Below are 111,401 nucleotides of genomic sequence, written 5' to 3'. Positions count from 1 at the left end.
TTTAGGAAGCTATTGCAGTGGTCAAGGGGAGAGTTGATGGGGGCTGGATGACAGTGGTGGCAACATAGTTGGAGAAGTAGACTTATTCAAGTTATCTATTGGAGGTAGGTACTAAAAAATGTTAAGTTGGCATCTTTATTCATTAGAAGAGAATATTGAAAATATGAAAATTCTATGGTGTGACTTAGGCTCTTAACATTACACAAATAATTCCAAACATGAAGTCTTAGTGGCAGTATTTATTAATTCACTTATTTGTGTAGCAAAATAAATTTAAAAAGTCTAAATAAATGGAGAGATGTTCAATTTTTATGGATAGAAAGACTCAATATTTTTAAGATGTCAGTTCTTCCCAACTTTATCTAGAGATTCATTGCAATTCCAATCAAAGTCTCAGTGAGTTACTTTGTGAATATTGACAGACTCTAACATTTGTACAGAAACAAAAAAATAGAATGGTCAATACAATATCAACGAAGAAGAACAAAATTGGACTACATACACTACTCAACTTAAAGACTTGTTATAAAGTACAGTAATTAAGACAGTGTAGTATTGGTGAAAGAGTAAACAGTAGATCAATAGCCATTTCTGCCTTGTCTCACAGGGGTCCTTGGGGAGGGCTGCCAAAGGAACTGGGAAAATACCACAGGGAGAAGGAAATAGAGAACCTAGAAATAGACACAAATATATTCAACTGATCTTTGATAAAGGATCGAAGGCAATTCAGTGGAGAAAGGATAGGTTTTTTTCCAACAAATGGTGCTGGAATAAGTGGACTGCCACATGCAAAAAAAAAAAGAAAAAAAAAGAAAAAGAAATCTAGACATGGGAGGTATCCGGAAGAAAATGGTGGATAGGAGGCAGGATCACATTGCAGCTCTCACTTGGACAGACAGAGCAGCCTGTGGAGACTTGCACTGTGAAATTTTGCTCCAAGATCTACTGCAAGAATATACCAGTAAAGCTGAGAGAATCCACGGACCTTTTGAAGGAAGTGGATTGCCCTTGCAAGACCTAGGAGAGATCCCAAATACTGCAAGTGCCCATACTGAGAAAATGGGAAAGGGGAATTGTCCACCCACAATCACACAGCCTCCCTGGGGAACCTGAAGGTCCAGATCACAGAAAAAGGATTTGACTTTATCTGGAGCTGAGACAATTTAGGGAGCCAAGCAAAATACAAGGGTAGAGGAAGCAGTAGGAAAAGCCCTGTGGGCTCTCTGGGTCCCAGGGAAGCCATTTCTGCCTTGTCTCACAGGGATCCTTGGGGAGGACTGCCAGAGGAACTGGGAAAATACCACAGGGAGAAAGAAAACTCCTGCTGAACTTTATAACAATTCCAACCAAACATGAAGTTTCCTGGCCAGAACTTGGGGGAGGGCATAAATCCGGTGTACAGACTTCACAGGCAGGGAGGCATGAAAGCCCTGTTTGCTTTCTCAGCCAGGAGACTGGTACCCTGGGGCAAGTTCTCAGCCCTGCTCACCCATTTCCTAGAAACAAACTCGGTGCTGTTGGAGTGGGGGCATGGTGGGAGTGAGACCAGCCTTTTGGGTTGCACAGGAGCTGGGTGAGGCCTATAACTGCCGGCTTTCCCCTGCTTCCCTGACAACCGGCATGACACAGCAGAGGCAGCTATAATCCTCCTGAGAACATAACTCCATTGACCTAGGAACCACACCCCCATCTCCCACAGTAGCCACAGCAAGCCACGTCCAAGGAGAGTCTGAGCTCAGACATGCCTAACCCTACCCTTCCCAATGGGACTTCCCTCCCACCCTGGAAGCCAAAGACAAAGGTTATATTCTCTCGGGAGTTCCAGGACCTCACCCATCACCCGATCCTCCCCATACTGCCATAGCTAATGCTCTCTTGAAAGTTCCACCTCCTGGCAGGAGGCCAACCAGCACAAAACTACAACTACAACTAAGGACTCTCAGAGTCCATTTCACTCCCCTACCACCTCCAATGGAGCATTAGCTATCCATGGCTGAGAGACCTGAAGGCAGTTCACATCATAGGACTCTGTGCAGACACTCCCAGCACCAGCCCAGAGCCTGGTAGCTCTGCTGGGTGGCTAGATTCAGAATAGAATAACAATCACCACAGTTCTGCTCTCAGGAAGCCACATCCCTAGGAAAAGGGGGAGAGTGCTACATCAAAGGAGCACCCCGTGGGACAAAAGAATCTGAACAGCAGTCTTGAGCCTCAAATCTTCCTTTGACAGAGGCTACCAAAATAAGAAGGAACCAGAAAAACAATTCTGGTAATATGACAAAACAAGGTTCTTTAACACCCCCTAAAAAAAAAAAATCACACTAGCCCACCAGCAATAGATCCAAAACAAGAAATCCCTGAATTGCCAGAAAAAGAATTCAGAAGGTTGATTATTAAGCTAATCAAGGAGGCACCAGAGAAAGGTGAAGTCCAACTTAAGAAAATCAAAAGGATGATACAAGATATGAGGGGAGAAATCTTCAGTGAAGTGGATAGCACAAATAAAAAAAATCACAACTTCAGGAAATAAAGGACACATTTAGAGAAATGCCCTGGAGAGCCTCAGCAATAGAACTGAACAAGGAGAAGAAAGAACGTCAGAGCTCAAAGACAATGTTTTCGAAATAACCCCAATGAAGACAAAGCAAAAAGAATGTTAAAAAATGAACAAAGGCCTCCAAGAAGCTTGGGATTATGTTAAATGACCAAATCTGAGAATAATTGACATTCCTGAGGATAAAGAGAAATCTAAAAGTTTTGAGAACATATTTGGGGAAATAATTGAGGAGAACTTCCCTGGTCTTGCTATAGATCTAGACATCCAAATACAAGAAGTTCAAGAACACCTAGGAAATTCATCACAGAAAGATCATTTCAGAGGCACATAGTCATCAGGTTGTCTAAAGTCAAGATGAGGGAAAGAATCTTATGAGCTGTGAGACAGAAGCACCAGGTAACCTATAAAGGAAAGCCTATCAGATTAACAGCAGATTTCTCAGCAAGAACTCTACAAGCTAGAATGGATTGGGGCCCTATCTTCAGCCTCCTTAAACAAAACAATTATCAGCCAAGAATTTTGTATCCAGTGAAACTAGGCTTCATAAATGAAGGAAAGAGACAGTCTTTTTCAGACAAACAAATACTGAGAGAATTCACCACTACCAAGCCAGCACTATAAGAACTGCTAAAAGGAGCTCTAAATATTGAAACAAATCCTGGAAACACATCAAAACAGAACATCTTTAAAGCATGAATCTCACAGGACTTGTAAAACAAAAATACAATAAATATAAAAATAAATAAACCAAGGTATTCAGGCAACAAATAGGACAATGAATAAAATAGTAGCTCACATGTCAATACTAACTGAATATAAATGGCCTAAAGGCTCCATTTAAAAGATACAGAATTGCAGAATGGATAAAACTTCATCAACCAAGTATTTGCTGCCTACAAGAGCCTCACGTGCTCATGCCTTAATCCCAACACTTTGGAGGCCGAGGTGGGTGGATCACAGGCCAGGAGTTTGAGACCAGTCTGACTAACATGGTGAAACCTCATCTCTACTAAAAATACAAAAATTAGCCAGTGTAGTGGCAGGCACCTGTAATCCCAGCTACTCAGGAGGCTGAGGCAGGAGAATCACTTGAACCCAGGAGGCAGAGGTTGCAGCGAACTGAGATCGTGCTACTGCACTCCACTCCAGCCTGGATGACAGAGTGAGACTCCGTCTCAAAAAAAAAAAAAGCTTCACTTAACACATAAGGACTCACATATACTTAAGGTAAAGGGGTGTAAAAAGATATTTCATGCAAATTGACATCAAAAGCAAGCAAGAGTAGCTATTCTTATATCAGACAAAACAAACTTTACAGCAATAGCAGTTAAAAAAGACAAAGAGGGACATCACATAATGATAAACAGCCTTGTCCAACAAGAAAATATCACAATTCTAAATATATATGCACCTAACACTGGATCTCCCAAATTTATAGAACAATTACTACTCGACCTAAGAAATGAGATAGACAGCAACACAATAATAGTGGGGGACTTCAACAAAGAAACAATAGATTTAAACTATAACCTAGAACAAATGGGGCTTAATGGATATTTACAGAATATTCTACCCAACAACTGCATAATATACATTCTATTCATCAGCACATGAAACATTCTCCAAGAGAGACTATATGAGAGATCACAAAGCAACTTTCAACAAATTTAAGAAAATTGAAATTATAACAAGTACTCTGTCAGACTACAGTGGAATAAAATTGGAAATCAACTTCAAAAGGAACCTTCAAAACCATGCAAATACATGGAAATTAAATAATCTGCTCCTGAATGATCATTGGGTCAACAAGGAAATCAAAATGGAAATTTAAAACTCTTTGAACTGAATGATAATAGTGACACAATCTATTAAAACCTTTGGGATACAGCAAAGGCAGTGGTAAGAGGAAACTTCACAGCCTTAAATGCCCACATCAAAGAGTCAGAAGGAGCACAAATAGACACTTTAATCACCTTCAAGGAATTAGAGAAACAAGAACAAACCAAACCCAAACCCAGCAGAAGAAAAGAAATAACCAAGATCAGAGCAGAACTGAATGAAATGGAAACAAAAATACAAAAGATAAATGAAACAAAAAGCTGATTCTTTGACAAGATAAATAAAATTGATAGACCATTAGCAAGATTAATCAAGAAAAGAAGAGAGAAGATCCAAATAAGCTCAATTAGAAATGAAATGGGAGACATTACAACTGATACCACAGAAATACAAAACATCATTCAAGGCTACTATGAATACCTTTACATTCATAAACTAGAAAACCTAGAGGAGACGTATAAATTCCTGGAAAGATACAACTCTCCTAGCTTAAATCTGGAAGAATTAGAAACCCTGAACAGACCAATAACAAGAAGGGGGACTGAAATGATAATTTAAAAAAATACCAGCAAAAAAACAGTCCAGGTCCAGACGGATTCGCAGCTGAATTCTACCAGACATTCAAAGAAGAATTGGTACCAATCCTATTGACACTACTCCACAAGATAGAGAAAGAGGGAATAATCCCTAAATCATTCTATTAAGCTAGTATCACCCTAATATCAAAACCAGGAAAGGACATAACAAAAAAGAAAACTACACACCAATGTCCCTGATGAACATAAATGTAAATATCCTTAACAAAATATTAGCTAACCAAATCTAACAGCATATCAAAAAGACAATCCACCATAAACAAGTGGGTATCATACCAGGGATGCAGGGATGGTTTAACATATGCAACTCAATAAATGTGATACACCACATAAATAGAATTAAAAACAAAATCACATGATCATCTTAACAGATGCAGAAAAAGCACTTGACAAAATCTAACATCCCTTTATGATTAAAACCCTCAGCAAAATCAGCATACAAGGGACATACCTCAATGTAATAAAAGCTATATATGACAAACCCACAGCTAACATAATACTGAATGGGGGAAAAGTTGAAAGCATTCCTCTGAGAACTGGAACAGGACAAGGATACCCACTCTTACCACTTCTATTCAACATAGTACAGGAAGTCCTAGCCAGAGCAATCAGACAAGAGAAAGAAATAAAGGGTATCCAAATCGGTAAAGAGGAAGTCACACTGTCACTGTTTGCTGATGATATGATCGTATACCTAGAAAACCCTAAAGACTCCTCCAAAGGCTCCTAAAACTGGTAAGTGAATTCAGCAAAGTTTCAGGATACAAAATTTATGTGCACAAATCAGTAGCTCTGCTATACACGAACAGCGACCAAGCTGAGAATCAAATCAAGAACTCAACCCCTTTTACACTAGCTGCAATAAAATAAAATAAAATAAAATAAAGTAAAATAAAATAAAATAAAATAAAATACATAGGAATACACTTAACCAAGGAGGTGAAAGACCTCTACGAGGCAAACTACAAAACACTACTGAAAGAAATCATAGACAGTACAAACGGAAATACAACCCATGCTGACTGATGGGTAGAATCAATATTGTGAAAATGACCATACTGCCAAAAGCAATCTACAAATTCAATGCAAATCCCATCAAAATACCACCATCATTCTTCACAGAACTAGAAAAACCAATCCTAAAATTCATATGGAACCAAATAGGAGCCCACACGTGCAAAGCAAGACCAAGCAAAAGAACATATCTGGAGGCATCACATTACCTGACTTCAAACTACATTATTATAAGACCATAGTCACCAAAACAGCATGGTACTGGTATAAAAATAGGCACATAGACCAATGAAACAGAATAGAGAACCCAGAAATAAACCCAAATACTTACAGCCAACTGATCTTTGAAAAAGCAAACAAAAACATAAAGTGGGGAAAGGACACCTTATTCAACAAATGGTGCTGGGATAATTGGCAAGTCACATGCAAGAGAATGAAACTGGATCCTCATCTCTCACCTTACACAAAAATCAACTCAAAATGTGTCAGGGACTTAAAGACCTGAAACTGAAAATTCTAGAAGATGGCCGGGCACGGTGGCTCTCGCCTATAATCCCAGCACTTTGGGAGGCTGAGGCAGGTGGATCACGAGGTCAGGAGTTCAAGACTAGCCTGGCCAACATGGTGAAACTCCATCTATACTAAAAATGCAAAAATTAGCTGGCTGTGGTGTTGGGTGTCTGTAATCCCAGCTACTCAGGAGGCTGAGGCAGGAGAATTGCTTGAACTTGGGAGGCGGAGGTTGCAGTAAGCCAAGATAATGCCCCTGCACTCCAGCCTGGGCGACAGAGCAAGACTCTGTCTTGGGGAAAAAAAAAATTCTAGAAGAAAACATCGGAAAAACTCTTCTACATATTGGCTCAGGCAAAGACTTCATGACCAAGAACCTGAAAGCAAATGTGACAAAAACAAAGATAAACAGGTGGGACTTAAAATAAAGAGCTTCTGCACAGCAAAAGGAACACTCAGCAGAGTAAACAGACAACCCACAGAGTGGGAGAAAATCTTCACAATCTATACATTAGACAAAGGACTAATATCCAGAATCTACAACAAACTCAAACAAATCACAAGAAAAAAAAATTCCATCAAACAGTGGGCTAAGGACAGGAATAGACAATTTTCAAAAGAAGATATACAAATGGCCACCAAACATATGAAAAAATGCTCAACATCACTAATGATCAGGGAAATGCAAATCAAAACCACAATGCAGGCAGGGCATGGTGGCTCACACCTGTAATCCCAGCACTTTGGGAGGCCAAGGCAGGCAGATCACCTGAGGTTAGGAGTTTGAGACCAGCCTGGCTAACATGGTGAAACCCTGTCTCTACTAAAAATACAAAAATTAGCTGGGCATGATAATGCATACTTGTAATCCCAGCTACTACTTGGGAGGTTAAGGTAGGAGAATCACTTGAACTCAGGAGGCTGAGGTTGCAGTGAGCCAAGATCATGCCACTGCACTCCAGCCTGTGCGACAGAGCAAGACTCCATCTCAAAAACCAAACCAAAACAAACAAAAACCCTGGCGGCCAGGCATGGTGGCTCATGCCTGTAATCCCAGCACTTTGGGAGGCTGAGGCAGGCAGATCACGAGGTCAAGAGATCAAGACCATCTGGCCAACATGGTGAAACCCTATCTCTACTAAAAATACAAATCTTTGCTGGGCATGGTGGCACACGCCTGTAGTCCCAGCTACTCGAGAGGCTGAGGCAGGAGAACCGCTTGAACCCAGGAGGCAGAGGTTGCAGTGACCTAAGATGGCGCCATTGCACTCCAGCCTGGTGACAGAGCAAGACCTCTGTCTCAAAAAAACCCCAAAATCCCTGAATGCAATACCACCTTACTCCTGCAAGAATGGCCATGAATAAACAAAAACAAAACAAAAACAAAACAAAACAAACAAACAAAAAACACATAGATATTGGTGTGGATGCAGTGAAAAGGAAACACTTCTACACTGCTGGTGGGAATGTAAATTAGTACAACCACTATGGAATACAGTGTGGAGATTCCTTAGAGAACTAAAAGTAGAACTACCATTTGATCCAGCAATCCTGCTACTGAGCATCCAGAGGAAAAGAAGTCATTAAATGAAAAAGACACTTGTGCACACATGTTTATAGCAGTGCAATTAGCAGTTGCAAAAATGTGAAACCAGCCCAAATGCCCAACAATCAATGAGTGGATAAAGAAACTGTGGCATATATATACAATGGAATACTACTCAGCCCTAAAAAGGAATGAATTAACGGCATTCACAGCAACCTGGATGGATCTGGAGAATATTATTCTAAGTGAAGTAACTCAGGAATGGAAAACCAAACATTGTATATTCTCGTTCATAAGTGGGAGCTAAGCTATGAGGATGTAAAGACATAAGAATTTCACAATGGACTTAGAGGACTTGGGGAAAGGGTGGGAGGGAGGTGAGGGATAAAAAGACTACAAATTGGGTTCAGTGTACATTGTTTGGGTAATGGGTGCACTGAAATCCCACAAATTACCACTAAAGAACTTACTCATGTAACCAAATACCACCTGTTCCCCAAAAACCTATGAAAATTTTTTTAAAAATCTAGACAAGGACATTGATTTTTACCCACTCTCAGACATCAAGTTTGTGATGATGCTTGTGATGACAAAATAATATATATGGATAAAATTGAGGCTCTGCTATCAAAAGGTCATAGTTTAATGGTCTATTGATCCTTGGCACCACAGTTGTGGTTGGAGCCATTGTGGAACGCTGGCCTGGGTGTGTTCAGACCACAAAACTTAGACTGTAAAAAAAATTAACTCAAACTAATTGAGGCTTCCTGTCCATCTAGATTTCTCATCAATCATGAAAATTTCAGTATAGATGGTGGGCAGTCTCCAAAAAGCCTATTGTCATCATCGTAATTAATAAGTAAAGTGCTTTCAGAGTGACACCAGCACCAGCTGGTTTATGGCATTGGTAACTCAGCAGGGAAGGAGAGACAGGGAAATGACAAAAAGAGCACATTACAGATGGGCATTAAAAAACCTCGAGATCAAGGAATCTGACCTGAATTAAACGAGCAGATGCAGAATGGGGGTGGTTCCTTTGGAAGCACACTATAAATACCACAGCCTTCCCGACAGGACTGATATTAACGGTCTGACTAATGTTTTGTCCCCTCTGTTTTATTTGGATGTTCTGACTAATCTGAGTATTTGGCTCCAGATATGCAGTGGGCCAAGGGGAAAAGGATCCCCACAAAGTGGGTTGACAGGAATCGAATTTGGGATCCAAGTCACTGCTACTTAACTCTTGGGATGGGAAGAAAAATTGGAGAGTTCAGCACATTGCTGACTGTTCCCTCAAATTTATTCTTTGTTTTCATCGTGATATAATTTTAGCTAGGTATACGATGACTCATCGAGAGACTACATTTCTTGGACTCCTCACAGTTAGGAGTGACTACGAGGCCAAGTTTCTTGCCAATGAAATGTGAATTGAAGTGATGAGTGTAGCTCCTATGTCACTTGCCTAAACAGAAATTGCTTGCCTTTCATGTCTTCTCTGCCTACTGGCAGCCCAACTTTAGCCAGGTACACAAAGACCACACCCTGAGAAAGAGCAACAAGACAAAGAGCACTTCGTTCTGGAGCAGATTCCCATCAGCCTGGACCACTCACCTCTAAGCTGTTCCATGACAAAGAAATGCTATTCTATCTTTTTATTGATCTTTCCATGGTTCGATTACAAGCAGCTTAAATTGTAGGCTTGGCAATATAGTGAGTAAAGAAGCAGCTGCTTTAGGAACTGAAAAATGGCTCTTCGGGTCATTGTTTCATCAAATTCCTTTCCTTTGCCTTTTTAATTGTCCCTTATCCCCCACCTGGCAAGGACCAGTCCAATACTGGGAGATTGTGTTTAGGCCCTGAGCTCAGAGCCAGAAGCAAAATTGGTGCACTTGTGCAGTCATCCCTCAGTACCAAGGGGATTGGTTCCAGGACCCCAAGGATTCCAAAATCCATGGATGCTTAAGTCCTTTCATAAAATGGGGTAGTATTTGCATATAACCTATGCACATTCTCCTGTATACTTGAAATAATCTCGAGATTACTTCTAATATCTAATACAATGTAAATACTAGCAAGTAGTTGTTATACTATATCAGTTTTTTGAATTTGTGTTCTTTAATTGTTTTTCTATCCCCAGATATTTTTGATCTGTACTTGGTTGAATCTACAGATGGAAAGCCCATGAATGCAGAGGGCTGACTGTGGCTAGAAAATGTGCTGCAGGGAGCACGTGCAAGCAGCTGATGAGCACCTGCAGCCACTGTCTGGAGCAGCTCGGTGTGCTGCCTGCAGTTCACCCATCAGTCAGTGAGTGCCTTGTGTGTGGTGCTGGGTTGGCTCTAAGGGCTTGGGGCAAGGGGACATTGGATGGCCATGAGAATATAAGGTGGAGTTAAGTACTGCCTGGTCGTTCCTCTGCTGATGAAATCATTGCCCTGGAGACCCTGTATTGCTGCAAGGAAGGCCATGATGGCTGAGGAATAAAAAGGAGAGCGATAAGAGAGAGAAGGCTGGTACACTCAATAAAGGAAAAGAAGAGTTTTGTCAAAAAATAGTGTTTTTGGCCAGGTGCGGTGGCTCACGCCTGTAATCCCAGCAATTTGGGAGTCTGAGGTAGGCGGATCACCTGAGGTCGGGAGTTGGAGACCAGCCTGACCAACATGGGGAAATCCCATCTCTACTAAAAATACAAAATTAGCCGGGCCTAGTGGCGCATGCCTGTAATCCCAGCTACTTGGGAGGCTGAGGCAGGAGAATCGCTTGAACCCGGGAGGCAGAGTTTGCAGTAAGCTGAGATCGTGCCTTTACACTCCAGCCTGGGCAACAAGAACAAAACTCTGTCTCAAAAAAAAAAAAGTATTTTTAAAAATTGGTCTGGAAGTGTTATAGTTCAGTAAGTCAGTCTGGATCCTTAATATGCTCTGATGCTGGCCCTAACTGGTTCTCTCAGGCCTCTTTACAGCTCCCTCCTACATCCTTGTCCTATAAAGAGGGCACAGATACTCTCCGCATTAGAGTCACATGTTGTTAGTGGGAAATAACGTTGATTAAGAACATTTACAAGCAGCAAAGTAGCGAAATGTCATAGCTTTCTGAGCTCTCATGATAGCAGTAAGAGGGATGCATGGTTGGCTCGAGCCCAAAGCAGAAGGGCTCTAAGACAGGGCCCCTCCCCTCAAGGTTCTGCCATAGGAACTTCCGGGTGGAGGAAGTGGCCTTGTTGCAAAGGCTCAGCAGCTGGTACCATCTGTCCTGCCATCAAGCTAACTGGGGACCTGCTGAACCAGCTGTCTGCTAAGAGAGGGTAGGAAATGCGTGTTTGAGGCCTTCTGGTTTGCTCTCTTTGGTTATGCCCAGGCTCCTGTCTCCTGGAGCTAGCCCAGGATCCTCTAAACAAGAAAGAAACATATTTTCCAATCTGGGCATTGGAGCCATTTAATGTCCTTTCTACCTCCCCAATTTAATGCCTTATTGTACTATTCATTTTGATGTACTCAGCCCCAGAATGTCTCCCTTTAGACAATTTGGTCTTTAAATCAGCAAGTCACTACAACTTAAGTATCTAACCATGCTTAGCTTACGTTGACCTCGGGAGACATCACATATTCTGCCTTTATTTCTATATGTTGAATGTTTTTGACATCTATTAATTGAAAGTACATTAAAGGATGATTTGTATAAGAGGATATAATCATGACTCTCACCTAACTATAAAATGAACAGACATTGAAGATTTTATTTAACTCATTATTTAGCTAAGGGACCAGTAAGATGTTACAACTGGTTCAAATAAGGACTTGATTTATAGAGATTTATACTCTCCACAGCACAAAAGGAATAATTTGCATAGTTATGGACAGGAAGGATATGCGTTACTATCAGTTTTCTACGTGTTAACATCCACTATTAGAGAATTGTAATGGGCCGGGCGCGGTGGCTCACGCCTGTAATCCCAGCACTTTGGGAGGCCGAGGCGGGCGGATCACGAGGTCGAGAGATCGAGACCAGCCTGGCTAACACGGTGAAACCCCGTCTCTACTAAAAATGCAAAAAATTAGCTGGGCGTGGTGACAGGGGCCTGTGGTCCCAGCTACTTGGGAGGCTGAGCCAGGAGAATGGCGTGAACCCGGGAGGCAGAGCTTGCAGTGAGCCGAGATCGCGCCACTGCACTCCAGCCTGGGCGACTGAGCAAGACTCCGTCTCAAAAAAAAAAGAGAATTGTAAAATAGCCTAAAGACAATCAAAGGCATACATTCCTATAGGATGAGACAATCCCTGAAGGTCCCACTGGACAAGGCTCAGCATTCTATTGAAAGAACACCCAGTAATCTATTTTGCTCATTTCAAAGTTTGACAATTTTTCCTGACCATCTTCCTTCTCCTTGTTATTATATACAATTCTAAAGATTATTCTTGATCACAAAAAAAAGGCTGGACTCCTTAGGTTTGGCTAATTACTTCTACAGTGCATCAAGAGAGTTATGCATCATAGAGACCTCCTTTGAAGTTTGCTTTGCAAAACCTAGAGTCATACAGTGTTGAATGATTCCAAATTAGCTTCTGCCTAGAACTTATCATAAGGCATCTTAGATTGGACTTCTAAAAGTGTCTATTCTTTTCTTTTTTGGGGACGGAGTTTCACTCTTTGTTGCCCAGACTGGAGTGCAGTGGCGCAATCTCAGCTCTCTGCAACCTCTACCTCGCAGGTTCAAGCGATTCTCCTGTCTCAGCGTCCTGAGTACCTGGGATTACAGGCATATGCCACCACATCTGGCTAATTTTTGTATTTTTAGTAGGGACAGGGTTTCATCATGTTGGCCAGGCTGGTCTCGAACTCCTGACCTCAGGTGATCTTCCCACCCTGGCCTCCCAAAGAGCTAGGATTACAGGCATGAGCCACCATGCCCGGCCATGTCTATTATTTTCTATCCTGCTAAAATTAGGAGACCAAGCCCAAGAAACTCCACCAAATTTTACCTGCAGTACCTATAGATTTGAGTGAACTCCTTTCTTCTAGAGGTTTCAGAAAAATACCCAAGTACTTGCCTGGAAGTGACTTTCCTTACTAACTGTAAGACTGGACACTATAAAGTGGACCTACCTCAGTTTTCCTGAGAGGACATTGTAGGCATTGGTTCTGTAAGTACAGCCAACCTTTATTCCTTAAAATGGCTTGTCACACTTCACTAAATTAACATTATTCTCAAACAGGGCATTTAAGGCAAGGCTTTCATTGCATAACTGATACTTCTGTGTCCGGAATTGGTGGGTTCTTGGTCTCGCTGACTTCAAGAATGAAGTCGCGGACACTTGCAGTGAGAGTAAACAGTTCTTAAAGATGGTGTGCCCGGACTTTGTTCCTTCAGACATTCAGATGTGTCTGGAGCTTCTTCCTTCTGGTGGGTTTGTGGTCTCACTGACAGGGGTGAACCTGCAGACCTTCACGGTGAGCGTTACAACTCTTACAGGCAGCGTGGACCCAAAGAGTGAACAGCAGCAAGATTTATTGCAAAGAGTGAAAGAACATAGCTTCCACTAGTGTGGAAGAGGACCCCCGATCAGGTTTCCACTGCAAGCTCGGGCAGCCTGCTTTTATTCCCTTATCTGACCCCACCCACATCCTGCTGATTGGTCCATTTTACAGAGAGCTGATTGGTCTATTTTACAGAGAGCTGATTGGTCCATTTTACAGAGAGCTGATTGGTCCATTTTGACAGAGTGCTGATTGGTCCATTTTACAGAGAGCTGATTGGTCCGTTTTGATAGAGTGCTGATTGGTATGCTCACAATCCTTGAGCTAGACGCAGAATGCTAGATGGAGAAGTTCTCCAAGTCCCCACCAGGTTAGATAGATACAGAGTACAAATTGGTGTATTTACAAACCTTGAGCTAGATGCAGAGTACTGACTGGTGTATTTACAAATCTTGAGCTAGACACAGAGTACTGATTGGTGTATTTACAAACCTTGAGCTAGACACAGAGTGCTGATTGGTGTGTTTATGATCCCTTAGCTAGACATAAAAGTTCTCCAAGTCCCCACTAGACTCAGGAGCCCAGCTGGCTTCCCCAAGTGGATGCTGCACCGGGGCTGCAGGCAGAGCTGCCCGCCAGTCCCGAGCCGCACCTGCACTCCTCAGCCCTGGGGCAGTCGATGGGACCAGGCGCCATGGAGCAGGGGGCAGCTTGGGTTGTGTGGGAGCCCACTGCAGGGGAGGGCTCGGACATGGCAGGCTGCAGGCTCCAAGCCTGCCCTGCAGGGAGGCAGCTGAGGCCTGGTGAGAACTCGAGTGCAGTGCCAGCACACTGGCACCCTCTGCAGCTGCTGACCCGGGTACTAAGCCCCTCACTGCCCTGGGCCAGCGGCACTGCCAGCCGCTCCATGTGCGGGGCCCTCCAAGCCCACGCCCATGCCTGCCAGAACTCGCGCTGGCCCCGTTAGCACCATGCGCAGCCCCGGTTGCCACCCGTGCCTCTCCCTCCACATCTCCCCGCAAGCAGAGGGAGGCAGCTCCGGCCTCAGCCAGCCCAGAGAGGGGCTCCCACAGTGCCATGGCAGGCTGAAGGGCTCCCAAACACTGCCAGAGTGGACGCCGAGGCCGAGGAGGCACTGAGAGCGAGGGCTGCTAGCATGTTGTCACCTCTCAATCCCCCCTCTAAACAGGACACCCCAACTGCTGTTGGGAATTTGGCCAATGACTGCTCTAGTTACTTCCTGCTGGATAGGGGCGATGAAGAGGCCCTGCAGTTGTGGTGTCCTCCAGAGGGGAGTTCTCTAGGCCAGTGAAAGTGCCAGCGGTCGGTCCAGTGGTCCTTGGTAGAAGTTGTTGGTTGAGCTCGTTTGGGGTTCCATTTGTAAGACCATCTGTAGCTTGATGGCCTTGATTCTAGAGGAAACACATTTGACAAGAAAGTTAAAGATACAGGCCCCAAAGATGAGTAACAGCAAGATGGCTGCCACAGGGCCTAGAAAGGGGAGAAGCCATGTTGCCCAACTCCAGAGGTTGGTATAAGAGTTTGAAAGGTATTGTCTGATTTCAGAAGCATTTTCCTGTAAATGCCAAGCGGCATCTCGTACTATCCCTGACTGGTTAGTGTAAAAACCACACTCTTCCCCTAAGAAGGTGCAGAGTCCTCCTTTCTCAGCAGTGAGGAGGTCTAGGCCTCGGCAGTTTTGGAGAGTCACTGCTGCTAAAGAGTCTATTTGGGATTGTAAAGTAAGGATAGATTTTGTTATTTCTTGCAAACTGTCTGAGAAATCCTTTGAGAGTGTGTGGTGGTAGGATAATGAAGTAGATAAACCAGCTATTCCGGTTTCTGTAGCAGCAGCAGCCATTCCTAACCCTATAAGTAGGGGTATTAGTTGTATGGCTCTGTGTTAACGGACTTGAGCTTTGAGGCATACTGATAAGGTCTGATTTCCTTGGGCAATATTAATATTGGGACTTAGAAAGACTAAGATGCAGGTGCCAGTCCAGTTACTGGGAAGGCAGAGATACAGGTTGACGTTCCACATAAGAAGAACATGCCTTGGCTGGGTAGACATTTAGAAATTTACCCTGGGGGCTTTTAAAGGAATAGGGTACATTGTTTTTTCTTTACTACTTCCATCTCTCTTTCTTTCTCTTCGACTTCTCCTTTGTCTCTCTTTCTCTCTGACTCCCTCTTTGTCTCTTCCTCTCTTTCCTTCTTGCTGGTATTTCCCTGCCTCTGCCAGCTGCTTATGCTGCTGTTCTCCCCTCTCCTTCCCATTTTGATGGCTTTGGCAGTGTAAGACTGCCACCTCCTTGGGTTTTTGCACTGTGTGCAATAACTCTGTAATTTCCTTGTGGTATTTAATGGGGGTTCCCCCAGAGGTTAGGAACTCCCTTTCTTTCCATATTGCAGCATGGGCATGTAGCATTAGATAAGCATACTTGCTATCTGTATACACATTTATTCTTTTTCCCTTTCCCAGTTCTAAGGCTTGGGTAAGTGTCACTAGTTCTGCTAACTTGGCACTGGTCCCTGGGGAAAGAGGCTTACTTTCAAGTATGGTTACATCACTAACTATGGCATAACATGCCCTTCATATCCCATTCTTCACAAATGAACTTCCATCGGTATATAGGTTAAGGTCAGGATTAGCTAAGGGGACTTCTAAGAGATCATCGCGAACAGCATAAGTCTGGACTATAATTTGGTGGCAGTCATGCTCGATTGGTTCCCCATCCTCTGGGAGAAAAGTGGCAGGGTTGAGGGCCATGCACGTATGTATTTGAAGCACTGGTCCCTCAAGGAGTAGCACCTGGTATCTAAGTAGGCTGTTGTCTGATAGCCATAAACTTCCTTTGGCACCTAGTAGGCCATTTACATCATGAGTAGTCCAGACAGTGAGATCCTTTCCTTGTATTATCTTGATAGCCTTTGACACTAAGACAGCCACTGCTGCAACTACCGGTAAACAGTGAGGCCAGCCTTTTGCTACCACATCAATTTCCTTACTTAGGTATGCCACTGGTTGTGGGGTTGTCCCACGAGTCTGAGTAAGGACTCCAAGAGCTATACCTGCTCTCTCTGTGACATACAGAGAGAAGTTTTGTCCTGTGGGAAGGCTTAAAGCTGGAACTTGTACTAGGGCTTGCTTTAAAGTTTTGAAGGCTGTTTCTGCCTCTGGTTCCCATTCTACTAGATGAGTATTTGCCTTCTGGGTTTCCTTGATTAGAGTATAGAGGGGCCTGGCTATATTGCTGTATCCAGGGATCCATAGTCGGCAAAAGCCGGTAATTCCAAGGAACCCCTGCAACTATTTTAATTTCTTAGGGCAAAGATAAGTCAGTATAGGCTGCATTTGTTCCTTGCTGAGGGCCCTGGTCCCCCTGGCTAAGATTAGGCCTAGATATTTGACCTGCTGTAGGCAAAGCTGGGCCTTCAACCTAGACACCTTGCATCCTTGATTAGCTAGAAAGTTCAAGAAATCTAGAGTAGCCTGCTGGTATGAGGCTTCCGAACTGGTAGCCAAAAGGAAATCATCCACATACTGAAGGACCAGAGTGCCTGGACTTGAGAAGTGGCCTAGACCTTGGGCCGGTGAACGACCAAACAGGTGAGGGCTGTCCCTAAACCCTCGGGGCAAGACCGTCCATGTAAGTTGGGACATGTGGTCTGTGGGATCCTCAAAGGCAAAAAGAAACTGGGAGTCAGAGTGCAGGGGAATACAGAAAAAGGCATCGTTGAGGTCCAGAACCGTGAACCATTCCGCTTCCTCTGGTATTTGAGAGAGCAGGGTATAGGTGTTGGGTACAACTGGATATAGACGAATTACTGCCTCATTGATGAGTCTAAGATCTTGCACTAGTCTCCACTGACCGTTCAGTTTTGTACTCCTAGAATTGGGGTGTTGCAGGGATTGCTGCATTTCCTTACTAAACCTTGAGCTTTTAAATGTTTAACAATATCCTGTAATCCTTTATGACCTTCGGGCCTTAAGGGATATTGCCTTTGATAAGGAAAAGTGGTGGGTTCTTTTAACCTGATTTGGACTGGGTGGGCACTTTTTGCCCTTCCAAATTGTCCTCCCAGTGCCTAGACTTCAGGGTTGATTCCCTCCTCAAGTAGGGGACAACAAATGGGTAACTTGTTCCCCATATTCATGTAGATACTAGCTCCAGCCTTGGCTAATGTATCCCTCCCTAATAAGGGTGTGGGACTCTCAGGCATAACAAGGGCATGTGAAAAGAGCAAAGTCTCCCAATTACAACTGAGGAGATGGGAGAAATACCTGGTTACAGGCTGTCCCAGGATTCCTCGGATGGTAACGGACCTTGAGAACAGTTGTCCAGAACAGGAGATTAACATTAAAAAGGCTGCACCAGTGTCCAGGAGGAAGTCAATTTCCTTGCCCTCAATGGTTAAGCATACCCGGGGCTCAGTGAGGGTGATGACATGAGCTGACACTTGCCTCGGGCACCCTCAGTCCTGTTGTTGGATCATCTGGTCGGGGGTTTCTGACCCAGAGAACCTTCGTCCTCTGGGGCAGTGCACCTTCCAGTGATTGCCTCAGCATAGTGGACGTGGATGAGGGGGCAGTTTGTTTCTCATTGGATAGACTTTTTTAAAGTGTCCCAGTAAACCACACTGATAACAAAGCTTACTGGGTGATTGGCCTGCTCCATTTTCTATCCTCTCTGAACCACCAAGGTTTGTTTGTCTGAGGGCCATGACTAAGGCTGCGGCCTTTCTCTGATCTCACTTTTTCTTTTGGGCCTGTTTCTCTTGGTCCCTATTATAGAACACCCAAGTTGCCAGGTTTAATAATGCCCCCAAATTTTGTTCAGGGCCCAGGACTTGCTTTTGGAGCTTTCTCCTGATATCTGCGGCTGACTGGGTAATAAACTTATCTTTTAGAATCAATTGACCTTCAAGTGATTCAGGTGACAGGGGAGTATATTTTCTTAAGGCCTCCCATAGCCGCTCGAGGAAGGCAGAAGGATTTTCTTCCTTTCCCTGGGTTATGGTGGACATCACTGAATAATTCATGGGCTTTTTCCTAATTCTCCTTAGTCCTTCTAGAACACAGGTCAACAGATGTTTACGACTCCAGTCTCCATGATCTGAGTCAAGGTGTCAGTGGGGATCCATACTGGGGATGGCTTGCTGACCGGTAGGGAATTTGTCTCTTTCTTCAGCTGTCATTCTATCATTTACTTGACTGAGATACCAGATGTCTCCAAACTCTTGGGCTGCAGCCAAAGCTGCATCCTTTTCACTAAAGGCCAGTGTTTGATCTAACAATAGCATGACATCTCTCGAAGTGAGGTTGAAGGTTTGCCCTAGACCCTGTAGGACATCTACACACCTATCAGGATCATCTGAAAACTTCCCCAGGTCTGTCTTGATCTGCTTTAAATCACAGAGGGAGAAGGGGACATGTAGCCAGGTTGGGCCAAATTCCCCTCCTCCTACAGCTTGAGGGGACATAACCAATAGCCTGGGGGTTTCTGTGGTCCTTTGGAGATTTCTTTGCTTATTTCCTTCTGGTCAGGGGAGAGTAGAGGAGGATTATCATTAATAGGAAGGGGAGCTATAGAGAGGCTAGGATATGGGGGTAAGCTGAGAGGTCCTCCTGTGGGATGTAAATTGTAAGCTTTGCATAGTTGTGTATTCTCCCTCAATGAAAAGAAAGCTTGGACATAAGGTATTTCACTCCATTTGCCTTCCCTCTTACAAAAAAGGTCAAGCCACAGGATAGTATTGTAATTTGTACTTCCCTCAGGTGGCCATTTTTCCCCATCAGAGAGAGAATATTACAGCCAAGCCATAGTGCAGAAAAAAATGAGCCGCCTCTTTTTCAGGGTTTGTGGGTCAAATTGGTCTCAATGGCTTAGGATGCATTTCAAGGGTGAGCCTGTTGATGCCTGCGTGTTTGCCATCTGAAAGACAAAACCGCCTGCGATTTCGGTTTGTTTTGTTTCTCCCCCTTCCCAAGAATCCACAATGGTCCCCGGACCCTGCTGATCGGAATAGTTGCGCTCACTGATGCAGCAGCAGAAACAACCCCTGCTCAAGAACCTGCAACGGTCCCTGGACTCTGCTGATCAGAATAGTTGCACTCACCGATGCAGCAGCAGAAACACTAGTTTTTCCCCCAGACCACATGGAGGACCAAGGAAGGTCGGATTTAGTGGCTCTTACCAATGCATTCTCGAAACCCTGTACCCTTGCCTGTCCACTCAGACCACATGGAGGACCGGACTGAGAAAAATCGGATTTAGTGGCCCTTACTGACGCATTCTTGAAAACCTGTTAGAGTCCTAAGCATTCTCCTGTTAGCATTAGGACTTTACCGCTGTCCTATAAAGATGTTATACTCCAAAACTGAAGTGGAGGGCCATACCCTGAGGGAGGGAAGGGATCTCCAGGGTTGGAATAGTGACATCTTTTGTCCTCACTTACATGAATAGGAAGGATACAATTGCTGAGGCTCCCCATATCCTAGCTTTCAGGAATAGCTTTTGTTAGGCCTGTTAGTCTGAGCAGGGATCCTAAAATTCCAGGTAGTCCCTGCTATGACAGGGCTTTGAGCAAAAACTGTCTTTCTGATTGGTGAGTCCGGGTGCCTAAAGAAGGTAATAGAGTCTTGGAGTTCATATTAGAAGTCATTCTTACAGGAGAAACTAGAAAACCACCAGAGACAGGGATCGATTTTTAGAAGCGGGACTAACCTCAGAGAGGAGAAGTGAGAGGAAGTTTGTCTGGCAGGCATTAGGACCCAGGGGCAAGGGTCAGAGTAGATAGAATAGATGGGCGAGTCTCACTTGGGTGACATGCCTTTGAGAGTTCTGCTCATGGCTGCAGGGTCAACCAACTTGTCGGGACCCTGGAGCTGCATGACTTTCCTCTCAGTCGACCCTCGGCTCAGCCCAGAGGTACAGCAAAAGCGGAATCTGGTTCGAGGCAAACCAACGCTCCCAACTCCAAAGAGTCGGGGGTTGTTAGAGAGCCCTTTCCCAAAAAGCCTCACACCCTTGTCTTAAGTCCGGCGGCTGCGCTAGTCGCTTTTAACTGGCCAACAAGTGCCCGGTATTCAGCCCACGAATTCTAAGGAAAAATAGGACAGAATAGCAAGCGAAAGGGGTCCGTTGGTGCTCACCACTCGGTGATAGTCAGTGTCCCACTGCTTGGTGATAGGTGAAAGTCTCACCGCAATAGGCGAAAGTGTCAGCACTTGGGGATAGGCAATAGTCCCTTTGTGGTCGCCAAAATGTGTCTGGAATGGGTGGGTTCTTGGTCTCGCTGACTTCAAGAATGAAGCCACGGACCCTCACGGTGAGTGTTACAGTTCTTAAAGATGGTGTGTCCAGAGTTTGTTCCTTCAGACATTTAGCTGTGTCTGGAGCTTCTTCCTTCTGGTTGGTTTGTAGTCTCGCTAACAGGAGAGAAGCTGCAGACCTTCACGGTGAGTGTTAACAGCTCTTAGAGGCAGCGTGGACCCAAAGAGTGAGCAGCAGCAAGATTTATTGCAAAGAGTGAAAGAACAAAGCTTCCACCAGCATGAAAGGGGATCCCAGCAGGTTGCCACTTACAGCTGGGGCAGCCTGCTTTTATTCCCTTATTTGACCCCACCCACATCCTGCTGATTGGTCCATTTTACAGAGAGCTGACTGGTCCATTTTACAGAGAGCTGTTTGGTCCATTTTGACAGAGTGCTGATTGGTGCATTTACAATCCTTGAGCTAGAGGCAGAGTGCTAGATGGAGAAGTTCTCCAACTCCCCACCAGGTTAGCTAGATACAGAGTATCCATTGGTGTATTTACAAACCTTGAGCTAGACACAGAGTATAGATTGGTGTATTTACAAACCCTGAGCTAGGCACAGAGTGCTGATTGGTGTGACAATCCCTTAGCTAGACATAAAAGTTCTCCAAGTCCCCACTAGACTCAGGAGCCCAGCTGGCTTCACCTAGTGGATCTCACATGGGGGCTGCAGGCAGAGCTGTGGCCAGTCCCGACCCCTGCCTGCACTCCTCAGCCCATGGGTGGTCAATGGGACAGAGTGCCATGGAGCAGGGGGCGGATCCCGTCTGGGAGCCTTGGGCCCTGCAGGAGCCCACCACAGGGAGAGGGGTGCTTGGACATAGGGGGCTGCAGGTCCCCAGCCCTGCCCCGCACAGAGGCAGCTGAGGCCTGGAGAGAACTCCAGTGTAGTACTGGCCCACCGGCACCCTCTGCAGCTGCTGGCCTGGGTGCTAAGTCCCTCACTGCCCTGGGCCAGCTGCGCCAGCCAGCTGCTCTGGGTGCAGGGCCCACCAAGCCCACGACTGCGCCCTCTGGAACTCCCGCTGGCATGCAAACGCCTCCCACAGCCCCGGTTCCTGCCAGCGCCTCTCCCTCCCCACCTTCCCGCAAGCAGAGGGAGGTGACTCCAGCCTCAGCTAGCCCAGAGAGGGGCTCCCACAGTGCTGTGGCAGGCTGAAGGGCTTCTCAAACGCCCCCAGAGTGGATGCTGAGGCCTAGGAGGCGCCAAGAGCGAGGGCTGCTAGCACGTTGTCACCTCTCACTTCCAGTTGTATTTTGGCAAAAGGGAGGACAGATTCTTACTAAACCTATGCAAACAACTATATTGCCAAGAAATGTTAAGAGACTGGGTAAGAGTTTCTGAATTCAAATAAGGAGAATCGTGTCAGTGAGAATCATATATCATTCAAGAATACTTCATTTTGGTTTATAAAAGTAGAATTTAAAAACTTATTGTGAATTACAGATAGCATAAGAAGAGAAAGACAAGGCTTCTTACGATCTGGAAACAGAACCTTAAAACAACTACATTTCAAATAACCCCAACAAAATTTCTCTCATCAATTCGTTCAGTCCTGTGTAATTAATTCTCATTCTGTTGTATCTTGGGTTAGCAGTTGTGTGAAACTGCTTTTCAGCTATAGAGTTCTGGGAACCATGACTCAGTTTACCAGTACAGTCTGAAAGTTATCAAAACCATATCAGCTCAGCTTTGAAGAGATAATAGTTTGGAGTACCTAGAACAGTCTCTTCCACGAGGCTCTGAGACTGTCTTTTGATGAAGACACAAACTCTGGCCTGTAGATTATAGCAGAGTCTTGGAGTAAGCATCAAAGCAAAAGAAAAACTGTCTATAAATAATACAGACTTGAGGCTACAGTTAACTTATTACTGGTATTTTTGAAATGTGGAAAGTGCAGTGAGGTTCATGATAAGAATAATGCAACTGACAAGGAAATTTACTTATTTCTGTGCCAAACAAAGACAAAAAAGCCTCTTCCCCAGTTGCCCTCCCAATCTCAGCCATATAGACAGCCCACGCAGGTACCAGGCCCTGGGGTTTCAGGGATTCAGCCACAGGAAGTGGGGGCAGGGAGCTGTTCAAATCCAGCCCTCAGCTAAAGCAAATAATAATGGCTGTAAGCTTAAAATAGATCCAGGGAGGAGCTCATTAGTGTGAACATAGAAAGCAGTTCTGCACCTCTGGCCTTACTCCTTTTGAAAATTGCTTTGGTCCATTTTTACTTTCCTTTTATTCAACGCACCAGAAAATAAGACTTTCACCAACATTTTTACCACATTTGATGATGAACTAATTTAGACCGGCCAAAATAATTGTTCCACTGGGACACAGGAATTCAACCTCAGTTCAGAAAATCCCTGACATCTGACGTAGGAGGATTTATAGGTTTAGTGGAAATTGCTTTCTCCTGCTCTCCAGATTGCATCCTGTGGGTTGATTTTTTTTGCATGAGTAAACATCCTTCTAATAATGAACAGACCAATAATGTCTTAAAGAGAGAAAAAGAACAACATTTTCCTTTTTGCTGTTTCTGGAGAGAGCTGTTTGAATTTGGAAACCCATGTTGACTGTCCCAAATATGAAATTTGGCATCTTTCTTTTGTGGTGGGGATGGGTTTTGGCCACTGAAAGCAGAGTGCACTGGCCTGGAAGAGAAGTCCACGAGATGTCTAAGAAAGGCAGGTGAGTGGACATTTAGGGATAGAGGATTTAGGAAAAGAGGGTGCGCAAAGCGAGCTTACAGTATTGTTCTAGAAACTGAGCATCATTTCCAGCATATGGTATTTTGTGTAGATGCCTTTTTCTTTCCTTTCCCTTTGTTCTCCTGCTGCCCTGCTTTTAGAAGGTTGGAATTACGTTTTCTTTTAAAATGATGCTAGATTTGATCATTTTATCAGTGCATATTTTAAAATTCCTTATGAATTGTCCTGGGTGAAAGGTAGGTTCTGGAAAATAGAATATATGCACACTAAAAATAAAAATCAAGGGCAATTATTTGCTGTCTGTGTCCTAGGGTCAGAACAAATCTGTGAATTCTCAAATTACCAGTGGGACCTATATTTCATGAGAATGATTCTGCTGTAATTATTTCTGTTAGATTTGTAAATCACTTTTTAATATTTTAAAAGAAAGTAGCTTTCTCCAAGCTGTATGACTAGAAGGATCATTATTAGATGGTCCACTACCTGTAAATGGGGAGGGCCAGGGACGGAGGTGCCTGCAGGCAAGTGCTTGCCTGTGGTCAACACCAAAGGTGCATGCTGCCCTGTCTGCCAGCACTTGCAGAGGGAGCTTAGACAGGAAACCAGGTTCCCCACCAGCCCCTTAGCACTCGGCCTCGCCTGGGCCATTCTGACGGCAGCACTGGCAATGTCTATCTGGGATGCAACCTGCTTGCCCGGCATCAGTCAATAATACAGGAGACTTGGAGACAACCTAATGCAGTGCTCTCTTTGTACTGATGAGGAAATGGAGACAGTAGGGCGTTGTTGATTCTTGGTCCTTTATTAGCCTTAGCTTCAAATTGAACTTCACCTTTCTTTGAGTGTAAATATAAATAGAGTGTGAGAGATCAATGAATATGAAAAGAAATCTAGCTTTTGAGAGTTTGGGGTTAGGAGGAGGGCTGTGTGTCTAGCGCCTCAGCGCCCTCCCTCTGGGGCTGGAGGGAGCCCTCCTCACATGGGCTCCCAGACAGCCAGCTGTAGCTCACAGCATTGTTTCAAGCTGTTCTTAACAAAACTAGGAGCTGAAATATCCAGTGGTCATGGTGAGCCCTGGGGTACTAAGAGAGGCCACTGTGCCCTATTACCATCAGAGTCAGAAGGTGCTTGGGCAAACACTGGAACTTGTGGAGTGGTACAGCCATAGAGATTATTTGATCCAAATGTGCTTATAGGGATTAAAAGCCACAACAACAACAAACTCTGTTGGTCTTCATCAAAAACTTTTCCCAAGTCAGAGTTAGAGTGGCAACCTATTCACAAATATCGGTGATTAAGAAGTCTAAGAGAGTGAAATAGACTTTCTTTTAAATAATTTATTTTAAAAATTTATATTTTAATTGATAAATTATGACTGTATATATTAATGGAGTACATACAAAATGATGTAAGGATATATACATGCAATGTGGAATGATTAAGTCTAATTAATGTATCCATTACCACAAATACTTACTATTTTTTTGTGGTGAGAACATTTGAAATTTACTCAGCACTTCTGCAATATACAATACACTATTTTTAACTATGGTCACCCTGCTGTGCAATATGTCTCAAAAAACGATTCCTCCTGTCTAACTGAAACTACCTCTTGGCCAACATCTCATACCCTCAATCTCCCAGCCTCTGGTAACCATCATTCTGCTCTCTGTTAATATGATTTTTATTGTTTTAGATTTCACATACAAATGAGATTATATGGTATTTGTCTTTGATGCTTGGCTTATTTCATTAAGCATAATATCCTCCAGGTTTATCCATGCTGTTGCAAATGACAGAATTTCTTTTTCTAAGGTTGAATAGTATTCCATTGTATACCACATTCTCTTTATCCATTCATCCATTGATGGACACTTAGGTTGTTTCTATAACTTGGCTATTGTGAATAATGTTGCAATGAAAATGAGAGTGCCGATATCTCTTCAACAAACTGATTTTAAGTCCTTTGGATATGTACCTGGACATGGGATTGCTGGATCATATGGTAATTCTGTTTTTAGTTTTTAGAGGAACCTCCGTCTAGTTTTCCATAAAGGCTGTGCTAATTTACCTTCCCACCAACGGTGTTACAAGGGTTTTCTTTTCTCCACATCTTCGCCAATTCTTGTTATTGTTCATCTTTTTAAGTTTGTTTTGTTTTTTGTTTGTTTTAGAGACAGGGTCTTGCCCTGTTACCTAGGCTGGATTATAATGGTTTCATTAATTTATGAATACTTGGCTAATTAAAAAAATTTTTTTCTGTAGACAGGGTCTCACTATGTTGCCCAGGCTGGTCTCAAGCTCCTGGCTTCAAATGATTCTCCCACCTTGGCCTCCAAAAGTGCCAGGATTACAGACATGAGCCACCATGCCTGGCCATCTTTTTGATAATAGCTATTCTGACTGGTGTGAGATGATATCTTATTGTGGTTCAGATTTGCATTTCCCTAATGACTAATGATGTTGAGCATTTTTTCATATATCTGTTGGCCACTTGTATGCCTTGTTTTGAAAAATGTCTATTCAAGTCCTTTGCCCATTTTTAATCAGGTTACTCGTTTTCTTGCTACTGAGTTGTTTTCCTTCTATATTTTAGATATGAACCCCTTATCAGATGTATGTGCCTTACAAATATTTTCTTCCAATCTACAGTTTGTCTCTTCACTGCATTAGTTATTTATTCTGCTGTGCAGAAACTTTTTAGTTTGATGTAATCTCATTTGTCTGTTTGCTTTTGTTGCCCAAGCTTTTGGAGTCAAATGCAAAAAATTCACTCCCTAGACCAATATTGTGTAACTTTTCTCCTATGTTTTCCTCTATCAGTTTTACAGTTTCAGGTCTTACACTTAAGTCTTTAATCCATTTTGAGTTGATTCTTGTATATGGTGTGAGATAGAAGGTCCGATTTCATTCTTCTGCATGTGGATATTCAGTTTTTTCAACATTTATTGGAGAGACTTTTTTTTCCCGTTGTGTGTTTTTAGGACCTTTGTTGAAAATCAATTGATTGTAAATGTATGGGTTTATTATTAGGCTCTCTCTTCTGTTTCACTGGTTAATGTGTTCATCTATATTCCAGTTCCATGATGTTTTAATTACTATAGCTTTGTAATATAGCTTGAAATCAGGTAGTGTGATGCCTCCAGCTTTGTTTTTTTTGCTCAAGATCATTTTGGCTATTTGGGATCTTTTGTGGTACCATATGAATTTCAGGATTTTTTTTTTATGCTTATGAAAAATGACTTGGAGTTTTGACAAGGATTGTATTGAATCTGCAGATCACTTTGGGAGTATGGACATTTTAACAATATCAATTCTTTCAACCCATGAACATACCTTTCCATTTATTTGTGTCTCTTTTAATTTCTTTCACTGGTGTTTTACAGCTTTCATTGTACAAATTTTTCACCTCCTCAGTCAAGTTTATTAGGTAGTCTTTTTTTTGTAACCACTGTATATTGGATTTTTTTAATTTCTTTTTTTAGATAGTTTGTTGCTAGTATATAGAAACACTTCTGATTTTTGCATGTTGAATTGAATCTGCAACTTTCTTGTATTTGTTCATTAGTTCTGACAGTTTTCTTGGTGAAGTCTTTAGGGTTTTCTATGTATAAGATCATGTCATCAGCAAACAGCAACAATTTCACTTCTTTCTTTCCTATTTCTATGCCTTTTCTTTCTTTCTCTTGTCTAACTGCTTTGGCAAGGACTTCTGGTACTATGGTTGAATAGAAGTGGTGAGATTGAGTCTTGTTACTGATCTTAGAGAGTGAAATAAAATTTCTTTGTAATTTTACTTTTAAAAACTTTCATTTCTTTAGTTATGAAAGACACATATAACTATTATTTAAATTTACCAAAAAAAAGAGAAAAAAAAATTTAAAACATCCAAGAATTGCCCATAATCTCCAAACCCAGAAGTAACCTTGTTAACATTTTTGTGTATTTTCTTCTTGTCTTTTTTGGTAAGCATATACTGAATACTAAGTAGTTTGGAATTATGCTATACATATAGCTTTATAATCTTATTGTATTTAATATAATATTGTCTGCATGTTTACTTATTTTAAAAGTCAATAGAATTATCATTTGATTGGCTGCATAATAATGCAAATATGTAAATTAATGCACAGTGTGCTACCATTTAAGTGTTTTTCTCTATTTACAGACATTTGGTTGCTTCCTCTTTGTTATTACAAATATTCTGTTTGTACGTCTTTGTATATAAGAAGAGTTGTTCATATACATAATTATTTAATTAGGATAGACTCCTTGAAGTGGTATGGATCAAATGGAACAAACAAAAACATTGAAAGCTCCAGATACATGTGGGCAAATTTCTTTCCAGAATGTTAGGTGGACCCAACTTATACCCCACCAGCCAGGTTAAACTTCATTTTTATGTAGCCTAAACTTTTAAAGGGCTTACTGAATTTCATCCAGACTCTAAATCCATAAGCTGCTGGTAATTTGTATCCAGGCTTCTTTACATGGTCATGCTAATAAAATAGCTTAGGTAAACATGGGCACACCAGAGGGTGAGTCTACTGAGGTGCCTAGGGTGCAAAACTGAAGGAGGTGCTTACATGCCCCAGAGAGTGACTGGCTCTTAACATTTTACTCCCTATGCACCTTACCTACCTCACTCTAGTCTACACCTCAGCAAATAATTCATGTTTTCCCAGAATCTCCATGGGAGGGACATCCAGATAGGACCCATCTTCACCAATCATGCAGAATCAAGATCAGAATGCCAGGGCACTGGGCAATGTTTCTAGAATAAATCAAAACTTACTGTCTCAGGCTGGGCATGGTGGCTCATGCCTGTAATCCCAGCACTTTGGAAGACTGAGACATGAGGATAACTTGAGCCCAGAAGTTCAAGACCAGCCTGGGGAACAAAGTGAGACCCCGTTTCTATAATAAGTACAAAAAAAGTAGCTGGGCATGGTGAAATGTGCCTGTAGTCCCAGCTACTCAAGAAGCCGAAGTGGGAGAATGGCTTGAGACTGGGATGTCAAGGCTGCAGTGAGCCGTGATCATGCCACTGTACTCCAGCCTGGGCGCATCTGACTCTGTCTCAGAAACAAAACAAAACAAAACAAAACCCAAAACTTACTGTCTGTCCTCTCCTCCTCTCTTCCCTGGAAGAATGGAAACACAAGCTGTCTACACTACAGGCCCCTGGACAATGCCAGCTCAGGCTGTGGGAGGGCAAACTGATCCTATCAGAAGCTGGAAGTACATTATCACGCATTCTTTGTCGTGCTACAGAATTCGCATTTATTCTGAAGGTAAAGAGGAGCTGAATGGTCTCAGCAGATTTCCATTTCAGAGAGACGATGCTTCCTTGCTCAGCAGCATGATGGAACACCAGGAAGGGGGCTAGAGGGGAAACAGAGAAAGTAATCCAGAGTCTATGACCAGAGTCTGAGGCCAGGTAAGAGCTGGTGTAAAGCTCATTCATAGTGGAATGAACAGGATGGGGATGGGGGAGGAATGAATATGAGAGATTTCAAGGAGCTAGAATGGTCAGAATCTGATTGGCTTCAGGGTAAGGGAGAAGTTTAGGGTGAATGTTCAGCAGGTATTTGGATTGTACGACTCAGTAGATGGTGGTGCCAGGAAGGAGAGAGGCGGAGGAGTAGGTTTGGGGGTGAAGGTGGTGAGTTTGGTATGAACATATGGACCTAGATGTGCTTGCAAGATACCAAGAGAAAGCTGTCCAGTCAGCAGGAAGGGATATAAGTCTGCAGCTCAAGAAGGAAACTGGGCCTGGAGAATTAGATTTAAAGGGAGTCCCCATAGGTGGCAATGGATGAGGTGGCCAGAGATGGCATGTGGCGTGAAATAAGGACCAGATCAAGGTCAGACCTTGGGGAAGAGCAGCATTTGAGGAGAAGATAAAGGAAGGGGACTCAATGACGGAAGCTGGAAATGAGTGACCAGAGAAACGGGTATAGAACTGGAACACAGAGGTGTCGTGGATGTTAAGAGGCGCATTTTTTCCACAGTTATCAAATGCTTATTACAGGGCAGGCACTACACTGGGCAATGAGCTCTTCACCAATCACTCAATGAGATGCAGGCTGTGCCATCAGAGGCTTTCTGACTAGGAAGGGGTTCTAGTGAGGTGTCAAGGGTTTTAAGAAGGAGGGAGTGGTCAGATCACTACAAGGTCAAAATTAACTAGTCAGAGGACTGAGAAGTGAGCCCTAGATATGGGAGCTACGTGTCATTAATGATCATCCCACGAAGAGACAGATGTCAGTGGGTTGAGGAGAGGAGAAGAGAAAATGGAGTGAATATAGACAGTATTTACAAGAAACTTGGTGTGAACTGAAAGACTGAGACGGGATGAAGGTGAAAGAGGAAGACAGGAGAGCTTTAGGGTAGGAGGGACTTCGGAGGTTTCAAAGGATGAAGAGAGGCCAGGGGTGGCAACAATGTGGCATGAGGTGTTGCTGTCAAATCCTTGTGATGTGTGACAAAGAGAAAGCTGTGGGATTATGGACTGGGTCTCTGATCACCCTAAACACCTTGAAATTTGATTTTCTCTGAAGCTAGTAGCACTCTCTTCGTCTTGTCCCTCTGCTCCCCAGAAAGTTTGCTTGAACTTTTGAGTCCCCACTTTGTGCTGCCTGGTCCTTGTCTCCCTGCTGATTACGACCTGCCCCTCCTCCTTGCAGTCTCCTAAGGCCTCTGCACCTTCTGCTCCCATGCTCACAATGCCATTCTCTTTCTTATTTCTCTGACCCATTTTTTTTCTCCCTCCAATATTTAGCAGTGGTGTCACCTCCTCTGAGAAGCCTTCCGTGGCCCTCCCTCACCCCCTGCCTCTCAAGTCTCAATTAGGTGGCTTACTTCTGAGCTTCTGCAGCTCTCCACCACTCTTCTGTCTAAGGACTAATCACTCAGCATTGCCTTTTTTATCTCATTTGTCTCTGCTTCTAGACTGTGAGCCCCTTGAGGGCGCATTTATCCTTGTTTCCCCACAATCAAGAACAATGGTGAATGTTCATGAAATGTTGGGCATGAATAAATGAGTGAATCCTGACCCTTGCTATTTCCTGTACTTCATTCATTCATTCAACAAATATGTATTGAGGGCACTATACTCCAGGCACTGTGCCCATGGCTTGGGAGGCAATGGTAAGCAGAAAAGACCTGCTCCTCCCCTCGAGGTGCTGACAGTCTAGTGGGGGAGACAGACCTTCGTCAGACCGTTTTTGTGAAGACAAAAATCAAAAATTCTGCAGAAGGCTGGGCATGATGGCTCACACCTGTAATCCCAGCACTTTGGGAGGCCAAGTCAGGAGGATTGCTTGATCCCAGGAATTCGAGACCAGCCTAGGGATCATAGTGAGGCCCCATTTCTACAAAAGCAAGCAAAAGTACCCAGGTGTGGTGGCACATACCTGTGGTCCTAGCTACTTGGGAGGCTGAGGTGGGAGGATCACTTGAACCTGGGAGGTCGAGGCTTCTGTGAGCTGAGATTGTGACACTGCATTCCAGCCTGGGTGACAGAGTAAGATCTATCTTCAAAAAAAAAATTCTGCAGAATGTCAGACCTTCAAGGACCTTAGAAACCCCCTCACTTTAAAGATGAAAAAAGCAAGGCTCAAAAAGGTACACAAACTTGTGCCATAGTCACATAACATACCCGCAGAGCCCCACAGACCCCACGTTTCCACTTCTGGTGCTCTCCTCTCACCATCAGAAAATGAAAGAAAGTTATATTGATGGACATAAAACTCAGGTTGAACCAAGTAAATATGTTTTTGTACGTCACAAACAGTTGAATGTCAGCCATTTTCTGTGGTTCAAATTAACATTTTCTTGCTTAACTCTTACAGCATGCCAGTAAAGTTAGTATTATTCCCCCCATTTTATAGGAAACTGAGACACAGAAAGATCAGAGGTGCCACTGCCCAAGGTTAACAGCTAGTTTGTGGCTCCCCTGGGATTCACACTAAAGTCTGACTGATGCCAAGTCTGCACTCCTTCCAATACCGTAAGCTGCTTCATCAAATAAATCTAACCTCAGACAAGCAGTGGTGGCTCTTGGGATTGCGGTGATAGCATTGAGAAGACCTCGTGAGTCTTGACTAACCTCTGTTGAAGGCCTGGTCTCTGCTCTACTCCCCAGGCAAGAGGGCGGGAGATGAAGCGAGGTAGAGATATTCCATCCACAATTTCACATTCTGAAATGCATTGCAGGCTGTCCCCTTGACAAATACTCGTTTTTGTTTGTTTTGTTTCTGTTTTTAAGCACTGAGACATTTAATTGGCTATGGGAATTTCATTCTAAAGGCATTGACAAGAGTCTAAAATGTTGGCATTAGGGTCAAATAGATATCTACAAGTTAGAAAGTAGTACGTTCTATGAGAAATGGGAATAATACAATCTGAGAATTCTAATAAAGAAAATAGGTGGACAAAATTCAGAGCTTTAAATTAAAAATAAATAAATAAATAAATAAACAAATAAATAAAGTAACCTGACATCTTCAAGTGGGAAGGCATATGGTATTCCCAGGCATAGGAATTCAGACATATGTACAAGGGGAAAAAAGAGATGATCTAGGCTGAGATTTTTCATTTAAGTCCGTAACTTGGACTATAGGCTGAGATCTTATCTAAGAAGCAGTTAGACAAACATATTCTTGATGTGTTCTTTTTACTCTGTGGCAAGGCAGTAGCAGGCCAAGGCTGTCTGTGTGTTAGGGGCCCAAGTTTGTGGGAACAGAAGTCAGTAATGGTGGCAAGACAGCTTGATCAAATACCCTGAGACCGGACAGAAGCTGATAGGTCAAAGCTGGGTTGGTACCCCCACCCCAGACAGCCCTCGCGGCCCTTTGGCTGCAGGCAACAGCTCAGATCTCCCTCAGATGTGCAGGCCTCAGAGGTCAAGGAGTGTTCACACTCTATCCGTCAGGGATCTCCAGAGGAAGAGAAGCAATAGGCTGTCCACATCCATATCCTTATGCCTTTCTCTGTCTGGATCACACATTTGTGGGGACTGCCAAGTCTGAGATCTGCAGGGCAGACTAGGAGGCTGGAAGTTCTGGCAGAAGCTGGCGTGTTGCTGTCTTGAGTAGGAAGGCAGTCTGGAAGCAAATTCCTTCTTCTTTGAGAAACCTTAGTCTTTTCTCTGAAGGCCCACAGCTGACTGGATGGGGGCTCCCCACATGATGGAGGGTAATCTGCTTTACTTAAAGTCCGCTGATCTAACTGTTAATCACCTCTTTTAAAAATATCATCACAGTAACATTTAAACTGATGTTTGACCAGAACCAATACCATGGTCTAACCAAGTTTACCCATAAAATTAACCATCACACACACATTTTAGAGAACATGATTTGAAAAGCAAAGTAGTAGTTACCAAAAATCCACTTAGGAAGGAATCAAAGGAAATGAACTATTTAATATTTACAGCCAAGGAAAAATACAAAATGCTCAACTCATTATGTGGAAGAATGCCCAGCCCCTATAACAATTCAAGAAATGCAATATAAATAACATGATGGGTGCATGCTCATTAAATTCATGAAAGTTAAACACACACACACCCCCAGTGCTAGTGGGTCTGTGTGGAACCCACACCCCTATTGGTGCAGCTCTGGCAGCGGACCTACCTTTCTAGCATCGCCTTCAGCCAACAGGACTAGAGCAGTGAAGCGCCTCGCACATCTCAGGGAGCCTGCTGACTTCTGGAATGGACTTGAAAGGTTTCGAAGCCATCTCATTGCCTAAACCCTTACTTCACAGCTGAGGAAACAGATCTGGAGAGAAGCAACTTGCCATCTCCCACCAGTAAGCAAAACGGGTTCAAGGCAGTGTGCTGGCTTCCTGACTGCCTGTTGTCTTCCTGCTGTACCAGGTCATGGCCTCAGAGAGCTGTGCAAAGGAGCTCCATTTTTAAAATTAGAAATCACAACTTTGGTTGAACATTGGAATCACATGAGATTTGAAAACTGTTGATGACTGGGTCCTACCCTTAGAGGTTCTGATTTAATTGGTCTGCTCTGTGGCCTGGGATTTTTAAGCTCCTCAGGTGATTCCAATGTGTAATCAGGGCTGAGCCTTAGATGGTTGTATGCTACATGTCCACTATTCTGGTAGCAAATAATTCTTTTCTCTCTTCCTGAAGACCACACTCTTTGATGGAGAATAGCAAAGTAAAATTGGATTCTGTTAGCAGAATCTCAGCCTCATCGTAACTGTTTATTAACATTGCCTCATCTCTGCCAGGCGCAGTGGCTCACACTTGTAATCCCAGCATTTGGGAGGCTGAGGCAGGCAGATCACTTGACCTCAGGGGTTCAAGACGAGCCTGGGCAACATGGCAAAACCCCGATTCCACAAAAAATACAAAACTTAGCTTGGCATGGTGGCGAATGCCTGTAATCCCAGTTACTCAGGAGGCTGAGGTGAGAGGATAGCTTGAGCTCAGGAGGTCAAGGCTGCAGTGAGCTGAGATTGTGCTACTGCATTGTAGCCTGGGCAACAGAGTGAGACCCTGTCTTCAAAAAAAAAAACCAAAATTAAAAAAAATGAAATCTTGTTTCATCTTCTCCAAGTGGTATACTTCCTTCTACTGACTCTCCTAGCTCAGGATGCAACTGGAAAGAATTCTGCTTGTCTTTACCATGTCACCTGAGTCTCATTTAGACTCTGGCCTCCCTTGACTCATTTTTATGGGTCCCTTCAATTCTGTGGAATTACACCCTTGAGTTTGTGCTTCTCCTTCCATATTTCATGCCTGTCTTTGTAAAGTCAATTCTGCACACTGCTAAGGGTTTATAGAGATGTGTAACATACAGGCCAGGCATGGTGGCTCACAACTATAATCCCAGCACTGTGTGAGTTTGAGGCGGGAGGATCCCTTGAACCTAGGATGTGGAGATTAGCTTGGACAACATAGTGAGACCCCTTCGCTACAATTTTGGTTTTTTTAAATTAGCTGGGCATAGTGTCACACACCTGTGGTCCCAGCTACTTGGGAGGCTAAGGCAGGAGAATTGCTTTAACCTAGGCGGTTGAGGCTGCAGTGAGCTATAATTGCACCACTGTACTCCAGCCTTGGGCAACAGAGAGAGATCTTGTTTCAAAAAAAGAAAAAAAATAGAGTTTCTCATCGATTGATCCCACTGTGAAGTGAGTGGGATGGTCAGAAGGCCTATTGCCACAACAGCACGGTGTGCACATTCTGATGAAAGCATGTAAAGGAGAGAAGCACTGAATTCAGTGGGAAGGAGAAAAACTGAAGAATGCTTTCAGGAGGTGGTATTTTATCTGGGAATGCACGGAGCTGTCTGGGTAACAAAGGGTATGAAGACTTACAGGAAGGGAATTCCAGACAGTTGGGACATCGGGAGCAAAGCATAGAGATGTAATTGACAACAGCAAGAAGTTGGGGGCAGAGTGGGAGCTGAGAGTGGGAAAGTGAGTAGGAGCCTTACTATGGGCCTTATATGCCCAACTTCCATGGATTTTACTTTGAGGATGAAGGGTTTTAAGAGGGGAAGTGACATAATTGTGATTTTCATTCCATGGTATTGGTGGGATGGTTGGATTAGAGAAGGATGAGACCAGAGGCAGGAAAGCCTGCTGCCTCCCATATGCTAAGTAATGACACCTAAGGCAGCAGGGTGGGGATGGAGAGGGCAAGACAGCAGGGGCAGGGTGGGGGACTTTGAGAAGGAGGTCAGCCAGGACTGGCCGCCTGACTGCTGTGGGCAAGGCCCCAGCTGGCCTTTCATGGCCTTTATGCACATCAGAAAAATGGACCCGTATGAGCAGATACATATCTAAGAAGTGGAGCTAGAACTGGATGTACCCTGGTGTTCTCAGTGGCTCTGGAGGAGGATTGAGAGATGGGCGGGGGTTGGGGGGTGTGCGGGGTGGGGGTGTGCCAACATCTGGGTGTTTTGCACTACATACAAGGACTTCTTTTCTTGGCTGTTTCAAATGCTGAGAAAGGAAGATCATTTTCATTAGCTGGTTTCTGCTTCTTTGTAAAAATTAAGTTCTCTATCTTGTCAGATGAAATAGTCAGCAAGGTGAAGTGTAACTTATCAGATGCTCGGCCATTAGCTGAATGAGACTTCCAGCAGAGCTCCCTCGTCACAAACCCCCATCCCTGCTCCAGCTCACCACTGAGAAAGTTCTGACACCTCTTGGGAAAACATCCACGCACAGACTAAGAACTAGAACAAGCAGACATCAATAAGTCTCATAGGTTGGAATTTGTCATTTTATCTAAAATAAAAATGGGTGTTCAACAAAAGTACACCATATGTTCAGTTCAAAAAGCTGTCTCGAATGTCATCCTGTATCACCTTAACTTGGTACATGCCTATCCTTTCTTCATAACCTCCTGGGGCTCATTCAATAAATATTTATCGGGCACCAACTTTGTGCAAGGTCCGTGTTAACTTGTATATGAGGAGACGATAAGCTCAGATCTTCCACATCTAAGCCAATTTCCTGGCAGTGGGAGGCAGATCTTCCAACGTGATGCTATGGCCAGTCTTGCTTCCAACCCTGGAGCCAGAATCCCTGGCTCTAACTTCTGGCTCCTTCACTTTTACAAGTTACTTAAAGTCTTTGTGTCTCAGTTTCCTACATATAAAATAGGGATAATGACAAGGCCTACCTCCTAGGGTTGTTTTGAGGAATAACCTGAGTTAACGCATGTAACAGGAGTTAGCATAGTAACTCGCACGTAGGAAGTGCTCGAGCAGTGTCAGATTTTCCTATTACTTGCTTTGTGTAATACATCATTTCAATATTAATAACCATACTCTCAGATGGCGAAAAGATGCCAATGACGCAAAAAATATTCCATGATATATTATAATTTGAGTTTAAAAGAAAGTTTCAAACAGTGTAATTCTTCGAGAATTATAAGAAATACAGATGCAGAATGGCAGAGGTTACTTGTGAGTTATATTCATCTTCTCCTTTATGATTAATCTATTTTCTAAATTTTTTTACATGGGCATGTAAACAGGAAAAAAGTTACTTAATAATATTAACAATAATGAAAAAGACCATAGCTATATCCTATTCATCCGTCTTCTGTTGGCTAGAATCCAGGCTTCATGAAGGCAAAGGCAGTGGCATCTCAGAATTTGACAAAACTCCTTTCGTCAGTGTCTGGTTCCATTTCAGGCCGGCCCAAAGTCAAAGTAAGAGCTGGGCCAAGCTTTTTTCCATTCCAACCTCCTCTTTCATTCCCTCCTGTCTCCCCTCTTAAGTGCCCATCTAACGGGCTGATTCCTTCCTTCATTCAACTAATAGGTATTGAGGGTCCACAGGGGTCCAGCACTGTGCAAGGGACTGAATGCGAAGAGAACTCTGTCCCCGGTGTCCTTCGGCCTCATGCTGCCCATCAACTGTGATGGCCCATTGCCCGGAGTGCATGCCACTCCCCGGTCTTAACTCTGCCCACGCCTGCAGAGCACACACCTGTCTCTGCTCCATTTTCTACAGATGACATAATCCCTGTGCATCTGTCCTGATGTGTCCCTGTGCATCAGTTGAGTCCTGGCAGAAAATAGCATTGCCTTCAAAAGGGCTAACTCATGAGAGTTAAATAAAAGGACAATTCGAAGAGATGTAGGCAGAGTTCAGGGATCCAGTCAGGCATGTTGATGCCCCCAAGGACTAGGAATAGCAGGAAGCCAGGACTACTCCTTGACTAGAAGGGGAAATATTATTATTGGAGTTTATTGAAGATACTGTGATTATCTGCAATCACAGAGTAACACAGGCATTGCTAGTCCCTGGCATCAAAGCCAGGAGAGAATGAGGAATAAATACCCTGACGTCTTTCTTCCTCCTCCTCCTCCTCTCTCATCTCCTGTCAGTGCCCATTTGGCTGAAATCATGAGCCAAAGAACGAGGATGCTCAAGTGATGCAGTTCACCTAGCAATGTGTTACTCTCCATAATGATGGTTTTATGGTGGATCAAAGTTAAAATGTATACATCCTTAAGAGCCTTATAAAAGAATGGCGTCCATTTCAGACCTGGGTAGACCAGTGGGGGAGATTATTTTAGGTCAGACCTCTTCAAATTAGACCTTCTGAGTAATGAATCCTCCAGTTTCTTCTGTAGGTACTTGGAAAATGCTCAAGAAGAGGCTAAATGAATGCATTGAAACTTGGTAGTTTTTTCTCCTTCTTTCACATTTTATTCTGGTTAGATTTGAAGCAAATCTGGAGGGAGAGGGGTGCTTGGTTGATTTGAGTAACTAGACTGTCTCTACAATGTCTTTACTTTTTTTGTTCATAGTAGGCCTCAAAGACAAAGACGAGAAGTACACGAAGATGCCCACAAGCAAATCAGGTATGACCATAAGCACATGCACACTGTTTTGCAGATGTTTCTTCCCTGAACCTTGACCATAGTGATTTTCGGCAGAGCCCCTCCCTGACCCCTCACCAAGGATCAGAAAGTGGAGGGTGGGGGACCAGAGGAAGGGGAGCCTGAAAGGAGACGGCAGCAGCGGGTGGGGAACTGGCTCCTGGATCAAGCTGGTGAGAGAGGATGTCCGTGGCAATGGGAGCTGGTGTTCCTTCTCTTGACAAACCCGGCTTCCTCTCTTATAGCTGTAAGCAGCTCGCTGGTTCCAGTTCTTTCCCTGGGCCACCTGCTTTGCTGCCAGCAAGGTGATTCCTCGCTTTAGAAGGACACTTCCTGGTGGGTTCAGAAATAGCAATGGCTCCTCCCATTTGTGTACCACTTTCTAGTTTGAGAAGTACTTCTAGGTTGGGTGTGGTGTCTCACACCTGTAATCGCAGCACTTTGGGAGGTCTAGGTGGGAGGATTGCCTGCAGGCCAGGGGTTTGAGGCCAGCCTGGGCAACAACATAGTGGGACCCCTGTCTCTACAGAAAATTTTAAAATTAACTGGACTCAGTTGTGTGTACCTGTAGTCCCAGCTACTTGGGAGGTTGAGATGGGAAGATCACTTGAGTCCAGGGTCACTCGAGCCCTGGAGTTTGAGGCTGAAGTGAGCTAATGATAGGTCACTGCACTCCAGCTTGTGTGACAGAGCAAGACCCTGTCTCTAAAAATAAATAAGTAAATAAAAATATAAAATAAAGAGGGGATAACTAAGAATATATATCTGTATATACTTGTATACAAGAAACTCTGCTCAGATAGACAAGAAACCAGTAAGAGAAATACCTGGCCAGGTGCGGTGGTTCATGCCTGTAATTCCAGCACTTTGGGAAGCTGAGGTGGGTGGATCACTTGAGGCCAGGAATTCAACATGGCAAATTCCCTGTCTCTACTAAAAATATAAAACTTAGCTGGGCATGGCGGTGAGCACCTGTAATCCCAGCCACTTGGGAGACTGAGGCATGAGAATCACTTGAACCTGGGAGGTGGAGGTTGCAGTGAGCCGAGATGATACCATTGCACTCCAGCCTAAGTGACACAGTGAGACTCTGTCTCAAAAAAAAAAAAAAAAAGAAAAGAAACACCTGTGGATGAGGGCTGGGGCAGGTGGAGGCAGAAGTGGGAGGCTGAGTCTTCACTACATTTCTTCTTCTAAAAAATTTTCAAATGCTAAAAGTATGTTACCAATAGAGAAAAAGAGAAAATAAATACAAATAACCCCAGGTGCAGTTCAGAAGCAGCAGCAGGAGTAGCCGCCTTCCATGCAGACGGGATGGTCAGCATTTCCCTCGAGGGCAAGGTCCTGCTCCCTCCACAGTGGGCCAACAGAGATCAGGGGACCAGGCTCGGACCATACTCACTTGCTCTCCCCTCCAGCTCAAAACCCCTCAAAAGGCTGAGGCACTTTAAGGGAATTTGGGCTGTTAATAACAAGACTAGAACCAGCGATTTTCAGTGTTGGTTACACATTAAAATCATCTGGGAAACTTTAAAAAGACCAATTTCTAGGCCCTATTTCCAGACACTCCAAATCAGCATCTCTGAGGTGGGGCTTGGCCATCATTTTTAAAGCTCCACTGTCAAGGTCAAAGTCAATGTCTTGGATCTTCTGGGTCAGTTCATTTATCCAGAAAGATGGAGAAAGGAAGAGCAGATGTCCAATAGCTTAAAAGAAAAGCAGCACACCCCACCACACCTATCAAGATCAAATTAGAATGCGAGTGACTTTGTATTTGTCTTGGTTGGAATATATGATCAGCCTGGTTTCTTCCCCCTTGGCAGCCCAATTCTGAGACGAAGCCCGGACATCACCAAATCGCCTCTGACAAAGTCGGAACAACTTCTGAGGATAGATGACCATGATTTCAGCATGAGGCCTGGCTTCGGAGGTATGGGACGTGTGCTCTCGGGGTGCGCTCTTTCTTCTGGTCCTCTGTCTGTGGGCAGGAAATTAGCCAAGGTACAGCACAGCTTTGCTCTCCCCTGACCCAGTCTGCCTCGTCTGTGCTTGGTGGACAAGACATCGAGCCGACAGTACATTCTGAGCATCTGCCTTGCCCCGCCCTGGGTTCTGCTGAACACAGTCTGAGGAGGCATCTGCTGCTGGGTGGCTGCTGCCCCTCTAGGATGGCTCACAACGAGGGAGGCCAGCAGCTGGCTGTAGGAAGGGCAGGGGAACACAGAGCAGCTGCAGCCCAACACTGCCTCCTCAAAATACCTGGAAATAACAACCTTGGACTAAATTTGTTGTCATCTGGAAGCTGGCAGATAGAGTTCAGGGTACATATCTTAGGGCAGAATGTGATCTGCTCATTTTAATTAAATGAAAATAGCTTGAGAGAATAATGATTTAGTGCAGAAGAATAGCAAAGCCCTATGAAGCTTAGCCTGCAGCTGCTGGGTTTCAGCCTTCTTAATGTCAAGAAGTTTTCATCCTTATGGGTTTATTTTCCTGGAAAAAAAAAATATTTATTTTAGAAATCATTCTCAGCCGGGCATGATGGAATACACCTGAAATCCTAACACTTTGGGATTTCATCTGCCCTTGCTGAGGTGGGCAGATTGCCTGAGCTCAGGAGTTTGAGACCAGCCTGGGCAACATGGTAAAACCATGTCTCTACTAAAAATACAAAGCTGTGGTGGTGTGCACCTGTAGTCCCAGCTATTCAGGAGGCTGAGGCAGGAGAATCGCTTGACCCCAGGAGGCGGAGGTTGTAGTGAACTGAGATCACACCACTGCACTCCAGCCTGGGCAACAGAATGAGACTCTGTCTCCAAAAATAAAGAAATAATTCTCTTGCCATTTATTTCTTCCAGTCACTTTTATCCAAAGAATAAATAGGCTGTAGAAGAGAGTCTCTATTCAGTCCGTAATCCACCATTATTGAATCCAAACCCACCTTTTTAATACTCTATAATGATTCAGTGTGCTCCATGCCTGCCCTTCATCCTGAGAGCAGGGAAGAAAGGGGGCAGGAATTGATTCCCTTCATTATCTTCCTTACTCTTTATCTATATTGAGTCCATATGGCCCAGAAATAACAAAAAATCTAATGTTTTAAGGTCACTTCATCACATTGCAAAGATGCAGATCTGTGGGTTTGGCTAATGACCTGAATATGACTTTGGTTCTGAGTGCCTATTACCAAACAATGCCTTTCTCATGGCCAGACAAGAGACACTGACTTCCAGGGTGAAAGAGGGTGCAAAACTAGAAGCCAAATACAGGGAATAATGTGGGTGACCTCATGCTAAGAAGTCAGTTACTCTTAGATCAGACCCAGCCTTTGACCTAGGTCTTCATCATACCTTCAGATGAGCATATATAACCAAGAAAGGATGTTTTCAAACTTTTGTTGGAATATTTCAGAAAGCCAGCCTATGGTTCCATGCTTTTGTCTCTGGTTTGACTTCAGGTTGGCATGACCAAACCTCCAAATCTGACATGACGTTGAGGTTCCAGGGGAAATGCTTCTTTTGCCTATTTCCTCCATAGTAAAATTTCAAGTAAAAACAGTGAATGCTCTTATCACACTCTGTTCCCAGGCCCTGCCATTCCTGTTGGTGTGGATGTGCAGGTGGAGAGTTTGGATAGCATCTCAGAGGTTGACATGGTAAGTGCTTCTCTGACTAGGGCCGTGGCAGGGGGATTCACAAAGCCTGTCCAGGGCCAGGAGCTCCACGCACCTGAATTCACTTAGTCTCACAACTGACCGGGGCGATGGGAATCCCCACACTCCTTTTACAGATGGCTCAAGAAGATTTGCCCAAAGTCACCCAATTGGTATGAAACAGAGCCAGATAACAAGCTTGGCCTTTCCCACTCCAGTGGTCAGGCTCTTGCCACTGGGATGCATTTTCTGGACAAAGGCTCTCAAATGTAAGCAGCAGGGCCCAAATTTGCAGCTGCCAAGTAAACACATCTTATTCCTGTGGATTCTGTACCTGGCTGTGGAAATGCAAAAGAAGCAAAAGAGTGTCCTTTTCTCCCCACTTTTTGGTGGGTTCAGATAAAAAGTGCAACATTCTCTAACTCCTTGACTTACAGGACATTTTAGGGACCTAGCTTAGTTTGGGTCCCCCAAGAAGCAGACCTGAGACAAGCAGTCACAAGCATAAGTATAAGCAGTTTATTTGGGAAGTGATCCTGGGAAACACCAGAACAGAGTAGGGAAGGGAGAGAGGAGTAAAAGGAAGCAAAGAGGGCTGTGCTATCAAACCAGTTACTATGGAACTGGTATAGAACTCAGTTACAGAACCACAGAACTCAGTGCCACTGGAGTAGTCTGGGAGTCAGCGAAGAACACACTTCAGGGTTATCCCGACTCAGGGGTGCGAGAGCTGGGGTATTTATCCACCACCTTCTCTCTGGTTGAGTGCTGCTTGCAGGCATTAACTTTCTGGCACTTGTGGCTTGAGTCACACATGGTGGCAGTAGCAGCCCCTCAAGTGTAGAGCAAATGCCAGGGGCTTGAGGCCGGCCCAGGCACGCTCACACTGTCTGCTCCAGGCTTCTCATTGAGTTCCTTGCCACTGCACCATTCTCTTCCTCCTACTGCAGCAAACTCTGGGGACTAGAAGCAAGACCTCCCTTGGCTCGGTTTCATTCCCCAGCTAAGTGATGGCTCCACAGGGGCTACGGAATCCACACTTCAGTGGGTTTGTGTGTGTCTGGGGTTCCCTCTCTGCCCCTCTGCCCCAGGACTTTACAATGACCCTCTACCTGAGGCACTACTGGAAGGACGAGAGGCTATCTTTTCCAAGCACCAACAACCTCAGCATGACATTTGATGGCAGGCTGGTCAAGAAGATCTGGGTCCCTGACATGTTTTTCGTGCACTCCAAACGCTCCTTCATCCATGACACCACCACAGACAACGTCATGTTGCGGGTCCAGCCCGATGGGAAAGTGCTCTACAGTCTCAGGTAGGAAGAAAAGCAGATTTTTCATATTAACCAAGAAAAGCATTGGTTTCACAACAGCAATTTGGGTTTTTGACTCTGAATGTCTACTTTCTAACTTTTCAGTAGCTGCCAGCTTCTCAACATCAAGGAAAACTAACTTTATATGTGAGTAGAAATTTTAAAGAATTAGCCTTGAAAATACATTTGGGGCAACTTCTCAAGCTGATACTATTCTATATGTTATCTTTCAATAATAAACAAGTTTTTTTCTCTAGTAGGAGTCAGAGAAATAAATAATGTGTTCTCAAGGACTTACCTCCTACAATCTCTCTGATTCCCATTTTTCAGGAACATTTTAGAACTTTTGTTTAAAAAAAGTTCTTCTGCTTCATCTGGCCACCACAGGCATGTTTTCTGTCCTTTCTCTCCACAGTGTCCTACTTGAGAAACTATGGGGACCCCCGGCTACTTTATGACTTGACATGCCATTCTGAACATCACGTTTTAAGTATAATAAATAAAATCTTCTTACCAGTTCAGACACTTTAAAAACATTTAATTGCTCATTAAACGCTGGCCTGAGGAAGCTTTCCTTAAACTCAGCTCCACAGTGTGGTTTTCAGGCTGCACAGGAGCTTTAGAAACTCATGGTACTCTAGGCATGTGGAGATGAGCAGCAGGCCTTCACAGAGAAGGGATGTGGTCACTTGCTGTGGTCTGCTCCTATTTTGCTGTGTGGACGATGCATTCCAGTTTCACGGACTTTGCTTTGGCTTCCATGTTGATGAATGGTAAAGATGAATCCACACATCAGTGTATAAGTAGAAAGTTCATGGATGGTTGCACAGTAGACCTATAGATCTATAGAGTCAGAGATTACAATGTTGAAGCTGACTTTCTGTCCCCATTCCCCAAAGGAATATTTATGATGATCCCTCCACACTCATTCTGGCCTGGAACCTAAGTAATTAGGTACCTGACACAGAGTGGGATTATGGGGTTTTCATCTTTAAGGCTTAAAATGCTTCCTCCCATAAGAAGTACTCAGGCGGATGCAGGATGTGCAACCCCTTCCCCAAGCCATGTTGAGCTGGTTCTCCCTGAAGTCCTCATTTCTGAAGCAGGTTTTCTTTCTTTTTCATTTTTTTCTTTCTTTCTTTTCTTCTTTTATTTACAGAGTTTTGCTCTGTTGCCCAGGCTAGAGTGCAGTGGCATGATCATGGCTTACTGCAGCCTCAACCTCTCAGGCCCAAGCGATAATCTGACCTCAGTCTCCTAAGTGGCTAGGACCAAAGGCATGTGCCACTATGCCCAGATAATTTTTTTAAAAAATATTGTTGTAAAGACAGAATATTCCTATATTGGCTCAGGCTAGTCTTGAACTCCTGAGCTCAAGCTGTCCTCCCACATTGGCCTCCCAAAGTGCTGGGATTACAGGTGAGAGCCACCACACCTGGCCCACTGAGACAGGTTTTCAAGGCATCTTAAGGTTCAAAAACTATCAACACAACAACACAACTCAGTGGCATCACCAGGGCTACAGAGTACTAGACCATAACATATGTGACCATTGGTATGCCAGTAAATGTTTAACAATTGGTTACCTGGGGGAAAAGTATGCATATCTATGTGTATATAAGTTTGTTATAAACATCACTGACATAAAGGATGTATAATGCTCTTTGTTATAAATTCTATGTTATGTATTTATAACTTAAGCACAATTTCCTAGTTCTTGGAAAAACCACTGTAAGTTTTTTATAATTCTATCATCAACAAATGAATGTAGATCTGATGAATGTTGGTTGATATTTTCTTTTCCATTAATAAGACAAAAGTGAAACAATGAAGGACTATATAGGAACTTTACTCATTCATCAAAGAAAAAGCAAGTTCTTTGCTGAATTGGATGATAGCTTTCAAACATTGAAATATGTCCTCAATATTTTGTACTACTCACAATGTAATGGTAATAGGCATAACGCTCTTTTAGGCTTAATCTGCCTTAAGTCTAGACAATCAACAAAACAATAAATCAAGCCCTGATTTATAGTGTTTGCTGATTTCTGTAGTGTAAATACTCCCATCCTGGCTGATGTCAGGCTCCCAACCTGATGTCACTAAATGCAGAATTAGGAAGAAATTGATGGCAGCACACCATTATGCAGTATTTCCGCCATACAGATGCAATAAGTGTAAATGACTTCAAGAATATAGATAATAATAAAATGTAGTTAAATGATTAGGAAGTGATGAGTATTTTTTACTTTTGTTTTTACAAGATAAGTCTGGTAATAGTGAGTTCTCTCAGCTTTTGTTTGTCTGGAAAAAGACTATCTCTCCTTTACATTCAAAGGATAATTTTGCTGGATATAATATTCTTGGATGACAGTTTTTTTTTTTCCTTTGAGCACTTTGAAATGTTCTTCTACTTCCTCCTGGTCGGCATAATTTCCACTGGGAAGTCTGTTGTCAGACAAATTGGAGCTTTTTTTTTTTGGAGATGGAGTCTCACTCTGTCCCCTGGGCTGGCTCACTGCAACCTCCACCTCTCAGGTTCAAGTTATTCTCCTGCCTCAGTCTGTCAAGTAGCTGGGACTACAGGTGCATACCACCACCCCCAGCTAATTTTTCTGTATTTTGGTAGAGATGAGGTTTCACTGTGTTGCCCAGGCTGGTCTTAAACTCCTGAGCTCAGGCAACCTGCCCGCCTCAGCCTCCCAAAGTGCTAGGATTACAGGCATGAGCCACTGTGCCCAGCCCAAGTTGGAGCTTTTTAATGTATTATTTGCCTTATTTATCTTGCTGCTTTTAGGATCTTATCTTTGTTCTTGACCTTTCAGATGGATTACTATATGCCTGGAGGTAGTCTTATTTGCATTGATTCTGTTTGGCATCCTCAGACCTTCCTATACCTGTATATTTATCTCTTTCTTGAGTTTTGGAAAGTTTCTTGTTATTATTCCTTTGAATATGCTTTCCACCCCTTGCTCTTGCTCAGCTCTGTCTTGAACACCAATAATTCTTAGATTTGGTCCTTTGAGGTAATTTTCCATATCTTATAGGCAGCCTTTGTTCTTTTTTATTCTTTCTTCATGTTTTCTCCTCTGACTATATTTTCAAAGAGCTAGTCTTCTAGCTCACAGATTCTTTCCTCTGCTTGGTTCGTTCTGCTGTTGAGAGCTTCTAAAGAGTTTGTCAGTTCAGCAAATGTATTTCACTCACAGTTCCCGCATTTCTGTTCGATTTTTGTTGTTATTTCAATCTCTTTGTTAAATATCTCTGACAAATTTCTGAATTGCTTTTTTATGTTATTTTGGATATCACTGCATTTCCTTAAAATTGCTATACTGGATTCTTGGTCAGAGAGATTACAAATCATGGTCTTGTTAGGATCCCCTTTTGGGGAGGTCCTAATTCCCTGTTTGCTGTTGTTTCTTGTTGGTATACATCTACGTCTTTGCATTGAGGATTAGTTATTTATTCCAGTTTTCTCTGTCCAGTTAGTTTTGTTTTTTATTGACTATATTTGTTTAGTGAATCTGTTACTAGGTTGCTGCCTCCTTTTCAGCTCTAGGGGGCACCTTAAGCCCAGGTTCGCCTCACTCCAGTAACCTGTCTGTCTGTGCACTACCAGTCCCAAATCGGGGAGGTCCCGAGAGAATTATCCCAGCAGTGTGGGAAGGCTGGCTAGGAGTTCGTGCCCAGGGGACCTACAGAATGTTCTTCCTACAGTACTACTGAACAGCCACTCTGATTTGGCATCTCCTTTGGTCAGGTTACAGAGCATAATTTCCAGGATGAGGATGGTAGTCCTGCCTCCCCTTTGTCTCTGGCTGTTCTCAGGGCTATTTCACCCTTCAGGCAATCATGATGCTTCCCATTGGTTAAGGTAAGGAGAAATCTCCTGCCAGGGAACCCAAGAAAGTAGGGAATCTTACTGATCACCTCAATTTCACTTTTTCCAGTGTAGAAGTCGTAAGTTGGGGGGAGATTTTCCATGCATTTGGTGGCAAGTAGAATGGGAGAGAGGAGCATCAGGGATGTGTTAGTCCAGTTCTCCTACTGTCATCTCAGTTTTTCTGCTTCTCTGTGACCCAGGGAACTGTCTCATCCTCATCCTTGAGCTCTGGGTTGTTGCTGGTGAAAATCTTGGCGTGATATATTTGTTTTTGGTTTTCGGTGATGGGGAGTAAAGCAGCTTGCCTCTATGCCACGATTTTGGAACTGGAAGCTATTGTTCATGTTTTTTACTGTGACATTTAACTTTAATGTTTAATAGTGACTGTGTTTAACAACTGGCTCACAAGCTTCCTAAAAATCTAGCAATCAGCTCCCGAAAGCCTGTAGAAGTCTAGTCAGTGCACCACTGGATGTGAGTGCAAGAAGGGAGTAGAAAATCTTTTGTATGTTCAGAATAAAAAATCCTCAGTGAGCCTCACCCACCAGGAAAACACCTCCTTTCCCTCTCTGTGCCTGAAAACAGATGAGTTAATTTCTCATTGCAAATAGAGTTATGAGTTTGTTCAATTTAAATGAAAAAAAAAAAAAAAGAGGTCTGCGTTACTGAAGACCACCACTTTGAAATTTATTTTAAGGAAAACATGTCAGCTCTGTTAGCCACTGGCCAGCTCCTAAAATACATCTAATTAACCATCTCCTCACTTCATTCACTCATTGATTACTCCACCAGGGTCTTATTAACAGCCTCCTGGGTGCCATGGTGGCCTGGAGAGTTGTACGAATGAAAGCCATGCCAGGTTCTAGATCAAGCTCTGGGGACATAAAGACAGAAATAGAGGTCACTGTCCTTCCTGGGACTGCAGGCTAGTGGAGGAGACAGGCACAGAACCCAATGCTTAGTACACAAATGAGGAATGCAGCAGTGCAGTGGGAGGAGGAGCAGGGAGCCACAGATAATAGGATGATGAGAACAGTTTCCTAGGCATCAGCATAAAATAAAAACTGAAATCCACAAGTAAGATGCTCTGTTATGCTTGGTAAATATTACTAAGGTAATATTGAAAAACCAGTTCCTTGACTTTTGAATCCCTAGTCAACTTCAAGATATAAAAGAGTCAGTGAGGCCGGGCGTGGTGGCTCAGACCTGTAATCCCAGCCCTTTGGAAGGCTGAGGCAGGTGGATCATCTGAAGTCAGGAGTTTGAGACCAGCCTGGCCAATATGGCAAGATCCCATCTCTACTAAAAATACAAAAATTAACTGGGCATGGTGACACATGTCTGTAGTTGCAGCTACTCTGGAGGCTGAGGCTGGAGAATTGTTTGAACCAGGGAGGTGGACGTTGCAGTGGGCTGAGATCGCACCACTGCACTACAGCCTGGGAGACAGAGCAACACTGTAAAAAAAAAAAAAAAGAAGAAGAAGAAGAGGAAGAAGAAGAAGAAGAAGAGGAGTCAATGACAGCGGGAGAAAGGAAAGATTTGTGAAATTTTCCCAGGAGAGCACTGTGGGCATGCCGTGAGTGGGCCTTCACTGGGACCGCTCAGAAAGTTTGGTGTGTGTGTGCCTGCAGTTTGGGACACTGTGCAGTTAGGTGGGAGAGAAGAGCTGTCTGACCACCCTGGGGGCAGAGCCAGAAGTTTTTGCTGCAGTGGGATCAGCCTGTACTTATCTGTGAGTGTATGTGGAGAGGATGGTGGGTGAACCAAGAGCTGGAAAACAGAAGCCTGCAGTGTGGAGGCGCCCAGTCATGGGAGTGAGGAAGCCAGGTAAGAAAGTATCAATTTCCACCAGGTAGCAGGCCCAGAGAGCAGGAAACCGCCCAGCCACAGAACTGCCCTGCGCCCACCTGCCTGTCTCCTTGCACTTCCACCTGTGCAGGAGAAGATCGGAGATGGGCAGAAGCTGACCACTCAAATGCCAACTTTTTTTTTCCTTTTTTTTTTTTTTTGATGGAGTCTCCCTCTGTCGCCCAGGCTGGAGTGCAGTGGTGCGATCTTGGCTCACTGCAACCACCACCTTCCAGGTTCAAGCAATTTTCCTGCCTCAGCCTCCTGAGTAGCTGGGATTACAGGCACACGCCACTACACCTGTCAAATGGCAACATTTTATCTTAGCTGAGGAGGGACAGCAGAAGTCTTCATTTGAATGAACTTTGAAGCTAATGAATACCTCAGACCAAAACTCTTAATTTCTGAATTAGGGTGTTGTTTGTAACTTAGAGAGGGTTTTGACTATTACATGAGAGTGAGCAGAAGAGCCACGGGACCTGCCAAGTTTCCATCCAGGGCAGGGAAGAGCCCCGCCAATGAATCCTTTAAAGGGACTTGTGGAAACGACAATAAACATGGGCTTTGATTACATCACAAATAGTTGTTTTACATTTAAGTTATACGGAGAGAAGCATCAAGTCAGGGTGGGAAGACCCATTCTGATTATGTCTGTAATTCTGAAAACAACTAACAGAAAGAGAAGGAGTATTCAGTCCCCTTGTTCGTAGCAAAACATTTCCTTCCTTGGGCATTCCATGTCCCTAAAGTTAGCTCCAAGTGCCCCTGAAGTTAGTTCTTAGCTTATTTCATGTTGATGATGCCATTGGGCATCGTTATGCAGTGATGTACCCACAGAAATGGAAACCCATCCATTACACATCCCAGTCAGCTGCCAGCCTGACCCCCACCTCAACCCTGCACCCTAACATTCCCTGTTTATCAGGATTTCCGGGACACAGAAGACCACCCAGCTGCTGGCAATCAAAAATGCCTCATAGATAGAATATAACCATTCCATCCTCAAAGCAGTGGGAAAAAATGAGGCAAATGTTTGAAAAATTCCATTTCAAGAATGCTCTTTTCCTTGAAATTTCCATTTAAATTAAAAGTGATTTTTCTTTTTGACCATGAAATTATTCATATAATTTCCACAACTTTTACATAGCAAATATTGCGTGGTCGAAGGAAAAGTAGTCCACTCAGCACCAGCGAAGAAGAGTTAATCATGTCCTGCTGCGAAATTTCCCACTGGATAGGAGGCTTTTCACCTATGAAGAATGATCTGTATGTGTTTGGCTTTTGATGCAGAAGCCTCTTTCCAAGTGTAAACTCTGAAATACAATCACTCAGTGCCAGCAAGTGCTTGCCTGTTAACACAATAAGAACTTTCAGTGTTTTTCCATTACTTTGATCTTTGATCTCCAAGGAATTATCCACTAACAACACATATGTCCACTATACTATTATCAATATAAAAATATCAACATTGTTAAAGAAAAAGTGCCAGGCTTGGCAACTGGGGTAAGTGTACACCATATTGTATACGATATTGAATATCAATAAAATCAATAAAAGAACAAAAGAACTGGAATTTATCTGAAACAGGAGAACAATATATGGTCCTAGGGCTTCTTTTAAGAAACCACATCATGTAAGTTTTTATTTCACATTATTATGTTGATTGAGACCATTGCTTCTTTAAAATGCTTGAATGTGATAAGAGTTAGCAGAGACATTCTATTTGCCTCACACTGACCCTTGGGTTAAACATAAATACCAAAGAGTACTCCAGTGAGGATATCTCTCTCTCTTTTTTTTTTTTTTTTAGTAGAGACGGGGTTTCACCGTGTTAGCCAGGATGGTCTCGATCTCCTGACCTCATGATCCGCCCGTCTCGGCCTCCCAAAGTGCTGGGATTACAGGCTTGAGCCACCGCGCCCGGCCAGGATATCTCTCTTAAGCTACTTATCTAAACCCTGACACATTGCTTATGAAGTATGAGAAGAGGCATTTATGATATTGGAAGGAAGCAGAAGATTTTCTGTTTGTTTTATCATTTTGCACTTGTCTTTTGCAGGCTCTGAATAAATCAATTTTGTCTTTTTGGCCCTAGGGTTACAGTAACTGCAATGTGCAACATGGACTTCAGCCGATTTCCCTTGGACACACAAACGTGCTCTCTTGAAATTGAAAGCTGTGAGTAGACTTGTGCCCAGGCATCAGCACATAGCTCCCGATAATTCTCAACACCTCTACACCTCTAACTCTCAGCTGCAGGAACAGTGTGTGTTCCTTATTCATGAGTAGACTTTTTTTTTTTTTTTTTTTTGAGATGGAGTCTCACACTGTCGCCCGGGCAGGAGTGCAGTGGCGCAATCTCTGCTCACTGCAACCTCTGCCTCCCAGTTTCAAGTGATTCTCCTGCCTCAGCCTCCCAAGTAGCTGGGATTACAGGTGTCTGCCACCACACCTGGCTAATTTTTTGTATTTTTAGTAGAGATGGAGTTTCACCATGTTGGTCAGGCTGGTCTCGAATGGCTGACCTTGTGATCCACCTGCCTCGGCCTCCCAAAGTGCTGGGATTACAGGCGTGAGCCACCGCACCCAGCCTTCATGATTATACTTTTAAAGTAATGTGGTAGACTGAAGCTAGGTCTAGGGTAATTTTAAATATCGGGAACAAATTTGAAACTAAAATCTTCATTGCCGTAACTGGTCTTTTTAATGCCCTATGGCAATGGTTTTAAACTTTGTTCTATTGAATCAGGGTAACTGCTTGGGAAGGGGAAGGAGAGGGATAAGCGAATGTGGGTCTCCTAAGCCCTTTGCCCAACACACACACACACACGAGTTCATCCAGAGAGCTCATTTTTGATATGTTTTATTGCTCTTCTGAATGTAATTTCTGCTGAAGAAAAGATTTCCTGGCCAAAACAAGTCTGACAACAGTTGCCCTAGGGAACTGCCACTGTGAGTTCATGTGGTGGATGAGACTCTCAAGCACAACAAGCGACTTCAGGAAGCTTGCACACACACAGACATCCTGGAAAAGCTAAAAACCAGGCCCCGTGACACCATAGGCGCAGGTGACAAAAGAAAAAATATGCAAATTGGACTACATGAAGATTGTTAATTTTGAGCATCAACATTATCAACAGAGTAAAAAGGCAACCCACAAATGGGAGAATATATTGATAAATCATCTATCTGATTAAGATTGATATCCGGAATATAAAGAGAACAACTAAAACTCAACAACAACAACAAAACAATCTGCTTAAAAAGAATGGACAAAAGACTTGAATAGACATTTCTCCAAAGAAGGTATACAAATGGCCAAGAAGCACATGAAAAGATGTTCAACATCACTAATCATTAGGAAAATGCAAACCAAAACTACAATGAGTTACATTTACTGGGATGAATACTGTCAACAAAACAGAAAACAATGCTGGGGAGGATGTGAATAAATTAGAACCCTTATGCTTTGTGGGTAGTAATATATAATGGTGCAGCCACTGGGGAAAACAGCTCCTCAAAAAATTAAAACAATGGCTGGGCACGGTTGCTCACACCTGTAATCCCAGCACTGTGGGTGGCCGGGGTTAGAGGATCACTTGAGTCCAGAAGTTGAAGACCAGCCCGGGGAACATATAAGACCCTGTCTCTACAAAAAATACAAAAATGTGCCGGGCATGGTGGCTGGTACCTGTGGTCCCAGCTACTCGGCAGGCTGAAGCAAGAGAATCACTGGAGCCCAAGAGCCTGAGCCTGCAGTGAGCTATGATTGTACCACCGCACTCCAGCCTGGGTGAGAAAGCAAAAGCCCTGTCTCAAAAAAAAAAAAAAAAAAAAATTAAGAACATATGATCCAACAAATCCATTTCTGGGTATTGTATACTCATATTTATAGGAGTTTTATTCATAATTGCTAAAACATGAAAACAACCCAAGTGTCCATCATTGGATGAATGGATACACAGAATGTAGTATCTGCATACAGTGGAAGAATGTTCAGCCTTAAAACACAAGGGTTTCTGATACATGCTACAGCATGAAGAAAACTTGAGGGCAGTGTGCTAAGTGAAATCAGCCAATCGCAAAAGACAAATACCGTATGCTTTCACTTTTAAGAGGTATTTAGCAGAGTCAAAATTATAGAGACAGAAAGTAGAATGGTGGTTGCCAGAGGCTGGGGGCGGGGAAGCAGGGATGAGGGGTTATTGTTAAATGGGTATGGAGCTTCAGTTTGGGAAGATGAAAAGAGTTCCGGATGTGACCATCATAATGGTTGCATTTATGTAGTAATGTAGTACAGCATAAATACTACATGAAAATTCAAAAATGCTGTGCATCAAAACATTATCAACAGAGTAAATGCAACCCATGAATGGGAGAATATACATTGGCAAATGGTATGTCCAACCATAAGAATGGTTGTATTTATGTAGTAATTTTCATGTAGTATAATTTTCATTATATTTATCATGCATCATAAATACAACACTAAGAATGTAGTGCAATATCACTGAAGTTACACTAAAGAATGGTTAAGATGGTAAATTTTATGTTATGTGTATTTTAACACAACGCACAAACACACACACACCAGAAACCAGGCCACAGAAAGAGCCAGGCTGAAGCTGTGTAAAATGATCCACATGCGTCTCTGTCCCTCTACATGTCCGCTCCTTTCTCCTCCCTGCCAAAACACTTTCTCTGACAGCACAGGGGACACCTTTGTGACTCCTACACTCCCCCTGAATGCTGGCACTCCCTGGCAGTGTCAAAGCCCTAGTGAGGGTTCTCACTGGTCCAGGGCACTTTGTAAGCCAGCCTGGGCTTGTGGCAGTGGATCAGGTGTCCCCTGGCTCCAATCACCTGGGACCAAGGAGTGCAGGGATGTTGACATCACACACCACTGGGGCCAAAGGCACAGCTGCCTAGGGCATTGAATGTGGGGAAAGGGTGTAATAAAACCCAGGACCAAGGGAGGGGCTGCTTATTGCACAATGGCTTTACCTCTGCCTTGTCATGCAACCCTCACAAGAGCCTGATGAGCAGGTTATCATCATTTTACAAAGGAGGGACAGAGCTCGGTGGCAGAGCCAGTCTGAAATACTGAGTTCATTGTCTCCAGAACTTAGTTTTCCCCACTATGCCTGGGCAGCTTCTGCCTCCATCTGGAATGTAGCCTTTTTTCAGGTTGTATCGGTCATGGCTCCACCAAATAAACAGAACCAGTAGGATATACAGAGTAGAGATTTATTGCAAGGAAGTGGCTAGCGGGATTGTGGGGGCTGGCTAAGAGTCCCACATCTGCAGGGCAGGCCATCGGGAGTGCAGGAGGGGCACTCTGGGGCAGGAGTGGATGCCACAGTCCACAGGTGGAATTTCTTCTTCCAGGAAGCCTCAGCTCTGCCCCCAAGGCCTTTCACCTGATAGAATCAGGCCCACCCAGATTATCCAGGAAAATCCCCTTTAAAGTCCACTGGTGGTCGATATTAGTCACACCTGCAAAACATTTTTACAGATTACTGTTTGATTGCATAATTGGGTACCATAGCCAAGCCAAGTTGACTCATGAAACTGACCATCACACAGGTCAAGTGTTAGAAAACAGGAATAAAATAGTGCCAGGGAGTCCTGGAAGGAATTGTTTACACATGAGCAGAGTGGACTGGCAGTGCCATGAGGCTTTTCCTCAGTTATGCTCAGGCTGGAGGTAGGTTTGTTCACTTGGAGTTCACCGGAAGCAGGTGAGGGAAGGGGAAGTGGTAGCACCAGAAAGGGTGATGATCATGGATTCACTTCGACTTTACCCTGAGTAGGAGTAACTGGAGTCCTACAGAGGAGGGACTTGTTCCACTCCCGTCTCTTTGTGGGTCTTTTCTTGCTAAAATGCAGCCTTTATTACCTGATAGTGTTTACAGGTACTTGCCATCAATTGGTGAGTCGCCATACTTTGAAAGAAGAAAGGAAAAGGCTAAATTACTCCCTGTTTGTAAGGCTGAGCCATGTGAAATTTTGCCAATATTTAACCGTTTCTAACTTACAAAAATAGCAGTTTCATTTGATTGAACCTAATAAATGGCAGGCCAAATTGTAGGGTGAAACTTTTGCAGGAATTATGAGCATTTGGGCTTGAGAACTTTGCTCTGATGACTTTTGGAAGAGTGGAGATAATTAAATTTGTCTTTTTGGATATTGTTTTGCTTTATTTAGACTGGTTTGTTTTTCAAACTATCATGTCACAATCCCAGTATCGGTGTGGGAGGTCAGGGCACAGCTTCCACATAGCCCCACAGACCATCCTGTCTTGCCACCACCTTGTGTCTGACGCTGGCCCCTGTCTTTTCAGATGCCTATACAGAAGATGACCTCATGCTGTACTGGAAAAAAGGCAACGACTCCTTAAAGACAGATGAACGGATCTCACTCTCCCAGTTCCTCATTCAAGAATTCCACACTACCACCAAACTGGCTTTCTACAGCAGCACAGGTAAGTGTGGAGTGAGGGCTGAGAGTCAGGGCAGGCTTCAGCTTGGTCTCAGACATTCACCCTCTATTACAGGAAAGGTTTGAATTGGTCATCAATTGAGCAGTGTCACTTATATTTGAAACTAAAGACAGAGGCAGGGTGCAGTGGCTCATGTCCAAGCACTTTGGGAGGCCAAGGTGGATGGATCGCTTGAGCTTAGGAGTTCAAGACCAGCCTGGCTAACATGGCAAAACTCAGTCTCTACTAAAAATACAAAAATTAGCCAAGCATGGTGGCACACGCCTGTAGTCCCAGCTACCCGGAAGGCTAAGGTGGGAGATCCCTTGAGCCCTGGAGTTTGAGGTTACAGTGAGCCGAGATCACACCACTGCACTCCAGCCTGGACGACAGAGTGAGACCCTGTCTCAAAAAAAAAGAAAAGAAACTAAAGACAGAAATCCTAAGTGAAATCTAGTGGGTAGCAAGCAGTGGGTGGAAGTGATTTTTTTGATACCACCAATGCATCAGAGTAATAACCTAAAAAATTAGTAAGGACTGAAAACATAAGCCGCGTGAGCGGGTTTATTTGAGACAATTGCATTGCCAGCTTAGTAGGCATCTCAGCCATGATATGCCGATCTGAGCCCCTCCTTGACAGCAAGAAACAAGTGTAATTCAGGTCTGTTGTTTTCAATTTACGTTCTCCCTGCTCCAGCCAGCCCCGTGGGGTCACTCCACTCTTGACCAGTCTGCTCTTGCTATGCTGCTTGCACAGCCCCTCCTGGTGACTCCCTTCTAAGTCTCAGTGCAGTCCCCTGTGGACCCAGTTGTTCCTTTTTGAACCAAGGGTGGGCACAGGCTCACCCTCTCCTGTTGCCTGAGGGCATGCTCTGTGACCTCTGTCCTGGGAGTTTGCCTGCACTAAATAGCTGAGGTTAACTCGCTCCATTTCTTGCCTTTAAAAAAAAAAAATTTCAATAGTTTTAGGGATACTAATGGGAATACTAGTGGGTTTTGATTACATCAATGAATTGTATAGTGGCAAAGTCTAGGATTTGCTTTGTTTTGTTTTGTTTTGAGATGGAGTCTCACTCTGTTGCCCAGGCTGGAGTGCAATGGCCAGGTCTGGACTCACTGCAACCTCTGCCTCCCGGGTTCAAACAATTCTCCTGCCTCAGCCTCCCGAGGAGCTGGGATTACAGGCGCCCACTATCAAGGCTGGCTAATTTTTGTATTTTTAGTAGGGATGGGGTTTCACCGTGTTGGCCAGGCTGGTCTCGAACTTTTGACCTCAAATGATTCGCCAGCCTCGGCCTCCCAAAGTGCTGGGATTACAGGTGTGAACCACCATGCCCAGCTGAAGTCTAGGATTTTGGTACATCTGTCACCTGAGTGGTGTACATTGTACCCAATAGGTAGTTTTTCATCCCTCACTCTCCTCCCACCCTCCCCGCTTCTGAGTCTCCAGTGTCCACTATACCACTCTGTATGCCTTTGTGTTCCCATAGCTTAGCTCCCACTTGTAAGTGAGAACATGTGGTATCTGCTTTTCAATTCTTGAGTTATTTCACCTAGAATAATGGCCTCCAGTTCCATCCAAGTTACTGCAAAAGACATTATTTCATCTTTTTTTTTTAATGGGAGAGTGGTATTGCATGGTGTGTATATACCATATTCTCTTTATCCATTCATCTGTTGATGGACACTCAGGTTGATTCCATATCTTTGTAACTGTGAATTGTGCTTCTTGCCTCTTTTTTGACCAGTCACCTTTCAGGATGATTTTGCTCAAATCTTCATGCAGTTTCTATGGCTAAAATTTGCGCAACTGACTGCACAGGGAAGCACATTCTTTTTAAATACCCCATGGTCTTTCTAATCTGTAAGAGGGAGAACCAACACAGCACTGCAACCCAGCACATATTATCTCCTGTATCCATCACCCCAAAAGTATTGGTTCCTTGGGGGAACCCTGTTCTTTTGACCCTCAGCATTCGGACAATCCCTATGCAGTAGCTTGCTGGTAATCAGAGGCATGTCCCATGCGTTATAATGACCTGGGATGCCAAGTTTCCAAGTTCATATTGCCAAGTCCCCATCCATTTTATTTTCAGTCCTAAGCATCTCATGCATATAAGGCCTTTTCCTTGTTTTTTTCCATCATCCTCCCTTTCTCTTCAACTCCTCCATGCATATGTTTTCCTTGTAAGGATACAAAAGAAGAGCTAAAATGTAGCTGGACCTGTGATTGTTCACTGTGTTCCTAAATACAATGTTGTATTTAACTTTCTTTTTTAACTTAAAGCACATTTCTCCCCTTAAGGAATCTAAAGAGATTGTTTAAATCAGTGCTTCTCAAACTTTGACACGCATATGAATTATGAACAAATAATAAATATACATATATATATACACATATACATATTTGTTTTTTTCCTTTTTCTTTTTCTTTTTCTTTTTATTATTTTTTTTTGAGACGGAGTCTCGCTCTGTCGCCCAGGCTGGAGTGCAGTGGCCGGATCTCAGCTCACTGCAAACTCCGCCTCCTGGGTTCACGCCATTCTCCTGCCTCAGCCTCCCCAGTAGCTGGGACTACAGGCGCCCGCCACCTCGCCCGGCTAGTTTTTTGTATTTTTTTTTTAGTAGAGACAGGGTTTCACCGTGTTCACCAGGATGGTCTCGATCTCCTGACCTCGTGATCCGCCCATCTCGGCCTCCCAAAGTGCTGGGATTACAGGCTTGAGCCACCGCGCCCGGTCTCACTATGTGGCTCAAGCTGGAGTGCAGTGGGGCGATCATAGCTCACTGTAAACTCGAACTCCTGAGCTCAAGCGATCCTCCCACCTCGGCCTCCCAAAGTGCTGGGATTACAGGCATGAGCCACCGCGCCTAGCCAAGAATACTGTTCAATGGATGTCCAATTAAGTAGGTTTGGGTTGGGGCCCAGGTATCTGCATTTATAACAAGCTCCCAGGTGATAGTGAGGTTGCTGAACCCTAGACGAGGTAATGGGAGTAACAGGAGTTTAAATGACCCAGGCATGATGGTGGTTCATACCTGTAATCTCAGCATTTTGGGAGGCTGAAGTGGGTGGATCACTTGAAGCTGGGAGTTTGAGACCAGCCTGGTGAACATAGCAAGACCCAGTCTCTACCAAAAAAATTTAAAAATTCACTCGGTGTAGTGGTACCAGCTACTTGGGAGGCTGAGGTGGGAGGATTGCTTGCACCCAGGAGTTCGAGGCTGCTCTGAGCCAAGATTGAACCGCTGCACTCCAGCCTGGTGACAGAGCGAGACCCTGTCTTTAAAAAAGAAAAAAATTTAAATGATCTTTTCAAGGGGTTCCCTTTGTAAATAGGACAAGGGCCAAAGGTTTCTTGAAACAGATTCACCCAGGTGGTATGTGTTGCTGTATAATCACTTTGTTCCATGATTTCTCTCACTTTCACCTTATAAAGACATGGTCCAAGAGTCCATTGGAGTGTCTAAGGCACTTACAATTTCCTGAATAAAATGTGTTTTATGAAGGAGCCATGATGTGTACTGTCTTTTATTCCTGTGTCCCCCAGGCTGGTACAACCGTCTGTACATTAACTTCACGTTGCGTCGCCACATCTTCTTCTTCTTGCTCCAAACTTATTTCCCCGCCACGCTGATGGTCATGCTGTCCTGGGTGTCCTTCTGGATCGACCGCAGAGCTGTGCCTGCCAGAGTCCCCTTAGGTAAGGAATATCTCAAGTGCATATTCGAAGCATCTGCAAATATAGGTATTAACAATTCCTTCCAGATAAAACCATTCTTTTCAAATTAATTCTGTACCCCTTTTGGCGTTATGACTTGGAAAAACTCAAGAGTTATTTATTTATAGGTAAAATCCCGTAATTAGGAATCTATGTAGCAAAATGCTTTCCAGGACTCTGCAGGTGCCCATCCAAACGGACCCCCTTTAGTCTTGTCGAAGCCATGTTCCAGGGTGGGTGAGCCTGGTCTTTAGGTGCCTTCTTTGCTCACCTGCAAAATGAATCATATCCTACAACAGTGTTTCTCAAATGGTAGCTCAAGGGCTCTTTGTGATAGAATCTTTGTGGGAAATTGTTAAAAACGAAGGGTCCTGGGTCTCATCTGCATCTATAGAATGAGAATCTCTGAGGGAGGACCAGGAACCTGCATTTTTTACAGGCTCTCCCAGTAATTATTCTATGCACTCAAGTCTGAGAATCCCTTCTCTATAAGCATTCCGCTTATGGCTATTTGCCATCAGCTCTTTTTCTCACCTTAAATATTGTACCCATTTATACACACCACCACTGCTCAGACAGTTCAGGGGCTGCAGGGGAGAATGCGACCCACCAGGTTTTAGTGAAACTGGATTGGAGCTGGCCCTTAAGATGACCCCAATCCCCTGTGATTTGATGTTTGCCAAACAAATGTTCTGAGCTTAATTTGAAATCCTGGGCAAATTTCCATGGACAGATGCCTTGTCCTCCAACAGTTGTTCCATAGCTTGAACAGTTACTGTGCTAAATAGATAAACACACTAGTTTTAAAATCTGTTTCCTATAAATGAAGTCAATGTTGTCATCCTTAGTGAAATTGACCCATGAATCCTCAAGTGAACAATACTGAATGGGCAGCTAGGTCCAGCATGGTGGTGGCTGCTGGGGGTGCCCTGGCAGCTGTCGACACAGGCTCAGGACAACAGGACTGCACACCAAGAGCCAGGACATGATATTAAAATAAACCTTATGGGCTTTTTCCCCTTGATGGAGCAGTAGTTATAAGAAACATATATACCTGTTCATACATGCAACCTCTTATTTTGTAAAACTTGAATTGAAACAAATGTTTTAATGTCAAAATGTCTAGGGTTCTTTGCAGAAGAATAGTGGCACAGATGCTATGATGAATACACACGGTATGCAGAGGGGTGAAAGGGTAGGGATGCAGGGGGAGAGGAACAGGAAAAGCTTCATGAAAAGCTGAATCTTGAAAGATGTGTAGGTGTTTGCTAGACAGTGGAACAGGGATGGCGACATTCTAGGTTGAGGGAGCAGCAGGGACAAATGAGCAGAGGCATGAAACCATCCCATGTTTGGTGAAAGACAAGCAAACACTTGTTTCTCATTCTTGTGTTTGCAGGTATCACGACGGTGCTGACCATGTCCACCATCATCACGGGCGTGAACGCCTCCATGCCACGCGTCTCCTACATCAAGGCCGTGGACATCTACCTCTGGGTCAGCTTTGTATTCGTGTTCCTCTCGGTGTTGGAGTACGCGGCCGTCAACTACCTGACCACCGTGCAGGAGAGGAAGGAACAGAAGCTGCGGGAGAAGGTGACTTTGCCATGCGCTTGTAGTGTCTGGTCAGGATGGAGCCTGATCTAGTTCTGGAACCTCAGGCAGGGCAGACCTCCCCTGTAAAGCAGGGTCATGAAACCCTCTCCTGTGCCTACTTCACAGGGTTGTTGTGAAGAGCAAACAAATTGCTGTATTTCAAGTTATTGTGAAATTTACTTTGGGTGACATCTTTCATTCATTGAAACTTTTATTTTGCACTTACCACATACTTGGACCACGTCTTAGTTAAGCATTAGGGAACTTCTTGGTGTTGTTCATAGTTTAGTGAGGGAATTCCAGGAGAAAAATAAATGACAATTTAACATGGTGGAACAAATTATTTATGAACATAAAAGTGTAATAAAAGAATTGTCCAGGAAAGAACTTTCTCATTCTAGGAAATCTTTCTTCATATGTAACCTCATGCATCCTCCACCTTTCCCCAGGTTATCTTCCCTCCCACCTGACTCTCCTTTCCTCCTGCAGTGTGCAGCTCAGTGGTTATCTCCCCCAGCAAACTCTAACCATATTGCAGTAATCTGTCCCCACAATGCCAATCCCCATCCCCATGGCAAATGCACATGTTCATGCACACACTTGTAATAATGTGATCTGTAAACATTTTCATCAAGGGCTCATAACAGCTTATGATCTCATGGAGAACAGGGTGATCTATGAATCATGAGCATTCTTATTGGTCTTTGGTATGGCATTGTGATATTTCCTAAGAGTCAGTATGCAGATTTTAGGTCAGCAAAAATGGATACCAGGCTGGGCTCAGTGACTCATGCCTGTAATCCCAGCACTTTGGGAGGCTGAGGTGGGTGGATAACCTGAGAGCAGGAGTTTGAGACCAGCCTGGTCAACATGATGAAACCCCGTCTCTACTGAAAATACAAAAAATCCATCTGGCACGGTGGTGTGTGTCTGTAATCCTAGCTACTTGGGAGGCTGAGGCAGGAGAATCGCTTGAACCCCGGAGGCAGAGGTTGCAGTGAGCTGAGATTGATTGTGCCATTGCACTCCAGCCTGGGCAATAAGAGTGAAACTCAAGTCTCAAAAAAAAAAAAAAAAAAAAAAAAGGATACTTACCCTCTTCCCAAACTGGGAATACCAGAAACCAGAAAAAGGTAACACCCTCCACTATGCAGTTCCTTTTGAAGGGCTTCTGAGAGATGATGCTGAGCTCACACCCCAATGTGTGTTTGCTGTTTGCAGCTTCCCTGCACCAGTGGATTACCTCCGCCCCGCACTGTGATGCTGGATGGCAACTACAGTGATGGGGAGGTGAACGACCTGGACAACTACATGCCAGAGAATGGAGAGAAGCCTGACAGGATGATGGTGCAGCTGACCCTGGCCTCAGAGAGGAGCTCCCCACAGAGGAAAAGTCAGAGAAGCAGCTACGTGAGCATGAGAATCGATACCCACGCCATTGATAAATACTCCAGGATCATCTTTCCAGCGGCATACATTTTATTCAATTTAATATACTGGTCTATTTTCTCCTAGATGCTTATAATTCTAAAAATTTCACATTTCCATGGCATGCACTACAGAAATAACTATATAATGAAAAAGAATTTAAGGGTATGGTTAAAAAAAAAAGTCCCAGGACGCACCCATGTTTTCACTATCCCTTCTGCAGCTTTGCAAAGCTACATTGACAAGACACTTACTGGTTTAATTTGTACTTATTAACCATCTATTGAATATACAGCATTATATTAGGTGCTGCAGGATTATGACTCTGTAGTGATTGATGTTAGTTGTTACCCAGATCCCCTGGAAAAGCACACTACCAGTGTTGCGGGCACATTTAGTTCCACCCGTTAGACCCTTGATGCTGTTCGCATGAATAATTTATTTTCCTCGTGTGTCATTACATTCATCAGGCTAGGTGGACTTGGAAGCACCTAAAGGCCATTTGCATGAAATTCACATGCACCTAAATCCTCACTTTGACAGAAACTCATGCTTCAGTTTATAACCTATTACCTATTTTGTATGCGACTCTGCCTCCGCATGTTTATTTTAATAAAAGGCAATGATAATATTCACATTATTTTTCTTTATATGCTGTGGTTCACAGGTTTTACTCCTTCACAAGAAAAACTCTTTAGATTGGTGCAATTGCTTCTGATTTTGGTACTTTGCAGATAAGAGTACACACATGCATTTTGTCTGTTGGGTCATAGAGGTAACTAGGCTAGAAAATTTGTGTTTAAATGTTCCCTTTTTATATAATCACCACTTCATGTATCTTCTTCTTGGAGCATGTCCTTGTTCAAAGAGAAGTCCTTTTTCAGTGATATGATATCTTCACTGAGGAACTTGGGTAGAGAATGATTTCTTCTGCATAAACATTTCAAGGATATACATTATTTGGGACTACTTGTAACTCATTAGAATGAGAAATACTCACATGGTTTCTTAAGAGAAAAAGAACATCAGAAAGCAAAATAAGTGGGAAGACGTCACTGGACATCTGCATTTATACTCGAAATGCCAGCATTTTCTATGAACCAGAAAACTGCCATCAGCTAGACCACACAGCCCAGATACCAGGCAGAAGGATGGCCCAATGGCAACTGATGTCAGGGCATGGGGTAAAGGAGCGGGTTCTAATTTGATGTATCATTGAAAAACAGTTATATATATTATATATCTACTATATAGGTCAACCCCTACCAAACTTACCCAAACAGCATTTGTTTTATTTGAAACTCACTTTAATAAAGTGAATTATATACACAATAATGTCATTTTCATTTCGAAGTTAATTTGACTCATCACCAGTACTAAATATTGTATTTCTACATATGCAGGACTGTATACTAATTTGTAAAAGCCTATTTGCCTAAACGCTAATTATAATGTAATCTCCCATTATCTCCAATGAAAACTCGCCAAAAGAAAGTTTTTTGGCAAACTTGAATAAACTTAAAGGGATTTAGATGAAATAGTTAAATTTTAAGTCTTTAAATGTTGTGTTCTCATTTTACTTTTTTGAGACAGGGTCTCACTCCGTCACCCAGGCTGGAGTGCAGTGGTGCCATCTCAGCTCACTACAACCTCTACCTCCCAGGCTCAAGTGGTTCTCCCACCTCAGCCTCCTGCATAGCTGGGCTACAGGCGTGCTCCACCACACTCAGCTAATTTTTTAAAGTTTTTGTAGAGACAAGGTCTCATTATATTGCCCAGGCTGGTCTCAAACTCCTGAGCTCAATCAGTCCTCCCACCTCAGCCTCCCAAAGTGCTGGGATTATAGGCGTGAGCCATCGCACCTACCCCTAAGTGTTAACTTTTGATATTTAAAAATGTTATTTTAAAAACACTGCTTTTTTCCATTATTATTTTATAGAACAATTGCAATCAAACTCTTCACAAACATCTTTGCTGCTGTCTTCTTCCTCATGATCACTAGGGCCACTGTGAGTCAGCTGGAATGCATCGAGGGCACACCATCTGAACTTCCGTCTGTTTGTACGGGATACTCCACCATTTGAAGCAGCCTAAGGAATGCTCTATCAGTGTGCTAAAGTTGCCATAGCGAAGTACCACAGACTGGGTGGCTTAAACAACAGAAATTTATTTTCTCACAGTTTTGGAGGCTGAAGTCCAAGACCAAGGTGTTGGCAGGCTTGGTTTCCCTGGAAGCCTCTCTCCCTGGCTTGTAGATGACTATTTTCTCACTGTGTCTTCACATGGTCTTTCCTCTGTATATGTCCCATGCTAATGAACTGATTTAACCTTTGTAAAGGTTAAACCTTTGTAATTAAACCTTTGTAAAGGCTTATCTTCAAATACAGCTACATTGGGAGTTAGGGCTTCAATATATGAATTTGGGGGCCATAGGGAGACCCAGTTCATTCAATAACAGATGCCAATGGAAATTATCAATTTGCTTAATAGTATAATGCATCTTTTAGATGTTTATTCTTGATTTTTATGACATAATCACATGCAGCATTGTTTTTTAAAGTGAGATTTAAAAGACTTATTTACATTGATAGTCACACCAGTGATTGTGAGGAATCAGTGATTAAATTCATGTTAAATGTCTTTGCTATCTTTTCTGGCAATTCCCGGTGACCACTATGAGTATCTAAAACTAGCATTAATTGAATAATTTCCATGCTAATGTGTTTTTTTAAGGCATTACTTTTTCTGTCAAAGTTATGTAATTGACAGAGAGCCCTGTAGTATAACTTAGTAAGGACCCAAATATAAAGCAACTCCCTCTTTTTTGAAGGATAATTTTGGAGAAAACCACATAATGTATCTGAGCATCTATAGTACTTAATACATTTTACTGGCAGGAATAGGAAGATTTGGTTAATAATATTGTCTGGTTAATGGGCAGATATCATGTAGCCATATTGAATATATTTTTTTAATTTTTAAAATTTTTTGAAGAGACAAGATCTCACTATATTGCCCAGTCTGTCTCAAGTAAAATTCCTGACCTCAAGCAATCTTTCTCTGCCTCAGCCTCCCAAAGTGCTGGAATTACAGGCATGAGCCACTGTGCTTGGCTTGAATAATTAATTTTTAAAGAGTTAAAATATATTTGACTAAAACCATATCAAACATAATGTATTCTCTGCCTGGTATTCAGAAGGTGCTGTAGGATTCTGAAGGATTTTTATCACTGTGATACAATGTGGGCATCATCCAGATGTGCAGAGGGGTTAGGCAGTAGAGAACTGGAGTTTCACTATTCTCTAGTTGCCTTCATAATTCATACTTTAAAGGGAAGGGTGGTGATGCTAGATCTTAGAATATGGCTTATATTTTAGTGACAATGAAACCTCACATTTGTAAATCCAATTTTACAAAAAATACTTTCACATTCTGTATCTGAATGAGGAACCTGAATGAGGAAATTCTAAAAGCCAATAGAGGCTGATGGAACAACATGCAGATAACATAGTTAATAAGTGAAAGACACTTTTTTTTTTTTTTTGAGACAGAGTGTTGCTCTGTCACCCAGGCTGGAGTGCAGTGGTGCAATCTCAGTTCACTGCAACCTCTGCCTCCCAGGTTCAAGCGATTATCCTGCCTCAGCCTCCTGAGTAGCTGCGATTATAGGCGCCTGCCACCACGCTTGGCTAATTTTTTTTTTTTTTTTTGTATTTTTAGTAGACATGGGGTTTCATCATGTTGGCCACGCTGGTCTCGAACTCCTGACCTCACGTGATATGCCCACCTCAGCCTCCCAAAGTGCTGGGATTACAGGCGTGAGTCATCGTGCCCAGCCTTAAGTGAAAGACTCTTGACTCAATGTTCATTCACCTTATTACAGATAATAAATACTGGACAACCAAACCGTCATACACAATACATAAACATTGCTATAAGGAAATATTTTAACTGATCATTGGTATATTTTAATTAATTCATTCATTTATTTATTCATATATTCATCAAGTCATACAGAGCACCTATTACATTGTAGGAAACATTTTAGACCAGAGCTTCTCAAACTATCTGTGGTGAAAGTTCAGCTTGTTTTATTTTTTAAAATGTCAGTCCATCAGCTATTTGTATGATGAGTTTTTTGAACATGGAGAGTCCCTGACATAACCCAGTCCTGTGCCTGCATCTCCTCCTTCAGAACCCTGGAGCCCAGTACCGTGTGTGGCTAAAATAACAATCACAATAATCCATGTATAGAAAGAACAATTTAATTTTGATGTTATCAAGAAAATTGCTACAACTGAATTTCAGGGCTTGCTATGTATGGGAAATTTCAGTACCTGCAGTAATAAGAAAGTACATTCTCCAATGCACACGTCAACAATGTTAAAAGTAAAACCATTTAGCCCACTTCAGTATTATCACAACTCTTAAAATAAGTGGATGTGTTTTCAATTCCATATTCTAAATTTAATTTCAATCTATTTCCTTTCAATTATTTCAAGTATTAGTATTTACGTAGAAGGAAATATCCTTACTTTTCTTGAGACCAGAGTATTTTACGAAAGCCCTCTAGTTTACTTCAAAAACAATGAACAGATCCTTATTGGTGAGTTTAGTGGGTTTCTTCAGGTAGCATTTATAGCTCTGTACACACTTGGTGCCTATTGTGATGAACACAGGCATTTGTAGGCTACTTGGCTGGCAGGCAGGCCTTGGCCGTGAGAAATGAACGAAGATAATGGAATCTCTTTGAGAATCAAAGCCATGCCTAAGTGAGGTTAACTTATATGAAGTGTTCAACCAAACAACTATACCTTATATCTATAATGGGGAGTGGAGAATAGAGAAGTGTTCAGCTTTTTCATTTTTCTTGATTTGCAAGCTTCAATACTCTGTTTAAAACAGCATAATTTTAGCCAGGCACAGTGGCTCCCACCCATAATCCCAGCACTTTGGGAGGCTGAGATGGGAGGATCACTTGAGCCCAGGAGTTCAAGACCAGCCTGGACAATACGGTGAGACCCCATCTCTATAAAGAATAGAAAAATTAGCTTCAGCTGGGCATGGGGGCACATGCCTGTAGTCCCAGCTACTTTGGACACTGAGGCAGGAGGACTACTTGAGCCCAGGAGGTCAAGGCTGCATCAAGCCGTGATCACACCACTGCACTCCAGGCAGGGCGACAGAGCAAAACCCTGTCTCTAAAAAAATAAATAAAATATTGTGAAAGTAATTAAGGAAATTTTTTAAAATAGGAAATTTAAAATCTAGTTAGCAGGACAAAACAAAAAGTGAAAAACTTCCATTTCAGTCCAAATGGAGTTAAACACAATCCCACTGACTGAAAGATAAAAATTTAGGCAATATGTTTTGAGTCTATACAACGTTAGACAGTTTGACTGGTATGCTGAGTTGAATAATTGCTTTGGCATTTTGTAGACTGAACCCTCATGTACCTATCTAAACTTTGTGATTCTCCAATAAACAAAAGTCCTTTAAACGTTTCAAAAATCTAATTTGTTTTGAAAACTAAAAATAAGACAGGACAGCTGGGCACAGTGGCTCATACATGTGATCCCAGCATGTCGGGAGGCTGAGGTGCAAGGATGGCTTGAGCCTGGGAGTCTGAGATCAGCCTGGGCAATATAGTGAGCCTCGTCTCCACCAAAAAAAAAAAAAAAAAACTTAAAAAAATTAGCTGAGTGTGGTGGGGTGCACTGGAGGGAGGATCGCTTGAGCCCAGGAGGTGGAGGTTGCAGTGACCTGAGATGACGCCACCGCACTCCAGCCTGGGCAACAAGCAAGTCCTTGTCTCAAAATCAATCAATCAATCAGTAAAAATAAGCAAACATAAGACAGGGAACCACATGCCATAAAGAGGTGCAAAAAGTAAATCCTCTCAAATTCCCACCATTTCCGTGGCTTAAAATTTTAATCGGCATTTCTAAAAGTGGTCACTAACACTGAGGAAAACCCACTGGAGCAAGAAAAAAAGTCCAGCAACAAATAAAAAACATAACCTCAAATTTAATTTTTTGTTGCAATGTACCCAGATGAATGTCATTCCAAAACACTGTTCCTAAAAATGATAGATTCCAAAGAAAAAGACATTAGTCGCAGGGTGAGAGGTGAGTGGAATTATTTGAGAATTAAAGAGGCAGAAGTTGCTTTAGGAATTTTTACTGGCTGCAGTGCCAAGATTTCTGTTGTTCAAAGGCCAAGTTTTAAATCTCATTCAGGCATGTTATAACAGGATTCCATTTGTAATTTTCCAGTGGGTTTTTTCTCTTAGACTTTCTTCTTCTTCTTTTTTTTTTTTTTTAGACAAAGTCTCGCTCTTGTCCCTCAGACTGGAGTACAATGGTGTGATCTTGGTTCACTGAAACCTCCGACTCCTGGGTTCAAGCGATTCTTCTACCTCAGCCTCCTGAGTAGCTGGGCTTACAGGTCCCTGCCATCACACCCGGCTAATTTTTGTTGTTTTTTTAGTAGAGACAGGGTTTCACCATGTTGGCCAGGCTGGTCTCGAACTCCTGACCTCAGGTGATCTGCCTGCCTCAGCCTCCCAAAGTGCTGGGATTACAGGCGTGAGCCACTGTGCCCGGCCCTCTTAGACTTTCTATTGGAAAGCAATCAACTTTATATTGCCCAGTTAATGACATGTGCAGAGAAACAGATCAAGCATGATGAGAGAAGAAAAAATGATCTTTGAAAATTTCTCAGTCTTCACCCAAAATTGGTACCGTTTCTCATGTTTTGCCTCTGCATGTAACTATCCTTATTTTAAAATCAATTTTAATGTTCTGGCTTGTCTCCAAAACACTGTAATTACAACTTAATATGAACCTAGCTATAAAGTTGCTGGCTTTGCCATCACAAATAGTTAACATTCTTTGCAAAATGGTCTTTAGTTATGATATATGGTATGATTGTACTCATATATATCGGGTAGATTTACCTAAAAACTAAAAACTTAAGGTACAGCATTAGAACTATTTTCCCATTTTGTAATATTTTTCCATAACACAATTTAATTACCATGGCATTCCTCTAGTTGAATTTCCACTTTAGGGTAATCACTGCACTTTTTTTTTTTTTTTTTTTTTGAGATGGAGTCTTGCTCTGTCACCCAGGCTGGAGTGCAATGGCATTATCTTGGCTTACTGCATCCTCTGCCTCCTGGGTTCAAGTGATTCTCCTGCCTCAGCCTCCCAAGTAGCTGGGATTACAGGCACCTGCCATTATGCCTGGCTAATTTTTTTATTTTTAGTAGAGATGGGGGTTTCACCATGTTGGCCAGGCTGGTCTTGAACTCCTGACCTCAAGTGATCTACCCGCCTCGGCCTCCCAAAGTGCTGAGATTACAGGCATGAGCCACTACGCCCGGCCTCAATGCACCTATTTTTAATTGAGATAAATACAATTAGGTTCTTGTAACTCATAGTATCCCCAGAGCAGCACTGGCATTACCTTGGAATATGTCAGGGAATCAGACTCTCAGGCCCCATCCCAGACCCACTCTGTTAGAACCTGTAGTTTAACAAGATCCCCAGATAATTCACATACACATTCAAGTTAGCAAAGCTGTAAACTAGGTTCTCATAACCATACACCTTTGTCATTCACAGAAAGTGATGAGTGTTGCATCTATATATTCAACAATTTATTCCATACTGAGTGGTTTTATTGTTTGTTTTTTTGTTTTGTTTTGTTTTGTTTTTTTGAGTCGGAGTCTCACTTTGTAGCCCAGGCTGGAGTGCAGTGGTGTGCTCTCAGCTCACTGCAAGGTCCGTCTCCCGGGTTCACGCCGTTCTCCTGCCTCAGCCTCCCGCTTAGCGGGAACTACAGGTGCCCACCACCATGCCTGGCTGATTTTTTGTGTTTTTAGTAGAGATGGGGTTTCACCCTGTTAGCCAGGATGCTCTCAATCTCTTGACCTCATGATCCACCTGCCTTGGCCTCCCAAAGTGCTAGGATTACAGGCTTGAGCCACCGCGCCCAGTCACTGAGCATTTATTGTATGTGCTAAGCACTGTGTTAAGAACTATAGCTGATCTATTGATCTCAAAGAAATTGGTAAACTATCCCCCTAGGGTCTGCACCTTCAAACACCAAGCTTTTTAAATTTTTTCTTAATTTTTAATTTTTATTTTTCTTGAGACAGAGTCTTGTTCTGTCATCCAGGCTGGAGTGCAGTGGTACCATCTTGGCTCATTGCAACCTCCACCTTCTGCGTTCAAGCGATTCTTCTGCCTCAGCCTCCTGAGTAGCTGAGATTACAGGTGCGTGCCACCACACCCAGCTGATTTTTGTATTTTTTAGTATAGATGGGGTTTCACCATGTTGGCCAGGCTGGTCTCAAACTCCTGACCGCAGGTGATCCGCCTGCCTTGGCCTCCCAAAGTGCTGGGATTATAGGCGTGAGCCACTGTGCCAGGCAGAAGCCCAGCTTTAAAGAACACAATTCTCTCTTCAAAATAGGAAGAATGTTTGTTCAGGAATATTTCTTTAAATTATTCCTCTACCACAAAGCTCAGTTAAAATTTTTTTTTTTTTTAATTCTGATGGAGTATGAATCTGAGTTACCTGGGATTTAAGTGTTGATTGTTTTTTTCCTTTTTTTTGGCAGTGGGGTAACCTGTAAAGTTCACCAAGTTTTAGAAGGCAGAAAAAATTGATCTTTTTCTTTTCCAAAACATAGCATTATCATTTTTCTACTAAAAACTCTCCACATTTTGCAGCCATTATAACAATTCCACACTATGGATATTGAATCTTTTCCCTAGTATTGAAAGAAAAAATAATATTGTGATGAATACTCCTTATATTCCTATCACAGACTATTTCCTCACATTAACAATGAGCATATAGAAGGAGGTTCATTTGACATCAATGTTCTTTATTATATTACGGTAGTACAACTCTAGGTCCCTAGCTTTTTAAGACTTAAAAAAATCAGGAAAGGGTATGAAACTATACCTTAGTGACATTTGATTTTATGAACAGTAACCCACTCAAACTAGCCTAAGAAAGAAATAGAATACAGGGGAATCTCACAGGCAGGAAATAAAATGAAGCGCAGCTGGGGCTCACTGGAAAGATTTCAGACAGCTGCCCTTTCTAAGCAATACACTACTTTTCTTTACTTCTTGCTGGACTATTGCTTTATTCGTAAGATTGGACTTCTCATAGCCATAAAAAAGAAAGAAATCATGTCCTCTGCAGCAACATGGATGGAGCTGGAGGCCATTATCCTCACAGAAACAGAACACATAAACAGAAAATAAGTATCTCATGTTCTCACTTACAAGTAGGAGCTAAACAAAAGGTACACATGGACATAAAGATGAGACAATAGACTCTGGGAACTCCAAAAGTGGGGTGGGGAGGGAGGAGGGTGATAGTTGAAAAGTAACCTATTGGATACAATGTCCATTGGACACTGTAGGTAGTATGTATCGCATGTATACATGTATGTTACATGTAATACCCATGTAACAAGCATATGTACCCCCTGAATCTAAAAAAAAACAAAGTCCCACTTCCCTGGATTGTGTTATTGAAATCATCTTTGCAAGAATTATAAGTGAGAAAATTATGACAGTGAAAGAGATCTGACCAAACTGACTTCATCTTGCTTCTACCCTCCAAATTGCCCTTGTTCATTCCTGGGTGTAGGCCGGACTAACTTTGGGAGGAACATAAAGTTTAACTTTGAAACAAAGATAACAACCCTTTCCCAAACAAACCCCCTTCTTGCCTGAGGGCCAGGCTGCCTTTGTTAAGACTAACAAATTAGCCACAAGTTTAGAAATTATAGTTTAGGAGTCATTGTAACCAGAGGCCACAAGATCCTGAACCTCCCTAATTGTTCCTAGGGATAACATCACTATAGCAAAACCTAAGATCGGTGCTTCAGGTATTCTCCAGTACCTCACTCTGATACACCAGCCGGAGCCCCCCAGACCCATAATCTGGCTCAGCCAGCTCTGTGATCCCACCCAGGAACAGAATTCAGCAAGAACCCACTCGGGCCCCACTGTGATCGCATCTCCGACCTGACCAATCAGCACTCACCTCCCTGACCTCCCCCCCCTCAACCTGCCAAATCAGCCTAAAAAACCCCAGTCTCCAGATTTGTAGGGAGACTAATGTATTAAATCTCTGTTCACCTGTTTAGCCTAGCTCGGTGTAAATTAAACTATTTCTCTATTGCAACTCCCATCTTGATAAATCAGCTCTATCTGGTCAGTGGGCAAGGAGAACCCATTGGGCGATTACATTATCAGCTACTTGATTTAAATGATGTAATTATATTATTTAAATTATTCTGTTAAAACATTAGACTCCTCTGACATTCAGCTGCAGGATTATTGACCTCAAATTCCAGGGCTCATCATCATCAGTGGAACTTCAGGCCAGGAGAATTTAGAAAGTGCAGAGGGGGCCAGGCACAGTGCCTCACATCTGAAATCCCAGCACTTTGGGAGGCTGAGGCAGGAGAACTGCCTGAGCCCAGGAGTTCGAGACCAGCCTGGGCAATATCGTAAGATCTCCATCTCTACAAAATGTGTTTAAAAATTAGCCAGGTGTGGTAGTGCACACCTGGAGCCCCAGCTACTCCAGAGGCTGAGGTGGGAGGATCACTTGAGCCCAGGAGGTTGAGGCTGCACTGAGCCCTGATTATGCCACAGCACTGCAGCCTGGGTGACCTAGTGAGACCCTTTCTCAAAATAAACAAACAAAAAATAAGAAACATTATGAAAAAGGAAAGTACCAGAGGGTAGGTGGGGGGTAGTGGCAACATCAGAAGCTGGGAAACAGATTCAAATCTGCTTGGGAAATGCTTAATCATGGTTGTAATCTCTTTCTGCCTGGGATTTTTTCTTTTTGAGATGGAGTCTTGCTCTGTCACCCAGGCTGGAGTGCAGTAGCACAATCTCGGCTCACTGCAACCTCTGTCTCCCAGGTTCAAGAGATTCTCCTGCCTCAGCCTCCTAAGTAGCTGGGACTACTGCACCACCACGCCTGGCTAATTTTTGTATTTTTAGTAGAGACAGGGCTTCAGCCTGTTGGCCAAGTTGGTCTCAAACTCCTGACCAAAGGTGATCCGCCCACCTTGGCCTCCCAAAGTTCTGGGATTACAGGCGTGAGCCACTGCACTCAGCCCGGATTTTCTACTATAAACTATTCTTACATATTTTTACAAGGGACCTTTTCTTAAAGAACACACAACCCACCTATAAACCTTCAAAAACTATGGCAAACACACCAAATAGCTGCTGTGAGTAACTGCTCCATATCCAAAGAACGTCATGGCTCCACAATCATTTACCACCACACAATGTTCAGAGATAACGGGACTCGGATATTAGTTTAAAGCATTAGGTTTCAACTGCATCTGAGTTCACTTCTTCCTGGCATCCTATCGTGCTCTCAGACAATGAGCAAACTTTCATTCATTCATTGAGACGGAGTCTCGCTGTTGTCAGCCCGGGCAGGGGTGCAATGGCGCGATCTCCGCTCACTGCAACCTCTGCCACCTGGATTCCACCAATTCTCCTGCCTCAGCCTCCTGACTAGCTGAGATTACAGGTGCCCACCACCAGACCCAGCTAATTTGTGTATTTTTTTAGTAGAAACGGGGTTTCACCATGTTGGCCAGGTGGTCTCGAACTCCTGACCTCAGGTGATCCACCCACCTCGGCCTCCCAAAGTGCCGATTACAGGCGTGAGCCACCGTGCCCGGCCCAATGAGCAAACTCTTAACTATTTATACTCAAGGATTTTTACTCAGCTTCTAATCAAACTCTTTAAGGTTCTGTACTCTAACACATGATCTTTCTTCAAGGAAAGTGTCAGATCAGATGACATGCCATGAGGCTACTGTTAATCCTGAATCCTTATCATTTCAGGCAATAACCAGTGAGTCAATTTAGAAGCTTTGGTTTATCTTAAATAAATGCAAATGGAAAAGATGCAGGTTTTTAACTCTTTTCCATTCTCTTGAGCTAAGTATGTTGTCAGTGACTAACAACACAACAAACAGAAAAAAAATTCAAACTCCCAAATGCGATTGTTCATCCAGGGAGGCAATGTCTACTGTCTCTGACCTCAACAAGATTATTGTCCACTTAAGACGCTGACCTGATAATCTTCTCTATTTTGTATTTCTGAGGTTTCTTTTTTAAGGTGGTTAGGTGCTTTGATCTATTGAGCTAACAAAAGCTAATCTTAAATATTAATCTCTTTAAAAAAAGAACAGATTTGGGCTCTATTTTGAAAGCCAGTCTAAGGCTGGGCTCAGTGGCTCACACCCTAATCCTAGTCTTTTGGGAGGCCAAGGCAGGAGGATCGCTTGAACTCAGGAGTTTGAGACCCCATCTGTACAAAAAGTTTAAAAATTAGCTGGGCACATGCCTATAGTTCCAGCTACTCAGCAGGCTGAGGCAGGAGGATCGCTTGAGCCTAGAAGGTGAGGCTGCAGTGGGCCGTGATCACAACACTGACTGTACTCCAGCCTGGTTGACAGCGAGACCCTGTCTCCAAAAGTAAGAATAAAAATAAAAAACCAGTTTAAACAAAGAAACATGGACATTTGTGACTTTTCTCATATGAGGCACTTATACTTTAACCAGGATCTAAAAACCTGTTCCATTGCATTTGTGTTATTATATGGAATTACTCTGTATCAAAGGTGGAAACTTTTTTTAAAAAAGGACTCAATACTATAACTATGTATTCACCTCCTGTCATGTACAATTTGCACTGCAATTTTTTAGTTTCTGAGACTAGTGAAACATTCATTTTTCAACAAAAGAACTTAATTGTTCTTTTAAAATATATGACACATAATGGAAAAGCAAGTCAACATCTATGATACTGATGCATAAGAAAAAGTATAGTATATCACAATGGATTTGGGTAATTGTGCTTTATCTTCATATATATCTTGTCATTAAAAAAGCAAGACAATTGCTATCAGATAAACATGTTTATTATAGATTTTTCATACATATTTTATGTACTTATTAAAATATTACAAAAAAGCTTATAATCTGATGGTAGTAGACTGTTTACTTGAAAATATTTTCATACATATCAAAATTATATAATAGTTGAGGATGGTATATAATTGGACTGCAAAATGCTTGCTATGAAGTATGTAATAAAGAAGCAGTTTATCATAACTTACAACCTTATAAAGGGTTGCTATCTAGTACAAAGATAACATTTATCTTACAACAAAAATCTGATAGTTTTAAAGGTTAGTCTTATGTAGGATATTTTCCAAAAGACTAAAGAGATAATTCAGGTAAAAAGTTAGAAATGTATAAAACACCATCAGACAGGTTTTTAAAAAAGAACGTATTACAAAATTAGACAATCATCCTCAAAAAAAAAAAAAAACTTTTTGCATCAATTTCTGCTGTTCAAAATGACTGAAGTATTTTTAAATATTTCAGAAACACTTCCTCAAAAATTTTCAAGATGGTAGCTTTCAGATGTTCCCTCAGTCCCAGCGTTGCTCAGATAAATAAATCTCGTGAGAACTTACTACCCACCACAAGCCTTCTGGGGCATGCACAGTGTCTTTTCTTTCTTTTTTTTTTTTTTAAAGGCACAGAGACTCATCATTTTTATTCGGATAACCAATGGTCTCCAAATTATATTGAAAAACAAATCCTAATTAATATCACTCTTGTAAAAAAGTTGAGCACACTTTTCACAAATGATTTATGTAAAAGAGAAGAAAATACACATAATTTTACATAATATCTTAAACTCTTTAATTCCCTACCACACACATTTTGTCTTTTGTTTGCTTTCAGTTTTCTACAATTTCAAACTTGTACCTGTGTTTAATACTGCTTTAGTGTGCTAAAGACATTAACTGATTGCTTTTCTAAATCTAAGGATTATATAGTTTTAGTATAAATATATATTACATATTTTCATAAAATTTTGACAAAACCAAATAAGTAAGCCTTGTTTTAAGTCCATGCTCCTGCCACTGTTTACAAAATCTGATTTAATGATCAAAAAATTCTTGGTTGTCACTCTTCTGTTATAACAATCTTCCTTCTGAACTGCCACCCAGTTTTTACATAATAATAACAAGCAATAGACAAACCAAAGAAATTATGTTAATCTTAGTTCTTCCTCTTGCAGTGTCTTTTCTTCTTACACCCAGTGCTTAGAAATATGCACTCCTCAACCAATGTTCACTGAACTCAACTGCTAAAATTGTAACAGTTAAAATATCAACACAACTCTTAATAAATAAACATTCCTTTGGGAAACTGTGGGAGATCAAAACACTTTTAAGTTTATACAAGTATTCATAAACATAAAATATTCTAGTTTATCCTAATGCCCTAGCTCTTATGAGTGTTATAGAGACAATTAAAAAGGGAAAATTCCTTGAGTAGTTCACATAATGTGGAGAATTTGTTAAAACTGAAAGGCAGTCCAAAATTTTTAAAAGGCATACTAAATATTAGCTATACTCACTATTACATGGTATATAGCAACTTAGTAATTCACAGTACCACATAATTATTTTACTTTAAAAGCAGGTCCCATATTAAGGCCTGCTTTTAAAATTACCACTAAAAAGAAAATATTCTCAATTTGTATATTTAAACCATTAACTTAGATAATATCTTTTAAAGTCTATAAATTTAACATAGCCAAGAGTTGGTATTTGAGAAAAAGGTTTCAGTACAGGGCATGAACAATGAAAAATTATAAAGGCGTGTAATAAAAATGTTCCATAAAAACAAAGATATCTCAAGCAGGTCCACCTATACCTCTAGTTTAGGTTAGAAACTAATTCCGCATTTTAAGAATCGTATAATTTTAAACTTTGCACTACGTCAGCCTAACCTTTTTAAAAAAATGAGTCAGGGCCAGGTGCAGTGCCTCAAGCCTGTAATCCCAGTGCTTTCAGAGGTTGAGGTGGGAGGACTGCTTGAGTCCAGGAATTCGAGGCTGCAGGGTGCTGTGATTACACCACTGCACTCCAGCCTGGGAAACAGAGCAAGAACCTGCCCATTAAAAAACAAAACAAAAATGGGCAGGTGTGGTGTCTCATACCTGAAATCCCAACACTTTGGGAGGCCAAAACAGGAAGATTACTTGAGCCCAGGAATTTGAGACCAGCCTGGAAGATATAGTGAACCCCTGTCTCTACTATGTAAAAAAGTAAGAAGTTTTTTTAAAAAGAGGTTTTCTTATGTGTACCTGAAGCAAAGTAGTAAGTATATCTTTTCTTCTCCAGGCTGTACAAGAGATGACTATAATCACAATTAAAACTCATCTTAGGATCATGGTCCGCCCACGAAGCTACTTTAAACTTTGATGATTCCAAGCAAGGAAGCAATATTTGCTTATTCAAAAAGTACTGTAACAATTTAAAAATACCAACATACGTGTGTCTTAAAAAGACACTGGCAGGCCAGGTGTGGTGGCTCACGCCTGTAATCCCAGCACTTTAGGAGGCCAAGGTGGGTGCATCACCTGAGGTCAGGAGTTTGAGACCAGCCTGGCCAACATGGTGAAATGCCGTCTCTACTGAAAATACAAAAATTAGCTGGGCATGGCGCCACACACCTGTAGTCCCAGCTACTCGGGAGGCTGAGGCAAGACAATCACTTGAACCTGGGAGGCAGAGGTTGCAGTGAGCCAAGATCGTGTTACTACACTTCAGCCTAGGCAACAGAGCGAGACTCTGTCTTTAAAAAAAAAAAAGAAAGATACTGGCTTCAAACATACAATCTGGTAGAGGAATAATATACGATTAGAGAACAAGTTTACCACCCTATACCACAAAACACTCATAGGTGTCAATTCTGAATACAAGGTTTGAAATCTCTTAAACTTTTAAAAATACAGACAACATGTAAGGCTTATAAAAAGGTTTATTAAAATATTTTATTAAAATGATGCCATGTATACTCCAGGTAGTTTAAGAAATGGTATCACTACTGTGAAGGTGAGTGGTTGCGGGGGAAAGAAAAGAAATGGCATCACATACCAGCTCCTGTAATATAATCCCATCGAGTACGGATTTGCAAAAATTTTCACTTCAGATATGAGGTAATATGTTTTCTCCACACCCTGTCCTCACGTATCAGGTAAAAAGAATTTGACTCCTTTAAGATTAAAAAACAAGCACACCTTCATTAAAAGAGATTAAAAGAAAAAAATCATCACATCTTCTTGATTTATAAGCGGTCCCTAAGTCTTCCTTCTATTCTACTGCATTTACAAACTGTTCTTCTTGAAGTTTCAGTTTAAAGTCCTCTCTGATTCTTTCCAGTAACTCTGGTTTAAAAATAACATCCAGTGCTGTCATTGCCAGGGCTTTGGCCGTCCGCAAAGTGTAGAACTGAGCTTCCTGTGATCCTAAAAGGTAGAGAAAATAAAATACCTTCTTACTTATTTAAACTGTATTTAATTTCACAGGTTAGCTATCCGTATCTCAACTGGCTCTCCAACTGCCCACCACAGTGCAGTATTCACTGAGGTGATGTTATGTAGTGAAACAGTAGGTTAAACAGAAAGGCAGCTACTACAGAAGAGTGTGCGTGCCAAAACGGTCACATACAACAACACTTACCAGCAGCTTCAGTGTACTGTTCAGTGTGATTCAAGGCATTAGATCCAATGTGAAAATATGGATGAATTCCAGGAACCACAAAAGTAACATTTCCAAAATCTGTAGATCCTTGGAACACACAAAGGAAAAAAACTCTATTTAAGTATACGTGGTTAAGTATTCTTGAGTTACAAAGTCACAGTCCCTGTTAGAAGAGACCCAGAGAAGTGAGCTTCTTGGAGAGTTGTCCATATGCTCGTGCTTTCACGGGCTCACCTTCCACTGAGTCCGCCACACACTCCTCTGCATCAGTCACATCTCATGAAGGTCACTGCAAACCTGTCCTTGCCTGGTCTTAAGGCTTTTACCGGCCCTCTTAGCCAGCACTCCACACTGTCACTTACTCCCTTTCTTCTCTTCTGTGACACAGCACTTGCATGGTTTCCCTTCTGCCTCTCTGACGGCCCCTTCTTCTGTCTCTCTTGGGGATACAGCCCCCTCTACCTGACGATGAAATATTAGTTACGGGAGACTCCATTCCAGGCCCCTTTCTCTTCTCACTGCATATTCTTTCTCAAGATTTTGTCCATATGTATTGCTTCAAATAATCACCAACTCAAATCTCTTCCCAGTCTCTTCTAAATTCTATGCTCATACATCCAGTTGCCAGCCTGGTATCTTCTCTTGGATGTCTTCAAGGTAGATCAAACTTACCATATCTAAAGTCAAACTCATGATCTTTCTCCTCTTCTACCTCCACCCCACCTATTAACAGTATCTGCCAAATATCTCAGAATCCTAATGCTCTTTGCATCACCATCACCAACACCTGTCTCCAGTTTATGCAATCATTATCTCTTGTCTGAACTAAAAGTTTCCTAATTGGTCTAGCAGCATCTACTCTATTTGCTGATTTTTTTTTTTCAATCTTCATTTACCTTTCCAACCTGATCTCATACCACGTTCCCACTATCCTCGATGCCCCAGCCACTCTAGACACTCACTATGCTCTCCCCGTCACAGAACCCTTGCACATGCTATCCCTGCATCATCCCTGTAACTCTTACTTAACCTTCAAATTCCATCTTAAGCATCATTTTCTCAGCAAAGCTTTACTTACTTCACCTCCCCATAAAGTGAAATTCCTCTAGGACAGGCTCTCACAGAGATGTATTGCTGTCCTTTACAGTACTTTTTAATTTTCCATGTATTGGATGATTTGGTTCATGCTTATCTCAGAAACTAGATTATGAGGCTGTACACGGCAAGAAATAGTATTTGAAATGACTGTGTATCTAACTTCTCACAGGATTGACACACAGACACTTGCTGAAGAAATCACAGTAAAAACAAGGCCTTATGTTCACTCAATGGATATTTACTGAATGTTTATTACATGTCAAACACCAGGCAGGCAAAGTGAGACTACACAGTGAGTGGTAAGAGAACAAAGGAATATGTAACAAAGAGTAGCTAACATTTATCTGGAATACTCCGTTCCAAACACAATCCTCAGTGCTTTGTATGTATTCTCATTAACATTTAGAACAGTTTCCATTTTAAATATGAAGAAACCAAGGCTTATGGGTATTAAGTAACATGCCAATAGTCTCACAGCTGCTAGTTATGTGGCAAATGCAGACTGAGGCCAGACTTTGAGGCACAGTAGCCTCTATAAAAGTACTGCTTCAGAAAATATTCACTAAGCACTTAACTGTGCCAGAAATGGCTCCAGACACTGAGGATGCACAGTGATGGGACATCAGTGAACAGGATGGAAAAAGCCTCTCTGGTGTTTAAAGAGTCTGAACAGTCTGAGTGTGAAAACAAAACAAAACAAAACAAAATAGGATGGACAAAAAAAAGCCTGTTGCATATTTTAAGATATTACTTGTGGAGCTAGACCCTAGAGCCCACAAATCATACCAAAATCACAGCCACTTTATCCTACTGATTTGTCCATTATATAAAACCCAAACCCGGGGTACAGCTGTCCGTGTGTCTTTCCTTCTTCAGCTAGACTGCAGAAACCTGCTAGGGTAAAAGAACAGAACCATGAAGACTGCCTTAACAACAAATTCATGATCTTCAATGCTGAGCTGAGCTCTCATGCTGACCAGAAACAAAAGAAAACATGAAACTCTGATGTCCCTGGCCAGCTCCTCTCAGTGGCAATTCTCTCTCAATCCCTCAGCCCTACCAGCTCAATGCTCACTGTGCACTACTTCCTAAAGGGAAAGTCTCTGAACTCCCTGACCTTCTTCCTGAACATTACATCTACTTCTCAAGTATCTTCCCTTAAAAACTATTTTCGTGGCCAGGCATGGTGGCTCACGCCTGTAATCCCAGCACTTTGGGAGGCCGAGGAGGGCAGATCACGAGGTCAGGAGATCGAGACTATCCTGGCTAACACAGTTAAACTGCGTCTCTACTAAAAATAAAAAAAATAAAAAAAATAAAATTAGCTGGGCGTGTGGCGGGTGCCGGTAGTCCCAGCTACTCGGGAGGTTGAGGCAGGAGAATGGTGTGAACCTGGTAGGCAAAGCTTGTAGTGAGCTGAGATCCGGCCACTGCACTCCAGCCTGGGTGACAGAGCGAGACTCCGTCTCAAAAAAAAAAACAACCAAAAAACAAAAAACTATTTTCTTTTCCATATTTCCCTCAAGCTTGTATCCACTCTATTTTTCTTGAAAGCTAACTCTCTTGAAAAAGAATAGTCTTCCTTTGCTACTTCCACTATCTCACCAGTCAATGCTCTGGGTAGAGAAGTGAGACCCAGCATCTGGTACCACTGGTCTTGTACCATTTTCTTCCAGACAATTTGTGAATTTCTAATTACTAGAATCCAGCGGACACTAGACCATACTCATCCTATTTAGTCTCTACAGCACCTGACATGTTTACGCCTCCTTCTCTTCGGTAAGTTTTGTTCTCCCTTGGCTTCCATGACTCTCCTTCTCCTCTCTCCTGATTGTCTGGCTTTCACTCTGTTGACTGTTGACTACCAATGTCTGATCTCTGGGAATCTTTTTCCTTTATGTATTTGGGCAACCTCGTCGACATCTTCTATTACCTTTCGTATATGGACAACTCCTAAATCTCCAAACTAGACATCTTTTTGGGTTCTAAATTTAACAGGTACTGAAGAGCTCCACTTAGAAATACTATAAGCACCTCAAGTTTAACATACTAGTTTGTAACAACCCCCTCTTACCCTAACCTGCTCTTTCTCTTGAACTCCTTATCTTAATGAAAAACAATGACACCCCATTTCACCACCAAGTCCTTTTGGACCTACTTCATCAACATCTATTTTTAAAACAGAAGATACATCTCTAACTTGCAAATGTGTTAGTAATAATATGCTTTTCAAAGGAAAAAAAACTAACATAACCCCAAATATGCTTATTTCGATTCTAGTTGTCTGTTGCTCCTCAGAAACTGAAAATGCCCCAGATAACTAAGTACTTAGTAACCTGCTTATAGTGATGACTAAGAACGAATTAAAATTCTATATCCCACCTTGGCCACTTACTTAACAATTAAAACTAAAGAAACTTAAACACTAGAAAATACTTAGAATATAGACAAAAATGTAGGTTGACTATTTCTAAAATCAAGTCGGCTCGTTTGACATTCTACACTCACTCAAGAGCCCATTAGTTTCTTTCCTCTAATCATAAAGTTTGTGAAAATATTAAAAATGTCAGCAGTACCTCCCTACCTCCCAAACCATTAAATAAAACCAATTTAACCAAAGATGGTATTTCTCTTCCTCAAATAGCTCAATATATTAAAAAAAGAACTTAATTACCTGAAGGGCCATTCAACATTGTATCTTCTGAAATGAATTCTATTCCTAGTTTTCTTCCATTTTCCATATAGGCTTTCCATAGGCTCTTATTGGGAAGGACATTGTAATAATCATGTGCTCCACTTTTAATTTCCACCTAATAAAAAATTGCAAAACAAACTTTGAAATAAAAAACTCAAATTCACTATCTAATTTTCAAACCAGTGATTGCTCTCTAATAGGAAGAGGTTTTAAGAGAAGATACTTTCCCTTCTAGATATAAACACTCTCAAATCTCTTGCCTTAAAAAAGAAAAAAGAAAAAAAAAAAAGATGTATTTTCTATAACGAGAGTTCCTAAGCCTCTATCTCCTTTATATTATATAAACACTAAACCCCACAATGTCACCAAGCTCTGTACTAGCTAGCGAGTGTCAACTTTAGTCACCTAGATAGGGTGTGAGGAGGGCCCAGAAATGTTTATTAATTTTTAATTATTTTATTTTTAAGATGGAGTCTCACTCTGTTGCCCAGGCTGGAGTACAGTGGTGCGATCTCAGTTCACCGCAATCTCTGCCTCCCAGGTTCAAGTGATTCTCCTGCCTTAGCCTCCCAAGTAGCTGGGATTACAGGCACCAGCCACCAAGCCCAGTTCATTGTTTTTGTATTTTAGTAGAGATGGGGTTTCGCCATGTTGGCCAGGCTGGTCTCGAACTCCTGACTTCAGGTGATCTGCCAGCCTCGGCCTCCCAAAGTGCTGGGATCACAGGCGTGAGCCACTGCGACCAACCTAATTTTTATTTTAACCAGCACCCTCCAAGACATTCTGACACAGGTGACCCAAAAACCACACTCTGAGGAACAGTGCTCTAGGATTCAGTCTCCAAAAAAAAGAAATTAAGCTTTACTAATATTCAATATGCAAACTGACACTGACATCACTGCCTGGTGTGAGAGGTAGAAAAGCACTCTGAGGGAAACGGAGAAGATTTGCAATGAGGAAGGGTTGACAACAGTCCTCATTTATTAATTTCAGAATATAAAGATACGGAAGCAGCTTTTATGTGCCCAGTTAAGTGGATTTACAGATTCAGTTTTGATTAAATGAAAATTGGCAATATTCCCTCAAACTAAAGGTAACACCAATATTAGCAAAAGCCAATCATAAATAGCAGAGATGACATTTCTTTTATTCTTAGCAACATCTATGGTAGAAACTATGACAACTGAATCAGACCTTACAAGCCAGCCAAAATGTCAGAAATTACTAAAAGATTATTTAAAATATAGATTCAGGGCAGGCAAGGTGGCTCACACCTGCAATCCCAGAACTTTGGGAGGTCAAAGCAGGGGGATCACTTGAACCCAGGAGTTTTGAGACCAGTCTGGGCAACATAGGGAGATCCTATCTCTACAAAAAACTTTAAAAATAAATTAATTAAATTAAATACAGATTCAAATCCAGTAACAACAAACCTTACCATAAGGGAATACTGTATGCCTTGAGATATTGCCTAATGATAATAGTTCACATGCATATGTATTTCACAAATAAATATTTATAATTATAAATAAATAAGGGAATAAATATTTAGTTTTTACTGTCCTAGGCTATGGACACTTCATAGTTTTCATTCACTAAATCTATACCCATCTTCTCTAGTCGCAAATGAGAATACATCTTTGCTCCTACATCTGTCCACATGTTTATCTATTCACTACAACACAACATAAGCTTTTATATTCTTATCTTTGCTGACTATATTCCCTAAGAACTGTCAGTCTCTGTCCTTCCCATGCATATCTGAAAGTACGATCACCCTTCAAAACCCAATTCAGGTCTGCAGTCTTCCACAAAACCTTGCTCCAAGGTTAACTGCCCCAGACCACTCTTTCCCACCTCTGATCCTCATGACGCATTCCATACTACTTTCAGGACACGTAACATGCTTTCTGAGAATTACTGCTACTGTGAGATACTGCTACTATATGAATTAATCATACACCTCTAGACTAATAAGAACACAAAAAAATAAGGTAATATAAATGAAGGCTGGGCTCTAAAACCTTCAGAAACATTATCTCATTTAATTTTCACAAGAACCCTAAGATAGACTGTTATTATCTCCATTTTTCAAGCAAGAAAATGGAGGGCCAAAGACACTAAACATTTCTAAAGGTTATAGAATCAGCTAGGTTGAGAGTTATGGGTCAAGATCCTGTTTCGCCAACTAGACCTAAACAGGCTCCCTCCAGGGCAAGATTCTTATCTTGTATAATTCTAAAACTCACTCCACTTTACGCAGTACATGATTGGTATTTAAATACTGCTAATTTTATGGTTCAAAACCAGTTGGCGTGGTGGCTCACACCTGTAATCCCAGCACTTTGGGAGGTTGAGGCAGGTGGATCACGAGGTCAGGAGTTCGAGACCAGCCTGGTCAACATGGTGAAACCTCATCTCTACTAAAGATACAAAAAAATAGCTGGGTGTGGAGGCACGTGCCTGTAATCCCAGCTACTCAGGAGGCTGAGGCAGGAGAATTGCTTGAACCTGCAAGGCAGAGGTTGCAGTGAGCCAAGATCACACTACTGCACTCCAGCCTGGGCCGGGGTGAGACTCCATCTGAAAAAAAAAAAAAAATTAGCTGGGTGTGGTGGCACGCGCCTATAGTCCCAGCTACTTGGGAGGCTGCAGCATGAGAATCGCTTGAACTCAGGAGGTAGAGGTTGCGCTGAGCCAAAATTGCACCATTGCACTCCAGCCTGGGCAACAGAGCAAGACTCTGTCTCAAAAACAAACAAACAAACAAAAACAAATGAATAAAACCTCTTAACTAACTTACGTGTCTATTTTATCTTCCATTCCAGCAAGCCATAGTATTTATATCACTACTATATACATCCTAACTTCAAAAATAGCTTTCACTGGCTGGGCGAGGTGTTTCATGCCTATAATCCCAGTACTTTAGAAGGCCGAGGTGGGTGGATCGCTTGAGCTCAGGAGTTTGAGACCAGCCTGGGCAACATGGTGAGACCCTGTCTCCACAAAAAGATACCAAAAATGAGCCAGGTGTGGTGGTGCATGCTTGTAGTCCCAGCTACTCAGCGGGCTGAGGTGGGAGGCAGAGGTGAGAGAATTGCTTGAGCCTGGAAGGCAGAGGTTGTAGTGAGCCAAGATCGTGCCACCACACTCCAGCCTGGGTAACAGAGCAAGACCCTGCTCCCCCTCCAAAAAAAAAAAAAAAGTTTTTGCTGATTTTGCCACAAAGTTTCCTTTATAGAAACTACATAGAGCAATTCTAAAAGTATAACTGCCAACAAGGAAGAATATTAACTTGTAAAAAGTCAGGGATTCTAGCACAGAAGTATCAGAATTATTCTAATTATTATATAAGTAAGATGACCTGTCACCTTCCCTGTTGCAGGCACTGAGGAGTGAAACATGTAAAAATTAAAGACTTTCACATTAACTATTCAGCCAACAAATTCTGCATATTCAACATGTCACCAAATAAGAGAGTCAAGTTAGGTTTCAATCTAACAGCACTAGCCCACATATATACCTCTGATTGTAACTTAGATTAAGTTTTAAACGTTCTTACTGTGCACCCTGAAGCCAAAGCTGCAGCTCTGAAGCAATCTTCTGCCTTTTTGGTCAAAACTTGAAGTTCTTTCATTGAAGGTGCACGGAAGTAATAGATTAATTCAGAATAAGAGGGAATGATATTGGGTTTTATACCACCATTTTTTATTATACCTATAAAAAGAACCAAATTACTAGAATTAAGCTTGGTGACCATTTATTTAAGCTTAAATACACTCATTAAGTTTTTCAGTCAATATGTTCATAAAGAAAAATAATTTAAACTCACTAGCTCCACCAATATACCAATCAAAGATTTTGATATGTTGTACAACTGAAATTTCTGTACATAGGGTGATATTTTTTGGCTGATAAGAAAAAAATAATTACCCATATGTACTTCATTCAAAGGAATTTATATAATGTTAAGAAATTATGTTACAGACTATAATGAAACTTAAAAATTATATAACCACACACACACAAAAACTTAGTAACATCTTAAGCTTTCTGGAAAAGATTTTACCATACCTCCACAACGGTATGAGGTTCTATAATTACCCTCCTACCTCAGGAATCCCATGAACATTTTAAATGGCATTTAGCTCTAGAAAAATAATTTTCATGCCAAGAAAAAAACCAATGCAGGTCAAAGATCACTAAGTATTATCAACTGTCAAAACAAATGCATTTATTTGGAATTATAAAGAATTAAGATTTATTCATTTGAAGTAATAACTAAAATAGATACGAAAAATCCAATGTCATATGACCTACTTTAAAAAAATATTTCTACACATTCCTGTTTGTTCCTTTTAAAGAAACTAAGACAGGAAAACTGGTAAAAGTACAATTACAAATTGACTTCAGGCTACAGCAAAATCAGGTAAAGAATAGATACTAAAATATAATAATTTCCTAAATCATAAAGAAACAAATTAAAAAACAAAAGTGTGCCTTCAAGATAGTACTTTATGACTGTATTTATATTATGGTGACATATGTATAATTTTAAAAGACACTATTCAGAACCAGGCTTAGTGGCTCACACCTATAATCCCAGTACTTTGGGAGGCTGAGGTGGGCAGATCACTTGAGGCCAGGAGTTTGAGACCAGCCTGGCCAACATAGCAAGACCCCATCTCTGCAAAAAATACAAATATTAGCTGGATGTGGTGGTGCTCGCCTGCCTGTAATCCCAGCTATCTGGGAGGCTGAAGCAGGAGGATCACTTGAACCCAGGAAGCGGAAGTTGCAGTGAGCCGAGATTGCACCACTGTACTCCAGCCTGGGCAATAAAGCAAGACTGTCTCAAACACAAAAAAACACCCAAAAAAAGATATTACTCAGGACTAACGGCACTTAAATAAAACTAGCAGTTACTATACATTTTTTTAATTGAGGAAGTAACAAAATTTGGTTATCATTAAGAAATAATGAGGACAATTGGAAAATCAAGATCCAATTTTCAAACACCCACTGAAAGAACACAGTTCCTTACATAAAACCTTTGATACTGAAAGATGACATTCCATTTATGTACAATAATCAAAACTGTCTTTCTACCCATATATAGACAAACATCTTAGTATCCTGTCACATTCATTTCTGAAAATATGCTTAAAAATCAGAATATTCATATGAAGTACAAAAATATTTCCAAATTTTAAAAAATTGAATATTAAATAATTATACTGCACTGAACTCTATTAAGCACCATCTATTATAGAAGGTATTTGACATTCATACCATGAACTCTCCAGGTTGGTTTCATTTGCTGTCTGAACACAGACAGATTGTTATAGGCCAGCACAGCAGCATCTAATGCATTTAATCCTTCCCAGGGATAAGCAGCAGAATGAGATGCTTTTCCATAGTATTTCACAGTCACACTAGGAAATAAAAAATCATTTGAAATTACTTTTCTTATTATTGCTAAAGTAGTCAGAATTACCCAACTACTATTCAAAATTAATTCACATTGCTGGACTTTTGATTTGCAAGTTATCTGTAGTAGTAACACTATAATTTATTTATGTTAGATATAGTTTATTATTAGGTAACATAGTGCTCGACACAAAGAAAGCATTCCCAAAAAAGAGAGAAAAAGAGAACAGATTAAATGTATACACAATTTGATTCAAACAAACATGCAATATGGTATCAAGTGCTGAAATTACAAAAAAAAAAAAAAAAATGGATCCTGTATGTTTGTACATAGCATTGTGATGATTCTGTATCAAAAGTCTGCAAAAAATCAGAAATTCTGTCTGAAGAGGTGGAAGGTCAGGAAAGACAGAAAGGAGTTACTATTTGAAGTGGGTTAAGACAACCTCTGAAAATCAGATTATATTCAATGTTATCACAAGATACCCTAGTATTAAAGCAGTTGTTCCTGACCAATATCCGATATTTTATTAATGTTCCAAAATGCCTATATCACTAATATTTTACATTTTTATAAATTGTTACTCCACTTACAAAGAGTTCTCACACCAGTCTAACTCTCTAATACAAAAAAAAAAAAAAATTAGAGAAAGGATTGTGTGTTGAATAGTTACTTATAAAGCTCTGTGATTGGCCGGGCGCGGTGGCTCAAGCCTGTAATCCCAGCACTTTGGGAGGCCGAGACGGGCGGATCACGAGGTCAGGAGATCGAGACCATCCCGGCTAACCCAGTGAAACCCCGTCTCTACTAAAAAATACAAAAAAACTAGCCGGGCGAGGTGGCGGGCGCCTGTAGTCCCAGCTACTGGGGAGGCTGAGGCAGGAGAATGGCGTAAACCCGGGAGGCGGAGCTTGCAGTGAGCCAAGATCCGGTCACTGCACTCCAGCCTGAGCGACAGAGCGAGACTCCGTCTCAAAAAAAAAAAAAATAAATAAATAAATAAAGCTCTGTGATTGACTTGCCTAGATAACACTTTTTAAGCCTGATTAATAGTACCCACATTTAGATGATTAAAAAATCTGGACTTATTTTAATGGGTTAGATTCAGAAGTCCTTAGAATGCTTGTGATATTTCTTAACTGATTCCAGACATTTTATTAGCAGGACAAAAATCAAGTAAAAATATCAAACATATATTAGATTTCAGGATACTGTATTGTTATTTCCTTGATATATATCTTATCACCATGACCTTGAAATGAATTTTTTTTTTTGGATACTCATCTCGCTCTGTCACCCCAGCTGGAGTGCAGTGGCGCAATCACAGCTCACTGCAGTCTCAACCTTCCGAGTTCAAGCAATCCTCCTCTGCCTCAGCCTCCCACAGATGAATAGCTGAGACCACAGGAGTGCTCCATGTCCAGTTAATTTTTTATTTTTTTGTAGAGCCTGGGTGACAAAGCGAGACTCTCTTGAAAAAAAAAAAAAAAGAATTTTTAAGAAAAGTGGATTAGTAATTAAAAAAAAAAAAGGAATTCTTGATCTTGTTCTTTTTTTTTGAGGTGGAGTTTCACTTGTCGGGCAGCCAGGCTGGAGTGCAGTGGCGCAATCTCGGCTCACTGCAACCTCTGCCTCTCTGGTTCAAGCAATTCTCCTGCCCCAGCCTCCCGAGTAGCTGGGATTATAGGCGCCCACCACCATGCCCAGCTAATTTTTGTATTTTTAGTAGAGATGGGGTTTTGCCAAGTTGGCCAGGCTAGTCTCGTACTCCTAACCTCAGGTGACCCACCCATCTCAGCCTCCCAAAGTGCTAGGATTACAGGTGTGAGCCACTGCACCTGACCTCTCTTTTCTATCTTAAAAGATGACCAAAGAAGGCCAGGTGTGATGACTCATGCCTGTAACCCCAGCACTATGGGAGGCTGAGGTGGGTGGATCACTTGAAGTTAGGAGTTCAAGACCAGCCTGGCCAACATGGTGAAACCCCATTTCTACTAATAAAGTATAAGCTGGGCGTTGTGGTGCATGCCTGTAATCCCAGCTACTCGGGAGGCTGAGGAAGGAGAATCACTTGAACCTGGGATGCAGAGGTTGCAGTGAACCAAGATGGCACCACCGCACTCTAATCTGAGCAACTGAATGAGACTCAGTCTCAAAAAAAAAAAAAAAAAAAAAAAGAGAGAGAGAGAGATGATCAATGAGAAAGCTAAGAAGGCAGACACTAAGAGAAGGCCTGGGGTCAAATGCACTAACTTCAGAACCAAGACCATGAAGCCTAACCCTAAGTCCCAGAAGGGTAACGAACTGCAGAGCCTGCCTGTATATGCAGGCCCCTTCTAGCCAAAGGCAAGGGCAGAAATTTCTAATCCCCATTGTTTTCTAGAGATGGACTACTTTACCACCATCCTTGAAACCAAAGTTCAAAGATTCCTCCTACTGTCACAGTACCAATTCCCAGTGATAAGAAGGAAGATATCCTAATAGTTAAAACGATTGAAAACAGGGCCTGGTAAGGTGCTAAGAGGTGGGATACGTGGGTACAATCTAGAAGCACTGCTGTGATGGTTCTGCCATCACTCCTTAGGTATGAGTTACTTCTGAGGAAAACACATGGTTTTGCTGAAGCAGCTAAGCAGTGGCTCCTTGTGCCTGGACCATTAACTACTATTGCTGCGGGAAGTCAGGGACCCCGAAAGGAGGGACTGGCTGAAGCCATGGCAGAAGAACATAAATTGTGAAGATTTCATGGACACTTATTAGTTCCCCAAATTAATACTTTTATAATTTCTTACACCTGTCTTTATTGCAATCTCTGAACATAAATTGTGAAGATTTCATGGACACTCATCACTTCCCCAAACAATACCTTTGTGATTTCCTACACCTGTCTTTAATCTCTTAATCCCGTCATCTTTGTAAGTTGAGGAGGATGAATGTCACCTCAAGACCCTGTGATGATTACATTAACTGCACAAATTGTTTGTAGAGCATGTGTGTTTGAACAATATGAAATCTGGGCATCTTGAAAAAAGAATAGGATAACAGCAATGTTCAGGTAACAAGAGAGATAAGACTTCTGGCCGCAGGTGAGCCAGATGGAACAGAGCTATATTTCTCTTCTTTCAAAGGCAAATAGGAAAAATATCGCTAAATTCTTTTTCTCAGCAAGGAACATCCCTGAGAAAGAGAATGTGCCCTGAGGGTAGGTCTATAGATGGCCCCCTTAAGGTGGCTGCCTTTTACGGTCGAAGCCGAAGGGATAAAATAAGCCCCAGTCTCCTATAGCGCTCCCAGGATTATTAGGATGAGGAAATTCCTGCCTAATAAATTTTGGTCACACAGGTTGTCTGCTCTCAAACCCTGTTTCCTGATAAGATGTTATCAATGGGCCGGGCGCGGTGGCTCAAGCCTGTAATCCCAGCACTTTGGGAGGCCGAGACGGGCGGATCAGGAGGTCAGGAGATCGAGACCATCCTGGCTAACACGGTGAAACCCCGTCTCTACTAAAAAAAATACAAAAAACTAGCCAGGCGAGGTGGCGGGCGCCTGTAGTCCCAGCTACTCGGGAGGCTGAGGCAGGAGAATGGCGTAAACTGGAGAGGCGGAGCTTGCAGTGAGCTGAGATCCGGCCACTGCACTCCAGCCTGGGCAACAGAGCGAGACTCCGTCTCAAAAAAAAAAAAGATGTTATCAATGACAATGTGTGCCTGAAACTTCGTTAGCAAATTTAATTTCGCCCCATCTTGTGGTCCTGTGATCTCGCCCTGCCTCCACTTGCTTTGTGATATTTTATTACCTTGTGAAGTATGTGATCTCTGTGACCCACACCCTATTCATGCACTCTCTCCCCTTTTGAAAATCGCTAATAAAAACTTGCTGGTTTTACGGCTCGGAGAGCAGACACCCAGCTTTAAATTTCTCTCTCTTGTGCTCTTTCCCTTTATTTCTCAAACCATCCGAGACGCCTAGGAAATAGAAAAGAATCCATGATAAATATCGGGGGTGGGGTTTTCCCCCGATATACTATGGTTACTACTATGGTTGAAATTTCTGGTATAAAAAATCCAAACCACTTCAATGACGTGTGCTCCTAGGTACTAAAAAGTGAGTTCTTCAACATAAAGACAGACAAATAAAAGGTTTCAGTACAAGACAAATCGGAAAAGCACAGAATGAGAAGTTCCACAAAAATCACAGCTACTCATGTTCCATATTCTCTCTCAGGACATAATTTATCCTCTTTGCAAAGAACTCAAATTAAAGTAAATAAAATGGAGAAGGGTGTTTTCTTTCCATATCTAATAGAACGATCTCTTGCAAATCTATTCAGTTGCAAAGACAACTTCATATCAAAGGATAGATGCTTTCCAGACACCAGACTATTGACAGTTCAAAAGAGAACTTAATTGTCAACATGTTTGTTATTCCTATGGTTTCTAAGTGCTACTACTTTAATACTCCAATTATGAACACCATAATGAATCTCAATTAAAAGAGGCTTGCCAAATGTCACTCCATAGATCAAGACATCTTGTCATTGTCTTTCAATTTACTTCTTAAATGTACAAATGAGTCTTCATCTCTGGTTTAGACATAAAAGTATTCTACAGCCTGTGTTCCCCTAAGAAGTTTATCTTCAACTTGATTACTTACTCATGTTCAGCCATATCTGGTAGATAAGCAGCATTCTCTTGTGATGGATGGGCCATAAAAACAACATCAAGATTTGTAAAAGCCCCTGCTTCAATTAAATCAATTTTGCCACCACCATCTTCTTCTGCAGGGGTTCCCAGGACAATTACCTAGAAAGAAATACTCATGTCAGGGAAAAACAACAAAATCCTCATAGGAAAATATCAAACAGGTTCACCTGCATATGTATTCACAATCTATATTAAAGTCCTTAACCTATTAAGAGAGGTTTTGTTCTATGATGCTTACGCAGTGGACATCAACAAATGGTGCTAAATTAATCACAAAATGTACACTGTTATACCAACTTGGTGCAAAGTATGTACTAAAGACACTATAAAAAGCTTTTCCCAATTTTACAAGTCAACTAATGGCAAAGATTAAAAAAAAAATACTATAAGTTTAGTTCCTCCAAATTTGTTAGGATTTGTTTCATAAAGCTTCCTCTCGACTAAGCCTTTTAGTGTATGTATATAATTATTCTTAAGTACTTTATAGGTCAGGAACTTTCTGGTAACTTACTACTTATCCTCACAACAACCCTGTGAGGTAGGTGGGCGATCTCTATCATCATTTTACAGGGGGTGTTTTTGAGGAATTGAGTGAAGTGTCTTGCCCCAGGTCACAGAGCAAGTCTTCAAGCAGAATTAGGATTAGATGTCCTGACCTTCTGGCCTCAACTCTGATTCTTTACTGGGCTACCTACTTTAAAACTCTTAACTCATTAATCCTTTATGAAGAACATTAAACAAGTCTTAATGCCATAGTTAGAAACAGCCAACTATTACACAAACTTACTAATTCGATTCCACCAGTTCAACCAGGCAGATTTATTGGTCACCAAACACCTAATTAAACAAAAGAGAACTTTACAGAATAAACATTTTACTTTGATATTTAAGTTTAACTTCTTCAAACAATTTTAAAAATCAAAATAAACAACTAATATATTTTCAAGATCATGTATAAGAACACAATGAAACAAGCTGGAAAAAAGTCTTGGCTTGGAAAGGAAATCAACTTAAATTCCATTTTCCGATAATTAAAAACTTAACCTTGCTAAAACTGAGAACAACCATTTGAAATTAGAAGTGTGGGCTGGGAGCGGTGACTCATGCCTGTAATCCTAGCACTTTGGGAGGCCAAGGCGGGCAGATTACCTGAGGTCCGGAGTTCGATACCAGCCTGGCCAACATGGCTAAATCCTGTCTCTACTAAAAAATTCAAAAATTAGTTGGGCGTGGTGGCACGCACCTGTAATCCCAGCTCAGGAGGCTGAGGTACGAGGATTGCTTGAACCCGGGAGGTGGAAGTTGCGGTGAGCCAAGATAGCACCACTGCACTTGGCCTGGACGACAGAATGAGACTGTCTCCAAAAAAAAAAAAAAAAGGTGTATTACAATTTCCCAAAGTCTAGCTTTTTTTGGCGGTTCTAGCGGTTCTACAGTGCTCAAACTCTGACATGAAGCTGCTCCTCTTTTTTTTAAATTTTTTTTTTAGAGGGAGTCTCGCTCTGTCGCCCAGGCTGGACTGCAGTGGCACGATATTGGCTCACTGCAACCTCTGCCTCCTGGGTTCAAGAGATTCTCCTGCCTCAGCCTCCCAAGTAGCTGGGATTACAGGCGTGAGCCACTACGCCCAGTTATTTGTTGTTGTTGTTGTATTTTAGTAGAGACAGGGGTTTCACCATGGTGGCCAGGCGGGTCTCGAACTCCAGACCTCAACTGATCCGCCCGCAGCTCTTCATTCTTAACCCTTAACTCATTAAATACAATGTGCCTGTCGCTGACTACTCAGAACCTTTCAGAAACGTGGTTGAAGTGAAATCTTTTCCAGTATTTTGTGACATGGCAAAGGATGCTCCCCCCAACCCAAACAAAAACCTAACAAATACAAAAACGAGCCCCCAGAGACAGAAAAGAGAAGGCAGCTAAAGTGAAAAAGCCACAAAAGATGTAGTGTTAGGATAAAAGAGGAAGGTTACTGACACTGGGGAAAATGAGCTAAAGAGTATAAAAATAAAACAATTGTTTTCCCCTTAACCTGAATGACGATTGAATCTTAGCTCACAGTGTAGAATATACCATCTGGAAAAACAGAGTAACACAGGATTAAACTTGCCCTACGAAAAACATAAACGACATTTCCCCGTTTAAAAAGACGAGATATTTCTTAAAATCATAAGACAAAAAAAATTAAGACTTAAGGATGTATTAAGCATCTATGTATAATGCTCATTCACTTCCCCTTTATTTGTATACTTCTAGGGGTTTGGTGGTTTAGCGACTGAAAATTCCTATCCAAATACCAATGACTTGAATCACAACATTTCCCAGGACTGCCACAAAAGATTTGGAGACGAATAAAAAGGGGCCGTACGATTCCTTACAAAAAGTTATTTCCTCCTGAGATTGATGGCACAACCTTGTCAGCAAATTGAGGTGGCCTCTCAGTTACCAAAAATAACCCGTAACAAACACCAGGCTTGGGTGTAAGTTCTTTCCTAAGGGAACAACTCAGCAGAGCTGTTTACAATTAGAGAGGAGGAAACAATAACCTGCAAGATGTTGCTAGGGTCGGCAACGCGAATCGACTTTGGGGGTTCAGCTCTGCTCCTGCGCTGAGGCGAGGCCCGCACGTTTACCCCGGTCCCGCACACACCTGCCACGGGCGGAAGGGCACCCAGACGCGCGGGACGCACCAGGGTCCCGCCCTTCCCGGGCAGTCGGATGGGGTCCCGCACCCGGGCCCCACCTCACCTTCACGGGCGGAGGCGGCCTGGGGAGGCCCTCCAAGGCCCCCCTCAGGCCCAGCGCGGCCGCCGCCCCGACCTCGGCGATGAGGTTGTGGCCGCAGGCGTGGCCGATGCCAGGCAGCGCGTCGTACTCGCAGAGGAAGCCCAGGTGCAGCGGGCGTGGCGCGGCGCTCGGCGCCTGGGCCTCCGGCGGCTCCCACTCCGCGCGGAAGGCCGTGGGCAGCTGGTAATGCGGCTGCACTGCCCAGGAGGCGGCTGGCGGCTCCCGCTCGAAGAAGTGCGTCAGCACGCGGTGGGCATGGTGCTCCTCGTAGGCCAGCTCGGGCTGGCCCCAGATCGCGCGACTCAGGGCCCCCAGCCGCTCGGCCGCCTCGTCGATGCACTCCGCCGCGCGCAGCTTCAGTAGCTCCAGCTCGGAGCGGCCATCGCATGCGCCCCCTTCCACGGACCGCTCCCCTCCCGGCCTCATGCTGCTCGAGCCAGCTGCTCTCGGTGCCCTCTCGCTCCCTCGCTCGGCTGCAGGTAGCAACGGCCCGCGCACGCGCCCAGCGGCCTCCAAGACCCCGGCGGAGCACGCACGCCGGCCACACAGCTCCTGAGGCGCCGCCTCCAGTCCCGGGGCCGCCCCCGGCGCCCCGCGGGAAACGCTGGCGGCCGCTCGCATCCTGCCAGGCGCTCTCCCCCGCCGTGGGGTTTTGGGGGTGCTGTGGAGAAGGCGGGGCTCGGGACTCTACCACCTCCTTGGCTGCTCTGGCCTTCTGAGTTATGCTCTAAGATTATCGCTTACTTTTCCGTTGTTGCGTACTTCCCACAGCAGCAGAATGATAACGGTTTTATTAGTTAATAGCCATCAGAGACAGACCAAGTGGAACATAGTCCTCGGAAAAACGCCACTCTCTAGCATTAGTAATTAAAAACCTCACCAGGTTTGTATTTCCTGAAGGAGGCCGTCAGTGTCAATGCTGTACTAAGGACGTTACTATACGTAAGTTTCGGTACTGCCCCCACTTTCTTCTTGAGGTTGTATTACTAAAAGCTGCAGCTACTCTCTACAGTTTTCTCATTAGTTACTGATGTCTGGAACAGCAGCTAGATTATGCAGTAAGCTCTTGGTATGTATTAGCTATTATATAATAATTTATTTGAATAGAGAACTAAAAATTTGAAATGAGTTAAAACGAAAGAGTTAAAAGATTTATGGTAATAAATAGTCATACTGTTTTGTTGATTTGGACAGTTGTCTTGAACAGCTTTGAAAGAGAACATATGACAGGTTTCGTTAATAATTTTAATTGATGCTGAACTCCACTAACATGCTATGTTCAGCTGGTGTTACATTATAACTGGGTTTTTAAATTACCCAATGAAAAAATTCAAGATGTGATGCTCTTGTTTTTCTCCAGAGTGAAGCACAAAGTCTGAAAAACTGTTGTTGACGATATGCCTATTAATAACACTGTAGATGTTTATATTCTGAGGTTTTCCACATATTAAAAGCTTCTATCAGCTCTTCATACCCTATCATCTTTCCTTAATTTGTCTCAACTATGTTAAGTGGGACACAATATGTTGTGATAAACCAAATGTATATTTTGAAAATAAGTCTAAAGGAAGCTAACATGCATGAAGACTATCAACTACTGTTTTTACTACTCTATATGCTAATAATACCAGAGTAAATGTCACATTCCATTCGCGTCTGAAAACACTTTCTTTCTCAGTTAACACTCTAACAAAAACTCAGCTCTAAAAACAACAAATGTGTTATTAAATTCCTGGGCCCCCTTGGTGATACTTAATAAATCTTTCTCTGGTATTCTGCTGATGAAAATTTTCCCTGTATCCACGAGATTCAATATTATCCTGCTCAGTTAGTTGGCTAAAAAAAAGGCGGGGGGATTGGAGAGCAAAAGCAATATGACATTTGTAGAGCAATTACTCTGTGCCAGGCACTACACTGTTCCAAGGGCTTAGCATGTGTTAACTCATTTAATCCTCATAGCAAACTATGAGGTTGTTAATGTGGTTATTTATCTTCACTTTACAGATGTATATCCAAGGTTATAGAGCTAGTAACTAGTGGACCCACTGTAGAACAGAAGCCTCTAGTGGTGGACTTTCAGCCACCATTGTCTATTGCTTATGTAAACAGACATGCAAATTCATAAATGCATCTACAGCTTATCTATTCAAATCAGAACCCACAACAATCACTCATTTTGAATAAATTTTACTGCAGCAACTCTGTCTGCTGACATCAGTAGAACCCATGTTTGCCCTCCTCAGGCATCAATAAACAGCAACAGAAAAGGGATGCATATAATTTCATAGAGAAGCTGCTATTTATATTGCTTTGCAGGAATTAACAAAGCTGCCACTTGAGGTGGAGGAAAGACAGATTCATTTCAAGCTCTGTTCCTTGTGTATATATGTGGGTGGATGGGTATACATGCCCACAGGCATGTATGTATTCCGCTTCTACTGTTGACACCTTGTATTTCTTGCCCATGGTATTTTGCACTCTTGAATTCATTTATCTGATAAACTCTGATAACTTGCTGACCGTTTATCTTCCTCTCCAGCCTTTAACCTCTTTTGTTTTCCCACTGCATTCCCCAGCACCTAACATCTTACGGTCAGCGTTTCCTCCATGTTAATAAGTATTTGTTGGCTGCTTATTCTTCTTGAATCTAATAAACTAATTGAGTAATGGCAGCAATTAACCACTAAACTACACTGACTACCAGCAGACATTGTTATGCTTCTTCCTAGACTTCTCAGTCCTTTATGTGCAGCTGGGGGCAGGAAGAATTGCTTCTGGAAGCTGACAGAGTTGGACATGTGGCCTTCTTGAATCTGGGCAGCTCATAAATTCTTACTATTACTTTCATTTGTACCCATAATATTCATACAACTGTCTACCCTATCTATGTGCTACTGGTAAGGAACCTGGATATTTTTATTAGAAACAAAAAGATTTATACAAGCTCCTTTCCTTTAGCTGGTGCTGGATCTGAGGAAACAACACAGTATCCAGAATTCAGAATTTAGTATCAAGATATGTGTGTGTGTGTGTGTGTGTGTGTGTGTGTATGTGTGTGTGTGTATATATATGTGTGTGTGTGTGTATATATATATATAACCTTTTTTGGGGGGTGAGAGTACAGATAGTTCTCTCTTGAGGACTGGTTTTAAAGTATATAAATATTCTTTCTTGGCTCCTGATGAGAAAAAAAGGGGAAAAAATATATAAAGATTCCTCTTCTTTCCTGGCTGCTTACAAAACCACCTGTCATCACAACTGACTCAATAACTTTGAGAACAGGACATTCATGACAAATGAGTGCTGTGGTAGAAAGAGTGGATCAAAAATTTCCTTTACCCTGGAAAAGCAATATTATTCATGTCTGAAATACAGCCAAATTGTACAAGACTATACTGGATATTATTTTGGGCTTCAGATTCAGAACTCCTTTTGACAAGGCAGCAGGCTTTTGTATGGTTTATATTATTTGAATTAAGATAGAAATAATAAAATCCCCAACAGAGCAAAGCACAAGCTCATGGCAAAGTACGAGCTGAATGAGAAAAAAAAAAAAGTTTTTGAAAACATAGAAAAAGGAATGGGAGAAAAAGTAAATAGAAGTACCAGAGAGCTTCAGTGCAGGCTTTCAGGAATGAAAAGCAAACAAACGAATTGTGGGAGTAAGGAATAAAAAGTGCAAAAATGATTTGATCCATGGAGAGAGTGCAGATATTTCACCAAAAAAAAAAAAATCAAACTTATAATACCTTCAAAATATACAATATTTCCAAAAGTACATGTAAATCCAGTCTACATCTTTTCAGTTTAACAATACTTGGAACTACAGCAATTTTCTCCTGAATAAAATGCTGACCACTGCACGATTTGGGGATTGCTGCTACCAGCATGGAGAAGCAGCAAATCACAGTGTCACTCTAGTATACTGGTCATTTACAACATTCTCCTAAGCATCCCCAGACACACATGCAAACTTGGTTAACTCCAGAAACCTCTCTAGCTGAAATAAACACATAACATGCACTAGATAGCACATGTAAAATCAATCTGGGCTAAGGTGTTGGAAGAGCTGGTTGTCATATGGCAGAAAGCAGACAAGAGAGTAGGTGAGCAGAAAGGTGAATTTGATTGGGGATGAAGGGACATAGAGGAAGTGTACAACACATTGCTAAGGAATTACAACTTTATGCTGGTTTTGGTGGCTCATGCCTGTAATCCCAGCACTTTGAGAGGCCGAGGTGGGAGGACAGCTTGAGCCCAGGGGTTCAAAACCAGCCTGGACAACATAGGGAGACCCTGACTCTACAAAAAACAAAATAAAATAATAAAGTAAATAAGCCAAGCATGGTGGCACACACTTGTGGTCCCAGCTACTCTGGAGCCTGAGGTTGGAGGATCGCTTGAGCCCAGGAGGTCAAAGCTGCAGTGAGCATGATTACACCACTGCACTCCAGGCTGGGCAACAGAGTGAGACCTTGTCTCAAAGTAAAATAAAATACAACTTAGACAATGGGTGAACTATTGGGATGTTATTAAGCAGGAGAGAGACAAGATCAAAAATTTGTTCTATAAGAATAATTGATGACTATGTGGAAGATGAATTGGAAACAGACCTAGGTCTGAGATAAGTTGAAAGCTTTTGCAGGCCGCAAGCGGTGGCTCACGCTTGTAATCCCAGCACTTTGGGAGGCCGAGGTGGGCGGATCACTTGAGGTCAGGAACTTGAGACCAGCCTGGCCAAAATGGTAAAACCCCGTCTCTATTAAAAACACAAAAATTAGCTGGGTGTGGGGCAGACACCTGTAATCCCAGCTACTCAGTAGGCTAAGGCAGGAGAATCACTTGAACCTGGGAGGTGGAGGTTGCAGCGAGCCAAGATTGTGTCACTGCACTCCAGCCTGGGTGACAGAGTGAGACTCTGTCTTTAAAAAATAATTTAAAAAATTAAAAATAAATAAAAGTCTCTTGCAAAGTCCAAGGATTCCAGAAACATTCCATGGGCAGAAGTGGCCAGACTTAATGCCTCACTGAATGTTTGTTTAGGTGAAGAAGGTGCTACAGAGAAAGGGGGAAAGAGAACTGAAGTTTCTCAAGTTAACAGCTGAGTGAATGGTAAAGCCATGAAACAAAATAGGGGCAGTAAGAGAGTGAGGGGCAAGTTGATGGATGTGCATTAGACACGTGGAGAGGAGGTAGATGCAGCTGTCCAGGAGGAGACCAGCAGAGCACCAAGGAAAGTGCATTTCTACATAGCTAGTATAAGTAATGGTATACCCAGATGGGAATTAAACCATCCAGGGAGTGAGTTGAAAGGGGAAAATGTAAGCTGAGGAAGCAACCCTGGAAAACAAAAAGGGAATGAGCAAAAATGCCTGGCAGACCCTTGCTTCTGCTGGGCAAGATTCTTTTACAACTTGTTTTCAAGTTCTGTACAGATTTCTTCAAATGGCCCACAAAGTGAAGGCAGCAACTTTAAAGCCCTGAATGTCCTGGTACCTGATGACTTGAGGCTCCCTTTGGCTTTCCTTCTCTTGGCAGTGAGATTAGCTGCTCTGTTCTCTATCGCTCTTCCTGGAAATGAGGACAGGGAGGTTCTGAGAGGACAGGCTTTTCCTTTGCCCTGATTCCCCAGAGTGTGTACAAAACAACACTGCAAAGACGTAACCCAGCTTGTGGTAAACAAGAACATTTCTCTCCTACCGTTATGGCTTAGGAAAATGGGTGGAGAACTTTGACTGCCCCTGGTCCTCTATACAACATCTAGAGCTTGGGCCCAGTGCAGTGCTTTGAAAGTCCTTCAAGAGATTCCTACATTGATCCCTCAAGCAATGTGTTCACTTTGACTGTGTACATACCATGGTTAATAATTACCTTTACTAAGGATTCACTTCGCAAACTTCCTGGTCATTTTGTTGCTACATATTTCAAAGATGCTAGCAGGAATGGATGGCAGGTATAGATGGTCACAGGTTTACAATCCTCAAGGTGTTCTATGGGAATTTTATAAAAAATGTGATAAGAAGTCATGAATAAATAAAAATATGTGTGTTCAAAAATTAGTAAATAGGCCAGGACTGGTGCTTCATGCCTATAATCCCAGCATATTAGGAGGCCAAGGCAAGAGGATTGCTTGAGCTCAGGGGTTCAAGACCAGCCTGAGCAACATGGTGAGACCCCCGTCTCTACAAAAAAGTTAACAAAAAAAAATTAGCTGGGTATAGTGGTGTGTGCCTGTAGTCCCCAGCTCTCTGTCTCTGCATGTACATATCCTCACGTTTGTGTAACAAATGTAATCTGTTTATGGCTGGGGCCCTTTTGCAGATTCTCTGTTAGCTCCATTTTTATCTTTAGGCCAGACTTGAGGCATTAAATTCAAATCCAGACCACAGATGGTTATTATAGATTTTATTGAATGCTTTGAAGGGAAATAAGGCATTACATCATACCTTGCACTGTAAACTTGCCTTAAAATGCTTTAAGCATTTCTCTTTTTCCCCAAAACCTCTCTCCCTCTGGCAACTGACTCATCTCTTCTTTCCTGCCTATGTATACCCAACAGCCACTCCAGCTGGGGCTCCACCCTTATCACCTTATTTATTTATTTGAGACAGGGTGTTGCTCTGCCACGTGGGCCAGAGTGCAGGGGCGTGATCACAGGTCACTGCTGACTCAACCTCCCAGGCTTAAGCAATCCTCCCACCTCAGCCTCCAGAGTAGCTGGAACTACAGGTCCAAGTGCTAACCTCCAATGTGACTGTATTTGGCAGTAGGACTTTAGGTAGGTTAATTAAAGTGAAATAAGGTCATAAGGGTGGCTCTTGCCTATAATCCCAGCACTTTAGGAGGCTGAGGCGGGAGAATGGCTTGAGCCTAGGAGTTCGTGCACAGACCAGCCTGGCCAACATGAGACTTTACCTCTACAAAAGAATATAAAAAATTAGCTGGGTGTGATGGCACAGGGCTGTAATCACAGTGCTTTAGGAGGCCTAGGCAGAAAGATCGCCTGTGGCCAGGAATTTGAGACCAGTCTGAGAAACATAGCAAGATCCTATCTTCTCACACAAAAAAATTTAAAACCTAGCTGGTCATGGTGGCATGTGCCTGTAGTCCTATCTATTAGGGAGGATCAACTGAGCCCAGGAGTTTGGTAAGCAATGATTGTGCCACTGCACTCCAGCCTGGGCAACACAGTGAGACTCGGTCTCTAAAAAACCGAAGATTAAAAGGTTCCTCAAAAGCTTCATTTTACAGTCCTATTTCCTCTAAGTTTTCTAAGTCAACTAACAAAAATTTCATCATTGCTATTATTGTAGGCTACCCGACTTTGCTAAAATTAGCTTCCTTCGTTATAAATTAATTTGGCTTAGGGGAAAAGTTTGTTCAAGATGAACTATGATAGAGATATTTATTTATTTGTTTATTTTTCCAAGACATGGTCTCACTCTGTCACTCAGGCTAGAGTGCAGTGGTGCCATCTCTGCTCACTGCAACCTTTGCCTCCCAGGTTCCAGCAATTCTTCCACCTCAGCCTCCCAAATAGTTGGGACTACAGGAGTGCACCAGTACACCCAGCTAATTTGTGTATTTTTATTAGAGACGGGGTTTCGCCATGTTGGCCAGGATGGTCTCGACCTCCTGACCTCAAGTGATCTGCCCGCCTTTGTGATCAGCACTTTGGCCTCCCAAAGTAAGCCACTATGCCAGGCCTGATAGAGATATTTAATTCAATTTTTTTCAGGCAAATGTGATAGCTGGTCAATTTTTTGTTTTGTTTTGTTTTTAAATCTTTTTGTTTGTTTTTTAGAAACCTCATCTGGAAAATTTCTAAAAACCTAGAATGCCATTTTTATTACCATTTCAGAAAAGTAAATAGTTTCTTCATTGTCTAATTCATACCAAGTGGCAGCAACTAATACTCTCATTTCTTTTCTTGTCTAAAATTAGCTTATAATTGTACCCGAGTGTTGTTGTTGGCAAGCAGTCCAATTTCTTTCTCCAGAAACACTTGATCATGCAGAGGTCTGCAACCATGAAGACATATAATATGGATCTATCATGTTGCTTTGAAAGTTTGATGCTGGGTGCAGTGTCTCACGCCTGTAATTCCAACACTTAGGGAGACCACGGCAGGAGAACGGCTTGAGCTTAGGAGTTTAAGACTAGCCTGGTAAATACAGGAAATATAGTGAGACCTTGTCTCTACAACAAATGCAAAAATTAAAAAAAAAAAAAAAAATCTTGAAATGCCAGATTTGACCATAGCACTAAATACCAAGGGTTAGTACAAGACAAAATTAATTGTACAACAGTGTGTGCTGTTGAATGGAAGTGAACCAAAATTATATTGAAAGTGTGAATAAAAGGCCTAAAATCAGTTTTAAAACTGGAATGTCCGATGATTTATATTTACCATTAGAAGAGACCTATACCACATAAATTAATTTTAGAGTAATAGAGAAACTATCAAAGGAAATGAACAATGAATGTGTCTGAAGGAAAGAGAAAAGAGGGGGAATAAGGAAACAGTATGCAGCTGTGAAATTTTTACACCGTTGTAGTCTGGTCTAAATATTTCTGTTTAAAAAAATTAAGTCTGCAATAAAATAATAAAATAAAAACTCAGTGTTTTTGGAAGAGCGTTTCAGCTAGGTGCAGTGGCTCAGGCCTGTAATCCCAGCACTTTGGGAGGCCGAGATGGGTGGATCGCCTGAGGTCATGAGTTCAAGACCAGCCTGGGCAGCATGGTAAAACTCCATCTCTATCAAAAATACAAAATTAGCCAGGCTTGGTGGCACATGCCTGTAATCCAAGCTACTTGGGAGGCTGAGGCAGGAGAATTGCTTAAACCTGGAGGCAGTGGTTGCAGTGAGCCGAGATCACACCACTGCACTCCAGCCTGGGCAAGAGAGTGACTCCGTCTCAAAGAAAAAAGAAAAAAAGAGGATTTCACAGGTACTGATGTGAACTTCCTTCAGAAGAGCATATGATGTCTGGATGTTTCTCTTTGTATTAATTTAGAAGTCATTTATGGCCATTGTCTGGACCCATTACTTCATTAGGGATTGCAAAATTATGGCATTATAATTCTATCATCTCTTCTTTATTTTATTGACTGGAATACTTTTAGAAAAACAAAGCAAAACAAAACTTCATTCATCAACCATTTGGGTTACCCTGAGGAATAAATCTATACAGGAAAGTTAGGATCCAAAGGTGACCAATTAAGGTTGTTTTTTAGTATAATTATGAACTTGTGCACTTAAAAATATTTGATATGTTTTAATTCATTGCAGTTATTGTTCTTATTGCTACTCAGATTGTCTTATCTCTAGCCAGGATGGTCTTTGGAATCCTTTTCACATGACCCCAGAAGCTTTTGATAACTTTTTTCTGATACAACAAGGTATTTTAGGCTCATCCTATACATTTTTCCCTCAAACATGGAATCAGCCACACTTTCAAAAAGTCATTGTCTATTTTAAGACAAAATTATATTTAGGGATTATGGTCTGGGCCCTAAGGGGTGCCAGATGATACTGGGCTGGTCATTGTTTCTAAGCCTTTTCAGTGGACAACACTAAGAACTCATTTTTTTTGTTTTAAGACGGAGTCTCGTTCTGTCACTCAGGCTCGAGGGTAGTGGCGTGATCTCGGCTCACTGCAACCTCCACCTCCCAAGTTCAAGCAATTCTCTGCCTCAGCCACCCGAGTAGCTGGGATTACAGGTGCCTGGCACCATCCCCAGCTAATTTTTCTATCTTTAGTAGAGACGGGGTTTCACCACCTTGGCTGGTCTTGAACTCCTGACCTCGTGCTCCACCCGCCTCGGTCTCTCAAAGTGCTAGGATTACAGGCGTGAGCCACCATGCCTGGCCTTTTTTTTTTTTAAGACAGGTCTTTCTATGTCCCTCAGCCTGGAATGCCGTGGCGCAATCATGGCTCACTGCAGTCTTAACTTCACAAGCTCAAGTGATCCTCCCACCTCCGCCTCCCCAGTAGCTGGGACTACAGATGCGTGTCACTACACCTGGCTAACTTTTTAATTTTTTGTAGAGACGGGGACTCACTTTGTTGCCCAGGTTGGTCTCCAACTTTCAAGCCATCCTCCTGCCTTGGCCTCCCAAAGTGCTGATACTATAGGCATGAGACACCATGCCCCAGCCAAGAAATACTTTACTTTTTTTTTTTTGAGACAGAGTCTTACTCTGTCGCCCAGGCTGGATTGTAGTGGCGTGATCTCAGCTCACTGCAACATCCACCTCCCAGGTTCAAGTGATTCTCCTGTCTCAGCCTCTCAAGTAGCTGGGGCTACAGGCACCCACCCCAATGCCCAACTAATTTTTGTATTTTTACTAGAGATGGGGTTTTGCCATGTTGGCCAGGCTGGTCTCAAACTCCTGACCTCATGTGATCCTCCCCTCCGGACCTCCCAACATGCTGGGAATACAGGCATGAGCCACCATGCCCAGCTGAGAAATATATATATATTTTTTGAGACAGAGTTTTGCTCTTGTTGCACAGGCTAGAGTGCAATGGTGCGACCTTGGCTTATTGCAACACCCACCTCCTGGATTCAAGGGATTCTCCTGCCTCAGACTCCCGAGTAGCTGAGATTATAGGCACCCGCCACCACACCTGGCTAATTTTTTGTATTTTTAGGAGAGACGGGGTTTCACCATTTTGATCAGGCTGGTCTTGAACTCTTGACCTCAGGTGATCCACCCGCCCCGGCCTCCCAAAGTTCTGAGATTACAGGCATGAGCCACCGCACCCGGCTGAGAAACACTTTTTAAAAGAGAAAATATATCACACGCAAGACCCCTTTAACTGATCTGCTTGTACCAGTCTCTACTGTTCCAATTCATCCTCCACATTTTTGTCAGAATATCCTTATTAAACACAATTCTGATCTTAATCTCCTGCTTAAAAAATCTTGATGGGGCCAGGTACAGTGACTTATACCTGTAACCCCAGCATTTTGGAAGGCTGAGGCAGGGGGATCACTTGAGGCCAGGAGTTTGAGACCAGCCTGGAAACATAGCAAGACCTACCTCTACAAAAAAATTTAAAAATTAGCAGGGCATGGTGATACATACTTGTAGTACCAGCAGCTTGGGAAGGTGAAGTGGGAGGATTGCTTGAGCCCAGGAGGTTGGGGCTGCAGTGAGCCATGACTACACCACTGTGCTCCAGCCTGGGCAACAAAGCAAGACCCTGGATTGAAAAACAACAACAACAACAAAAACGTTCACTCTAAATCTCCATTCCAATCTCTTTAGCATTCTTCCTTTCTTCTCCCCTAGTTCAGCAACACTACACTACTCTCACCACAAATGTCATCAAGTTCACTTTGCTCCTCAAGTTCACTTTGCTTTTTCTATTCCTGGGTGAATTTAATTCAATAAATAGCTCAACATTTATTTCCTCGAAAATAACTTCTAGTACTCCCCGCCCCCCCAGAAAACTAATCTGTTTCCATTATATCCTCCATACTACTCTGAAATACCTTTACGTGGCACTAATGAAACCGTATTATAATGACTTATTTACATACATGTCTATCTCTAGCAAGAATGTCTCTCAAAAATTAAAGATACTCACCAGTGGTGGTACTATTTAGTTTTATATGTTACACTGATGAGACATTAAATGTGGAATTGTGTATTGTGAGAGTTAAAACTACAGGCACACACCACCAGCTAATTTGTTTTTATTTTTATTAGAGATGAGGTTTCGTATGTTGCCCAGACTAGGCCCTTTCCTTTTTTTTTGAGACGGAGTTTCACTCTTGGCATGCCCAGGCTGGAGTGCAATGGTGCGATCTCGGCTCACTGCAACCTCCGCCTCCTGGGTTCAAAAGCATCTCCTGCCTCACCCTCCCGAGTAGCTGGGATTACAGGCATGCGCCACCACACCTGGCTAATACTGTATTTTTAGTAGAGATAGGGTTTCTCCATATCGGTCAGGCTAGTCTCGAACTCCTAACCTCAGGTGATCCGCCCACCTCAGCCTCCCAAAGTGCTGAGATTACAGGCATGAGCCACTGCGCCTGGCCCAGACTAGGCCCTTTTCATATTTACATTAGGGAGAAAGTTTTAGTTTTGTGCCAGTATGTCTTCAACATCTCTATATTGAGTCATTAATTTTCCTTTTCTAAGAGAGAGCAGGCTTGGAGCCTGTGGAGACAAAAGTAATCGACTGGAATTTCCAACATGATTTTGTTTTGGTTTCTGTTTTATTATTATTATTATTATTATTGAGATAGGATCTTCCTTTATTGCTCAGGCTAGAGTGCAGTGGCACGAACACAGCTCACTGCAGTCTCAACCTCCTGGGCTCAAGTGATCCTCCCACCTCAGCCTCCAGAGTAGCTGGGACTCCAGGCGTGCTCCACCATGCCCAACTAATTTGTTTTTATTTTTATTAGAGATGAGTTATCATATGCTTGCTCAGACTAGTCTTGAACTCCTGGCCTCAAGCAATCATCCTGCCTCAGCCTCCCAAAGCACTGGGATTACAGGTGTGAGCCACTGTGCCCAGCTCTCCTTCTGTCTAAAAAACTTTTTTTTTTTTGAGACAGTCTCGCTCTGTTGCCTAGGCTGGAGTACAGTGGCACGATCTCAGCTCACTGCAACCTCCACCTCTTGGGTTCATGAGATTCTTGTGCTCTAGCCTCCTGAGTAGCTGGGACTACAGGCACACATCACCATGCCCAGCTAATTTGTTTTTATTTTTATTAGAGATGAGGTTTCATATGTTGCCCAAACTAGTCTCAAACTCCTGACCTTATGCAATCCTCCTGTCTCGGCCTCCCAAAGCACTGGGATTACAGGCATGAGCAACTGTGCCTGGCTCTCCTTCTGTCTATAAAACTTTTAAAATTAGTATTGGTGATAGAGCTTTCTTTTTAAATAAAAGTGAGCTAATTTAAAGTAAACATATTACAGTAAAGAAGTACATCATTATGGCAAAAATCTCAAAGGATGGATGAAAACAACAAGTCTGGGAAACAATGGACTAGGTCCTTGAGAATTAGGGAGCATAACTTCTATTTTCATCCCCAGTTCCTAGCACCATGCCTCACATACAACAGATCAAGACTAAACATATGGCAAATTAATTAGGAAAAAACACCCCCCCAACATTTTCAATACCCAATATCATTTTAGGGAATATACAGGAAAAGTGACAGGCCTTCTTCTAAGTTGACTTTTCTGAAAAAGTTAGCTTGATCCCTCCTAGTTACATTATTATCCTATAAATGACCTTTTTAAAAACATGATTTCTTATGGCTATAGCAGAAGAGATCAAATTCATAAGAGAATACAATCATAGATTCTCCAACTGATTGTGTGGAATGATGATGTCTTATAAACCAAAGCACATAGATAATAGAAAAATATTTACAATGTGTTCTATACAAATCCCCACATCACTCTTCATCTTGTCATGGTTTGTTTTAAGAAAGGATAGGCTATGGCAGCTCTCACTAGAGGAAAGCTAGCACCATCTGTTGGAGAGTGAGTTCACAACATAAAATGATATTCTCTGTTGACTTCATTAATCCTGACACTGTTTCTTCAAGGTACTTTTTAATCACACAAATTTCAAGACAATAATACCTACCTAAATACAATTTAATTTTCAATTAGTTCTAGTTATCCACTATGACAGTAATAAACAAAACTAGTTAATTAATCTGATTAAGATATTAATCAGATTTATTATTTAATCCTGTTAAAATATTAATCAGTCTTTTACTATTAGACTCCTTGATTAGACCTGATGATTAGCCCATTCTGAGCCATTTAAGAAATGGAAGAAAAACTTATTCAACCACATACTCTATCAGATTGCTTTAGAATAACAAATATCGTATGTATTGCTCAACCTTGTAAACCTGCCTCAACTTCTTGATTATCCATGGTAATTAGAAAGAAATAGCGACAGCCTTGAATTGTGAACTTTACCAATAATCCAGAAACAGTGATTTTCTACATTCATACTCTTCTCCCACAAATCTACTGATGATATTGAGAGGTTTGTGCTTCTCCTGTACCATTTAGAATAGATGCTTCTAAGAGACAAAAAGAATGTAAGAGATAGCCAGCTCAGACTGTGTGCACATAGATAGAGATAAGAGGAAAGTCCTAAGTGTTTAGATTCTAAATGACAGTAAGTTATGGTCATATCTGCAATTTCCCCACAGACAGGATTCAGGAGTAAACACCCAAACATTATTAATAAATTCATATGTGGCTCTATTTTAAATACAACATAGACTACTAATTTTAAAGACTTGTAAAACTGAAAAAAGATTCTGAATTTTTCTTGCAATACTCTTTATGAAACTGTGATTTCAATGAAAAAGTTTAAAATGTATTTACTTTTGAAAAGTCAGATAATGATATCTAAATGAGAAATGACACAGATTTTCCTAAAATATTTTCAAATCAAAGTCTCTCTTAGAAGAAAAATTAAGAAGCATTAAATTGATCATAATTTTTTAAATGTATTAAATAAAAAGTAATGGAAGTAACAGTTACTTCGAAGAACAGTATGTGAAACTCTCATGTAAAAAGGAGGCTTTTGTCATAGGAACAGTTGTCAGATTTGCCAGTGGTATACTCCTTGGGAATCCTCTGGCAATTTAGGAAAAACATTAACTCTCCTACGCCTGGAGGGTACCATTTGGTGCTTTAAAGCAATGATTCAATAAAGCAATACTTTTGTTAAATGGCACCTAAGTTTTAGGACATGGGGTAAATATGAATATGTTTGTGAGTCCAGGGACAGGCAGGGTGTTTACTCTTGACCTAAGCCTTTCCCCTACCTCTTCAAGTACCCTAATCTACCAAAGGGAAGACAAAATACAGCTTCATCAGTTACTCATCTCAACTGGTTTAAGGACCAGGGCAAGACACTGGCCAAGCTGACTATAACATTCCTGAGCTGGCCATGCCCGACAGTGTTCTCTCCTTACACCTTCCAACCAGAAAACAGCTTTCTTGCACTTTACACTAGCTGTTTCAAATCATATCTGGAAAAAAGAACATACATTTTTATGTAATATAAATAATTATGGTTCCACAACTTATTTTATATCAATTCCAGCTACTTTTTAAGTTCAAGTTGCTAAGAGAAACTCCTTACACAGTTGAAGACCCTTTCCTCAGGTACTTCCATCAAAAGGGAACAGAAAAAACACCCCCCATCCATCCATGCATGCTAAGTATTTTTGGATACTCCTACAAAAGCTTTTTTCAAACTGTAAAGAGCTTTGTGTTTTTTTTCTATATTTATAAAAAGCATTTTTAACAAAATCTGACAATACTAAAAGGTAAGAAGAAAGCAAGTATCCGAGTATAATACCTATACCTGGAAAAATTCTATTTATACATGAACACACAGATAAATTTATTTATTTATTTAGAGACAGGGTCTTGCTCTGTCACTCAGGCTGGAATGCAGTGCACTGGCACAAACATAGCTCACTGCACCCTCCAACTCCTGGGCTCAAGCAATCCTCCTGCCTCAGCCACCTGAGCAGCTAGGATTACAGGCATGTGCCACCATGGTTGGCTAATTTTTTTTTTTTTAATTTTCTGTAGAGATGGGGAGACTCTCTTATGTTGCCCAGCTGGTCACGAACTCCTAGCTTCGATTGATCTTCCCAACTTGGCCTCCCACAGCACCAGGATACAGGCATGAGTCACCATGCCTGGCCAATATATTTTTAACTAAACAGGTTAATCGTTCACATGTCTCATGAATTGATTTTTCTCCACTTAACAATATGTCAGGGATGAGTAATTGTGACTACCCGCCAGGTCAAGTTTCTTTTATTTGCAAAGTCAATGTAGTGGGTTGAATGGTGGCCCCCAAAAATACATGTCCAAATCCTATCACCTGGTATGTATCCTTATCTGGAAAAAGAATCTTTGCAGGTGTAAGTGAGGATTTCAAGATGAGATCATTCTGAATTAACCAAGTGGACCCTAAATCCAATGACAAATGTCCCAGAGATAGAACAGGATAGGATAGATGGCTAGTATCATTTGGCTCTGTCCCTACCCAAATTTCATCTTGAATTGTAGCTCCCATAATTCCCACGTGTTGTGGGAGGGACCTAGAGGGAGATAACTGAATTGTGGGGGCAGTTCCCCATACTGTTCTCC

The 111,401-nt window shown here is 42.3% G+C and overlaps 2 protein-coding genes across 8 annotated transcripts; one reads left to right on the top strand and one right to left on the bottom strand.

Moving 5' to 3' along the window:
* Positions 1 to 10,196: 10,196 nt before the first annotated feature.
* Positions 10,197 to 63,196, top strand: GABRR1 (gamma-aminobutyric acid type A receptor subunit rho1). 5 transcript variants are annotated; one of them, XM_033234590.1, is made up of 11 exons: positions 10,197 to 10,369; positions 36,662 to 36,760; positions 37,868 to 37,921; positions 39,763 to 39,869; positions 41,527 to 41,594; positions 42,683 to 42,906; positions 50,733 to 50,815; positions 54,981 to 55,121; positions 58,670 to 58,822; positions 60,240 to 60,436; positions 61,658 to 63,196. In XM_033234590.1, exons 4-11 carry the CDS (start codon positions 39,851 to 39,853, stop codon positions 61,949 to 61,951), a joined length of 1,179 nt encoding a protein of 392 aa, XP_033090481.1. In that variant the 5' UTR covers positions 10,197 to 10,369; positions 36,662 to 36,760; positions 37,868 to 37,921; positions 39,763 to 39,850; the 3' UTR covers positions 61,952 to 63,196. The 5 variants fall into 5 exon arrangements, with proteins under 5 accessions (XP_033090481.1, XP_033090480.1, XP_033090479.1 ...); XM_033234589.1 differs by lacking the exon at positions 10,197 to 10,369 and adding an exon at positions 22,965 to 23,541; XM_033234586.1 differs by lacking the exons at positions 10,197 to 10,369; positions 36,662 to 36,760 and adding an exon at positions 23,384 to 23,541 and having other exon boundaries at positions 37,871 to 37,921.
* Positions 63,197 to 74,843: 11,647 nt separating this feature from the next.
* Positions 74,844 to 99,503, bottom strand: PM20D2 (peptidase M20 domain containing 2). Of its 3 annotated transcripts, XM_033234575.1 has the most exons (7): positions 95,185 to 99,503; positions 92,387 to 92,535; positions 87,595 to 87,737; positions 85,865 to 86,019; positions 82,282 to 82,417; positions 78,489 to 78,596; positions 74,844 to 78,274 (listed from the first exon to the last, which is right to left on the bottom strand). In XM_033234575.1, the coding sequence occupies exons 1-7, from the start codon at positions 95,842 to 95,844 to the stop codon at positions 78,120 to 78,122; spliced, it is 1,506 nt and encodes a 501-aa protein (XP_033090466.1). In that variant the 5' UTR covers positions 95,845 to 99,503; the 3' UTR covers positions 74,844 to 78,119. The 3 variants fall into 3 exon arrangements, with proteins under 3 accessions (XP_033090466.1, XP_033090468.1, XP_033090469.1); XM_033234577.1 differs by lacking the exons at positions 74,844 to 78,274; positions 78,489 to 78,596 and adding an exon at positions 78,603 to 80,501 and having other exon boundaries at positions 95,185 to 96,104; XM_033234578.1 differs by lacking the exons at positions 74,844 to 78,274; positions 78,489 to 78,596 and adding an exon at positions 78,603 to 80,498 and having other exon boundaries at positions 95,185 to 96,103.
* Positions 99,504 to 111,401: the final 11,898 nt, after the last annotated feature.

This window comes from Trachypithecus francoisi, unplaced genomic scaffold (assembly GCF_009764315.1).
Source record: "Trachypithecus francoisi isolate TF-2019V2 unplaced genomic scaffold, Tfra_2.0 Lachesis_group15, whole genome shotgun sequence".
In the NCBI taxonomy this organism is placed as follows: domain Eukaryota; kingdom Metazoa; phylum Chordata; class Mammalia; order Primates; family Cercopithecidae; genus Trachypithecus; species Trachypithecus francoisi.
The sequence above is the reverse complement of the archived record's forward strand: the minus strand, read 5'-3'. Positions and strand labels throughout refer to the sequence as shown.

Bases quoted from the DNA above. Each gene is read 5' to 3' on its own strand.
- GABRR1 (XM_033234587.1), top strand. From the start codon at position 23,420: ATGTTGACTGTCCCAAATATGAAATTTGGCATCTTTCTTTTGTGGTGG. The intron at 41,595-42,682 runs GTAAGTGCTTCT...CCTCTGCCCCAG, and splicing joins GCATCTCAGAGGTTGACATG to GACTTTACAATGACCCTCTA. The intron at 58,823-60,239 runs GTAAGGAATATC...TTGTGTTTGCAG, and splicing joins GCCTGCCAGAGTCCCCTTAG to GTATCACGACGGTGCTGACC.
- PM20D2 (XM_033234575.1), bottom strand. From the start codon at position 95,844: ATGCGAGCGGCCGCCAGCGTTTCCCGCGGGGCGCCGGGGGCGGCCCCG. The intron at 82,418-85,864 runs GTAAGAACGTTT...ATTTTTTATTAG, and splicing joins CTTTGGCTTCAGGGTGCACA to GTGGAAATTAAAAGTGGAGC. The intron at 78,275-78,488 runs GTAAGTGTTGTT...TCTACCTTTTAG, and splicing joins ACAGTACACTGAAGCTGCTG to GATCACAGGAAGCTCAGTTC.